Below are 122,559 nucleotides of genomic sequence, written 5' to 3' on the forward strand. Positions count from 1 at the left end.
GCAAACTCTCAATACATATTAAATTCACACAAAAAAGGTCTGGCCTCCAATTTGGGAAAACACTAGGGAGGGATGGGACATATCCTTCTACTGACTTCAAGGAAAAAGGCTTACATGCTACAAACCATTCTTTTTGCTATAGGATGGTACTATTTCACAGAGGAATTCAATTTTACCCATATGCATAATGCTTACTTGAATCCACACAGGCACAATAAAACATGAGTCTGAAATTGGATTTGAACAACATGGACCCACCTGGTCCTGATAAACGCACCTGCTGGGTCACACAGCTGTGCTTGTTGTAATGGGAGTTTTTGTCAACAGCTTTCTAATTGAGCCAGGACAGTGGGAAAAGCTGGCCATCCAAAACAACAGACCAAGGGCTCTATTCAATCTGTAAAGCTTAAGTGTTACAGATTCCGCTATATACATTTTAAGGTAATTTCTGATTGAGCCGACATATGCAGCATTTACCGTGAATGCAGTCTCTGCTAAAGCGGAAATATTGCCTTTAAATTTCAATCATGCTGTAAAGCTGAACTTCCATTTTGCGGATTGATTAGAGCCCCTAATCATCTTTGTATAGTGTGACAGGGCAAAACCACTGAATGTCCTGAATAGGAACATACTGTAGGAATTCTTGGGGGGCATCTTATTTGAACGTATTTGTTAGTTTTTCCAACAGTCTGACTATTGATATGTTTGTTTAGCATGAAGTTCAAAACAAAACGTATTGGTCGGTTTCCGGAGCAACATGACGAAACGCTCAAATGAAGGACAAGGACCATTTGCTGTTGATTAGATGGCGGTGAAATTCCAAGTCTAGACATTGACCTTTTTTGGGGGGAGTGACCAGATTTAGTGGCACTTGCAGAACGCACAGTGACTGACGTGGTAAATAAATATCTCTGTTATCTCAAACAGGGCCTGAAGGATAAGAACGGTATGAGTGACAGGATGAGTGAGACCATTGAGATGAATTAAAGGAGAGTGAATGGCATGAAGATCCTAAGGACAGGACAGACATGACTGGTCCTATATGTGTTTTCACCAGTCAATCTTGTCTTATTTACTGCTTTTTAGGCAATTTTGTTGCCACTAGTTTTTGAGGGATGTATGATTAAAGCTTGCTTATGAGGAGCAATCTCGATCTCCTTGAATAAGTAGAAAAGACAAACATGTCTGAGGCATTATCGGACCTGGACTAGGTGTGTGTGTGTGTGTGTGTGTAAAGATGTTGATGTCACTGTATATCTACATTTCTGATTGTTTCAAAACATTAATGTTGCAAAAGATATACCCTGGGCATCAGAGTGATGCACTTTGAAATTGTTGCATGTTGCGTTTTTGTTCAGTATATTTAATTTTTACAGCGAGGTGGCTGTTTCCCTTTACATTGGTCTAAGATTTTACTGAGTTACAGTTCATAGAAGGAAATCAGTCAATTGAAATGAATGAATTAGGCCCTAATCAATGGATTTCACATGACTGTAATATGGGTGGGCCTGGGAGGGCATAAGCCCACCTACTTGGGAGCCAGGTCCACCCACTTCACATGTTGCGTTTATATTTTTGTTCAGTATTTATGGAACAGGTTAAGGGTTCATGAATGCTTTTTTTCTCTGTATGGATTTTATGGATTTATGCTGCAGTTGAGAAGAAAATGTGTTATGTTTTAACGTTTATTTTCTTCTAACAGGATGTGAATTCTATTCTATTCTGTTCTAATCTACTGATGAACTAGAATGACATTAATGGCCTGTTTGCTTCAGTTATCAGATAATACCATGAAAGACACATTGTTAGGCTAGACTGAGACCATGCATCATGTACTGTGGCCTTTCCCGTTGGAGAACGTGCCACACATGTCCACTAGATGGGGGTCCTTGGTCATTAACTCCTGTTCATACTACTGGGTTGTCCATGAATTATAATAATTACAATAATATGCCATTTAGCAGACACTTTTATCCAAAGTGCGTGCATACATTTTTACATATGGGTGGTCCCGGGGATCAAACTCACTACCCTGGCGTTACAAACACCATGCTCTACCAAATGAGCTACAGAGGACCAGAGGAATTGTGGTGGCATTTGCATCTCTTGCCTTTGCAACCTTGAAAAACACTTTAAAATAACAAAAATGTCACTGATTTTGTTTATATTTAACTGTTTTTCAATGATAAAACATAATGCAAGTCCTTTATACTGCAAAACGTTGTTTATGCATGGTTTTGTCATGGTTCCACCTGTCACCAGAGGGCGACAGAGACCATCCTAGAGACTATTATGACACTCAGGTGTTTTCTATTTTCTAATTATGAGTTCCCTTTGCAGTAGCTTGATTCATTTGTCATGTGTGTTTGCGGCCTGAATAAGTTCTCTAGTCCTAGTGTGTATTGTTTTTGCAGCGTTACTGTAATCCTGCTTTTACCTATTCTCAGTAAAGTATTTACTTTTACCACTTTCCTTGTTTGGTCTATTCTCTGCTCCTGGGTCCAACCTCATCATGTCACAGGTTTAAAGTCCTAAAGTTGTAGAGACATGTTTTGGGGATTTAGAGATATCTATCTATTATTTTGAATGCTAGAAAGTGAACAAAAGCATTTGATATATTGCATAGATCAATAAAAACAAAGGCTATTAAAACATGAAAAAATTATAGCATGTCCCTCATTTTCAGGTCTCTCCGGAGATGTTCGATCGGGTTCAAGTCCGGGCTCTGGCTGAGCCACTCAAGGACATTCAGAGACTTGTCCGGAAGCCACTCCTGCGTTGCCTTGGCTGTGTGCTTAGGGTCATTGTCTTGTATGAAGGTGAAGCTTCGCCCCAGTCTGAGGTCCTGAGCGCTCTGGAGCAGGTTTTCATCAAGGATCTTTCTGTACTTTGCTCCGTTCATCTTTCCCTCGATCCTAACTAGTCTCCCAGTCCCTGCCTCTGAAAAACATCCTCACAGTATGATGCTGCCACCACCATGCTTCATCGTAGGGATGGTGCCAGGTTTCCTCCAGATGTGACGCTTGGCATTCAGGCCAAAGAGTTCAATCTTGGTTTCATCAGGCCAGAGAATCTTGTTTCTCATGGTCTGAGAGTCTTTAGGTGCCTTTTGGCAAACTCCAGGCAGGCTGTCATTTGCCTTTTACTGAGGAGGTGCTTCCATCTGGCCACTCTACCATAAAGGCCTGATTGGTGGAGTGCTGCAGAGATGGTTGTCCTTCTGGAAGGTTCTCCCATCACCACAGAGGAACTCTGGAGCTCTGTCAGAGTGAACATCGGGTTCTTGGTCATCTACCTGACCAAGGCCCTTCTCCCCCGATTGCTCAGTTTGGCTGGGGGGCCAGCTCTAAAAAGAGTTTTGGTGGTTCCAAAATTCTTCCATTTATGAATGTTTGAGGCCACTATGTTCTTGGGGACCTTCAATGCTGCAGACATTTTTTGGTACCCTTCCCCAGAACTGTGCCTCAACACAATCCTGTCTCGGAGCTCTACGGACAATTCCTTCGACCTCATGGCTTGGTTTTTTCTCTGACATGCACTGTCAACTGTGGGACCTTATATAGACAGGTGTGTGCCTTTCCAAATCATGTCCAATCAATTGAATTTACCACAGGTGGACTCCAATCAAATTATAGAAACATCTCAAGTATGTTAAATGGAAACAGGATGCACCTGAGCTCAATTTTGAGTCTCATAGCAAAGTGTTTGAATACTTATGTAAATAAGGCATTTCTGTTTCAAATGTTTTATAAATTTGCAAACATTTCTAAAAACCTGTTTTCACTTTGTCATTATGGGGTATTGTGTGTAGATTGATGAGGAAAAAAATTTATTTAATCAATTTTAGAATAATGCTGTAACGTAGCAAAATGTGGAAAAAGTAAAGGGGTCTGAATACTTTTGTAAGGCACTGTAATCCTTTCTACCACAGCTATTCTTGTTAAGAAGGCAGAGCAGTGCTTTATTATGGACAGACCAAGATTTGGTTTAGGTTTTAGTGAATGATCTGTCCCAAATACAATGCTTTTATTTTTTGAAATATTTAGGACTAACTTATTTCTTGCTATCCATTCTGAAACTGACTGCAGCTCTTTGCTATGTGTTGCAGGGATGTCACTCGCTGTAGTAGCTAACGTGTATAGTGTTGAGTCATCCGCATACATAGACACACAGGCTTTACTCAGAGCCAGAGGCAGATCATTAGTAAAGATTGAAAAAAGTAAGGGGCCTAGACAGCTTCCCTGGGGAATGCCTGATTCTACCTGGATTAAGTTGGAGAGGCTACCATTAAAGAACACCCTCTGTGTTCTGTTAGATAGGTAACTCTCAATCCACAGTATATCAGGGGGTGCAAAGCCATAACATATACGTTTTTCCAGCTACATACTATGATCGATAATGTCAAAAGCCCACAGCTCCCACAATCTTTCTATTATCAATTTCTCTCAGGCAATCATCAGTCATTTGTGTAAGTGCCGTGCTTGTTGAATGCCCTTCCCTATAAGTGTGATGAAAGTATGTTGTTAATTTATTTACTGTAAAATAGCATTGTATCTGGTCAAACACCATTTTTTCCAAAAGTTTACTAAGGGTTGGTAACAGGATGATTGTTTGGCTATTTGAGCCAGTAAAGGATTCTTGGGTAGAGGAATGACTTTAGCTTCCCTCCACGCCTGAGGGCACACACTTTTTTGTAAGCTTAGATTGAAGAGATGGCAAATAGGAGTGGCAATATCGTCCGCTATCATCCTCAGTAATTTTCCATCCATGTTGTCAGACCCAGGTGGCTTGTCATTGTTGAAAGACAACAATGATTGTTTCACCTCTTCCACATTCACTTTACGGAATTCAAAATTACAATGCTTGTCTTTCATAATTTGGTCAGTTATACTTGGATGTGTAGGTTCGGCGTTTGTTGCTGGCATGTCATGCTAAAATGAGCACTGCACTACCTTATTCACTATGTTTAGCACATGGCTTCACATGTGAATCCTTAAAGAGATGGGTGGGGCTAAGGCTTAAGAGGGTGTGATTGATGCTGAATAGGTGTAGACCAGTGGAGGCTCCTCATAGGAGGAAGTGGGGGACCATCCTCCTCAGTGAATTTCATAAAAATTAAAACGTTGAAACATTTAAGAAGTTATCATTTTTAGATAAAACTATACTAAATATATTCACGTCAACAAATAATTGATTAAAACACACTGTTTTGCAATTAAGGTCTACAGTAGCCTCAACAGCACTCTGTAGGGTTGCACCAAGGTGTAGCCGGAGGACAGCTAGCTTCCGTCCTCCTCTGGGTACATTGACTTCAATACAAAACCTAGGAGGCTCATGGTTCTCACCGCCTTCCGTAGACTTACACAGTAATTATGACTTCCGGAGGACGTCCTCCAACCTATCAGAGCTCTTGCAGCATGGTGAGTAGTTGACTCAAAGAGAGAGAAAGACAATAGTTTAACAGTTTTGAACAAATTAATTTAAAATTAAGGAGAAGCAAGAGAGAGAGAGATATTTTGTCTTTTTTTTTCACATTCACTTACTTAGCTAGTTTAACCTGCTCAAACACCCGGCTCAAACAGAGGGATGCTATGTTAGCTAGCTGGCTATGACTATCCAACACAACACTGGAACTCTTCCAAGTCAAGGTAAGCTTTTGGTTTTACTCATTTATTGCCACCAGGGCCCGTCGGTGTAACTGCTAAACTGCTTACTTACTGTACACTGCACTGCATGATTGTAGCGGGTTTACTAATGTGTTAGTTCTATTAGCTACAGTGGGGAAAAAAATTATTTAGTCAGCCACCAATTGTGCAAGTTCTCCCACTTAAAAAGATGAGAGAGGCCTGTAATTTTCATCATAGGTACACGTCAACTATGACAGACAAATTCAGAAAAGAAAATCCAGAAAATCACATTGTAGGATTTTTTATGAATTTATTTGCAAATTATGGTGGAAAATAAGTATTTGGTCACCTACAAACAAGCAAGATTTCTGGCTCTCACAGACCTGTAACTTCTTCTTTAAGAGGCTCCTCTGTCCTCCACTCGTTACCTGTATTAATGGCACCTGTTTGAACTTGTTATCAGTATAAAAGACACCTGTCCACAACCTCAAACAGTCACACTCCAAACTCCACTATGGCCAAGACCAAAGAGCTGTCAAAGGACACCAGAAACAAAATTGTAGACCTGCACCAGGCTGGGAAGACTGAATCTGCAATAGGTAAGCAGCTTGGTTTGAAGATATCAACTGTGGGAGCAATTATTAGGAAATGGAAGACATACAAGACCACTGATAATCTCCCTCGATCTGGGGCTCCACGCAAGATCTCACCCCGTGGGGTCAAAATGATCACAAGAACGGTGAGCAAAAATCCCAGAACCACACGGGGGGACCTAGTGAATGACCTGCAGAGAGCTGGGACCAAAGTAACAAAGCCTACCATCAGTAACACACTACGCAGCCAGGGACTCAAATCCAGCACTGCCAGACGTGTCCCCCTGCTTGTCCAGGCCCATCTGAAGTTTGCTAGAGTGCATTTGGATGATCCAGAAGAGGATTGGGAGAATGTCATATGGTCAGATGAAACCAAAATATAACTTTTTGGTAAAAACTCAACTCGTCGTGTTTGGAGGACAAAGAATGCTGAGTTGCATCCAAAGAACACCATACCTACTGTGAAGCATGGGGGTGGAAACATCATGCTTTGGGGCTGTTTTCTGCAAAGGGACCAGGACGACTGATCCGTGTAAAGGAAAGAATGAATGGGGCCATGTATCGTGAGATTTTTGAGTGAAAACCTCCTTCCATCAGCAAGGGCATTGAAGATGAAACGTGGCTGGGTCTTTCAGCATGACAATGATCCCAAACACACCGCCCGGGCAACTGAGGCGTGGCTTCGTAAGAAGCATTTCAAGGTCCTGGAGTGGCCTAGCCAGTCTCCAGATCTCAACCCCCATAGAAAATCTTTGGAGGGAGTTGAAAGTCTGTGTTGCCCAGCGACAGCCCCAAAACATCACTGCTCTAGAGGAGATCTGCATGGAGGAATGGGCCAAAATACCAGCAACAGTGTGTGAAAACCTTGTGAAGACTTACAGAAAACGTTTGACCTGTGTCATTGTCAACAAAGGGTATATAACAAAGTATTGAGAAACTTTTGTTATTGACCAAATACTTATTTTCCACCATAATTTGCAAATAAATTCATTACAAATCCTACAATGTGATTTTCTGGATTTTTTTTTCTCATTTTGTCTGTCATAGTTGACGTGTACCTATGATGAAAATTACAGGCCTCTCTCATCTTTTTAAGTGGGAGAACTTGTACAATTGGTGGTTGACTAAATACTTTTTTTCCCCACTGTATATTGACTATGATGTTACTTTAGCTAATATTGTTGACAAAGATGTAGGCTGTGTGTAGTGGTTATGATATGGTTTGGCTTGGAATGGTTTTTTCGTCTGGTTACATACAGCTGATGTGTTGTGCATTGAAGTCCACAAGTGAAGGGAAAAGGTGAGAGGAGGAGAATGTGAAGATGCGAGAAGGAATACAACGTGGCTGCTATGAAAGTGAACAGTGTTTACGTGTGATCAGGGGTGTATTCATTCTGCCGATTCTGTTGAAAAAAGTTTCTTAAACAGAAGCAAACGGAACGAAACGGGGATAAACGTACCCAAATTTGTCCAATAGAAACTTCCGTTTGCAACCGTTTGCAACTGTTGGACTAATGATTACACCCTATATCAGCTAGATGCAGGCAAGAGTGCGCAAAGCGGTATTGAATGTGTTACTGTCTGTCCATGTGTCACTGTCTGTCACCTCAACATTTTCTCTCGACCTGTGTGCACCTACGTTGTAAACTTTCATTCGTAGACTAGGTTGTAGCAACCTCATGATGGATATAGGGCAATTTTGAGTATCATGTAGTAGCCTAAACTTATTGATGTTACATTGAACTGGGGGAATAGAATATGAATGACAGTCATCAAATTTGCTCGAATAGAAATAAGACAATGCTTGTGAAAAAATGTTTTGTCCTCCATCTTAAACGGCAGCGACTGTCACAGGTGTAGACAAATCAGAACTCTCCAGTAGGTGCAATCTTCGCTCTCTTTCTCCCACTACTCTCTCCTATCCTATCATCTCTCTTTTCTGCTAAATCCTGTCCCTCCTGTCTCCTGACTCTTCGATCCTACTCTCCTTCCTCTCTGCATCCTTTGACTCTCACTGTCCCCTTTCCTCCTGGCCAGCTCGACCCTCCCTTCCCGCTCCGTGGCTGAGTGACTCACTGCGAGCTCACAGAACAAGGCTGTGGGCAACTGAGCGAAAATGTTGGAAAACTGAACTTCCGGAGGACCCATCATCCTTCCACTCCCTCTTCTCTACCTTCTCTTTGTCTGTATCCGCTGTTAAACCCGCTTTCTATCACTCTGAATGTCAAGCTTTTGCATCTAACTCTAATCCACCTACTCCTTAATCCTCTACCCCCTCCCCCCTCTCTCTCTGCGGACGACTTTGTCAACCACTGAAAAAAAGGTTAATGACAACCCCTCTGACGTCAAGAACTACAGACCGCTATTCCTTCTTTCTCTTTTCTTTCCAAAACACTTGAGCGTACTGTCTAAGACCAACTCTCGTTAGCTCTCTCAGAAAGATCTTCTTGACCTTAACCAGTCAGGCTTCAAGACGGCTCACTCAACTGAGAATCCTCTGTCACGAAGGCTCTCCGCTCTGCCAAAGCTGACTCTCTCTTCTGTTCTCATCCTCCTAGATCTATCCACTGCCTTCGACACCGTGAACCATCAGATCCTCCTCTCCACCCTCTCAGGGCTGGGCATCTAAGAGCTCTGCACACTCTTGGATTGCATCCTACCTGGCAGGTCGCTCCTACCAGGTGACGTGGAAAGGATCTGTTTCTGCACCACATGGTTTCACTGCTGGTGTCCCCCAGGGCTCGGTTCTAGGCCCTCTCCTCTTTTCTCTATCCACCAAGTCACTCAGCTCCCTCATATCCTCACATGGTCTCTCCTATCATAGCTATGCGGATGACACTCAACTACTTTTCTCGTTCCCCCCTTCTGACACCCAGGTGGCAATAGGCATCTCTGCGTATCTGGGGGACATCTCAGCATGGATGTTGGCCCACAACCTCAAGCTCAACCTTGACAAGATGGAGCTGCTCTTCCTCCCAGGGAAGACCTACGCGCTCCAAGACCTCTCCATCACAATTGACATCTCCACGGTGTCCCCCTCCCAAAGTGTAAAGAACCTTGGCGTGGCCCTGGACAACAGTCTGTCATTCTCTGCAAACGTCAAAGCAGTGACTTGCTCCTGCAGGTTCATGCTCTACAACATCTGTAGAGTACAACCTTTCCTCCCACAGGAAGCGGTGCAGGTCTTAATCCAGGCACTTGTCATCTCTTGTCTGGACCACTGCAACTCTCTGTTGGCTGGGCTCCCAGCTTGTGCCATCAAACCCCTTCAACTTATCCAGAACGCTGCAGCCCGCCTGGTGTTCAACCCCCCCAGGTTCTCCCATGTCACCCCGCTCCTCCGGACTTTCCACTGGCTTCCAGCTTGCATCCACTTCAAGACCCTGGTGATTGTCTATGGAGCAGCAAGGGGAACTGCCCCGCCCTACATCCAGGCTATGCTCAATCCCTACACCCCAACCCGAGCACTCTATTCTGCCACCTCTGGTCTCTTTGCCCTCTCACCCCTATGGGTGGTCAGCTCCCGCTCAGCCCAGTCAAAACTCTTCTCTGTCCTGGCACCCCAATGGTGGAACGAGCTTCCCCCTAATGTCAGGATAGTGTAGTCCCTGCCCATCTTCCAAATATTTCTGAAACCCTACCTCTTCAAAGAGTCTACACTCTTAAATAAAGACATCTCAGTCTTAAGAATGTACTTACTATAACTGTGATGCGGTTGTGTCACTTAGCTATCTTAAAAGGGAAATTTCACCCTGGCTCTGCCACAACATATAGTCAGTACTATATTAACAACATTATGCTTTTGTCATAAACATCAACATTATTTATAAGCTAGAACGAGCGTATTTTCATTTCACTGGTAGAATCTGGAAGTTTCGACCTGTGCATTTGGCTGCTCATAGTGAACCACAAAGTCCAGCATTCATAGCGAAGGCAGATACAAAAAAACGTAAGATTCTCAATTAGAGGTAACGTCAGCTAGCATGCTAACCTAGCTGGACTAGGTAGGTTAGCTAGCTAGCTAACGTTACAGTCCTGTATTGAGTTCTGAAAGCCATCAGCTAAATCATATAGCTAGCTAGCTATCTTTTGGATACACACTGTCAATCAAGTTCCACTATGCCATGGTAGTGACTGCTAGACTGGTACCTTCAGCAGAGTAAACATGTTTGTTTGTTCATTCTATCTTTGACTAACGTTAGCTAACGTAAGCTAGCTAACATTAGTAAATAAGAGTAGCTCAATCTGGTAGCCATCTATTCCACCCTTGTATGGAAAACACCCCGTTACTAAAAATAGAATTGCCACTATAGCTAACTCACTCTCTGTTTATGTGTTTGTAGCAATGCTACATTTGTATAAATCGTCTATGGTTGGTTAGTTGGTTCTCAGCTGGCTAGCAATCTTGCTGCCAATTTAGTGACCCTAGCTAACAGCAAGCTGACAATATTGAAATGTCCATGTTAGGTGTGCTAAGCTAGCCAGTCTAATAGAGATCGATACAATTAGTGGGATGGTTAAATTGTGTATTGTTGTGAGTTTTGCTGTAGGTGGTACCAGCATGTGCTTCCAACTCCTAGCTCTGCACAAGGTGAAGGTAAGTTGGCAAAAAATATTTACAAGCTGATGGCTAAGATAGCAAAATGTATAACAGCCTCCACTCTTCTGGGAAGGCTTTCCACTAGATGTTGGAACATTGCTGAGGGTACTTGCTTCCATTCAGCCACAAGAGCATTAGTGAGGTTGGGCACTGATGTTAGACGATTAGGCCTGGCTCGCAGTCAGCGTTCCAATTCATCCCAAAGGTGTTCGATGGGGTTGAGGTCAGGGCTCTGTGCAGGCCAGTCAAGTTCCTCCACACCGATCTCGACAAACCTTTCTGTATGGAACTCGCTTTGTGCACAGGGGCATTGTCATGCTGAAACAGGAAAGCGCCTTCCCCAAACTGTTGCCACAATGTTGGAAGCACAAAATCCTCTAGAATGTAATTGTAGCATTAAGATTTTCCTTCACTGGAACTAAGGGGCCTAGCCCGAACCATGAAAGACAACCCCAGACCATTATTCCTCCTCCACCAAACTTTACAGTTGGCACTATGTATTGGAGCAGGTAGCGTTCTCCTGGCATCCGCCAAACCCAGATTCATCCGTCGGACTGCCAGATGATGAAGCATGATTCATCACTCCAGAGAACGCGTTTCCCACTGCTCCAGAGCAATGACGGCGAGCTTTACACCTCTCCAGCCGACGCTTGGCATTGCGCATGGTGATCTTAGGCTTGTGTGCGGCTGCTCGGCCATGGAAACACATTTCATAACGCTCCCGACGAACAGTTATTGTGCTGACGTTGCTTCCAGAGGCAGTTTGGAACTCGGTAATGAGTGTTGCAACCTAAGAAAGACGATTTTTACACGCTTTAGCACTCAGCGGGCTCGTTCTGTGAGCTTGTGTGCCCTACCACTTTGCGGCTGAGCCGTGGTTGCACCTATATGTTTCCACTTCACAATAACAGCACTTACAGTTCACCGGGGCAGACATTTGATGAACTGACTTGGAAATGTGACATCTTATGACGGTGCCACGTTGAAAGTCTCTGAGCTCTTCAGTAAGGCCATTCTACTGCCAATGTTTGTCTATGGAGATTGCATGACTATGTGCTCGATTTTATATACCTGTCATCAACGGGTGTGGCTGAAATAGCCAAATCTACTAATTTGAAGAGGTGTCCACATACTTTTGTTTATATAGTGTAGGTAGGCAGACTATCTAGCTACAGCCATGTCTATCAGGCATGCTTAGGCAAATATTTTTATAGTAAAACCAGCTTATCAGTTTCAGATTCACAACTGTAAATTGTTGTATTATTGTTTCTCCTCACTGTTAGCTAGTAAGCCAATAATTGTTATTTACATCTGTTTGGAATCCTATCTTCGCTATATTCCAGTTGAAACATGTATGGTTGAATGTCACCATGTAGCTAATAGAACATCCAAAAATGCTCAAATTCATGTTGATGAGAGGAATCACTTGAAGCCATTGCGGTCTGGTCAGTTCTTTCAGTTTTGCCCAAAGGATTGTGTTGTTAGTGTCCGCCTCCCTTTTAAAAAAGCCTGCCTTTGGGGAGGGACGGGGCCAGAGCACGAAGCACCGCCCCACACGAGTTGTAGTCTTTCAGAGACTGGAAAAAATGTGTCAGCATGTATATTTAGCAATGAATCTGCCGATAGAACATAGTTTAAAGACGTCCAATGGCTCTATCGAACAAGGTAAACCATATCGACACGCACAAAAAACATATAGTGCGATCAGTATCACATCGAGCCTTTGCAAAATGCCACAAAGAAGGACTACATTTATTTTCAGAGCCCCCCCCCTCTCACCACACAGCTGATGTGTGGTGAGATTTCTGGCACAAATTGTTGCCGTGCATCACCCTAAGGTGGCAAACATTGGGTGAATGAGGTGTTTCCCCCTTACAGTGCTTTGAGCATCTTGAATAGCGCTATATAAATGCAATCAATTATGATTTTTATTTTTATTTTATTATTAATATACAGTAAAGTTATTGCACACACACACACACACGTTTGATGCTCTATCAGAATTGTCATGTGTCATTCCAACATACAACAGCTGAATGTTAAGAGATGTGCTTAGCTGAGATGCTTAGTCGATGTTGGCACGTGTTATGTAATATGAAGACACTAGGGCGGAAAGGATGCATTGTTTATGCATTGTTTATGCATAGTGAAGCATACTTTACTTGGAGTACTTAGGGCCAGTTTGCAGCTGGTCACAGACCAATATTGTAGAGCCCCTCTCCTCCTCCCCACCACCCCTTTGTGCTAGATTGGTGCCAGGAAAGTGCTTCTTGGGAGTTGGTGGACATTGATCTTGTCATATACAGTAGGAGGGACACAACAACAACATGTAGATGACTGAGATAACAAATCGTAACGCACTCTCACATAGAGGAGAACCAGTATGCAGTTTAGTTCATCTACAGCTACTTCCTGTAGCTTACCACTGACATAAATGTTCATGAAGGACGTTGCGCATTCATGTTGTAGTCCATTTCACAACCCTATTTAGCTGGCAGACATAACTTCCCATAAAGTAGAGTGCTGTGTTTCAAATGGATAGGCAAAAGTGTGTCAGAAATGATTTGGTTAGAGAAAGGGATAGCAACTTTCAGCAGCATTACTTGGTTGTCGACGATAACCTGCGAAGGGAGGATAAGGAGTGAACTTGAGAGATTGGTGATACATGATACACACCTGTCTATGTATGATGTATACAGATGCATGTGCAGTAGTCACAACTCATATTGAAAGAGGAAATTCCCTTGGGCCTGGGTTAAAGTGTAAAGTCTGCTTCTACTAACCGAGGCGTGTATTGTACACACTGTCAACATGCACACTTCCTCATACCGCAGGGCACCAGCAGCCTTTAGAACTGCTAAACCGACGGGGAGAGTACGAACAAAATAAATAAAGGAAATAAAAAATACAGGTTGAAAGTAAAGAGGTAAGGAAGGACAGAATTGAGAGAGAGTGAGAGAGAGGTGTGAGGGCTTCAACTTGACAGAATGGTCCGCTGCCATTTACTCTAGCAGTGGTGTCTGCCTGGGTAGAGGTGAACTGCATAGTTGACCTACAAAACGAACCAACCAGTGGATTGTTCTATCAACAAAAATTTGAGGACAAGATCAGTAGATATACCTACAGGTTGATTCTGACTGGGCAAGAGATTGCACCTTGGTGAGTACCGGTATGTTAGTCGGTCTGACCCATTTCAACTGTGTTCTACGTGTGTTGAGTTCAAGGTTGCATTACGCAGCGTGACCTGTGGGATTCTGACCTAGGCCTATGATTAGAGGCACAGAAATAATGTTGCACTATGCAAAGTAAAGCAAAATGGATATTGGTAAATACACTGTAAATGTAAGATAAATACCTGATAGAGAAAGAAAACAAAAACCTGAAAAGAATCACTAAGTGTGTAAACTATTGCTCAGTTTGCAGGGGGTTAGATCGAGTGAGAGTGTATTGTGTATTCTGTTTTAATCGAACCCTTGATAATTTTTGCCATAGCGTATTTCTTTAGCATCATCTCAATAGTTGTGCAAGAGGTACATTTAAAATACTTTGACATCTCACAATTTCCCGTCAATAAACATCATGACGGGAAGAGAGGAGAAATGTGTGATCTACTTGACAGGGTGCTGGTGCTATCAAAATTACACAATTTCACTTTTACTTCCTGTGACTAGTTGTAACAGCACAACCACTTCGGTTGGTGACTTCCTTTTGTTATAAAGAAACAAAGACATTAGACTTGCTATAAATACAGTCTTATTTGAGTAAATTTTAGGCAATACAACATTATCCACATGCTTTATTCAAAAGGACAATATTTGTGCCACAGGTGGTTGTGACTCAAGACAGTGCTTGTGTTTCAGTGCCCTCCATAGGTTTCGGTTACACTCTGCAATGCTGACGGTAAAGAGAAAGGGAAAGGGGGATATCTAGTCAGTTGTACAACTGAATGCATTCAATTGAAATGTGTCTTCCGCATTTAACACAACCCCTCTGAATCAGAGAGATGCGGAGGGCTGCCTTAATCGACATCCATGTCTTCGCCGCGGGGAACAACTCACTATATACAGCAAAGAGCAGTACTGTACTACATTGCAGCCACTGTAAAAGCCCAATATATAGACTTAGTTCATTGTTGGCTCAACTGAGTTAGCTTGTTGCATTTAAGCTTTTTATAAACAAATATGATCAAATAATGAAATAAAAAGGTAAGTAATAATAAAATAATACATGACATAACAATATTGTGTTAGATCTGTCTTCTTTCCTAGTGTCCTAATATTACACAACCACGAGCTGCAGCATACGGCAAGCGCAAAATGTGTCGGATTTGTTTTCTAACCTAATCTTCAATCAGATTACCAGCAACTACCATTACTCAGGAGATTAGGTAAAAGAGAGAGAGAAGATTATAAAGAGAGTTAACACCAAGGCAGATATTTGAATTGCGCTAATACACTTCAGTGGGTGAAAAAGCAGGTGTTCATGATACTTAATAACCTGTTATTGGGATAGTGAGTGACGTCGACGCTGGGACTAGTAGGGGCTTGTCAGTTGGTGAACTCTGGTTAACTCTGCTTTTAGAAGGAGGGTAGTGTGTATGAGAACAGGACACAGAATCTGACCAAAGTTAATTTCACACAATCTGCATTGGAATCGAGCCAAATGTTGAGTCTGGGAATAGGTACAGTACCTACAGCAGGCTACTGGTTAGATTCAAAGTGAACAGTGGACAGAGAGCCCGAGGGTGGGTGAATGTGTACAGGCCAGGCCTGTCACTGAGAGTTCAGACACACAATGTCCAGCCCCCGAGTTCCCAGAGGCTTAAAATACCGCCTCAGTGTTTGCTCTTGCGAAGAGGGGTGGCCCTTGTCGTACACACAGTCACATTTCACTGGACAGCAGATCCCAAGAGGTCGGCATGGCCAGAATCTAGAATGGACGGTTAGGAGCAATTCCCTCTATACTCAGAAGACCGCAGATGCAGACTTTATACTGAACAAAAATATAAACGCAACATGTAAAGTGTTGATCCCATGTTTTATAAGCTGAAATAAAAGATCCCAGAAATGTTCCATGTGCACAAAAAGCTTACTTCTCTCAAATTGTGTGCACAAATGTGTTTACATCCCTGTTAGTGAGCATTTCTCTTTTGCCAAGATAATCCATCCACCTGATAGATTTGACATATCAAGAAGCTGATTAAACAGCACGATCATTACACAGGTGCACCTTGTGCAGGGGCCATTAAAAGGCCACTCTAAAATGTGCAGTTTTGTCACACAACACAATGCCACAGAAGTCTCAAGTTTTGAGGGAGTGTGCAATTGGCATGCTGACTGCATGAATGTCCACCAGAGCTGTTGCCAGAGATTTGAATGTTCATTTCTCTACCATATGCCACCTCCAACATCATTTTAGAGAATTTGGCAGTAAGTCCAACCGGCCTCACAACCGCAGACCACGTGTAACCACGCCAGCCCAGGAATTCCACATCCGACTTCTTCACCTGCGGGATCGTCTGAGACTAGCCCCCTGGACAGCTGATGAAACTGAGGAGTATTTCTGTCTGTAATAAAGCCAGTTTGTGGGGAAAAACTCATTCTGAATGGCCGGACCTGGCTCCCCAGTAGGTGGGCCTATGCCCTCCCAGTCATGTGAAATCCATAGATTAGGGCCTAATTTATTTATTTAAATGGACTGATTTCCTTATATAAACTGTAACTCAGTAAAATCGTTGAAATTGTTGCATGTTGTGTTTATATTTTTGTTCAGTATAGATATTGTTTTGACTTAGGTGTCAGTAAAAATAGACCTGGATGGGGCCCCCCGAGTGGTGCAGCGGTCTAAGGCACTGCATCGCAGTGCTAGAGGCATCACTACAGACCTGGGTTTGATCCCGGGCTGTATCACAACCGACCGTGATCTGGTGTCCCATAGGGCGGCGCACAATGGGCCCAGCGTTGTCCGGGTTAGGGGAGGGTTTCGCCAGGGGGGGCTTTACTTGGCTCATCGCACTCTAGCAACTCCTTGGTCGTCAGTTGAACGGTGTTTCCTCCGACACATGGGTGGCTGTTAAGAAGTGCGGTTTGGCGGGTCATGTTTCGGAGGACACATGACTCGACCTTTGCCTCCCGAGCCCGTTGGGGAGTTGCAGCGATGAGACAAGATCCAAAAAGGGGGTAAAATACAAAAATAATAACATTTGGACCTGGATGTACAGTTGAAGTCGGAAGTTTACATTCACTTAGGTTGGAGTCATTAAAACTCATTTTTCAACCACTCCACAAATTTCTTGTTAACAAACTATAGTTTTGGCAAGTCGGTTAGGACATCTACTTTGTGCATGACACAAGTAATTTTTCAAACAATTGTTTACAGAGATTTTTTCACTTATAATTCACTGTATCACAATTCCAGTGGGTCAGAAGTTTACATACATTAAGTTGACGGTGCCTTTAAATAGCTTGGAAAATTCCAGAAAATGATGTCATGGCTTTAGAAGCTTCTGATAGGCTAATTGACATCATATGAATCAATTGGAGGAGTACCTGTGGATGTATTTCAAGGCCTACCTTCAAACTCAGTGCCTCTTTGCTTGACATCATGGGAAAATCAAAAGAAATCCGCCAAGACCTCAGAAAAATAATTGTAGACCTCCACAAGTCTGGTTCATCCTTGGGAGCAATTTCCAAACTCCTGAAGGTACCACGTTCATCTGTACAAGCAATAGTACGCAAGTATAAACACCATGGGACCACGCAGCCGTCATACCGCTCAGGAAGGAGACGCGTTCTGTCTCCTAGAGATTAACGTACTTTGGTGCGAAAAGTGCAAATCAATTCCAGAACAACAACAAAGGACCTTGTGAAGATGCTGGAGGAAACATTTACAAAAGTATCTATATCCACAGTAAAACGAGTCGTAAATCGACATAACCTGAAAGGCCGCTCAGCAAGGAAGAAGCCACTGCTCCAAAACCGCCATAAAAAAGCCAAACCATGGTTTGCAACTGCACATGGGGAGAAAGATCGTACTTTTTGGAGAAATGTCCTCTGGTCTGATGAAACAAAAATAGAACTGTTTGGCCATAATGACCATTGTTGTGTTTGGAGGAAAAAGGGGGATCTTGCAAGCTGAATAACACCATCCCAACCGTGAAGCACGGGGGTGGCAGCATCATGCTGTGGGGGTGCTTTGCTGCAAGAGGGACTGGTGCACTTCACAAAATAGATGGCATCATGAGGAAGGAAAATTATGTGGATATACAGTGACGGAAAAAAGTATTTGATCCCCTGCTGATTTTGTACGTTCGCCCACTGACAAAGAAATGATCAGTCTATAATTTTAATGCTAGGTTTATTTGAACAGTGAGAGACAGAATAACAACAAAAAAATCATGAAAAACGCATGTAAAAAATGTTATAAATTGATTTGCATTTTAATGAGGGAAATAAGTATTTGACTCCTCTGCAAAACATGACTTAGTACTTGGTGGCAAAACCCTTGTTGGCAATCACAGAGGTCAGACGTTTCTTGTAGTTGGCCACCAGGTTTGCACACATTTCAGGAGGGATTTTGTCCCACTCTTCTTTGCTGATCTTCTCCAAGTCATTACGTTTTCGAGGCTGACGTTTGGCAACTCGAACCTTCAGCTCCCTCCACATATTTTCTATGGGATTAAGGTCTGGAGACTGGCTAGGCCACTCCAGGACCTTAATGTGCTTCTTCTTGAGCCACTCCTTTGTTGTCTTGGCCTTGGCCGTGTGTTTTTGGTCATTGTCATGCTGGAATACCCATCCACGACCCATTTTCAATGCCCTGGCTGAGGGAAGGAGGTTCTCACCCAAGATTTGACAGTACATGGCCCCGTCCATCGTCCATTTGATGCGGTGAAGTTGTTCTGTCCCCTTAGCAGAAAAACACCCCCAAAGCATAATGTTTCCACCTCCATGTTTGACAGGGGAGATGGTGTTCTTGGGGTCATAGGCAGCATTCCTCCTCCTTCAAACACGGCGAGTTGAGTTGATGCCAAAGAGCTCGATTTTGGTCTCATCTGACCACAACACTTTCACCCAGTTCTCCTCTGAATCATTCATATGTTCATTGGCAAACTTCAGACGGGCCTCTATATGTGCTTTCTTGAGCAGGGGGACCTTGTGGGCGCTGCAGGATTTCAGTCCTTCACGGCGTAGTGTGTTACCAATTGTTTTCTTGGTGACTATGGTCCAAGCTGCCTTGAGATCATTGACAAGATCCTCCCGTGTAGTTCTGGGCTAATTCCTCACTGTTCTCATGATCATTGCAACTCCACGAGGTGAGATCTTGCATGGAGCCCCAGGCAGAGGGAGATTGACAGTTATTTTGTGTTTCTTCCATTTGTGAATAATCGCACCAACTGTTGTCACCTTCTCACCAAGTTGCTTGGCGATGGTCTTGTAGCCCATTCCAGCCTTGTGTAGATCTATAATCTTGTCCATTACATCCTTGGAGAGCTCTTTGGTCTTGGCCATGGTGGAGAGTTTGGAATCTGATTGATTGATTGCTTCTGTGGACAGGTGTCTTTTATACAGGTAACAAGCTGAGATTAGGAGCACCCCCTTTAAGATTGTGCTCCTAATCTCAGCTCGTTACCTGTATAAAAGACACCTGGGAACCAGAAATCTTTTTGATTGAGAGGGGGTCAAATACTTATTTCCCTCATTAAAATGCAAATCAATTTATAACATTTTTGACATGCGTTTTTCTGGATTTTGTTGTTGTTATTCTGTCTCTCACTGTTCAAATAAACCTACCATTAAAATTATAGACTGATCATTTCTTTGTCAGTGGGCAAACGTACAAAATCAGCAGGGGATCAAATACTTTTTTCCCTCACTGTATTGAAGCAACATCTCAAGACATCAGTCAGGAAGTTAAAGCTTGGTTGCAAATGGGTCTTTCAAATGGACAATGACCCCAAGCATACTTCCAAAGTTGTGGCAAAATGGCTTAAGGACAACAAAGTCAAGGTATTGGAGTGGCCGTCACAATGCCCTGACCTCAATCCTATAGAAAATGTGTGGGCAGAACTGAAAAAGCGTGTGCGAGCAAGGAGGCCTACAAACCTGACTCGGTTACATCAGCTCTGTCAGGAGGAATGGGCCAAAATCCACCAAACTTATTGTGGGAAGCTTGTGGAAGGCTACCCAAACCGTTTTACCCAAGTTAAACAATTTAAAGGCAATGCTACCAAATACTAATTGAGTGTATGTAAACTTCTGACCCACTGGGAATGTGATGAAAGAAATAAAAGCTGAAATAAATCATACTCTCTACTATTATTCTGACATTTCACATTCTTAAAATAAAGTGGTGATCCTAACTGACCTAAGACAGGGAATTTTGACTTGGATTAAAAATCAGGAATTGTGAAAAACTGAGTTTAAATGTATTTGGCTAAGGTGTATGTAAACCTCAGACTTCAACTGTACATTGTAGTCAAGGGTTTGTGTGTTGGCATTCACACTCTATTAGCCTCCGATTTAGCCTACAATTAAGAATCTTCATATTATCACGCTTTGACAAATATTAGGAAAAGACACTTAAGACTCTGTCCACTTGTTTATGATGTTATATAGGCCTACTGGGCCACTAAATATACCATTACCATCACAGGGTATGCTACACCCTGTTCTGTGAAAAAAGTGGCAGTGTAACCCAAACTGTCATTCTTAAGCTACAGCACACAACCTTCCTACAATGTTTCCACAACCATGCTAGTTTCGGAAATCCCACACCTTGGACCAACGTAAGGTTGGGAGGATGTCGGGTTCTCATTTCAAAAGGAGTAGAAAACATTTTCAGGGAAGGTCATCTTCAGACAGACAACTCTCCCAACAAATCATGAGGTTGGGTGAGCAGGGTTTAAAATGCGGTGCTCATGTTTAGCTAGGGCAACAAGCGGATAATGCAGTGACATCACTGGTGATGCACATCCCATTTCCAACTCGTCCTCTGTCCCAACTGACGCCGGTACTTCAACAGACGTGTAAGCCGGAACATTGGAACATTGGGGGAGGCAACCCGTCTGTCTGGAGAGACTACAACCAGGCCATAACGTTAGCATCCCCTCCCAACGCTGTGGGGTTGTATCATCAGGGAGATTTCCCATGGGGCATCCCATGTCCTGTCATTTTGGTCAGCTATAAATAGTCTAGTTAAATGCATTCCCATCCAGACCGATGTGGTATGCACAGACAGTCTGTGTTTCTGGTACAGTATGGAAACTGACAGGCAGACGGATGGGAGAGCATGGATAATGGATAGTAGTGACACAGGGATGACCTTCATCATGAGACAGGGAATCAGATGCTTGAGGTCCAGATGTGATGCTGCTATGATATTTCCCAGACTAAAATTAACAAACAAAAAACAATCAATGCAAACAATCTTGAAAAGCAGATGAAGGTTGGAAGTTGACATTTGAGTCATTCCTTTCAATTAATTGTATTTAAAAAATAAAAACAAATCTAAACTATTTCTCCCCCTCTCTTCCAGACAAAGAGAGCTAGGATGGAGGGAGAAAAGCCTCAGAGAAGAAGCTGGAGCTTTTCCTCTTTTAATCTCAAACGTGAGCATCCGTGTCATCCTTCCATTCGCTGGCACATGTGGTCAAAACAGGCAGATGGCACTTGCCTTGACAAAGACTGTTGAGGGGATATCATTTTTAACAAATTAATGAAAAAAATAAATATATCTGTCTTGACGGTGTGTCAGAGTGTCATATTTTATTTTTATTTTAGCCAAGTTGATACATACATTACTTGTATGAACATTCATCATTACTGTCAATTGTTCTAAACTGTGATTAAACATTCCTTCACATTCATGTACATCACAGAGGTTGAAGTAAAACATCTTGATGCTTAATGTCAATCCAAGGTAAACCACTAACAGATGGTGGAGGGACTGGATTTAGACGGAGGGGGCTGCAGTCCTACTCCTCGGTGCGTGAGGCCTCAAGAAAGGGTGAGTGGCCATCACCTAAACATCTACTATCGCTCTCTCTCTCTTTCCTTCTCCTTCTGAACATGAACAGTGTTATACCGACCATGCATGTAAAGGAAGAATTGTTGTTGTTGTTGTTCTTCTTCTAGAGAGGGTTCTAGAAGAGAGGGAGGAGGTTGATGCTCCTGTGACGGGCGCCTCAGGAGGACCCACCCGTCAGCCGATGGCTGACCGGTTAAAGAGTAAACATACCTTACTATTCACCTAACTATTCTCAACCTCATGGATGCTATGATCAAATCAAATCAAATGTTAATTATCACATGCTTCGTAAACTACAGGTGTAGACTAACAGTGAAATGCTTACTTACTGGCCCTTCCAACAATGCAGAGAGAAAAAAAGAGAAATAATAGAAAAATATAATAACACGAGGAATAAATACACAATGAGTAACAATAACTTGGCTATATAAACGTGGGTACCAGTACCGAGTCGATCTGCAGGGGTACGAGGTAATTGATGTAGATATGTACCTTATAGGTAAGGATAAAGTGATAGGCAACAGGATAGATGGGCTCCCGAGTAGCGCAGCGGTCCAAGGCACTGCATCTCAGTTCTAGAGGCGTCACTACAGACCCTGGTTCGATTCCAGGCTGTATCACAATCCGGCCGTGATTGGGAGACCCATAGGGAGGCGCACAATTGGCCCAGCGTCGTCCGGGTTTGGCCAGGGTAGGCCATCATTGTAAATAAGAATTTGTTCTTAACTGACTTGCAGCGTATGTGATGAGTCAAAATAGTTGGTGCAAAAAGGGTCAATGCAGATAGTTAAATAGTTTACCAATAGCAGGCAAACTGTTTAGCAGTCTTATGGCTTGTGGGTAGAAGCTGGTCAGGGTCCTGTTTGTTCCAGACTTGGTGTATTGGTACCGCTTGCCTTGCGGTAGTAGAGGGAACAGTCTATTACTTGTGTGGCTGGAGTCTTTGACAATTTTTAGGGCCTTCATCTGACACCGCCTGGTATAGTGGTCCTGGATGGCAGGGAGTATGGCCTCAGTGATGTACTGGGCCGTACGCATTACCCTCTGTAGCGCCTTGCGGTTGGATGCTAAGCAGTTGCCGTACCAAGCGGTGATGCAGCCAGTCAAGTTGCTCTCAACGGTGCAGCTGTAGAACGTTTTGAGGATCTGAAAGCCCATGCCAAATCTTTTCAGCCTCCTGAGGGGGAAGAGGCGTTGTCGTGCCTTCTTCATGACTGTGTTGGTGTGTGTGGACCACGATAATTCCTTAGAGATGTGGACACTGAGGAACTTGAAGCTCTCGTCCCGCTCCACTACAGCCCTGTCAATGTGGATGGGGGCGCGCTCTGCCTTCCATTTCCTGTAGTCCTTTGTCTTGCTGACGTTGAGGGAGAGGTGGTTGTCCTGGCACCACACTGCCAGGTCACTGAAGTCCTCCCTATAGGCTGTCTCATCATCGTCCGTGATCAGGCTAACCACCACCGTGAGCAATCTTAATGATGGTGTTGGAGTCGTGTGCGGCCACGCAGTTGTGGGTGAACAGGGAGTACAGGAGGGGACTAAGCACGCACCCCTGAGGGGCCCCTGTGTTGAGGGTCAACGTGGCGGATGTGTTGTTGCCTACCCTCACCACCTGGGGGTGGCCCTTCAGGAAGTCCAGGATGATGCTTCACTGTATGTGTTGAATAATGTCACATCACTGATCTGCGCCAAATGTGTGTATAGAATAAGTGTATAGGATAGCTTGTGCATGTAGGATCTTGGGTTAAAAAGAGGAGATGGAGAGAGGGCAATTCATGGTGAGAACCATCATTATAGAACTATTAGTGGCATTTGATAATGTAGGCTACTACCGTCTGTTCAAAATACAAGTTGGTAACATCTAGGAATATGTTTGGAGACCACACGTTGGCGTGTTCTTCAATTTCCTCTCACTTGCAATTCACAGCAATAATTCACCGTTTTTACGTGCACTCGTAGGCCTACATAACTGCACTGAAAACAAAAAGGGTCACTTTATTTATGGCTGTGAACCAGTAATATTAGGCTATTCAAGGAAGAAAACTTTTAAAGACTGATTAATAGGGATTAAATATGTTTTGTCTGCTTTTCTTAAAAAACAACAACAGTGTAATTACTTGAATGATTAATAATTTGCATCTCAGGACATGTGCTTGATGATTAGTCGTTGTTTTACCTCAGTAGGAGAAGCACACCTGTAAAAGCATAGACAGAATTCCATTAAACTGGCCCGGGTTGCACCGGGCTATGGCCCATCATGTGACTGGGGAGAAACCGGTGAGGGAGGCGCGCCCTGCTCAAATCGAACAGTAATTTGTCATCTCTTTTCCATAAAATCTATGTTCTAATTTTCAAACTAGTTTTCATCACTTTTCACCCGGTGCAAACTACGCCCACCCGGGCCAGATTAATCGAATCCCCTCATAAAAAAGCATGTGAAAGACAAACAGCTAACATGATGATGGTCACGTTCCCCTGCTCAGACGTTGCATGCATCAACCAATGGTTGAGTGCCACGTCATCGACTGTGCAGTCGAGCACCAGAATGCTATAACATATGGGTTGTGTTCCCCTGCTCAGACTTTGCTGACGTATGCCATATCTTACAACGGCTGGATAGCTTTTTTACATAACAGCTAACCACATACAGTACCAGTCAAAGGTTTGGACACACCTACTCATTCAAGGGTTTTTCTTTATTTTTACTATTTTCTACATTGTATAATAATAGTGAAGACATCAAAACTATGAAATAACACATATGGAATAATGTAGTAAGCAAAACAAAAACAAATCAAAATATATTTCATATTTGAGATTCTTCAAATAGCCACCCTTTGCCTTGATGACAGTGCTGTTATAGGCAGTCTCACTTAAACCCTCATATCCCCGCCCCGTTTGACCTAGAGACTTCAAACTTTGTATGTAAGTATCTTTCCTCATGGTGGCCAAATTTGCCTTAATGGGAATTAATAAGGACTGTCAGGAAAGATTTTACTCTATATTGGACATTTTTGAAAACTTTTGAAAAACGTCTTCTCATAAACCATATGTCCAAATAACTCCAAATGGACTGGTAAAGAGATGGCAGAGTTATTTATAAATCAGGAAATCAGATTTTACATGTCCATTTAAGTCCTTTGTAAATCCATTTCATAATGGCCTTTCAACTTGAAACTGTTTAGCGTCATCAAAGACATTACCATGATGAACCATGTTAGGTTTGGCATTGATGTCTTATAAAATGAGGAAACTATTAACAATTCACTTTTTGATTATGTAATGCTAATGCTTAAAATAATCCCAAAAAAAATCACTCCAAATGTTGTCTTTGAACTCATCACAATAGTCCCTAAAGAGTTTGAGAAAATAATGTTACTGCATTCAAAGATGGCCACACTATCTATATCAGTAGATTCATATTAGCACATATACTAATATGCAAAAAAAATACTTAAAATCTTCTTCTCATGAACCATAGGACCAAATTACAGCAAATGGAATGTAGGCACATGGTACATGTCTTAACTTAGTTTGAGAAAAGCTAAGTGATTGGTCAAGTGTTGGCTGAGTTACTGACAAATCCTAAATCTGATTTTATATGTTCATTTAAACCACTGTAAATTGAAACTTGTCATCGCTATCATGGATGTCCTTAAGTTAAACCACACTGAATTTGGTATTGATGTGTCAAAAAACAAGGAAACTATTAACAACTCATTCTTCATCTGCAATCATCTTCTCTTCATGAACCATATGTCAGATTCACTGGGGGCCAGTATAAAAAATGTATGCACTCACTAACTGTAAGTCGCTCTGGATAAGAGCGTCTGCTAAATGACTAAAAATGTAAAAATGTAAATGTATTTAGACTCATTACATCGTCTTTAATGGTTTTGAGAAAATATTGTTGCAGCATTCAAATATGGCCACACTGTACCTATAGATGCACTTTAGCACACATGCTAATGCTAAAAATACTTTAATCTTCTCATAATGCCATCACTGATTGCACATAATGTAAGATAGTTCCTACATGATAGAGTGCTTGCTTTGTTATCCAACTGATATTGTGTCCTTTCTGTCATCCTGTGAACCCCGTTCATTGCTGCTCGCAGCTATATTTTTACTATTGTCTTCTTGACTCACGAGATGCGATTACCTGTAATTCTACAGTTACTATCAAAGGATTAGTTATAAACATTGGTAGCGCGTAATTGTGTCCGATGAAGCACATCCACGTGAAGGGAAAAGGGTGACAATCGCTCAAACATAGGCGCGCGCATGCGTACACTTACAGTGCAGCTCGACTTCCAGCGAAGCCAACCCGTGGACAGCATGAGTTGTGTAGTCTCCTTTCGCTACAAACGGAATGGGGTCGATAAAACAAATAGTCTGAGGAAACAATCCAGGGAAATAAGATCGCATTGAGTGTTAAGCCTGTGAGAGTTATGAGTGGAGATGAGGTGAAGAGGAGGATTCGAAAAACACATGGACTAAAACATATGAAGCAGAGATGGAGTGAGTCGACTATCATTACATCAGCCTAATGTATAGTCTTAAAAATGTGTCATAAAAATTTAAGTAGTTTACTTCAACTGTAAAAGCTGTTTCAATGAAGTCACAACTCGCGGTCCGACTCCGCCGGTGCCAGCAAGTGATAGGCTAATGCAACATTGTAGCTGTGTCAAGTTTTCATTTGCCATGGGAAAATGCTTTCCAATGACAAGACTCTTGTTGAGCGAAGCAAAGAACCTGAACAGCTTTTCTATTGACTGAACATGGTGTGGCAAGTGTAGCCTAGTATTGCTACTACGCATGAAGCTGGGCTGAGTAGCCTATAATGCGGCGTTCAAAACAACTGGACCTCGGAAATCTCCGACTTCAGTGCGTTCAGGGCAACTGGGAACTTGGGAAAAATCGCTTCGAACAGTCATCCAACTATGAATTCCAAGTCGGGAACTAGGGCATATTTCTAAAGCTCCGACTTTCCGACCTGAACATCACTGACGTCATGATTTGACATCGTTGTTTCCCCCGATTTCCCAGTTGGATTGAAAGCACCGTTATTACAGCTTCCCAGTAAACTCTGAACAGCAGACTGCCATGATCAGGACACTGCAAGAAATGTTATACATGGAGAAGATTGAAATACTGCTCGTTTTTAATTAAACTGCTGTTTTCGTCAACATGTTAGGCTAGCTAATGCTAAATCAACCCATTGGATTCAACACTTCCGGTAGCAGTATTCCAATCATCTCGATTTAGCATTCATCATTTCGGGATAATTAGTAGTACAGCGACATATTCCATCCCTGGATTGAGGCACGTTTTCTCAGCCATATACCGCGCCAGGCTCTGGCTGTCCACATTTTGGTATAGCCTAACACCGTTCCGACTAGAGAGAATAAATAAACTTAAGTCGAATACTGGCTAGGTTGAGTAGACCTAACTATATGTATTTAAATGTATGCAATGTTAATGTTGGCTTGTAGACCAAGTATTAGGATTTTGCATATTAGTGCATCACAAACAAATAAACACTTTAATTGGGCTTATTCTGTCCAGTTTATGCTCAACGTTATGGGCTTCAGAACAGTTTCACCCTTTTGATGTGGGCTGTCTGTTTTCAAACATTTGTATTTGATCTACAAGGCTAACAACTAACAAGCTCCTGATAGTCTGTTGCCATCAAATCATAGTCAGTTATATTTGATGGGGGTTTTCTTCATTCTAACATTGTAAATCAACATCACTCCCTTGTTAAAACATACATTCCATACGTTTCCACCTCACTTGTGATATAGTCAAGACTTATATTTTTCTATTTGTAGTCCAACTGTCTGGTTTCTACTAGTTTATTGCCTTGATTTAGTAACCCATGCTCAGTGGTGTAAAGTACTTAAGGTATCTTTACTTTTACTCAAATATGACAATTGGGTAATTTTTACACCACTGCCCATGCTACAGATGATCCCTCCCTTTGAAGGCCATTGCACCTTTAAAATAAATTGCAGCTGGTTGACTATTATGGCATTAGAGGGACCTTTAACAGCTGACTGCACATATTAGGGACTGGAATGTGGCTGTTGACACAAAAATGAATTAGAGACGAGTGAGATGGGTTTGGTGTACCTTTTTGAAGCCACAGGACCAAAACCATGAAGCACGGACTTTAGCAAACTATTATGGTCATATCTCAAGTGCAATAATACTTTAGTACATTACATTCAGGTAAAGGTTTAGGGAAGCAGAGAGTGAGCTTGAGAGTGAGAGAAAGCAGGAGTGAGAGTCATGCCAGAATAAAGTTACCTATCCCTCTTTTGGATGGAGTTGAGGCTTGCTGGCTGCCAGAGATTATGTTGTAACATGTTATATAGCCGTAGGGGAAGGCAGCACGCCCTGTGATGGAGAATGGCTGTTATTTACACCTACGCAGTATGTAAGCCTTGCTGTTCCTATTTTCGAGTAACCCAGCCAGTTCCACTTATTTTATGAATTCCAGAACTAGCCCATCTGATTCAAAAAATGAAGGGCTTGGTGATTAGTGGACTAATTGAGTTAGGTGTGCAATTTAGCTTTTTAAAACTAAAGTCAGTATTTGTTCAGTGTTTAGGTCTGAACGAAAAACCTCCTTGGAGGTCCAAGTGTGTTTCCTATATTGAGCTTTGAAATTGGTGGTAAATACATATGTAGAAAAAGAAGGGGTTGGACCACATCCAATTGCTGGACAGAAAAAGGCAAATATATGTAAAAAGTAATGCCCCAACTGTCATGTTTCCCAGCGATTTATTTAGACCCACACAGAGCTTATCAGACTTTGTCAGGTGCAAATGATGTGTCCTGTAAATGTGTCTGTAGTGCAGCTAGCAAGACAGTCCATTTGAATAACTGTGAGAAGAGGCGTAAAATGGCGAGAAACGGTCAGTGTTCTGGTGAAAATAAGTTGAGTAGGTATGTGGTAATGATTAGGTGATGTTTAATCTCTTTATGCGTGTTCAAACATTTGTGAACATACTGAGACTGTTGAACTTAGATCAGTTTGGATAAACGTAGGAGCTGTGGTAGGTTTAGGAATTAGAGGATGAGTCTCTAGAAGACAGCGTTTGTTTACATCTTTCTTTTGGCAGCTCAGGAACTAGGAAAAATAGTTCAGGTATTCATTTGGTTGTTGTCTGTTGGAAAAGCAGTGGCATGTATTCGTGGATGCCAAGGGAAGCCAGGCTTCCCCCAAAAAATGACCAAGAAAAAACCCTACAAAATATATTTAGTCTCTCTGTGTTTCATACATTTCCTTCAATTCGCAAGAGGCTGAATGTATCTCACCAGAGAAAGCATCCAAGCAAACAAAACAGCGCCCCTCTGTCTCTCTGTGTAGCCCATCTATGCTGTCTGGTCAAAAAGTGTATGACATTGTTGCCGCCCGTAGCATTGAATGCAAAGGAAGCCAGCGAGCATGTGGCCTCCCTTGATAAAAAAAAATCTAAAATAATAGCCAATCAGCATTGAGCTAAACTGAATGAGCTCAGCTGTGAATGGTCCTGGCACACAAAAACAATTTTTAAAGGGAAGGCTTCACACCAATCACATCACATTTGAAGCCAAATGTCATTGACAGAACTTGAATTGTTACATCTCGTTGTGTCTTGTCTTACTGTTGCTAGCTAGCTAAAATCGTCCCTTTCCTAAATTAGCCATGGATGGAGATAGGGATTTGGACGTACTGGCCAATGATTATAATGGCGATTCTGATCCAACCACCCTGAAGAAGGCACAGTGATGCCGAAACATTGATGTTTTACCCAATAAATTACTGGGAGTTTATATGTAGAGTGTGCGATGCTCTTTATTTATTTGTATAACTTACAGGCGATTCTGATCTAACCATAAATTCATACATTGTGCCCCTGGCCTGAGAGGATGGAAGTTCAACATGTAGCTAGATGTAGTTATGTTAGGCTAATGTTAACTAGCTGGCCTGGCGCATTGTTGCCCATAAAAGGAAGTTAGGCTAGTGAGCAAGCATTTTAGCCAGGTAGCCTAGGACGACAAAAACTAAAAGCGTGTATGACAGAGTCATAGACCGTTTAGGAAACATGAAAGAGGAGATTGGCGTTGGTGTCAACATGTTTTTTCTACTTTCACACACACACACACACACAGATAAATCAATACCATGGACAACCACATCATATTTAGCTTATACTGAATGGACTAAATCGTTTTTGGTATCTTTTAGTTGTCACTGTATTAAACTAAGAATAGGTGATTAGATGATGAAATGGTGCTGGAATAGTGGAGGCAGCGCCTGTTTTCTTTGTGACTTGCGGTAACTCGTGGGTCTAAATCGATAGTTGTCCGAAAATGACTTGCTTGACTGTTTGTTACATGCAATATGTTTTGTGGACTTCACCGGACAGATGTTGCTCTCCGGTTTAGTGATGAAACAAAGGTGTGGTTGAATTTATTCTTCCACTGTGTCTTTTTATTGTCTCGGCCTTAGGCCTATATATCACAGTGTCAAGGCTTATGAACAGGTTATACTGCAAACAACGCAATTATCACAACACAGGTTGTAATATGGCTTTTCTTTCCTGGCTTCGCTTCCCCGGTTTGGCTTCCCCACGCACCGCTACTGTGGAAAAGTAGCCCATGTAGCTGACGAGAGCAAATGCATAACTGGAACTCTTTAGCTACTTATTTTACAGCTGAGGTGTGCATGTTTTTGACCTTGTGCTTCTACAGTGCTGATCTGTGACCCATAATGGTGAGCAAGCATGGAAGTGAAATTTGGCACATGTTCAGTCAGTTGGTTAACCGTGGCACTAGTGTCCATTAATGGTTTAGCTGTCAGAGGAAGGCCCAAAAAATTGTCTGTTCTCTCTGCTACCGCACGGCAAGCGGTACCGGAGCGCCAAGTCTAGGTCCAAAAGGCTCCTTAACAGCTTCTACCCCAAGCCATAAGAATGTTTAAATTGATTTGCATTTTAATGAGGGAAATAAGTATTTGACCCCTCTGCAAAACATGACTTAGTACTTGGTGGTAAAACCCTTGTTGGCAATCACAGAGGTCAGACGTTTCTTGTAGTTGGCTACCAGGTTTGCACACATCTCAGGAGGGATTTTGTCCCACTCCTCTTTGCAGATCTTCTCTAAGTCATTAAGGTTTCGAGGCTGACGTTTGGCAACTCGAACCTTCAGCTCCCTCCACAGATTTTCTATGGGATTAAGGTCTGGAGACTGGCTAGGCCACTCCAGGACCTTAATGTGCTTCTTCTTGACTCACTCCTTTGTTGCCTTGGCCGTGTGTTTTGGGTCATTGTCATGCTGGAATACCCATCCACGATCCATTTTCAATGCCCTGGCTGAGGGAAGGAGGTTCTCACCCAAGATTTGACGGTACATGGCCCCGTCCTTCGTCCCTTTGATGCAGTGAAGTTGTCCAGTCCCCTTAGCAGAAAAACACCCCCAAAGTATAATGTTTCCACCTCCATGTTTGACAGTGGGGATGGTGTTCTTGGGGTCATAGGCAGCATTCCTCCTCCAAACACGGCGTGTTGAGTTGATGCCAAAGAGCTCGATTTTGGTCTCATCTGACCACAACACTTTCACCCAGTTTTCCTCTGAATCATTCAGATGTTCATTGGCAAACTTCAGACGGGCCTTTATATGTGCTTTCTTGAGCAGGGGGACCTTGCGGGCGCTGCAGGATTTCAGTACTTCACGGCGTAGTGTGTTACCAATTGTTTTCTTGGTGACTATGGTCCCAGCTGCCTTGAGATCATTGACAAGATCCTCACGTGTAGTTCTGGGCTGATTCCTCACCGTTCTCATGATCATTGCAACTCCACAAGGTGAGATCTTGCATGGAGCCCCAGGCCGAGGGAGATTGACAGTTCTTTTGTGTTTCTCACCAAGCTGCTTGGCGATGGTCTTGTAGCCCATTCCAGCCTTGTGTAGGTCTACAATCTTGTCCCTGACATCCTTGGAGAGCTCTTTGGTCTTGGCCATGGTGGAGAGTTTGGAATCTGATTGATTGCTTCTGTGGATTGGTGTCTTTTTATACAGGTAACAAACTGAGATTAGGAGCACTCCCTTTAAAAGTGTGCTTCTAATCTCAGCTCATTACCTGTATAAAAGACACCTGGGAGCCAGAAATCTTTCTGATTTGAGAGGGGGTCAAATACTTATTTCCCTCATTAAAATGCAAATCAATTTATAACATTTTTGACATGTGATTTTCTGGATTTTGTTGTTGTTATTCTGTCTCTCACTGTTCAAATAAACCTACCATTAAAATGATAGACTGATAATTTCTTTGTCAGTGGGCAAACGTACAAAATCAGCAGGGGATCAAATACTTTTTTCCCTCACTGTATAACCTCTGACTTTGTGGAAACGTTATGACAAGCCAGTTTCACAGCATTCACAGAACTACCTGCGTGAGTTGTGTTTTGACCTGCGTGTCCTTTCTCCTGTCCAGGTGAGCAACCTCAAAGCGCCACCAATGGGAAAGAGAAAGACGCCCTGTCATTTGACCTCAGTGAGTAGCCCCATTGGGCACAGTACACCTTTTTAATTGTGACTCTGACTCTACCTATAGCTCTAGCAGTGTGTTCCATGGCTTTGTTTGGTCGACAAGGCTTGTAACAATAAAAGCATACTGTTACCCAAATAAAGGTATCAAAAGTGGGACGTGAGGGGAAAATACACACCTGTGGAGAGAAGCATCTATCTGCAGCTTATGCGGGCTTATGCCACCTGGTATCTTTGTATTTCAGATGGTATGTAGGCGCGCAGCCTGAACTCGACATACCAGTCTGCGCACTAGCTCTGGTCCAGGGCATTATGTTAGTGCTTTAGTATCGTAGTGGTCGAAGTTGGGAACGCTAGCTATGTGTTCAGGATTAATTTAGTTTAGATACTTTTTGGATACAATGTTAATGCCAAATCACTGGGCTCAGACCCTATTGCCGTGGGGAGTTTTGTTATTTGAGCCTAGTTAGCTGATGACTAAGCTATTAGCAAGGTCAGAGGAGCACAGTCCATTTTGTTCCATTTGGTGCCTAATGAACACGAACCTTGTGTAGGAGTTACTAATGATCTGTTGGTCCTGTGGTCCCTTCTAGGCACCGTCCAGCTCAGCGAGGATGAGAAGGGTGAGAGAGGTGCCATCAAGAGGCTAAGCACCATGTGGTCCTCATTCCGGGGCAAACATGACAGAGACCGTGAGTATAAGGCTAAGGATGAAGAAATGCATTACATTTTGCTGCCGACTAACCAACCCTCATTAACTGGTCAACAAATGACAAAAAAAAATCTAAACAGTCAAATGACGTGACCAACAGAAAATACTATACAAGGAATGGACATTTTTCATTAAGAGCTTAATAGAAACATGCAACAATAGCAAGCCCATAGAACTAAGTTTGAAGTTTACTTTTAGCCCATGAGAATTGGATGCATCTATCATCGCATTTTGCAGACATTTGTAAAATATCCTAATATTCCTAACGTGATGAATAGATTGGATAGTCATAAATTAGGATTAGCCTATAAAATAACTTAATCACTGTTCTCAAAATAATTATTTCTGAACAATTTGTTTCTTTTCCTTTGCACAGCCCCAGCTAGAGGAACATATTTTAGGAAGATCTGATCAAATGTTTTCCTTTTAAAAACACATTTCATGCAATTCTACGACACTTTACATGACAGGGTAGCCTTCTCTGCTGACACTGACAAACTGACATCAATAAAAATGACCTTGTCTTGAACGCAACCATCTAATCTAGGCCTCCGAAAAGGTGAGGTACACATTGTTCAAAATGACGTCCATCTAGCCTGGAGGAGGAAATTATATTGTCCTAAAATAACTTTCCAGTGGCATTGACTCACCCCATGATAAAGACAGTGAAGATGTGCACTCACCGGGGATATGGGCAATGCTCTCCGCTAGTGCCAATAAGATAGGCTATAGACTGCTACTGTGTTCGCTTTGGGAGTTGAGAACTTTGATTACTAAAGACCGATTAGAGTTGTTTCTTTGTCTTTTCTCGTGTGTTTTTCCAGCGATTGTGTTTTGAAATATTTCGTTAGGCTTAGCACTATTTTAGATGTTTCATTGACTGCCTCAAACCAACAATCAGCTCTTTGATATTTGCAGCTTCCGATATTGCACGCTTCCCAACTGAAGTCTATGGGCTTGTGATTTTAAAACAATCCACACCTATTTCTTCAAAGAAGCTAATGATCCTCTATGGCTAAATCATGTTCTCTGGTGTAGTAATTTGAACGATTTCATTTTCTGTATAGATGGTAGTAGGCTAATTATATAATTTTGGCTAATTCAATGTACATTTGGGTAAGCTTCCCCTAGCCTATTGGAGCAATCCTATCGTCTTACAGTCAAAAGGCTATAGCATATTATTGAAAATGAAACTCCTGTAACGAAGCAGCTAATAAAACGTAATTTTCAAACATTTGCCAAAATGCAATTCGCGGGAAAGCACTGTTCTAAACCGCACGCCTATTGTGAGAAGAAAATCTCAGAAACTTAGAAAGAGGGGGGGATCTTATAGCAACAACTAGGAGGGGTTGCTAATATGACTAGGATTGTGCCTTTGGCTTCTAATAATAATAATAATAATATGCCATTTAGCAGACGCTTTTATCCAAAGCGACTTACAGTCGTGCGTGCATACATTTTTGTGTATGGGTGGTCCCGGGGATCGAACCCACTACCTTGGCGTTACAAGCGCCGTGCTCTACCAGCTGAGCTACAGAGGACCACCGAAAGAAAGTTGATAGAACAGCAGAGAAATGAACAGGAGAGAAATGCTGCTTAATGGCATGAGGAAGTTAATTGAAAATAATTGCCTCCACATTTCTATGGTTGGATTTTGGCTAGGCTACTTTGAAGCAAGGTAAGACATGCCTCATTATTTGAAGGAAAGTAAAATGTTCAGTTTTCAAACAATTATACTGCCTCAAGCTCACATTGCAAAGTGGTGGATGACGCGCTGATCACCTGCCTACTGTTGACTATAGCCTATGCACTCAAATGGCGAATGGGAGGCACGCTTTAATTACGAGTTGAGATTGAGAAATAAAAATAGTAGCACTTTTTAATCATGGCCATCAAAACAGTTTTTAACACGCGATTGCATTTAGACTGGTTATTTGTTGCGCAATGTCTAGGCTTACAAAAGCATGTTTCACTCCAGTACCAGCTTTTTGAGGAGCCGCTCTCACGCTGTCTGAAAGGTGGTAGGCTATTCCGCTCCTCAAACTAGGCTCTGTATGCTGTGCGAGTGTGATAAGATCCATGATGACTAATGAAAATACACACGCGGCAATTTAATTCCACCAAATTATGCAAATTAACCTATAGACTGATAAGCATGACTGGTCAAATGTATTTTCAGTGGCTAACCGATTAACGGTTAACCATTAACATCCCTATATAAGGCCTTAAAACGCTCCACAGAAACGCCTTGTTACATAGAAACACTTCTTGTTTTCTATTAAGTACTTCCTATTTCACACAATACTTCCTAGTTTACAAAAAAACTAAGGCCCTGTTCAGAAATAACCCCTAGCCCCTAGGGCATAGGCATTTGTGTACAGTAGATGTACAATGGCTCCACCTTGCCTTCTGTCTAGCTAGGTGTGATTTTTAGACAGGACCAACAGGTTTGCCTAACTCCAAAAAATTAGATATTTGACAAGTGTGCAACAATGGTCTAGCTATGTCTTCATCAGACACTGAATGAGAATGGATAGGTTGGTGGAAGACAATGGTGTTATGATTAAGGCTGTTACGGTGACCGTATTACCACCACACCGGCGGTCACGAGTCATGACCGCAGTCAAATTCCACGTGACCGTTTAATCACGGTAACTAGGCTTCTCCAAGCTCTGATGCTGCTGATGGTCATTAGTAGCCTACCAAACTCGCTTAACTGCCTGGTACTCAGCACTATATTGTTTATCATTTTACATTTACATTTTAGTCATTTAGCAGACGCTCTTATCCAGAGCGACTTACAGTTAGTGAGTGCATACATTTTTTCATACATATTGTCCCTCTAATCACTCTGACATCAATGCAAATGTTTTTCGAAAATCAAATCAAACACTTCATGAGAGCTGATGTTGCGCGACATTTCTATAGGCTATGCAGTGAGAAAACCTCTATTAAAAAGAGGAGGCTCCCATCAGCTTTCTATAGGCTAGGCCTACTTTATCAACTTTCCTAATAATAAGCACATTGTTTCCTTTACAACAGGAGTATAGCCTACCTGGCTGGCATGAAAATGAACCACGGGAAAATCGTCCTCCATTCGCTATTTAAGTGCATAGATGACATGTATTTTTTTCCCCATGCCCCTGTTCTGAGACAGATGCATGATAATGGTCCATTCCAAATCAAAACTAATTTCACACATATATTATTTAGTATATGTAAAGACATTAAATTAAGAATAGTCTGATGGGTGACAATATTAGCCTATCACTTGTGAATGATGTGTTATCACTTGTGAATGATGCCCAGCGTGTTTGTATCACAACTAAAGTGTCCAAATAACTTCTTAAAATAAGCACATTAATCCGCTTTACAACCAGTGTAGAGCCTAACTGGCATACTAAGGCGGCATGTGAGTTTCAAGTTTGGGGAAGATAAAAAATGCACCTTTATAATAAAGTATTACATGCATAATTGCATTTGCAGTCACTTTTGAAAACAGTGTTTTCCCGCTAATTGATTGCATTTTGGAATATTTGCGCTTATAGCCTACTCTGTGTGCTCATTGCTGCACTTATAATGTGAAGAAATAGCCTAATACTTTATCAACATTTTAAGCTAAATGTTCTGATCTGCTTTTAAGTTTTTTTGATGCGAGTGGTTGTATTAATTTGGAATCTATCGCATCCCACAACTGTCCCAGAGTATGTTTTGAATATTTATTTATTTATTTATTTATTGCACAGAAGGACAAGTTGTCCAATAGAATAGGTCAACTTTTTTACTATGGGGGATAGTAGATTGACATAGGCTAGTGCTTTTGCTGTTCGTTAGGCCTACTCATCTTGTTGGCTGACAAAAAGTAGGCTAAATGTGGACAGTTCTTCTAACATCTTGAATATGCGCCTCGGAATCTGATAAGAGGGACGCACGCAGTGGCCAAGCATCCCCGATGTCTTGGTCTTCACCTGTAGCCTATTTCTTAGCTGAGATGCCTGTGAGAAGGACCCGGTCACGTGACGGGCATTGGCTAATAAGAATTGAGATATCTGAGAGAGCCATGTGAGTGAGAGGTGCTTCGGTGCATGGCAGCCCGGGAGAAGGGAATTATAATTATTATATTCAGCCCAATGGCACAACGGCCACTTTGTCCGCAAAAGGCATGGATTCTTTAGGGGGCATTATGGCCACACAAGGGGATGCTGCTGGGAAATTCGAGGCCTGGTGAGAATATTATCAAGTGCTTGTCAAATTGTGAATGAGAGACTGATGAAGTGTGTGCAGCCTGCACAATAAACAAATCAGAGCTCATGCTTTTCATGCACATTTTTTCAAATCTTCATTAGTCGCATCATGCAAACTGTATTAATGTATTAAAAATCTAAACATGTAGCCAAATGTTTGTATCACAACTAAAGTTGCATAAGTAACTCTAAATTAAGCATATAGGAGGACCTGTTTCTTTGTTAACCGCTCAACACAGAATCGCCACGTGCACACTTCCTTGGAAATCGTTTGAAGAAAATATCCTTTAGATTTTATTCAGCTATGTTCAATTGTGTTCTTCATACTATAAAATAATAAAATAATAATGCCACGGAATTTTAAGAAAATCTTGTCTGCTAAGTGAACTAGTGTAGCCCACAGCCATATGGCATAGCCAGATCAGGGCCTAACATAAGCACAACTCAGAGTATACTATTCTGTTCTTCTGAAATAGACTACATTTTCTTCATGTGATGTTTCTTTAGACCTGTCTAAAATAATGGGTTTATTGTGATGGTGTAGGCTACAGTATATTCAACGGGTTTATTAAACTTTTTTAAATGTAGATGTTCCAAAGGTCTGCATCAGTGGCTTGTAGGCTATGCGTGGAAGCCAAGCGATGCTAAATGTGTTTATGTTCATTAACGGTCAATTACATTTACATTTTAGTCATTTAGCAGACGCTCTTATCCAGAGCGACTTACAGTTAGTGATTGCATACATTTTCATACTGGCCCCCCGTGGGAAACGAAACCACAACCCTGGCGTTGCAAGTGCCATGCTCTACCAACTGAGCTACAGGGGGGCCAGTATGCCGTGAGACCGGCAGTTATTTGCTTGACAATCACCGGCTGACAAAATTTCATAACCGCCAAAGCCCTAGTTATGATTGATTTTGTTTTTCCAGTTGTGCCAATTACCTGTAAGTTATTGCAGACCCAGTAATGTATTTGTTTAGCTTTATCATCACTCTGACATTTTTTTATAACACCAGGGTGATTCCTCACGAAACTAGAACAAAACAAGAACATTATTTTTTTATTTTCACAATTTTATCCATAGAAGGGTCCTTTGGGTGAAGGATTGTTGACATGTATTTAACATTTGTATCTTAAAGCATAATTGAGAAATAATTAATTGAAGTTGGAACATTTGTGACATTTTGTCCTTCCCCAGGCCTCTTTAGACTCCATAATGTTTAATCTGTAGGTGCTACAAAGCCAAAATTGGTGACATATGACGCTTTACCGCAGGCTCTGTAATATGAGTATTATTTAGATTTCAGTAACAATTTTCTTACATTCATTTAATATTGAAAAATATAAATGTGAATATTGAAAATACCATTTTAGATTTGGCAAATGTTTAAATATATTGTTTAACATAATATACTCTACGGGCATATCAAAGTTCCAGAATGGGATCTCGTTTTAGAGTTATGATCCAATTTGTAAGCATTACCAACAGAGTGAATGTGAAAATGGATTCAAATTGGCTGTAGAGTATATTGTCAAATTTTCCCAAATCAAACATTTTTATATTTTCCATATTCATGTTTTATATTTTCCAATTTTCATATACTAATGTACGATTTTGAAAAATCTCGTATTACAGAGCAAGCGGTAAAGCTTCATATGACACCAATTTTTGGTTACCTTTGTATCAAATACAGATGAACCGTTATGGAGTCTTAAATAGGGCTGTCCCCGACAAAAAGTATATATTGGTCGACCGAGAGTAGTCTGTTCTTTCGACCAATCGATTGGTCGACATTTAAAAACATGTATTATTCCATATATAGACACACCCTATGTTTCTATCTTAATGAAAATGATACAAATCTAAAAGTAACTTCTATTGCCATTGCCAATATGTAAAAATAGCCTACATAAAGCCAACAAATAAAAACAATGCAGTCCGCAGGTAGAAAATATCCTGATATAAATAAATATCCTATAAATCACATTGGCTATGCATGGCCTGTCTGCAAGGAACTTGAAACATTATTAATTTTGTGCTAGCAAACTTGCAACATTGTATAAAATATTCTGGGCTATATGCGCAAGCGATAAGAAGTAATCAGGTAGGCCTATTTTATGACGTTTCCACCGGATCAGAGAATGACGTTTTTTACCCTTTCATGCTGTGTGGTTATCGAAAGGGAGAGGGCTGGAAAGATTTTTCAAATAGGCTACGTTGAGGAACTATTGTCATTCTCAATGGATGTAAAAACAGGCTTCGTTTACTTGCTGTTTGCAGCAAAGAAAAAATGACATTGAGAAGCTCCACAATGAGCTTCTCAATGATCCCCAAATGGGCACATTTATAGGCCTACATCTGCTCGCAGGCCAGGAAGCCTAGGCCTACTTCTATGTGTAATCAGGTGTGTGTCCTTATTCAAGATTGACAGGAGCGCTCCAAACAAAAGACAATTAATACATTGACAACTCATAAATGGAATGAAATAAACCCAAAAAAAATTCTCACAAGTGTAGCCTAGGTTGTGCGCTCTGCAAACAACGTGTCCTCTCCTACAATGACAATGATAAGACTGTAATAATAATATAATGAATGTATTAACAGAAATTACCATAACCAAACAAACATTGTAGATGAGAAATTATGAGAATGAACAGTAGGCTAAATGTACTACTTGTGATACTGGTGTGCCATCCCCGCGGCCTCCGCAATGGATTAGTCCACTCAGACAGTCGTGAATCAGACAGGTGTCTCGTGTGCCATACATTTAAAAAATATATATATTTGCCACTGCTCGACTAAAAAAATATTGGTCAACCAACGGCCTACCGACCAAACAATCGACCACTCGACTAAATGGGGTCAGCCCTAGTCTTAAAGGAGGCCTGGGTATGGGCAAAATGTCACAAATGTTCCAATTAATTATTTCTCAATTATGGTTTAAGATACAAATGTCAAATATATGTCAACAATCTTTCCTCTAAAGGACCCTTCTGTGGATTAAATTGAATGAAAATACAAAAATCATGGTCTTATGTTCTAGTTTCGTGAGAAATCACCCACCAGCTGTATGGGTGTACTGCTGACGTACATTAAATGTGGCGTGTAATGGGTTAGTCTTGCCTTACACAGGGCCTGTTGCCATGGTAAAAGCAGTTGGAGGTAAAACCTGTCACAGTAGGCTGAGTCACAGAACGATAATTTTGTGTGTGCGCGTGTCCGTGTCCGTGCGAGAGTGAGACTGAGTGTGTGTTTGTGAGTGTGTGCGGCAGTGCAGCATAAAGAACTTGTCTGGGCAGCCCAGCTCTACTATTATTTATAAGGAGCAATAAAAAAAAGCAAGATAACATTTTCACAAAACCCAAAGGAGAGAAAAGATTAGCCAATATTTATCTTTGGTGTTTGCTGTTCAGCAGGTCCTCTGTCAAACTGCTGCAGGGGTTACCCAACCGTAAACACACCATGTGGCAGAGGTGGGTGGGGGATGGGCTTGTCCTTAGTTTCTAGACATTAATAAATAGATCAAGAACTAAATGTCTCATCATTTCACATCTCAGAAAACCCTAGATAAGAATCGTATAAAACAGGCTGGTGCTCATATACTTAGAAACCTCGTGAAACAATTCACTTTGGCTGTTTTTGCATTTTTATTTTAGCATGGTGTCTGTTGCGCCTGTTTTTACTTTGGTATATGGTTGTTCTCATTTAATAATGCATAAATAACATGCATGTATTATAAGTATCTCAGAATAATAAGTGTCTTCTGGCTAGTAATAATAAGTATTTTCAATTCATAATGCTAATAAATGTAATATACACTTTTAATATAATTGTATACTTTGTTGGAAAAACATACACCTATCATAGCTGTTGTTATAGTCACACAAATCCTTATGGCTGTATTGAGTTTTGCACATCTCAGCCATTATTGTGTTTTTGATTTGAGGTTGTCAGCACCAGCACCTAAGTTGAGTTCCATTCAATATTCCGTGTTGGAAAAGTAAAAAACATACCGGAGAGCACTCTTATTGGCCACATTCCTGGGATTCTCCTGCAGGCAATGAGCAGCAATACTTTATCTATTGTAACTGATACTGTATATCTGCTGCTGCCTAGGCAGCAGAGTGGAAGAGAGAGAGAGAGAGATATTAAAAAGGCTTGTTTTTCACCCTCAAGTGGATATTGTATTTTCAAAATATTTCTTATAACAGAGATTTATTGAAAAGTGCTTGAATCTAATGATTAGTAAGATGTAATGTGTCAGGTACGGGGATAGAACCTGCTGCCTTGTCACTGCTGGCACCATGGTCTAATCAGCTGAGCTACCCAGACCATAAGCCTTTGATTTTACTATATGTTATTAGTAAGCCTCTGCCTCTACACACTGTTGTCCCGACAGGGGTGATGAAGGAGCCACCCCTTCAGGAGTCTTTGGAGCCAGCTCTGGTGGACACCCCAGCCAAGGAGCAGCGCTACATGAGCGGGCAGTACTTCTTTGAGTACCTGGTGGTGGTCAGCCTCAAGAAATCCAAAGAGGGGGCCTATGAGCCACAGATCATCTACCAGTTCCCAAAGGTGAGTCCGCTAGTTAGTAGAAACTCTGCATGTCTCCCAAAAGGGATAAGGAAGAAAAATGTGAAGAAGAAATGAAAAGTGCAAGGGAAGTCATTGAAGAGTCAGAGGGAGGTAGGAGAGAAGTGTTCAGGTAGGCCTTCAGCAAGGAAAGACAGGAATCTAAAAGTAGGGCTTACCCAATAAAAACTTCCAGTAGTGGACTAATATTACTTAATATACCAATAATATGTGGTTGAAAGTTGCGGCACTCAAAATGTAACTTTATTCCATTAGATGGAAAGGTATACTGACATTTCAACGTCACATGACGTATTCCTGTAAAGGGAGAGATCTTTGTCAGAGGGATAGAATTGGGCTCTATTAAAATTCGTCTTTACGCGATTCCTCGCTTCCCATCTCCTCGCCTTCTCCACAACCGTATTGGAGGAGAAGGTCTAAGGTCTCTCCCCTAGGACCTTCTTGCATTTTGAGGTTAAGGAGAGAGGAATTGAGGAAAGAGGAATTGAGAAAGAGCTCAAGTTACATCCCTCTGACAAAGATCTTGGTCTTTCTCTCCATCTCTTTGTTGCCCTCTTTCCCTCTCTCCCTCTGTTGTTCTCTCTCTCTGTTGCTCTTGCTCTCTTTCTCAGAGGGATGGGATGGTGAGATTCCAAAGAGAGGAGGAGGAAAAGACCCTGAAGGCCATCACACTCTTCTGTTTCCCTGAAGGCATCAACTGGGCCCCCCTAACAGAGTACCACAGGTAACACCGCACCTAATATGAAGGATTACCATCAATTTGGAAAGATGGGTGTATTGTTGAGTCATGGGGGGTGGAACACCATCCCAACCGTGAAGCATGGGGTTGCAGGAGGGACTGGTGCACTTCACAAAATAGATGGCATCATGAGGAAGGAAAATTATGTGGAGATATTGAAGCAACATCTCAAGTCAGGAAGTTAAAGCTTGGTCGCAAATGGGTCTTCCAAATGGACAATGACAATGACCCCAAGCATACTTCCAAAGTTGTGGCAAAATGGCTTAAGGACAACAAAGTCAAGGTATTGGAGTGGCCATCACAAAGCCCTGACCTCAATCCTATAGAAAATGTGTGGGCAGAACTGAAAAAGCATGTGCAAGGAGGCCTACAAACCTGACTCCGTTACAGACGGGCCTCTGTCAGGAGGAATGGGCCAAAATTCACCCAACTTATTGTGGGAAGCATGTGGAAGGCTACCTGAAACGTTTTACCCAAGTTAAACAATTTAAAGGCAATGCTACCAAATACTAATTGAGTGTATGTAAACTTCTGACCCACTGGGAATGTGATGAAAGAAATAAAAGCTGAAATAAATAATTGTCTCTACTATTATTCTGACATTTCACATTCTTAAAATAAAGTGGTGATCCTAACTGACCTAAGACAGGGAATTTTTGCTAGGATTAAATGTCAGGAATTGTGAAAAACAGAGTTTAAATGTATTTGGCTAAGGTGTATGTAAACTTCTGACTTCAACTGTACTCTCACTCACTCACTCACTCTAGTGAGACGTTCTCATTTGTCTTGACTGAGATCGATGGCAGCAGAAGGAACGGATACTGTAGAAGGCTACTGGTATGTTTCACTTTGGGTTTTCACTTGAGATTATTTATAGTGTGGTGAATGCCATGCCCATTATCTGTCTCCCTCTCTCTCTCTCTCTCTCTGTCTGTTTCTCCATTGTTCTCATCTAGCCCCACGGCAACGGAGCTCGCCCACCCGAGGCCTACTGCATCATTAGCAGGTTGGCTTGTTTCGGACTCTTCTCCAAGGTAACCCGCCTCAAAGGTCATTGGCTTTCAGCTGACAGAAATTAGTGTTTTACCCAGAGACGTAAGCTTGGATGAGTTGAACTGGGCGGATCCCTGGCTGTAATGATGCTTCATACTTCTGAGTAATACTCTCCCTGGGACTTAAGTTATGAATCATGCTGACAACATCGTGCACGTGGTAAAAAAGAGATTAAGCCAACAACACCACACATGCGCAGATTTTACCATTTAAAGGGATAGTTCACTTTTTAAAATGTTTTTTGATCTGATACAATCCGTATCCACTAGCATTGCTACGTGCCCCAAAAATGCTAGACAGGATCTTCTGGCTGTTGTTAACTAACCAGCTAATAAACTTAAAAACATTCTGGATGAAATGGCAACTCGTTCATAAAGTGAACTATCCCTTTAAAGCTTCTAGGAATGAGGTGGTCCTCACTTATCACAGTTCTCCCTTGAAAATGTCAACAGCACATAACTTCTCTATAATCTCCCCTATCAGAAAAAAACGACAATAAGAAGACAACTGTTCATACCGCTAATGAGTCACGTGCGAAATTTGATTGAATTTCTCGTAACTACTGTGTTTATGTAACGGTGTGCTATGGTACTAGCAAATTACTCTGTATTGAGTATGAGCCTCTTAGACTGGTCTTTGGGTTTTGAAATGCCCTAGTTTGCAGCACAGTTCATACCTTCTCTCCCTTAGTGGCCCTTTATCATCAGCCCCTGTCTGAGGTCCAAGTCGCTGTATTTGTTTAGATCATAATTCGCTGCCTTTCAGTGGTGCCCCAAGACTTGTGAAGTGAATATTGACACCCATCACCACCACCACGCTGGTCCTTAGGCTACTGGAAATACTAAGTGCCACAGTTCATCAGATACTTATACTTATTACTGCCACACCATTTATTGTGGTTTGTCGGTCTCTAATGTCTTGAAAAGGTCACCCAGGTAATTGTGTGTAGGCTAATTATTTAATTTCAATGGTGCACAATCACATATCAGAGCTGGATTATTCCTGTCTTTCTCTGCCGCAGATCTTTGACGAGGTGGAGAAGCGGCGCCAGATCTCCATGGCGATGATCTACCCGTTCATGCAAAGCCTCAGGGAGGCGCCGTTCCCTGCCCCAGGCAACACAGTCAAGATCAAGAGCTTCATCCCTGACAAAGGCACTGAGGTTAGCACCCTGACGTGTCCGATGTAACCACATGGCTAAATTGGCATAGCTCAATGACATGCTGTTCCTTGAGACCTGGGTCATATTCATTTGGGAACACTGTATCAAAACATTAGGATTGGAATAATTGGTTGTAATGAAAACCAGCATACACAGTTCCAAGAGTTGAGAAACATCCACGTTGATAGCAGTAGCGGTCGGAGTCGTTTAAGATGAGGGAGGACGATTATTTTTATTATGAGCATGGCCTTATTTCTATTACAGCATATTGGATGACTGTCATTCATATTGCATTCACCCAGTTCAATGTAACATCGATAGGTTTAGGCTACTACATGATACTTGAATTTTCCCTATACCCATCATGAGGTTGCTACAACCTAGCCTATGATTGAAAGTTTACAACGTAGGTGCACACAGGTCCAGAGAAAAATTGGAGGTGACCGACAATGACACGTGGACAGACAGTGACATTCAATACCGCCTTGCACACTCTTGCTTGCATCTATCTGATCTAGGGTGTAATCATTAGTCCAACAGTTGCAAACGAGAGTTTCTATTGGACAAATTCAGGTATGTTTATCCCCGTTTCATTCCGTTTGCTTACGTTTAAGAAACGTTTTAACAGAATCAAAAGAATGAATACACCCCTGATCACACTTAAACACAGTTCACTTTCATAGCACCATGGTGCTACCCTACAGAGTGCTGTTGAGGCTACTGTGGACCTTCATTGCAAAACAGTGTGTTTTAATCAATTATTTGGTGACGTGAATATATTTAGTATAGTTTTATCTAAAAAGGATAACTTTTCACTATTTTTATGAAATTCACTGAGGATGGTCCCCACAATGACAGGTAAAAAAACAAAAACAACACCTTGACAGGTGAAAAGCAATATGGTAGAAACCTACCCAGGCCCTGTCACTAATGTGATCATCCAGGCCAGGAGAAGAGAAGGGCTGGGTGTATTCAGTAGGAACCAAACGGAAGCAAACTGAAGCCAACAAAACGGGAAGGGTCCTACGGTCCTACCAAAAATGATTGTTTCCGTTGCAAAAAGTAAAAGGTTTTTCTATGGTGTATGACTAACAAATACACCCCTGGGTGAAGGGTACTCACCTTCCAAGCTACAGAAAGTAACGATAAACACACAATAAGCACACAGCTAGAGAGGAAGGGAGCTGGGAGACATTAAAGGGAGGAGACAACACTAACAAGACGCACAAAGCTAGTTGGACATAAAGAGCCCAAGACAAGGAACACACACAGCTAGAGAAAAAGGAGACACAATGCCATCAGTTGAAGATGCATTTACTAAAATGAAAAGGAAACATCCTATTTTCCTGGAATAATGCTGATGACACACACAGCGAACATGAAAAGAGGAACATCAATGCTACAGTGGGGAAAAAAAGTATTTAGTTAGCCACCAATTGTGCAAGTTCTCCCACTTAAAAAGATGAGAGGCCTGTAATTGTCATCATAGGTACACGTCAACTATGACAGACAAAATCACATTGTAGGATTTTTAATGAATGTATTTGCAAATTATGGTGGAAAATAAGTATTTGGTCAATAACAAAAGTTTCTCAATACTTTGTTATATACCCTTTGTTGGCAATGACACAGGTCAAACGTTTTCTGTAAGTCTTCACAAGGTTTTCACACACTGTTGCTGGTATTTTGGCCCATTCCTCCATGCAGATCTCCTCTAGAGCAGTGATGTTTTGGGGCTGTCGCTGGGCAACACAGACTTTCAACTCCCTCCAAAGATTTTCTATGGGGTTGAGATCTGGAAACTGGCTAGGCCACTCCAGAACCTTGAAATGCTTCTTAAGAAGCCACTCCTTCGTTGCCCGGGCGGTGTGTTTGGGATCATTGTCATGCTGAAAGACACAGCCACGTTTCATCTTCAATGCCCTTGCTGATGGAAGGAGGTTTTCACTCAAAATCTCACGATACATGGCCCCATTCGTTCTTTCCTTTACACGGATCAGTCGTCCTGGTCCCTTTGCAGAAAAACAGCCCCAAAGCATGATGTTTCCACCCCCATGCTTCACAGTAGGTATGGTGTTCTTTGGATGCAACTCAGCATTCTTTGTCCTCCAAACACGACGAGTTGAGTTTTTACCAAAAAGTTCTATTTTGGTTTCATCTGACCATATGACATTCTCCCAATCCTCTTCTGGATCATCCAAATGCACTCTAGCAAACTTCAGACGGGCCTGGACATGTACTGGCTTAAGCAGGGGGACACGTCTGGCACTGCAGGATTTGAGTCCCTGGCGGCGTAGTGTGTTACTGATGGTAGGCTTTGTTACTTTGGTCCCAGCTCTCTGCAGGTCATTCACTAGGTCCCCCCGTGTGGTTCTGGGATTTTTGCTCACCGTTCTTGTGATCATTTTGACCCCACAGGGTGAGATCTTGCGTGAAGCCCCAGATCGAGGGAGATTATCAGTGGTCTTGTATGTCTTCCATTGCCTAATAATTGCTCCCATAGTCGATTTCTTCAAACCAAGCTGCTTACCTATTGCAGATTCAGTCTTCCCAGCCTGGTGCAGGTCTACAATTTTGTTTCTGGTGTCCTTTGACAGCTCTTTGGTCTTGGCCATAGTGGAGTTTGGAGTGTGACTGTTTGAGGTTGTGGACAGGTGTCTTTTATACTGATAACAAGTTCAAACAGGTGCCATTAATACAGGTAACGAGTGGAGGACAGAGGAGCCTCTTAAAGAAGAAGTTACAGGTCTGTGAGAGCCAGAAATCTTGCTTGTTTGTAGGTGACCAAATACTTATTTTCCACCATAATTTGCAAATAAATTCATTAAAAATCCTACAATGTGATTTTCTAGATTTTTTTTATCAATTTGTCTGTCATAGTTGACGTGTACCTATGATGAAAATTACAGGCCTCTCATCTTTTTAAGTGGGAGAACTTGCACAATTGGTTGCTGATTTAATACTTTTTTTCCCCACTGTAAGCTTGCAAGACAAAAGCATCTTCATAGAGCAGGGTTCCCCAACTTTGGGTTTTCACTTGAGATTATTTATAGTGGTGAATGTCATCCCCATTATCTGTCTGTCTGTCTCTCAAGCTGCAAGAGCTCTGATAGGTTGGAGGACGTCCTCCGGAAGTTGTCATAATTGCACACACGCACACACACTGCACTGAAATAGGAGAGGTATCACTGAGGTGAGATGTTCCAATCCTATCCTGCAACAGGCCCTTTGTTTCACAGTTAACCCCCACACACACTATTTGTTTAGTGGTTGCTGTATATTATCTGTACGTTTAGGTCTGATTACTTTAGTAAACTGCTATATATTTTAGCAAGCACACTCATGAAAAACTTAGGCTGAACTATGCCTCTGAAAAATAAACTGTGCCTCAAACTCGGCCGGGACATACTTTCAATGGTGCTATCCCACTTCTGATACCGTTGTAGTTAATTGGGTGGTATGCCGACCGGGACTCAAACCCTGGTCCCTGTGACTGCCATTCCAAAACCTTAGCCATTATACCAAGAGTTAAGCCAACCTTATTAAGAGGCTAAAATCTCATTTTTCCCCCTGCTAGCTTGCCTTCATTTTCAATACATTTTTATCCGTTAGTAAATCAACTTTGTATTGCTTTAGTGTATATAACAACTTGGTGACGGTGGTAACATTTACTGTACATAACATGTTTTTGACATGGTGGTGACATATACATAACATCTTGGTCACAGTGGTGACGTGTAGATAAGAGTTGACACTCTCCCATCCAGATCATCAGTCTGACGCGGCCGTTGGACTCGTGGCTAGAGCACGTGGACTTCCGCACACTCTTCCGCTGCTTGACCGACGAGGAGGTTCTGCTCGTGTTCGCTGCTGCCGTTATGGAGCGACGCATCGTCTTCATAGCCGAGGAGCTCAGGTACTGCACACACACACACACACACTATTACTTACTACTCAAATCAACATAGTCGTCTGAAACGCATGCATCAACTCTGTCAATGGGCACTTATTATAAAAACATCATTGCATATCAATATGAAACAAGATGTTCCTTACACGTTTAGGACCACTCAGAAATAAAAACCCAAAATCACATAAGGATAAGCTTCAAGGGGGTATCAAAAGTTAATTGTTCACACAGTTACACACATTCCAGGAGTTGGAACCGAAATTATTTTTCAATCGTTTAATTTTGAACAGAACCTCTATTTTTGTCGTTCCGACCAGCAAAATAAAGTTCTGAACCGGTTCAAACCCCCAAACAGTACCGGTTTATATAATTCCTTTGTTAACCTGTGATATATACACTACCGTTCAAAAGTTTGGGGTCCCTTAGAAATGTCCTTGTTTTCGAAAGAAAAGCAATTTTTTGGACCATTAAAATAATATCAAATTGATCAGAAATACAGTGTAGACGTTGTTAATGTTGTCAATGGCTATTGTAGCTGGAAACGGCATAAAAAAAAAAGAGGAATATCTACATAGGCGTACAGAGGCCCATTATCAGCAACCATCAGTCCTGTGTTCCAATGGCACGTTGTGTTTGCTAATCCAAGTTTATAATTTTAAAAGGCTAATTGATCATTAGAAAACCCTTTTGCAATTATGTTAGCACAGCTGAAAACTGTTGTGCTGATTAAAGAAGGAATAAAACTGGCCTTCTTGAGACTAGTTGAGTATCTGGAGCATCAGCAATTGTGGGTTCGATTACAGGCTCAAAATGGCCAGAAACAAATAACTTTCTTCTGAAACTCGTCAGTCTATTCTTGTTCTGAGAAATGAAGGCTATTCTATGCGAGAAATTGCCAAGAAACTGAAGATCTCTTACAACGCTGTGTACTACTCCCTTCTCAGAACAGCGCAAACTGGCTTTAACCAGAATAGAAAGAGGAGTGGGAGGCCCCGGTGCAAAACTGAGGTCCTCAACTGGCAGCTTCATTAAATAGTACCCGCAAAACACCAGTCTCAACGTTAACAGTGAAGAGGCGACTCCGGGATGCTGACCTTCTAGGCAGAGTTGCAAAGAAAAAGCCATATCTCAGACTGGCCAATAAAAATAAAAGATTAAGATGGGCAGTCTAAGACATTTCTAAGTGACCCCAAACTTTTGAACGGTAGTGTGTATATATTTTTTACATTTAGCTCATTCAATTACTTCACCAATCAGTGCGGATAGAGCAGGCAAACTAGTTGTTTACATGCGTGATGGACAAAGTGTAGCCTATGGCGCAAGGAGGCTTGAAGCGCTGGGAATCTTGTTATGACATGCATTATCTGAATTAGGTACACTGAATTATACATAGGAGGGAGCGGCTTTTATGGAGGAACTTTGAATGACCTTTGAGCTAGCTAGCTACAAGCGTGTTTGCAGAGCGGCACCAGAATTAAAAACACGTCTTACCTTTTTTTAGTGAATAAATCCAACGTGATAACTAGGCCTATGGTATCCTTAACTAGCATTGAAAAAGTTAATCCATTCTTCTCTAGCTAATTAAAAATCTCTCTCCCTATCTTCTGAATCATGCTTGTAATGTCAGTACAGTAGCCTAAACACGGACAGGCAAATATGTTCAGCTTGCAGGCGGACACTGGAATACGTTTCTGAGTGACGAAGTGAGGGCTTTGCATAGGCGCTTTGCGTTATTTTGTGGGACTAGAAAAAAATGCCTGGAACTTAAAATAACTTTATTAACCGGTTCTCATGCTTTTTTATTAACCGGTTCTCATGCTTAAGGAAGAGTATGGATCACTTTAGTTTTCAGTTCCGTTACTTCCCACGGGGGGCCAGTATGAAAAATGTGTGCACTCACTAATTGGAAGCGTCTGCTAAATGACTCAAATGTATAATGTTGAACCAACCCCTGACATACACGCTGAATAAGTGTGACCTCTGACTCTCTCTCTCTCCTTAGCACACTGTCCCAGGTGATCCACGCCGTGGCCGCCCTGCTCTACCCCTTCACCTGGCAGCACACCTTCATCTCCATCGTCCCAGAAATCCTCATTGACGTGGTCATGGCACCCACCCCCTACCTGCTGGGAGTGCAGAAGCGGCTCCTGGAACAGGTCACGGACCAGAGCGACGTGAGTCACCCCCACCAAAGAAACTCTGATGATGTTACAGCAATGTTGGCTTTGACACGCAGGCTTCACTCACGTTAATTCCTGAAAGCCTGGGGAAGTTGTTGGCAGGAAGACTCTCTAAAAAGGGGTGGAGTACAGTAGCATCTAGATTAACTCTAATGATGAATTGCCACTTCTCAAACCAATCACATATTTTTGCATGGGTTGAGCTCCAAACAGAGGTGGTTTCTGAACATTTTACTGACTTGCAACAAGATGCCTAACATAAGATACAAAAAACCAAAGCAACAGTAAACATGTCATTCCCTACGAATGATGCAGCGCCCCCCTTAGGCCAATTGAGTTATCGCGTGTGACTAACACATTTCAGTTCATTACTATAGCTCCTACCTTAAGCCAATCAGTGTAATTTTGTCAATGCCGGATTTCTATGGCAACACGCATCATTCACCCAAGTTTCGTCAGAATCGGCCCAGTGCTGTCTGAGATATCGCATGTGACTAAGGTACGAACAAATGGGCGGAGACAGATCCACAGTCCCCTCCACGACTTCATCGTGGGGGACAATAACACTACATAGGCTACTAAAACGTTGTCCGAGATGGTAGGAAAAGAGGCACGGACAAAACAATAAAAAGTGAAATGCCTTTGCTGAGGGGATATGGCATGTCTTCTCGGAGCCAATCAAATGCGAGTGTTAACAGCCAGCCATTAAAACACAAAAATCCAATACTGAAGTTTTCCAGACTTTCAATAGTTGCGTCAACGAGACGAGATTTGGAAGGATGGCCCTGTGATTAGATTTTTGATTAGATTTATTTTATTACCTAAACACTTAAATACATAAGAATCATAACAAAATACGGCTTTCACCTCGTCACACTACATAAACAATACACTTCTTCTCCCCAGGCTTTGAAAATAAGTAGTGAGACTACAACAAAGTTATCACAATACCAGTTAAATGTCAAACATTAGAACTAATGACATGGGCCCTTTCCAGAAACAACACCTAAACCCCTTGTATAGATCTGAAAAGATTGGATAGAAGTCTGCTATCCTATTTGACTTAAAGCACAGGAAGGGCCAAGGGGTAGGGGCAAAGGGGTTGTTCCTGGATCAGACCTTGGCTCTATCTGAATGTATCTTTCCTTGATTCCTCGCCTCCTTCACAATGTATTGGAGGAGATGGTCCAAGGTCCCTAGCCTCGGACCTCCTCCAATGCATTTTGAGAAGGAGGCGAGGAATCAAGGAAAGATTAATTGAGAAAGAGCCCCTGAATGACTGGATGGGAAGTTTGTGAGTCTTGGTAGTAATAGTGATGGATTGGTGTTGGAATACTGATTTGTAGGGTCTGTTTTCCCCAACACAGCTGCTTGTTGTGGACTTGTCAGAGGATAAGGAGGACACTTTCCTAGTTCGAGTAAGTGACTGAAATATGTCCTAAGTTTACCTTTTTTTCCTCTTTTTTTTAATCACATTTACTCACATATATGCATTGTATGCTCTTTTGAATTGAAATTCCGTTTATTATGTGTACTGTTTTGCACTTAATACTATGGGAGAAATGGGAATTTTGCTTTGTCAGACCATTAAATATTCTGTTTTATAGAGCGGAGATGAGAAGTCTATTCTGCCCCCTAAGCTCCAAGATGAAATACTGCAGGCACTAAGAAATAGGAAAGAAAAAGCCAGTGAGTATATTTTGATATCAGCCTTTGCAACAAATGCCTGAACAAATGTGAAACGGGAAACCGCTTTATTTCACAATTGGAAAATAGGTTTTCCGTCAGATGTTTTTGCAAGAGGCAAGTGTTGCATGGGGTATTTTATTTATTTATTTCAGATTGTATTGCTATTTTTTCACCTACAGTACCGCATCAGGTGTGCAGATGGCCATACTTTGATGAATACATAATTTTAATTAACTGTAACCATTAAATATAGATTGTTTATACTCTCTTTGATACTTTCAAAGTAATGTGAGGTTTAGGAAAATTATCATGTCATCATAAGATACTGGTTGTTCGCACACAAGGTGAAAGGTCAACGTGATGCCTTACTATGGTACTATAGATCCAGAGTGTTATGGCTCACGAGCACAGCCAAATAACACCTCGGTCGGAGCCACCTGGACTGTGGCTAAACGTGTGTGTGTACCATTTCCCACGCAGCTGTGGAGGAGCTGAACAGGGTGGTCTCGGAAGCCTTCCTGCCCTTCTTTGTGAAGACTGTCGGCCATTTTGCCTCATACGTGACGCGGAAAGGAAGCGGGCAGCCGGGGGTGTTTCAGAGCAAGGCCTTCTACAAGGCCATTGAGTCCAAGACCACGCGGCACTTTGTCAAGAAGTTCCTCCAGACCCAGATGTTTGACCTGTTTATCCAGGAGATGGAGCAGCAGCCAGCAAGCCTCCAGCAAGGTGAGAAGGCCCTCTCGCCTCTGGGGCCCCCTAGTGTGTGTGCAAGAGAGAGAGCTTTAATACATACTTGCATAACATGAATATTTGAAAGCTATATAAAATGTTAGAAAATATATCTAAAGTTTAACATGGGAATGAAGCTGGGTTGTTCTTCTGGGATAACATGCCTCTTGTTCGCTTATCATTAATTTACTCATTTATCATCACCCCCTTGTTTTTTTCAGGAATTTTCCACAAAAAGATTGTTGAATACCAGGAAAAGAAGAAAAGAGAGAAGGCGAAGAAGAAATAGTATCTTGTGAATACACTGTAAACGAGGCTATGATATAGAGTAGAAGGGATTTACTGTAGATGTGTGATAATAAAATAGATTTTTACAGATGTACATATTGGAAGTGAATAATTTGTATTTATAGTTTATGTATGAGGTTGTGGGTATGTTTAATGTGCTGCTACTGTATATGACAGATGGTTGACAAGACTACTGGTTAGATGTTTTGTCAGAATGAGTGTTAGGTTCAGATGGTGACAGATTTTTGAACCCATGATTTAGCAGAAAACAATTCTAATAAACTTTGAACTTTTACTCCTACTTTCCTGGTTCAAGAAAGCTGTTGCCCAATAAGTGTGTGTGCACAAGAGGTCACAGACAGGGAAAGATTGCCATCAGCTATGTTGACAAGTCATATTAACAACAGATTTATTTGTAGAAAAGTACAATACCAGAAATAAAAAAAGTTATGCAAACTGTACAGTACAGATAAGTCAAATCGTAAATCAAATCAAAGTTGACGTGTCACGCTTTCATTAACATTTTGACCCACTAAATGTCTTTAGAAATATCTTTAGTCATGTTCATTAGGCACCAAATGGAAGAATACTGACTGAAGCAGGGAGGGACTGCCTGGACTGGTCCAATAAGGAAACTAATTTTTCCATTGCAAAACATTTTCCATTGTTTTACCTAATGAACACAACAGTTGTTCAGTCAATGAAGTGCTGAGTCTCCAACGGCATCATCTTGCCTCCTTTCCTTAAATCACAGGCCCCAAATCACATGATGGGTGAATGCATTATTGTTCCAACATATTCAATCATTCCACTTAGCAGTAAGAGATGAAGAAAGGAAGTCATTTCAAGGCACAGAGATAGTCATGTTTTTCCTGGGGTGGGACTGCAGTGTGGCCTCCATGCTACAGAAGGGGGCAATGTAGTCAGATGCTCCCAGCCAGCAGTGGCGAGTGCTCTCCATGGTGGATATGCTCCCTCACGTCATAATGGGTGTAGTCGTACAGGTGATTACTCTGCATGACAACCTGCACCCGCAACTGAATTTTCTGGGGAGCAAAGAACATGAATGCACCTGAGACCTCTATGGTGAGAGGCCATTCAATCCATCTTCCTTGGTTGATGAAACAACTGAGAATGAGCTATAACATTACATTTACATTTTAGTCATTTAGCAGACGCTCTTATCCAGAGCGACTTACAGTTAATGAGTGCATACATTTTCATACATAAATGTATCACATTCAGCTCTACTCATACAAATGTAACCTTTCTACATTTGTTATGCAAAACAGATCGGAGAATGAAGTCTTGCAATGGTAAGTGTTGTGTATTTTGCTTTGCCATTGGTTGTGAGCAGAGAGAGAAGGGATAGCAGGAAGACCGTACCTGGAAGTCTCGGATGTAAGTGAGGAAGAAGCAGATAAAGGAGAAGGCCAGAGACCACTCAGCCACGGCACTGACCAGATGGGCTGTGTAACCCTGCAAGGTATGGCACCATTGACCCCAGAAGAAACCATTAGAAACAAACTCAAACATAAATCATAGTCTCTTATATTACCTTTAAGTTCAATTAGTAAAATACCAACCAATATAATATGCATTGTTATGGAAATTATATGGGACAAAGCCATATTACAGACAATATATTAACAAGTAAAGGATTTCCATGTTCTAGTATTTAGTAGGAAGTAGCATTCCTACGTACTTATGTATTTGTACGTACTTCACATTGTACTTGTGTGCTGGACAACAATCACTACATAGAACAAACTATTGCCACTATTTCCAATCTTCTAGTATTTAGTAGGATCACAGAGTAGAGGACCCTGATGTTTGCCCACCGTGTCCCCTGGTCTCCAGCGTATTTTCCTGTTCACGTCTGGTAGGTTATCATACAGAATGGCTGACGACACAAACGCTGAGAGAGAGAGAGGGCGAAAGAGTCAAGGGCTAGAACTGCAGCAGTGGAAGATGTAGTCATACTATTGAGGGACAGATATAACACTTCATCAATATAGTATCAGATTTTAAACTAGGACTGAGTCGGTTTCCCCAAACCAATGAGCATGCTTTTTAGTCCAGGAGTAGGCTTAATATGAGCCCGGGTAACTGGCCCTGCAGGTGGTCCAGATGTTCCCAAAATGCAATGCTTTTCCATGGTCGTTTTCAACAGAAATCCATTCAGTTCCCACTGTTATGTCCCCTTCTAATGTGTCAATGTCTGCAACTTTCCTTTGTACACTGCTCTGTGTGTGCGCCAGAGAGTCAGACTGGTATGGTGAAGGATACCGATGATAACGCTGGCCATTGTCCACAGCCCCACGGCGGTGCGCGCCCATAGGATGTCCCGGCCGTGGAAGCGAGGCTGCATGTGGTATGACACCCCCGTCTGAACCAGGATGTAGAGCGCCCCGCAGCCAAAGGTCAGCCCCGCCCCCAGCAGATGCACTGACATGATGGTGGTTTTCTGCAAAAGGGCAGCGGTGACAATGCATTTCATACCCGACCCAAACTTTCACATGTTCCAGAAGGAAGAAAATCCAGGGTATTTGACTCAAGAGGTGAGAAAGAAGGAAGGGGAGGGGGCAAAGGTGATGTGCCCATCATCATTCAGAGAAAGTTGAGGAGTTGAGAACACTGAAATGTGTGTGCTCCTTCTCAACACTCACATCTGGAGCTTTCGTCCGATTCCAAATCGAGTTTGATAGGTATTGGGTATTTATATAAGAGGATAGTTATAATGGAAAAGTGGGGTGGGCAATGCTGTATGTACCTGGAAGTTGGCGACGACGCACATGCCGACTGAGCTCATGATCCCCAGGACCAGGCCAGCACAGTTAAGTCGATGCAGTTTAAGCTCGCCACCTAGTGCCAGAGCATGGACCTGCTTGTATCGCACATAGACAGTGGCTACACCTGCAGGGTCAACCACAAAGGGATGGACACAAGATTAATGGGAAGTGTGTGTTTTAAAGTAACTGTCCAGTGTTTCCAGATTTCTATGAAATATTACCTATAATTAATTACAATGAGTGAAATAGTTTTCCTTCCTAAAAATGGTAAACTGCAATATGTTACTTTTTGGGTGACCTGACCAAATTCACATAGAAATGTGTGTTATAGATCTGTCACCCATCGAAAGCAAGTCTAAGAAGAAATAGATATGTTCTATGTGCGCTATTTCTATGCTTCCCGTTCTTAAGTTTTTGCGTCTTTTACTTTTTGGTTTTGTACCGAATCTTTAAGTATGTTAAGAAGCAGATTTTGTGTGTTGGAATGGTGTGGGCGTACCCCAACAACAGAATGTGGTGGGCGTATAAGAGTCATGAAAAATATTCATGCAAGTAGTCCGCTGATTGGCCAGCTCATCCATCCTCTATGAGGAAATGGCAAGCATTTTTTAAACTGTCTGTTTGAGATACAAGTTTGAGGTGGAGTTTGTTTTTTCTCCTATTTAATTTTGACCACAAATACGAGTAGAGGGTGATTCAACAACATTATTTGGGTAGGAGTTAACAGAATATTAACTTTTAAGTGAGATTTACTTTAAGTGACTCTTACTTGGTCTTTCACGTGTGAACCACTGACAAAAATACCCGCTTAACTAACTTAACTGTAGAGAAACAATGAAGCCACATAGATCACACTAATTCCTCCACAATCCCCTGCTAGGTCTAAAAGGGCCAACACATACTTTTTGCTTCACAAATAACATCCATGAAACTAGATTTGTATGTAGCAGTCATTTCATTGGCTGACATTCAAAGGCACTCTTTCTCAACCATGACATTTCCCTGGAAGTTTTTAACCTGGAATAGAATCAAGTCAGTGATCGTGCGGTGTGTTGAACTAGGTCACAGAGGAGACAAACTATCCATCCTGTAAACTGTCACCCACTTTAATATTTTCAGCCACTAAATTCTAGTGAGAGGAGTTTGCATTCCCCTTTTATTTTGGGACCACTTAACTATTATACCTGATATGGTGTGTCCATTTTGTTTTACCTAAAAAGGAAGAGACACTCAGCATGAACCCAAAGACGCAGCGTTCGGGAACCACGGCACTGGCATCACTGTAAGGAAACACACCCACCCATACACCACAATCACCTCTGTTATACACAGGACCAAAAGGGCAATTGCGTCACAAACATCTGGCAAATACTGTTGAAACAAGCCAGAAAGAAATGTCAGTTTCCTGTTGTGTACTCAAAGAATACTAACCGTTTAACCACATCCTCCATCATAATCTGATGTCTGAGTCTAACACATTAGTGTTAGTCTTTAACATTAGTCATTTGTCTTTAACAGTCATTTAGCAGAGGCTCTTATCCAGAGCGATTTACAGGAGTAATTAGGGGTAAGTGCCTTGTTCAAGGGCATATTGTCAAAAGTATCACCTAGTCGGCTCAGGGATTTGAACCAGCAACCTTTCGGTTACTAGGCCAACTTGTTTTTGCATTTTTCTAACCTTTTGGAAATGAAAGCTATTGGAATTGTCCTGTAATTATTTATAGCACAAACCAGAAGTGCACCGTCCAAAAGCATCTTATCTTCCTCTCATAGGAGCGAATCCTAACTTCAATTTATGTTGATTTTTCACTTAGTCATGCATTGATGTCAATGCATGACTAAGTGGAAGTTAGGATTTGCCCTACACTCTCTCTCACACAGGTTGGCAGGCCCTGGTCCAGTACCTGATGTAGGGAATTAGTAGGTCGACGTGGCCCAGCAGCACAGCGGTGACATAGCTGAGGACGAAGGTGGCCGAGGACCAGGCGACCAGGGCTGCAGGGAGAGCACATACCCCCCTCTGGAACCACCACATACTCCCTGGGACAGGAGACACAAATGCACCTACAGATCACATAATCATGTGCAAACTCCAAATTCCACTATTAATCAATGAATCAAACAGTCAACCTCATGTTCAAAAGCCCAAACACATACAGTTGATGTCAGAAGTTTACATACACTTAGGTTGGAGTCATTAAAACTCATTTTTCAACCACTCCACAAATGTCTTTTTAACAAACTATAGTTTTGGCAAGTCGGTTATGACATCTACTTTGTGCGTGACACAAGTAATTTTTCCAACAATTGTTTACAGACAGATTATTTCACTTATAATTAATTCACTGTATCACAATTCCAGTGGGTCAGAGGTTTACATACACTAAGTTGACTGTGCCTTTAAACAGCTTGGAAAATTCCACAAAATGATATCATGGCTTTAGAAGCTTCTGATAGGCTAATTGACATCATTTGAGTCAATAGGAGGTGTACCTGTGGATGTATTTCAAGGCCTACCTTCAAACTCAGTGCCTCTTTGCTTGACATCATGGGAAAATCAAAAGAAATCAGCCAAGACCTCAGAAAAAGAATTGTAGACCTCCACGTCTGGTTCATCCTTGGGAGCAATTTCCAAACGCCTGAAGGTACCACGGTCATCTGTACAAACAATAGTATGCAAGTATAAGCACCATGGGACCACGCAGCCGTCATACCGCTCAGGAAGGAGACGCGTTCTGTATCCTAGAGATGAACGTACTTTGGTGCAAAAAGTGCAAATCAATCCCAGAACAACAGCAAAGGACCTTTTGAAGATGTAGGAGGAAACAGGTACAAAAGTATCTATATCCACAGTAAAACGAGTCCTATGTCGACATAACCTGAAAGGCCGCTCAGCAAGGAAGAAGCCACTGCTCCAAAACCGCCTTAAGAAAGCCAGACTACGGTTTGCAACTGCACATGGGGACAAAGATTGTACTTTTTGGAGAAATGTCCTCTGGTCTGATGAAACAAAAATAGAACTGTTTGGCCATAATGACCATCGTTATGTTTGGAGTAAAAAGGGGTTGGCTTGCAAGCCGAAGAACACCATCCCAACCGTGAAGCACGGGGGTGCCAGCATCATGCTGTGGGGGTGCTTTGCTGCAGGAGGGACTGGTGCACTTCACAAAATAGATGGCATCATGAGGAAGGAAAATTGTGGATATATTGAAGCAACATCGAGACATCAGTCAGGAAGTCTACAAACCTGACCCTCTCAATCAGAGATTTCTGGCTCCCAGGTGTCTTTTATACAGATAACGAGCTGAGATTAGGAGCACACTCTTAAAGGGAGTGCTCCTAATCTCATCTTGTTACCTGTATAAGAGACACCTGTCCACATAAGCAATCAATCAATCAGATTCCAAACTCTCCACCATGGCCAAGACCAAAGAGCTCTCCAAGGGTGTCAGGGACAAGATTGCAGACCTACACAAGGCTGGAATGGGCTACAAGTCCATCGCCAAGCAGCTTAGTGAGAAGGTGACAACAGTTGGTGCGATTATTCGCAAATGGAAGAAACACAAAAGAACTGTCAATCTCCCTCGGCCTGGGGGTCCATGCAAGATCTCACCTCGTGGAGTTGCAATGATCATGAGAACGGTGAGGAATCAGCCCAGAACTACACGGGAGGATCTTGTCAATGATCTCAAGGCAGCTGGGACCATAGTCACCAAGAAAACAATTGGTAACACACTACGCCGTGAAGGACTGAAATCCTGCAGCGCCCGCAAGGTCCCCCTGCTCAAGAAAGCACATAAACAGGCCCGTCTGAAGTTTGCCAATGAACATTTGAATGATTCAAAGGAGAACTGGGTGAAAGTGTTGTGGTCAGATGAGACCAAAATCGAGCTCTTTGCCATCAACTCAACTCGCCGTGTTTGGAGGAAGAGGAATGCTGCCTATGAACACCATCCCCACTGTCAAACATGGAGGTGGAAACATTATGCTTTCAGGGTGTTTTTCTGCTAAGGGGACAGGACAACTTCACCGCATCAAAAGGGACGATGGGACGGTGCCATGTACCGTCAAATCCTGGGTGAGAACCTCCTTCCCTCAGCCAGGGCATTGAAAATGGGTTGTGGATGGGTATTCCAGCATGACAATGACCCAAAACACACGGCCAAGGCAACAAAGGAGTGGCTCAAGAAGAAGCACATTAAGGTCCTGGAGTGGCCTAGCCAGTCTCCAGACCTTAATCCCATAGAAAATATGTGGAGGGAGCTGAAGGTTCGAGTTGCCAAACGTCAGCCTCGAAACCTTAATGACTTGGAGAAGATCTGCAAAGAGGAGTGTGACAAAATCCCTCCTGAGATGTGTGCAAACTTGGTAGCCAACTACAAGAAACGTCTGACCTCTGATTGCCAACAAGGGTTTTGCCACCAAGTACTAAGTCATGTTTTGCAGAGGGGTCAAATACTTATTTTCCTCATTAAAATGCAAATCAATTTATAACATTTTTAACATGCATTTTTCTGGATATTTGTTGTTTTTATTGTCTCCCACTGTTCAAATAAACCTAACCATTAAAATTATAGACTGATCATATCTTTGTCAGTGGGCAAACGTACAAAATCAGCAGGGGATCAAATACTTTTTTCCCTCACTGTAAACTTCCGACTTCAACTGTATCCACACACACACACACACACACACACACACAACGTTTTAAAAACCCACACTTTCTCAACCAAACAGATTTCTACATCCTACTAGATGCACGATCCCATTAACACCATACAGTCCAAACCCATCACATAATCTCAATGGTGGTATCACTCACAGTAGTAAGCAGAGCGAGAGACTCAGGACTCCATTCAACGCAGCAAGAGCAGTATCGCTCCAGATAGACAGGTTTCAAGCGTGAGAAAAGTTGGTCGGTCTCTGTGAAACCCAGCTTTTATTAGTCCGTTGAAAACTGCTTTGATGGGAAATGAAGAGAACAGAACTGCGTGTGTCTGTTCCAGACAGTCTAAGACCCCCCCAAAGTCAGGACTTGTGACTAGTCTGCTGCTCTTCGCGCAGCCTAAAATCAGCTGACTCCAACACAGTGTGACTTTCATTTAACTGAGTGCTGGCTGACCCCACAAACACGCACGTGCCAAACACGCTTACAAAAAAGGCATACACATTATGACAAAAATACTCAATAACAATATCTATCCCTAATAAGAGTTTAATGATATTGGGGCAGTTTCCGCAGATACAGATTAAGCGTAGCATCTCCATCTCTGTGTCTGGGAAACTACCCCATTAAGGCACGTATGCATATGTTAAAACACAAGCAGTATATAACCAAGCTACACATCAAACCCGAAGTCTGTTTCCAATTATGCGGAGTCTGCCAAAAGGTCAAAAGGACCGCATAGCATCATTAGTCACACTTTGTCCATCATCACACTAGTACTGTAGAACAATATTGCAGAATACTAAAGAAGAGGTCATGATAGACATAAATGACTGCTAGCAATAGACTAGATCACATGTTATAAATATAGCAATCTTTATTTTACATAAGCTTGTTTATTCAAAAATTCATGATTTTCTTTGACAGAAAAGTAAATTTTTTTACCAAACATCAAATTAAAAACCATTGAACACTAAAAAGCAATATTTTAGTTTTTTTACAACGACCAATGATGCACACTTCGCAAGTCATCTTTAAAATCTCTGCATTGTTCAGAAATTACAAACAATCCAAGGGAAAATGAGTTACGTTTGAAGGGGTGTTTCAATTGGTTGAACACCATCAGTTACATATATATATATATATATATATATCCACGTGGCTATTGACTGACCATTACAGTGGGTTGTAATGCCCATCCCATGCATAGGATACAAACAAAATAACATTGACAAGCTCTTCTCTTGTTATGAAGAGAAATTAAACGGTAGACATTTTAATACTCTGTGCATCACTGTTTGATATTAGCTAAATTGGTAGGGTAATAGTAGACATTCCTTAATTTCTGCTTTAAAAAAAACCATTCCTTATGTTTGACCATTGACGGGTCGTCCATACGGATATAGTTATATAGTTTAATACTTGGTTAATGATAAGACCTCAGACAGAATGGGTGGGGTTGGAGTGACTGTAGGGGTAAGATCAGGAAGAGAACACCTAAACATATCCTTCACTGTATTCATCAGTTACATATCAAGCATTTATAGCACAACACATAGGCCTGACACTAGCCTTTTTCAGGCCGTCCTTTTGAAACCATCCCTTCTAATGCAAATACTTAGCATTTAAGGCAACTGCTGCATAACGACTGTATTGCATTTTTCACAACCAAGCAGTTCCTCCAAGTGGTGATGTAACACTAATGGTAGCCTGACTCCTACTTCATCAACGCTACAGTATAACCAAAGCTCAACTAAAAAGCAACACAGTTGAATAAAAAACAAAAATATACTGTATATATTATTTATTTTTTATGAGAAAAAAAAAACAGATGAATATTGTAATATTGTAAACAGTGTGAGGAGGTTGGAGTAACACCTATCACTAAAACGTCCCAAACTTATTTTTTTGTCATCCACGGTGACAAAAATGACTTGCGGTTGACAGAACACGTACTCATAACTGTTGCTTGAATATCATAAGCTAGATTCCTCACGGTTAAGAGTCTGAACGCATGTAACAGATAACGAGCAGTGCTCCATTGACTTGCATCACATATGGCACAAGTTATATGGAAGCATACAGCAGGAACCGTGATCCATCTCTCATACACAGTTGTATAATGCAGATACATTTGTTCTGCAATCACATGGGACAAAATGAAGTACGTAGCCATATCATGTAAACATGATGAGACAATAGTTCCCTTGTTCGTTGGGGCTTATTGAATATAATACAATTCAGTGTCATACATCATGTAGGCCCCTCAAACTCAAACCTGGACCTTGCAGCCAATTCCACTGCTTTTTTTCCATTGTTCCCCTCTAATCAGGGACTGATTTAGACCTGGGACACCAGGTGTGTGCAATTAATTATCAGGTAGAACAGAAAAGCAGCAGGCTCTGGACCTCATAGGGTAAGAGTTGAATACCCCTGATGTAGGCTATACAGAACGAGGATGACATAGGATCAACAACAGAAATGCAAGACAGTCTTAGCTCATGACCATGTGTTCTTCCACTGAATGCAATCCGCAATCTATGACGACAGCTTTTCAGATGGTTCAAACGGAAAGCAGAAATACTATACAGAACTACTCTGCGCTACACCTTAAAACAGAGAACTAACATTTTCTCTGGAGTGGAATACAGGTGGGTATTGTACGTAGATGAGCTGAGTAAATACCAATACTGAAAGAACAGACAGGCGTGAATACACTGTAGGCATTTTTTCCTCATAGCTAAGTATAATATCATTTGGTTAGGTATAACCTGATCCTTCCTATGGATAACATTTTATTTTCAGTGCATTTGAGCAAATATATGGATAGTGGCAGCATGGTTATAGTAAGCAACATTAACCCCTATCCATAACCTTTTGTTAGATAACTTCTAAATCTCAAATAGTTTGTTACCAAATAACCAGGTTCTTCTTTTATGACAAACTAAACCTCAACAGAAAACGTATTCCCCATTCTCCTCTTCGGCTAGGAACCTTTTACACCACATCTGCAAAGACTGATCACTATTGCACACCAGAGACTGAAATAAATTATGTTCATAAAAAAATGTTCCTCTTCTTTTCCCCGCCCTCAATGTATTCATCATTTAATTGGCTAATGCTGCGTTCATAACCAAGTGGGAAGGTAGTAATTATCAGTTGAGAAGTCGCAAACACGAGTTGGGTGTATTCACGTTTTGAACTGGGAAATACTATCAAACATGGAGGTCATTAGAAGGCTTGTTTTGCTCTTTTCTGCCCATAAAAAGTATATCCAGAGCTGCTTTCACTTTCTAAATCAAAAGGAAGATTAACAGAATACATTTTGTATTAACAATTTTGTATTTTGTTCTTACCATAAACAACAACTGCTGAAGATACCGCCAAGCTTGCTGTCTTGTTTGTTGACAAATGACGTCAGAGGTGCAAGTGGGAAACTGAGCACAGGGATGACAGGAGAGTTTCCCACTAATAATTACCAATTGGAGGGGTGTTCAAGTCCATTTTTCCCAGTCGTACGCTGGTATTTATGAAATTACGAGATGTTGTGAACGCAGCATTATACATTCGTAGAAAGACTGCCTCCAATTCGTCTCATCCAATGGGAACACTGTGGAGACGAAGGGGAGGCGGTTGAGGTACTTCCACCAGCTCCAGCCGGATGGTTTCACCACCTGTCAGTAGTGTCACCAGACCAGTGACACCAGACGTCTTTGCCTGACCGGGAGGCAGCGGCGGGCCGCAGGTTGGGGGGTTTGATCTTGAACACGAAGATGTGCAGGTGAGAGGCGATCTGGTTGCAGACGCTGACGCAGTAGCGCACAAGATCAAAAATGGACAGGAACTGGAGATAAAAGAAGACAGGATGGATGTCAAATAAAGTAAATTTAAGGCTCTTTATATACAGAATTGATTGTGTTTTTTGTTGTACGTCAATCATCTTTTGAGTAAATGCCCCCTGAAAAGAATTGCATGAATATAAGTTAGGCAATCTACATTGTACTGCAAAATACACAAGTGACAGACTTTGGTATACTACTTTACCACTCAACTAAGGGGTTTTGACGTCTTACTTTGGCTAGAATGGGTCTGTGAAGTCAAATGTTTATCTGAAATACGACAATTTCCTATTGTGTGGTATGACCACTAGGGGGCAATGAAGTTCTATCGCAGTCATTCAGTAGGCTTTGCAACTATAATCGGCATTGTGGCTGCCCGAACCTGCCAGGCAACAGTGTGTGATTGCGGGGCCTTCCTGCATGTGGCCATTCTTGAATCTGCAGGAACGCACCCCTGCATGAACGCCCCCCCCCCCCTCGAGTATCTTATTGGTTCCTGCATGAACGCACCCACTCGAGCACGCCATCTTCATGCTTGTGACACTTGATATGGATTGCCCCTGATTGTCTATGCAATTAAAAACGTGGGTCAAAAGGGAAATAAAAGCATTATCAGTCTACCTGTGTCCTAGCTAGCTACCGGTGTCGCCCCCGCCTCCCCCTGCTGTGTACCGGAGTCCTCCTAGCTACTGAACAAAAATATAAACGCAACATGTAAAGTGTTGGTCACGTTTCATGAGCTGAAATAAAAGATCCCAGAAATGTTCAATACGCACAAAAAGCTTTCTTAATTTGTTTATATCCCTGTTAGTGAGCATTTCTCCTTTGCCAAGATAATATATCCACCTGACAGGTGTGGCATATCAAAAAGCTGATTAAACAGCATGATCATTACATAGGTGCACCTTGTGTTGAGGACAATAAATGGCCACAAAAAATGTGCAGTTTTGTCACACAACACAATGCCACAGATGTCTCAAGTTGAGGGAGCATTATATTTGTGTGGGGGTTGTAGAGCAAAACGGAGAACACTATCATGCTCGTGAGAGTCTCATCTTTCCATAGAGTGGTCATACTAGTTAGTAAGACAGATGTGTGGAAGAAAAGTTGAGATTGTCCCATCTTTCAAGAATCTCTGAGCTCTAAAACAGCAACATTTTCTCTCAGCCTCATGGCAAAATGTGTAAAATAGCTAGCTACCTATCCCGCCCACTGTGAACTGGAGTCCTAGCTTGCTAACTAGCTAGCACCCAGTGTATTAAACGCCTGCCGAATAACTGCCCTCGTTAACAGAACTGCTGGAAAACAGTACCCGACCGTTGTCACCTCTTCTGTGGGGCTTATCGGCGGTTGGCATCCAACGTTATGGTGCATTACCGCCACCTACTATAATGGAGCGCCCCTGCCTCCCGCCTGTGTACCAGAGTCCTAGCTTTAAAATTTACCAATAAAAGTATAAAGAGGGGTTCCTGCAGATGCAGGAATGCGGCGAATGGTGGGCCCCAATTCCTCCTATGTGTTCCAACCACAAGCTACAGTTTAGGAATAATAGATTTGTCTAGTCTATTTTAGGTTTTTTTGCGAACTGCTACTGCTATAGTGTCCTTTTTAGAATAGGTTACAACCACCCCTAAACCTAGGCAGGTTCCAGACTGAAATATGCACCAAAACCATTGTTTTGATGAAGGCAAATAGCGTGTTCATTAGTCTCGGGCCTACTGTCTCATGTTTAACAAAAGCCTGCCCAACAAGCTCACAAATTAAAACACAGGCGACAAATGCGTGTATCTATTGGTTAAAAAAGGGAATCATCTTTGCTTTCTAATGCTGTTAACTGTATGTCTCAACTCCCATTATAAAGGGATTAACACCCCGTTGAAACGGGTGAACAGTGATATTGATGAGAAAGACGCACCTGTTTCAGTAGCGCGAGTCGCGGCTCAAATGGAGCTTGCAGTCTTTCATTTAGGAAATTACCTCACAACTCAAGTAGGCCATTGACAATGACTACCGGTACATATCAACTGCAATAATTTCTGTAATCAGCGCTTTTTATCCCCCAACTGTTAACAACAATGACGTGCGGAGCAAATAATTTGAAAGATGCATATCCCCCTTACTAACGTTACAGCATTGATGCGATAGGTAGGACTATTTGTTAAATTTTTCCCTTTATGATGATGATGATGATGATGATGATGGGGACCTGTTAGTGGTAATTTTGTGATAACTGCACTGTGATTTTAATTCTGTGGAGAAAACACAATTTTTTGGTTAGAGGTTTTTCTATTAATGTTAACGATACAACTTCGTTTAAACGTTTTAACGTTTAAACATTCACACTCCTACTTGGTACGTACGTGCACATGGATGAAGTCATTAAGGGGTATGGTGACTTACCAGTGCCACCCAGAGGACCAAGTACTCGTCTATGAAGCTGTTAAAATACTGGTCCAAGAAGAGCAGCCCTGGCCCCAAATAAGCCAAGTCATGGAGACACATCTCACTTTTTGTCATATGAGCCACCTGTAAAACAAAAATAAAATGAGACTGAAATGGCAACGTTAGAGTAAATAGAGTAAAGGGGAAAAAAAACTATATTGAGTCAAACTAAAAACATTGGACTAGGGCTGAAATTCAATGCAAGGTACGTTATAGTGCAGCACACTATAAGACTTTTAAAAGGTAATTTACTCTAGACGACAGCGATACCAAAACAAGTGGCAGGTGTGGATATTGGAATGTAGACTGGCTTTTTCAGCATTTCATGTTTCAGGGTCATGTTCAGGAGGCACAGAATGGAAGAAATCTATGCGAAACAGAGAGCTACTATCTGAACTTGTCCAATAAAAAAAACGCTTGTTCCGTTGCACAACACTTTGCTACCGTGTGCCCTAATGGACACGACCTATAGGTCATCTGGTTCCTCACCACTAGCTTGTTGGTGATCTTGGCCGACACAAACCCAAAGGCCAGGACGTAGAGACAGGGGTGCTTCTCAAAAAGCTGGGACGCAGACTTCTTGTAGATCATGATGGCCAGAATTATGACTGACCCTATGTGGAAGAACGGCGACAGGACACTCGTTCCCTGAGAAAGAAGAAGACGGGACATGGATGTCACAATCACTGTACTTAGCTGAAAATTCCACTATTCCTGTCCGTCTCTAAAGTGATAAATAAACCGCAAGGTAAAGTTCTGACTAGTGGCTTGGCTGAAATCAATGAAAAAGGCATGATAGGCATCCACTGTCATCCAAGTGCTGTGGTATTTAAGCATTAGAAAAGACTGGCTACTTCAACCAAAACAAATGCTGTTGACATGTTTAAATTAAGCTTGATACACATATGTATCATATTACTACCAAAGTTGAAATAACCAATGCAACGAACAGCAGTAAATCGTTTGGTTTGCGACAACATTCCACACACTGTTAGACTGTAACCTTCCGCACACAAAGTCATCTTTTATGAGCCAAACAATTCAACTGGATCCTCGTTTGCCAGGACGGATCACGTCTTCCTTACCGCTATGGTGGATCCGTTCTTTCCTACTCCTCCCGTGAATATGACCCGGAAGTAGTTGGTGCAGGAGAAGATTGCTCCCGCCACAGTGAGGATGGCTGGAATGATCTTAATCTGGATGTTCACCACAGGGATCTGTGTGTTTGGGGGATTAGTAATAGCATGGCACTGTTTCATTACTTTAGAAACGCATCCATCTTTCCTACCTTCCTTAAAGTAAACACAGATTTGAATTGGTTGGATTGGTGGAAGTAATAGGGTGACAACTTAGCTTTCACCTATCCAATACCTTATAGATCTGTGCTTACCTCCAGGATACAAGGTTGCATTCACGCAAAATCATCAACAGAGGCGAGTCTTAACACGTCAACCACCATGCCATGGTTTCCCTACATTACTTTCATAAGTGTTGACATTCTTGAGGCTATAAATGTTTAATTGCATGAATAACAGTGTATTACACTGCATCAAACTACAATGCATGTAACAATTAGCATTAAGGTAATTTCTTTCAATTCCAAGCAGTAGGAACAGGCCATAACTTGCTGAATCAAATAGCTTTAAATGCATTACCAAGAACTGCCAAAAAGCTGGTCCTCCGACGGCAGCCAGCAAATACATGATTATAATGAAGAATTGCACTTCAGTCACATCAATGCTGTACAGGCAGAGAGACAGAGGAATCACATGCAAACGGTTAAGTGATTTCACATTTCACACAGCATCATCAAAAACAACATGCACATAGCACCCCCTAGCAGGTCCTGCAAAAACTGCATTTGGGGATGTAGAGAACATTTCCCTCAAAAGTCTGAGAGGAACCTGATCTGATAAGGTATTTTTTATTTCTGGTGGACAACCTATTTAGCTCTTACTTACTCTGTCAAGGGCTTATATCATATCAAATCATATTGCTAAATCAAATCAACCATACTCCCAGGACATTCGTCCCTTGTCCTCGTTGTGGCTGTTCCCGAAAGCCAATCAGATAAGCCAATGTTGATATATGAAGCCTATCTAAATCTAAAAATCAGCTGCTGATGTCTTGGTGTCACTGTCAACACGGCAGCTGGTAGATACATTTACTGGGTACACTAGCTGTCATGACAGAACTATCATAGCTAAAAACATAATAATAATAATAATAATAATAATAATAATAATGCCATTTAGCAGAAGCTTTTATCCAAAGCGACTTACAGTCATGCGTGCATACATTATTTAATTTTTTGGTGTATGGGTGGTCCCGGGGATCGAACCCACTACCCTGGCGTTACAAGCGCCGTGCTCTACCAGCTGAGCTACAAATAATGAGAACAAACATCTTTAGTTTAAGGTCAAAATATGACCTCACAGCATTGCAAAAATGTTTGTGATGGCCCATAAAATATGTCCTAAATTGGTAACTAATTGGCCCAAACCTTTATGTGAATTATAAATCTAATCATCTCCACATCCAAAAATAAAATTCCAGTGGTCAACAGAGATCAACATAATCTAGTAGAGCTCATCGCCAATCAAACTGAGCCATCTCTATCAAATATCTGAAATTACTGTATTAACGCGGTCTGAGAAAGTTGTCTAGATGCATAGGAATTGTACTATGTTGGCCACAGGGGCATGTAAGTCAACCTCTTCTCCTATTGGGCAGTCTGTGCAGGAAGTGTGGCTGATTGGCTAAATAGACACACAGGTTAGCGTCAACTGGGAAGTCACGTGGATGATGCTCTCGTTTTACCGTCAAGTTCCAGAACCCAGGCCCAAACATGGCTGTGCATGTCTGTAACAGTTCTACACAGATCAGATACTCTGTGATATCAAATCTGCCCACCAGGGAAGAAAACAAGGTACTTCTGTGAAACGGCTAGATAAAATTGAGGCTTAAAACCTGGCTATGAAATAAACATCTGTCCATCTACATGTACAGTTGAAGTCGGAAGTTTACATAAACTTAGGTTGGAGTCATTAAAACTCGTTTTTCAACCATTCCACAAATTTCTTGTTAACAAACTATAGTTTTGGCAAGTCGGTTAGGACATCTACTTTGTGCATGACACAAGTCATCTTTCCAACAATTGTTTACAGACAGATTATTTCACTTATAATTCACTGTATCACAATTCCAGTGGGTCAGAAGTTTACATACACTAAGTTGACTGTGCCTTTAAACAGCTTGGAAAATTCCACAAAATGATATCATGGCTTTAGAAGCTTCTGATAGGCTAATTGACATCATTTGAGTCAATAGGAGGTGTACCTGTGGATGTATTTCAAGGCCTACCTTCAAACTCAGTGCCTCTTTGCTTGACATCATGGAAAAATCAAAAGATATCAGCCAAGACCTCAGAAAAAGAATTGTAGACCTCCACATGTCTGGTTCATCCTTGGGAGCAATTTCCAAACGCCTGAAGGTACCACGTTCATCTGTACAAACAATAGTACGCAAGTATAAACACCATGGGACCACGCACCCGTCATACCGCTCAGGAAGGAGACGCGTTCTGTCTCCTAGAAATGAATGTACTTTGGTGCAAAAAGTGCAAATCAATCCCAGAACAACAGCAAAGGACCTTGTGAAGATGCTGGATGAAACCGGTACAAAAGTATCTATATCTACAGTAAAACAAGTCCTATAGACATAACCTGAAAGGCCGCTCAGCAAGGAAGAAGCCACTGCTCCAAAACCACCATAAAAAAGCCAGAGTACGGTTTGCAACTGCACATGGGGACAAAGATCATACTTTTTGGAGAAATGTCCTCTGGTCTGATTAAACAAAAATAGAACTGTTTGGCCATAATGACCATCGTTATGTTTGGAGGAAAAATGAGAAGGCTTGAAAGCCGAAGAACACCATCCCAACCGTGAAGAACGGGGGTGGCAGCATCATGCTGTGGTGGTGCTTTGCTGCAGGAGGGACTGGTGCACTTCACAAAATAGTTGGCATCATGAGGAAGGAAAATTATGTGGATATATTGAAGCAACATCTCAAGACATCAGTCAGGAAGCTTGGTCACAAATGGGTCTTCCAAATGGACAATGACCCCAAGCACACTTCCAAAGTTGTGGCAAAATGGCTTAAGGACAACAAAGTTAAGATATTGGAGTTGCCATCACAAAGCCCTGACCTCAATACTATAGAAAATTTGTGGGCAGAACTGAAAGTGTGTGCGAGCAAGGAGGCCTACAAACCTGACTCAGTTACACCAGCTCTGTCAGGAGGAATGGGCTAAAATTCACCCAACTTATTGTGGGAAACTTGTGGAAGGCTACCAGAAACGTTTGACCCAAGTTAAACAATTTAAAAGCAATGCTACCAAATACTAATTTAGTGTATGTAAACTTCTGACCCATGGGAATGTGTGAAAGAAATAAAAGCTGAAATAGATCATTCTCTCTACTATTTTTCTGACATTTCACATTCTTAAAATTAAGTGGTGAACCTAACTGACCTAAGACAGGGAATATTTACTAGGATTAAATGTCAGGAATTGTGAAAAACTGAGTTTAAATATATTTGGCTAAGGTGCATGTAAACTTCCGACTTCAACTGTAGGCCTACGGCAAAACAGCATGTGCTTACTAAAGTTTTCCCACAGTTTCAAACATACTAGACAAATACTAAGGGTGCAGTTACATAGCTATTTTATTTATACATTTCAGGGCCTGTATTCATAAAGTGTCTCAGAGTAAGAGTGCTGATATAGGTTCAGTTTTGCCTACTCGATTATAAAGAATAAGAGGGGGGACCTGATCCGAGATCAGCACTCCTACTCTGAGACGCTTTATGAATACGGCCCCTGAAACATCAGACATGACACTCTTGTCCTGGCTGTTTGCATTGTTTGCTTACTGACATAGTTTAAGGGAAACCCCAGACGGGGTGCCCACCCACTCACATGCCAAAGCGCAGGGTTCCCGATACGTAGGTCTGCCAGTGAGCACAGTAGAACATGAACATGCCGGCGAAGCAGCAGAAGAACATCCAGTCGGGGTTAGTTCCAAGTTGGACGGCGATACAGGTGCCCAAAACCACAAACACTAAGAGAGGGGAGAGAAAGAAGTCAGAGACAGAGAATGAGAGAGAGAGAGCGAGAGAGAGCAAGGGTGGGTGATAGAAATTAAGAGTCAAAGAAGCAGGTATATTCCAATCCTCACTTTGTCTTAATTGTGTGTGGAAATGAGAAAAATTTATTTTACTATGGGTCAAGTATCAATGCATGCCGAGAGAGAGGGAGGGCGAGGGGGACAGAGTGACAGAGAGATAGCGAGAGACAGAGAGAGAAAAGAGAGAGAAGTTAAATTACACAACATGGTATTTCTCAGTCCTAAATCATTGAGTTGTTTACATCTGTAAGTGTGTTATGTCTACATTTATGAGTATATTGTGTATGTCTTTAAGTGCATATTTGGTGTGTCTGTCTTCCATTGTACTTTGTAGTCTGTGAGTGTGTTGTTTATGGTAGTTTGAGACGGTATACACACACCTGTTGAAAGAGAGTCACAGCCATGGTCAAACAGCTCTCCCAGTGGGGTGCTGCTATTGGTGCGCCGTGCCTGTTTCCCATCGATGGCGTCCAGTGATTGGTAGATGAAGAGGCCCACTGCACAAGACAGGTAAGCCCACAGCGGTGCCTGAAAGGAAAAGGGTACAAACATTCAACATCATAAACCTTTACAATAGTGCTCCTCGGCTTTCACAGAGAAGTATGGGTTTGGCCTTTATGGGGGGGGGGGGGTAATATAATATACTTCCCTAAACAATATATAGGCCACTGGCTAAAGCACATATCACAGCATACTACAGGTCGCAGAGGGACCTAACATTTTTGGGAGAAAGACTGAGGTCAGTTCTGGTGACTTTTAAAAAAGGACATTCTACTCCAAAATGAATTCAAATAAAATGATGCTGACATCTCAAACATGATTTCCCCTCAAGAAATGAGCCCAATAACATATTGGTCCATATTATCAGGCAGGTGTGCTATTTAGCAATACGCTTTATCACCTGCTGTAGCCAACTGATGCAGCAAAGTGGCTATAAAAAAACTAAACAATTGTCATCTGCATTTACCCCATTGGACTAATCATTAGCAAAATCAAACTGTAAACATTATCTTGTTGCTAGTTAGCAACATATTGATGACTTAAATGTCCCAAAAACAGTTCCACTGGCACTCAGACAATAATAATTTACTCTGAATTTAAAGTAACTATCACGTTTCCAGATTTCTATGAAATATAACCTAAATTAATTACAATATGAGTGAATGTTTTTTAAATTAAAGATGTTAAAAAGCAGCTTTTCTGTGTTGTAATGGTGTGGGAGTATACCGGTCATTAAAAATATTCACGCAAGTAAACTGCTGATTGGCGAGCTGACATCACCCTCTGAGGAAATAGCAAGCATTTTTTTTTAAGCGGTTTGTTTAGGGACATACTTTTCGTTGCATTTCGCCTGGTGGGTGGTGCTATACGTCACGGTGGGCATGGGTTTCAAAGTGCAAGGACTGTCCAATGCGTGTCCACATTCAACCTAGAACCCTCCACCTGTAGTCTGGGTACGAGTCGTTTTAGCTTACATTACACTCCTTGCCACTCCTGTCATTTGCCAAAGTAATTCCTGGTCATTTCCCATGTCTTTGGCAAATGACACTGAGTACAAGGAGTGTAATGAAATAGCTGAACAGATGGCAACCAGGCTGCGACCTCATTCATAAATTAAGCTATGGGGGGGTTTATACTTTATAGTTTACAATTGCACTTTCATATTAGCACTTCATCTTGATTTAATTGAACTAATGATAGCTAGCTACCAAGTGGCTGGACCAGTTTTCCCAAAAGTGAACAATGTGTAACGTCAAGTCTTGCTTGCTAGCCAACCAACAACATCAATGCTGCTATCAATCCAATCTACTAAGCTTACCCGAATGAAATGCACCACATATACAAAAGTATGTGGACACCCCTTCAAATTAGTGGATTCGGCTATTTCAGCCACACCCGTTGCTGACAGGTGTATAAAATAGAGCACACAGCCATGCAATCTCCATAGACAAACATTGGCAGTAGAATGACCTTACTGATGAGCTCAGTGACTTTCAACATGGCACCGTCATAGGATGCCACCTTTCCAACAAGTCAGTTTGTCAAACTTCTGACCTGCTAGAGCTGCCCTGATCACAGAGTTCCAAACTGCCTCTAGAAGCAATGTCAGCACAAGAACTGTTCGTCGAGAGCTTCATGAAATGGGTTTCCATGGCCGAGCAGCCGCACACAAGCCTAAGATCACCATGCGCAATGCCAAGCGTTGGCTGGAGTGGTGTAAAGCTTGCCGCCATTGGACTCTGGAGCAGTGGAAACGCGTTCTCTGGAGTGATGAATCACGCTTCACCATCTAGTCCAACTGACGAATCTGGGTTTGGCGGATGCCAGGAGAACGCTATCTGCCCCAATGCATAGTGCCAACTGTAAAGTTTGGTGGAGGATAACTAATGATCTGGGGCTGTTTTTCATGGTTCGGGCAAGGCCCCTTAGTTCCAGTGAAGGGAAATCTTAACGCTACAGCATACAATAATATTCTAGATGATTCTGTGCTTCCAACTTTGTGGCAACAGTTTGAGGAAGGCCCTTTCCTGTTTCAGCATGACAATACCCCCGTGCACAAAGCGACGTCCATACAGAAATGGTTTGTCGAGATTGGTGTGGAGGAACTTGACTGGTCTGCACAGAGCCCTGACCTCAACCCCATCGAACACATTTGGGATGAATTGGAATGCCGACTGCGAGCCAGACCTAATCGCCCAACATCAGCACCCAACCTCACTAATGCTCTTGTGGCTGAATGGAAGCAAGTCCCTGCAGCAATGTTCCAACATCTAGTGGAAAGCCTTCCCAGTAGAATGGAGGCCGTTATAGCAGCAAAGGGGGATCAACTCCATATTAATGCCCATGATTTTGGAATGACGTGTTCGACGAGTAGGTGTCCACATACTTCTGATCATGTAGTGTATATGAAACGGATCATGACTAGATTAGTTAGTCAACATGCAATAATACCTGTATCCTGTCAATCACGGAGATGAATTATTTGCATTGCTGGCTTCATTAAAAACTGTTAATCTGATTTTGGATGTCCTTGGTCTTATTTATTTGTTCAAGGGCCTATACACGAGGCCAACTTTACCATATTATCCTGGAGGCATACTTACTCATTACTTTGTGTGAATGATATCTCAACTTTAAACAATAGCTTCTTTCTATTCTGTGGCTGCATGAAATAGCAAACATAACATGAATTCAGTGATGACGGTACCCTCTATTGCTGCTGTGACGTCACGAGAGGCTACACAGCTTTCAGCGGGATTGCTCAAGTAGTGCAAGGAGCCCAGGTTCAATCAAAACAAGGATTTTATTAAAGGTCTTGGGAAACTAACGAAATTATAACACAATTCTGTTCTCTTGTGGCTCTTTAAGGGTTAACAGTTCCGGGATGTCTCTTCCACATCCAAAAGCATAACTCTCACTCGCTCAAATAACTTTTCCCCAGTCTTACTGTATTCCACGTTGCAGCTAGTGGCCAACCCAGCAAAACGTCCTTCCAAATGTCCCACACGTATTTCCACAGGTGCATATATCCAAAGGTGAGTATTTCCCAAAGGTAAGTATCTCCAAATCCTTATATTCCTCATGGAAGTGGACGTGCAGCACTCTTGTCCTCCAGAGAGCCCAGGTTGGAGACTGTGTTACTTCACAACCCACACACTCACTCTCAGTGTGTCTCTTCCCTTCAAAAACCTCCAGCTCATCAGCTCCTGATCTGTTTCAGCTGCGTGGGAAGATTGGCCATAGAGGGGTGGAGTTCCCGACCATACCAGCAGATGGAGCCATAGCTGTCTGGGTTTGCAGCCATCTCAGGGGGATGTAACGTCCCTCCAGGACACAGCCTCTCGTGACATCACACATCCCCCCTCCTCGGGACCGACGTCCTCGTCGGGGTAAAGGCAGCGAAGAAGGCATCACGCCGGGAGAGGGCGTCCGCATTGCCGTGGTGCTTGCCAGCCTGCTCTCTCTTCAACTCCTCCACCTCTAGGACCAGGGACTCAGCCTCCTGTTGTCTCTCCTTGAGTTTCTTACTGAACGCATCAGCCTTGGTTTTAGCAGAGTTTAGCTTCTGTTGAGCAGCTTTCAGTTCCTTCTCTCTCTCTGCCTCCGCATTCTTCATCTTGTTCTCCAACACCTTGTACTTCTCCTCTGCCTTCTTCTGGACCTCCTTACTACTGCGCAGGGTCTCCTCACACTCCTCGATGGTCCTGCGCAGCCTCTCCAGCTCCTCCTGTTGCTTAGGGAAGGAGCTCTGTTGGAGTTTAGCCTGGAGGATATCTAACTCTTCTGTCTTCATGTCTAACTGTTGCTTTAACAAACGATACCTCTCAGCGGTCCCCTTCAGACCAGACAGTTCTTTGTCCAGATTCTGTAGCTCCGTCTCTGTGTCGGTCTGGGCACCTGCCATCCCTATCAGAGCCCGGGGCGGGAGTGAGTAACTCGGAGGATTGCACCGGAGCCTTCCCAGGATGAGTCTTGCCTCTCCGTTTCCGAGGTACTCGGGTTATCCTCTCCTGAGACTCTCTCCAGAGTGGGTAAAAGGCTGGGCAGTCTCGTCCAATTAGGACAGGGACGGGGAGGGAATCAACCACCCCCGCCGTCGTGTGTATGGTTCCCCGTGTGCTGGTCATTGTAAGTTCAGTAATGGGGTATTCTCTGGTGTCCCCATGGACACAGGGAAACTGGGAGGACTTTCCCCGGGGTCAGACACGTTGGGCCCACCAAATCCTTACGCACCAGGGTGGCCCGGCTACCAGAATCCAGTAAGGCCTCCACATCATGGTGATTCACAGTTACCGGGCAGGTGGGGGGTCGATCTGGGCCGCCATCTACGACTCCCAAGAGCGAGGCAACACGGTGTGTGGGTGCTGAGCTGGAGGACTCCGCAGTGGGCATAGGTTCATCGGCTGGTTTCCCACACTGCCAGGAGATACGTCCCATCTCCCCACACCGGTAACACTGTCGAGTTTCCCCCTCCTGGTGTACTCTTCTTGGACCCGCCTGGTTTCTGGCTCCCCCTGGGGCCGGGATAAGTCCTGACGTGGCTGGGTTCGAGACCTTGGGGTCCTTTGGACGGGTTCTTCCCATTTGTGGTGGGGCCGCACTCCTGGGGTCTTTTCGGGAAGCATTCAGCATCTCCGCTGTGGCCTGGTACTTTTCCACAGCTTCCACGGTCAGATCAGCCGTGGTCAAGGCCTGTTGACTGATGAACCGTTTTGCCTCATAAGGCAGGGCGCGTAGAGTAACGATCCACCACAACGGCCTCCACCACCGCCGCTGCTGTATTCCTCTGCGGATCCAGCCATTTCCTTGCGATTCGGACAAGTTCATGCATCTGCGCCCGAGGAGGTTGGTCTGGTTGGAAGGTCCAGCTGTGAAAGCGCTGGGCCATACCAAACTTTGTGAGTCCATATCTGCTGAGGATCTCAGACTTCAGGGCATCATAGTCAGTAACCTGGTCAGGGCCCAGGTCCCGGACAGCATTCAGCGCTTCCCCGGTTAGAAAGGGGGCTAACAGACCAACCCACTGTTGCTTGGGCCAGGCTTCCCTAGTGGCCGTGGCCTCAAATGCATGCAGGTATGCCTCAATGTCATCGGTAGCTCCCATCTTAGATATAAAGTCACTTGCCTTTATTGGGCGGGTATTTTGGACAACCATCTGTCTCTGCAACTGCAATTCCTCTGCCTTCAGAAGGTTGGCTTTCTTTTGCTCCTCCAAGAGAGCCACGTTTGCTTGCATCTGGGCTTGCTGGCCAGCAACAAGGGCTTTCAATATGTCCTCCATTTCAGTCGGCGGGGAGCCTACGGCCAACTTGGAAAACTGGGTGATCAAACCTTCGGTATCCTCCTCTGACATGCACTATTAACGCTTGAGCTTGCCTGTATTCTCCACCATCTGTGACGTCACGAGAGGCTACACAGCTTTCAGCGGGATTGCTCAAGTAGTGCAAGGAGCCCAGGTTCAATCAAAACAAGGATTTTATTAAAGGTCTTGGGAAACTAACGAAATTATAACACAATTCTGTTCTCTTGTGGCTCTTTAAGGGTTAACAGTTCCGGGATGTCTCTTCCACATCCAAAAGCATAACTCTCACTCGCTCAAATAACTTTTCCCCAGTCTTACTGTATTCCACGTTGCAGCTAGTGGCCAACCCAGCAAAACGTCCTTCCAAATGTCCCACACGTATTTCCACAGGTGCATATATCCAAAGGTGAGTATTTCCCAAAGGTAAGTATCTCCAAATCCTTATATTCCTCATGGAAGTGGACGTGCAGCACTCTTGTCCTCCAGAGAGCCCAGGTTGGAGACTGTGTTACTTCACAACCCACACACTCACTCTCAGTGTGTCTCTTCCCTTCAAAAACCTCCAGCTCATCAGCTCCTGATCTGTTTCAGCTGCGTGGGAAGATTGGCCATAGAGGGGTGGAGTTCCCGACCATACCAGCAGATGGAGCCATAGCTGTCTGGGTTTGCAGCCATCTCAGGGGGATGTAACGTCCCTCCAGGACACAGCCTCTCGTGACATCACACATCCCCCTCCTCGGGACCGACGTCCTCGTCGGGTAAAGGCAGCGAAGAAGGCATCACGCCGGGAGAGGGCGTCCGCATTGCCGTGGTGCTTGCCAGCCTGCTCTCTCTTCAACTCCTCCACCTCTAGGACCAGGGACTCAGCCTCCTGTTGTCTCTCCTTGAGTTTCTTACTGAACGCATCAGCCTTGGTTTTAGCAGAGTTTAGCTTCTGTTGAGCAGCTTTCAGTTCCTTCTCTCTCTCTGCCTCCGCATTCTTCATCTTGTTCTCCAACACCTTGTACTTCTCCTCTGCCTTCTTCTGGACCTCCTTACTACTGCGCAGGGTCTCCTCACACTCCTCGATGGTCCTGCGCAGCCTCTCCAGCTCCTCCTGTTGCTTAGGGAAGGAGCTCTGTTGGAGTTTAGCCTGGAGGATATCTAACTCTTCTGTCTTCATGTCTAACTGTTGCTTTAACAAACGATACCTCTCAGCGGTCCCCTTCAGACCAGACAGTTCTTTGTCCAGATTCTGTAGCTCCGTCTCTGTGTCGGTCTGGGCACCTGCCATCCCTATCAGAGCCCGGGCGGGGAGTGAGTAACTCGGAGGATTGCACCGGAGCCTTCCCAGGATGAGTCTTGCCTCTCCGTTTCCGAGGTACTCGGGTTATCCTCTCCTGAGACTCTCTCCAGAGTGGGTAAAAGGCTGGGCAGTCTCGTCCAATTAGGACAGGGACGGGAGGGAATCAACCACCCCGCCGTCGTGTGTATGGTTCCCCGTGTGCTGGTCATTGTAAGTTCAGTAATGGGGTATTCTCTGGTGTCCCCATGGACACAGGAAACTGGGAGGACTTTCCCCGGGGTCAGACACGTTGGGCCCACCAAATCCTTACGCACCAGGGTGGCCCGGCTACCAGAATCCAGTAAGGCCTCCACATCATGGTGATTCACAGTTACCGGGCAGGTGGGGGGGTCGATCTGGGCCGCCATCTACGACTCCCAAGAGCGAGGCAACACGGTGTGTGGGTGCTGAGCTGGAGGACTCCGCAGTGGGCATAGGTTCATCGGCTGGTTTCCCACACTGCCAGGAGATACGTCCCATCTCCCCCACACCGGTAACACTGTCGAGTTTCCCCCTCCTGGTGTACTCTTCTTGGACCCGCCTGGTTTCTGGCTCCCCCTGGGGCCGGGATAAGTCCTGACGTGGCTGGGTTCGAGACCTTGGGGTCCTTTGGACGGGTTCTTCCCATTTGTGGTGGGGCCGCACTCCTGGGGTCTTTTCGGGGAAGCATTCAGCATCTCCGCTGTGGCCTGGTACTTTTCCACAGCTTCCACGGTCAGATCAGCCGTGGTCAAGGCCTGTTGACTGATGAACCGTTTTGCCTCATAAGGCAGGGCGCGTGGGTAACGATCCACCACAACGGCCTCCACCACCGCCGCTGCTGTATTCCTCTGCGGATCCAGCCATTTCCTTGCGATTCGGACAAGTTCATGCATCTGCGCCCGAGGAGGTTGGTCTGGTTGGAAGGTCCAGCTGTGAAAGCGCTGGGCCATACCAAACTTTGTGAGTCCATATCTGCTGAGGATCTCAGACTTCAGGGCATCATAGTCAGTAACCTGGTCAGGGCCCAGGTCCCGGACAGCATTCAGCGCTTCCCGGTTAGAAAGGGGGCTAACAGACCAACCCACTGTTGCTTGGGCCAGGCTTCCCTAGTGGCCGTGGCCTCAAATGCATGCAGGTATGCCTCAATGTCATCGGTAGCTCCCATCTTAGATATAAAGTCACTTGCCTTTATTGGGCGGGTATTTTGGACAACCATCTGTCTCTGCAACTGCAATTCCTCTGCCTTCAGAAGGTTGGCTTTCTTTTGCTCCTCCAAGAGAGCCACGTTTGCTTGCATCTGGGCTTGCTGGCCAGCAACAAGGGCTTTCAATATGTCCTCCATTTCAGTCGGCGGGGAGCCTACGGCCAACTTGGAAAACTGGGTGATCAAACCTTCGGTATCCTCCTCTGACATGCACTATTAACGCTTGAGCTTGCCTGTATTCTCCACCATCTGTGACGTCACAGAGGCTACACAGCTTTCAGCGGGATTGCTCAAGTAGTGCAAGGAGCCCAGGTTCAATCAAAACAAGGATTTTATTAAAGGTCTTGGGAAACTAACGAAATTATAACACAATTCTGTTCTCTTGTGGCTCTTTAAGGGTTAACAGTTCCGGGATGTCTCTTCCACATCCAAAAGCATAACTCTCACTCGCTCAAATAACTTTTCCCCAGTCTTACTGTATTCCACGTTGCAGCTAGTGGCCAACCCAGCAAAACGTCCTTCCAAATGTCCCACACGTATTTCCACAGGTGCATATATCCAAAGGTGAGTATTTCCCAAAGGTAAGTATCTCCAAATCCTTATATTCCTCATGGAAGTGGACGTGCAGCACTCTTGTCCTCCAGAGAGCCCAGGTTGGAGACTGTGTTACTTCACAACCCACACACTCACTCTCAGTGTGTCTCTTCCCTTCAAAAACCTCCAGCTCATCAGCTCCTGATCTGTTTCAGCTGCGTGGGAAGATTGGCCATAGAGGGGTGGAGTTCCCGACCATACCAGCAGATGGAGCCATAGCTGTCTGGGTTTGCAGCCATCTCAGGGGGATGTAACGTCCCTCCAGGACACAGCCTCTCGTGACATCACACTGCTTTGACTGTAATACCAGTGTTACACTAGTGCAGGGATCATCAACTACATTTAGCCTAAGGCCAGTGTTTTCTTGAGCGGATGGTCAGGGGGCCGGAACATAATAACAAATCATTTGTAGACTGCAAATTGACCGCAAGAAGTCCAAACACTGCGGTAAATCTTCAGTGGAAATGTGCCATATATGACTTAGCGCAGTGTGTTGAATAATTCCACGATACGGACATGAGCGAGTGCTCGGTTTGTCCTCGAAACTGTGTGCACCGGTACGTGTGCTGAAATTTACACCCACCGTGACGTATAGCACCTCCCACCGGGCGCTGTGAAAAGTGTGTCCCAGTCTGTTTGAGTTGGAGTTTTTTAAGTGTTCTTTCTCCAATGTATGCTTTGGCCACTAACACAAGTATAGGATGAGTCGACATCATCATTTGGGTGCAGAATATGAACTTTTCAAATGTGAGATTTTCACTGGATAGTTACTTTAAAGTAGGCCTACCTGCTACACCTGATCCGTGTTACATTTAGCCCCAGTCTACCCTATGCATTAAAAGGACATTGGCAAGGCTAACCCTGCTAAAAACTCTAGTTCTAAAAAAAAAGGTGCAGTTCACACATTTTGGGGATTTGAGAAATAAGTGTAACACTAGAAAGCTCTGTGATCTCTTATAACTGCATTAACAATGTTGTGCAATGACTAGGCATGCATGTTTCTCTCCCTATGCGCTGTGCAGCACTCGCAATTTGAAAGCACCAGAGAGGAATATTATCTACTCGCATAGAACGTGACAAGCTGGCCAATTGAATAGGTAAACTATTCTACTATGGGGTTGTCTGATTTTGCTGTTGCTTACTTGTTTTGTTGGCTGAGGAAATTAATGAGGACAACCATTTTTCAGTAGATAATTCAGAATTCGCATAACCAAAGGTACCAGGTCTCAGGCTCCACCTGGCTTTAATTTGACCCGGTCCAATTTAATCCCTGGCAACAACAGATCCATTAAAAAAAATCCTTCAACTGATTGGGTTGTAAGTAACCGAATCCTGCAAGACAACAGGGATAAGCAGGACAGTCATGCCTTCCCATGTGTCAGCATACAGTTTTGACAAAAGTGTGTTTAATATCAGACTAAGAGGGCCAGTTTGTTTGAACAGCTGCCCCTTAACTAGCCCTGGGAAAAGGAATACATGGAGGGATCTAGTAACCGTTGTGCAAGCTTCCCTGATAACACAGTGTAGCTGATAAAATGTGAATGCAACATACAGTAGTCTACCAATATGGAGGGGAGGTTGGGTCAATTGCAGATTAAACAATGGCCTCAAATGATCTCATTTTCAGACACAAGCTAATTTATTAACAACATTGGCTATATAACAGTCACGCCTCCAGCTCCAAAGCGTTAAAAACAAGTAACGATCAAACCCAACCCGTGACCTTGATTTCTCCACTGATCCTGTGTGGGTCAGTCAGTAGAGAAAGTGTTGGGGGTTTGATTCCCGCTGGGGCCACCCATACGAAAAATGTGCACTCATGACTAAGTCGCTTTGGATAAAAGCGTCTGCTAAATGGCATATTTTATATACAGTGGGGAAAAAAAGTATTTAGTCAGCCACCAATTGTGCAAGTTCTCCCACTTAAAAAGATGAGAGGCCTGTAATTTTCATCATAGGTACACGTCAACTATGACAGACAAATTGAGGAAAAAAAATCCTGAAAATCACATTGTAGGACTTTTAATGAATTTATTTGCAAATTATGGTGGAAAATAAGTATTTGGTCGCCTACAAACAAGCAAGATTTCTGGCTCTCACAGACCTGTAACTTCTTTAAGAGGTTCCTCTGTCCTCCACTCGTTACCTGTATTAATGGCACCTGTTTGAACTTGTTATCAGTATAAAAGACACCTGTCCACAACCTCAAACAGTCACACTCCAAACTCCACTATGGCCAAGACCAAAGAGCTGTCAAAGGACACCAGAAACAAAATTGTAGACCTGCACCAGGCTGGGAAGACTGAATCTGCAATAGGTAAGCAGCTTGGTTTGAAGAAATCAACTGTGGGAGTAATTATTAGGAAATGGAAGCCATACAAGACCACTGATAATCTCCCTCGATCTGGGGCTCCACGCAAGATCTCACCCCGTGGGGTCAAAATGATCACAAGAACGGTGAGCAAAAATCCCAGAACCACACGGGGGGACCTAGTGAATGACCTGCAGAGAGCTGGGACCAAAGTAACAAAGCCTACCATCAGTAACACACTACGCCGCCAGGGACTCAAATCCTGCAGTGCCAGACGTGTCCCCCTGCTTAAGCCAGTACATGTCCAGGCCCGTCTGAAGTTTGCTAGAGTGCATTTGGATAATCCAGAAGAGGATTGGGAGAATGTCATATGGTCAGATGAAACCAAAATAGAACTTTTTGGTTAAAACTCAACTCGTCGTGTTTGGAGGACAAAGAATGCGGAGTTGCATCCCAAGAACACCATACCTACTGTGAAGCATGGGGGTGGAAACATCATGCTTTGGGGCTGTTTTTCTGCAAAGGGACCAGGACGACTGATCCGTGTAAAGGAAAGAATGAATGGGGCCATGTATCGTGAGATTTTGAGTGAAAACCTACTTCCATCAGCAAGGGCATTGAAGATGAAACGTGGCTGTGTCTTTCAGCATGACAATGATCCCAAACACACCGCCCGGGCAACGAAGGAGTGGCTTCGTAAGAAGCATTTCAAGGTCCTGGAGTGGCCTAGCCAGTCTCCAGATCTCAACCCCATAGAACATCTTTGGAGGGAGTTGAAAGTCTGTGTTGCCCAGCGACAGCCCCAAAACATCACTGCTCTAGAGGAGATCTGCATGGAGGAATGGGCCAAAATACCAGCAACAGTGTGTGAAAACCTTGTGAAGACTTACAGAAAACGTTTGACCTGTGTCATTGCCAACAAAGGGTATATAACAAAGTATTGAGAAACTTTTGTTATTGACCAAATACTTATTTTTCCACCATAATTTGCAAATAAATTCATAAAATTTTTTTCTCATTTTGTCTGTCATAGTTGACGTGTACCTATGATGAAAATTACAGGCCTCTCATCTTTTTAAGTGGGAGAACTTGCACAATTGGTGGCTGACTAAATACTTTTTTCCCCCACTGTATAGACTCAGACTTAAGAGGACTAAAATACTAAAGACCATGCGACTGTTTAGCTAAAAATACATAACAGCCCACATCCGATTCTAATCTGAGGGAGACACTGTTCTATTTGCCTATCGATACCCTCTATGGCTTAAGAGGCGGGAGGAGGGGCAAGGGGTGCGTTGAGGGGGTCTGAGGCTAAAGGTGTAATCTGAGAGGACGGGGACAAGTGGTGCCTGTCCCCAAGAACCCTGTAAGGCATCCCCCACGCACCTCTTCCAGCAAAACAAGCACACAGGACATGGAGCATTGCGCATGCCTGGCCTGGCCCAAGTGACCCAGAGAAAGGAAAAGCAAAACAACGTGTCTAATGTTAAATATTGACAAACTAACAAACGTTGGTCAACCTTTTTCATTCACAAAGTCATAGCCTAGTCATATCTACTTTGTTAAAATTGACAGCCTTAAATGCCCTTGATTGTTTTTATTCTATAATGTTGTTTAAAGCATTTAAGCACAACACTTTTGTGGTGATACACACATCCTGCTGTATCACATCTTCTAAGCAAAACCATTAAGGCAAACTAACTGGTTTCGCATTGGCAGGCTACATTCATAAACACACATCCTTTCACACACACATCCTTTCATGAACCAGTTGATCATCTACAACACAACATGTTACGTAGGAGCAATTCCATGGTAACAGAGTGATGCTGAAACTCTTGATTTTTCACTTGAAAATGTATGTCAAACAAAAACCAGTTAAACAAACCATAACTCTATGCACAATGACTACTTTTAACAATTTACAAAGAAAATGTTACATAAACACATTTATTGAAGAACAGTGCAAATGCTTAAGTTTGGAAACAGAATGACAGTTTGTGCTGTTGGTGCCATCATTCTGTTCCCAACCTTTGCTTCTGCACTGTTCAAGTACATATGTTTTCATAAAAATTGTAAGTGAAAAATCTTAGTCTTAGCATCACTCTGATACTGTTGAATTGCCCATATTATTTCAACGTGCAAAACCCCAGAAGAAGAATCATAACTCTTCAACAGGACAGATTTCAAAAACATGTCACTAGTACCAACTCACACACTTTAATTTTAGTTATACAACATCGGTAGTGTTGACATTAGACCTCCACATGGAAGGTCAGACTGCATGGTGGCCAAAACACCTACCCACCCTAAAAACAAGTCAAAGGGCTCTGTGTCTGAAAACATTATTTGCTGGTGTCAAATCCTTGCATCCTGGTTTCCTCAATTTCTCTCAAAGCGCATTAGAGGAGAGGATCTAGGGTCCCTCCCGTCGACCTCCTCCAATTGCGGAAACTAGGCTAGAGGGAAGGAGGATTTGACAGCTGGGAACGTTTTCAGACAGCCAAGGAAGTGATATTCAAATTCAGTGAGGAGGTGACGTGTAGCTCAGTTGGTAGAGCATGGCGCCAGGGTTGTGGGTTCAATTCCCACGGGGGGCCAGTACGATAAAAGTATGAAAATGTATGCACTCACTATTGTAAGTCGCATCTGCTAAATGACTAAAATGTAAATGTAGAAAGTAATGGTTTGTGGCATTCTGGTGTTTTACCATAACACCATGTTCATCAAATACTGTTACTGTAAGATGGTTTAGAATAGCCTAATTCTCACAGAGACAACAAGGATAGTAGGTATAGTGTAGTATTCTTATCTAGAACAAATTGCACCCAACATTGACAAAACAATCGTATCTGCTAGAGACAGACATTTTGATAAACTTTTGCTCCGAAAGGGTAGGCTATATCTGACAATTACCCAATCAATACTGTTCCATCAAGAAATTCTGAAAGAAATACTGACGGCCTCTTCTATTCTCTATGTCCTGTCCGTAGTGTATATTATTACAGCCGTTACAACAAACATTGACCTAATAATCCATGGTTATTACTTAGTAGGAATACCTGCTGATGAATTCATTTAAATATGTATACTCAGTGGGAGGGAGGGCCATATGAGCGACAGTGTGCGTAAGGGCTCCAACCTCAAATTCCTTCCGGGGCCTAGAATTCCCAGCATGGACCTACCTGTTCAGTGGCTGTGGGGCAGTAGTACACCAGCACCAATGTGGTGAGGATGTTGGTGGCCAGGCCCACAATAGTGATGAGGTTGGGGGCTATCCATGCCGGCACACGTGCCACTAGCCACTCCCAGTAGTGCTGCATGAAGGGCTCCAGAAGGGAGCGGCCTGCACTGCTGTACCTGTGCTCCTCTAACTTCTTCAGCTGGTGGCGCGACAGCGGCGGAGCCGGCAGTTGGATCAGCTTACTCAGGACACAGGAGCTCCCGCCACCACTGCAGGCTATGGTTGGGCCTGCAGTGGTGGTAGGCCTGTATGAAGGGTCCACGCTCTGGTCCTGAGGGGTCCATGTCATTGTCCCCCCTGCCCCCTGGCCTGCCTTCGCCGCCCGGGTCCGTGGTGCTCTCTCACCGGTGCTGCTACTCATAGGGGAAGTCGAAACTGCACTTCACGTAGCACCTGCTCTGCCTACGACTGCCTCCGTCCCAGTCCAATCCAGGGAATCCACAGTGGGGCCACAACACTTTTACTGGGCTGAAGCCTAATGCGGAGAAAGAGAGATGTATCTTTTATTTGACTGTAATGTTAAGCATAATTTGACTGTGGCAGCATACTGGGCACAACTTGCAGAGGGAGGGCTGGTAAAACAGGAACTCATCAACCATACATGCTTATCATATTTCCTGATAGATTGTGCTAATATTGCAAACAGCAGTCAGTGAGACAAAATAAATAAATGCAAGACTTGCATAGCTAAAGCATTGAATTGTCAAGGGTATGTACTTTGGGCAGACAATTGTATGCCTACCCATAGTGAATAATAACCAAATCATGTCTACAAAAAATACATTAAAAAAAACAATGTTGAATAGTTAGTTAGGAGGTTCATGTCATGTTGCCCTACAGTACTAGTTAGGTAACGTTAGCTAGCTAGCTACCAACAAAATCAACTGGCTAGCTAACGTTACCTTGCTAGCTATCTATCAATATCAGCTGTAGCTAACTAAAGGTAACTGTCGCAACATATATTTTATCATATTACCATATGTATAAAATGTAAAATAAGTTGTCAATACAATAAAATGTTGATTATGAAGAGCTGAGTTGACATGCAGTTGTCCTTCGGAAATCTCTTACCTAGCTAGCTTGCTTGATTCCGTTATACGGAAACGATGGCCTCTATCGTGGTTTGGCTAACAGCTAGTGCTTACTACACTATGCGGCAACCTCGTACTCTTCTGTCAGCTTATATGTAGCTAACAAGTATATCGACCAGGGACAGCAGTCTAGTTCCCACCGAGTTAGAGCTGTTTTCGGGAAGACTAGAATCAGCTGATGCAGGTAGATATCGCGAAACTCGACCGCGGCATTGAGAAAGAGCGGAGAGATATTTGACAGGCAGGTGTAGGGATTTCCCACTTCCGTCGCACAATTAAAAAGACCGGCTCCTTCAAGCTTTTTATGATAATTTAGTATGACATACAATACATTAGAATAGTATATTAATAAACCGTTGCATTAGTTTAATATCAAAATAACTCAAATGAACTGTAAATGGAATGAACAGTGGTATGTCAAATTTTGAAATACCCACATTTTGAAATACCGAAAGGCAACTACTTTGTACCATAATCCAAGCTGCCTTTGCTTTTAGATTGAGACACAGCATCTTTCTATAGATACACTACATGACCAAAAGTATGTGGACACCTGCTCGTCGAACATCTCATTCCAAGACATGGCCATTAATATGGAGTTGGTCCCCTCTTTGCTGTTATAACAGCCTCCACTCTTCTGGGAAGGCTTTCCACCAGATGTTGGAACATTGCTGCGGGAACTTGCTTCCATTCAGCCACAAGCGCATTAGTGAGGTCGGGCACTGATGTTGGGGGATTAGGCCTGGCTATCAGTCGGCGTTCCAATTCATCCCAAAGGTGTTCAGTGGGGTTGAGGCCAGGGCTCTGTGCAGGCCAGTCAAGTTCTTCCACACCGATCTCGACAAACCATTTCTGTATGGACCTCGCTTTGTGCACGGGGGCATTGTCATGCTAAAACAGGAAAGGGCCTTCCCCAAACTGTTACCACAAAGTTGGAAGCACAGAATCGTCTAGAATGTCATTTTATGCTGTAGCATTAAGATTTCCCTTCAGGTGCCTAGCCCGAACCATGAAAAACAGCCCCAGACCATTATTCCTCCTCCACCAAACTTTACAGTTGGCACTATGCATTGGGGCAGGTAGCGTTCTCCTGGCATCCGCCAAACCCAGATTCGTCAGTTGGACTGCCAGATGGTGAAGCATGATTCATCACTCCAGAGAACGCGTTTCCACTGCTCCAGAGTCCAATGGCAGCGAGCTTTACGCCACTCAAGCCGACGCTTGGCATTGCGCATGGTGATCTTAGGCTTGTGTGTTGCTGCTCAGCCATGGAAACCCATTTCATGAAGCTCCCGACGAACAGTTATTGTGCTGACGTTGCTTCCAGAGGCAGTTTGGAACTCGATAGTGAGTGTTGCAACCGAGGACAGACTAATTTTACGCGCTACGAGCTTAAGCACTTGGTGCTCAGTTTCTGTGAGCTTGTGTGGCCTACCACTTCGCGGCTGAGCCGTTGTTGCTCTTAGACGTTTCCACTTCACAATAACAGCACTTACAGTTGACCGGGGCAGGTCTAGCAGGGCAGAAATTTGATGAACTGACTTGTTGGACATGTGGCATCCTATGACTGTACCACGTTGAAAGTCACTGAGCTCTTCAGTAAGGCCATTCTATTTTCAATGTTTGTCTATGGAGATTGCATGGCGGTGTGCTGGATTTTATACACCTGTCAGCAACGGGTGTGGCTGAAATAGCAGAATCTACTCATTTGAAGGGGTGTCCACATACTTTTGTTTATATAGTGTTTTACGAAATGAAAGGTTAACTTACAAATTTGTGCTTAATGGCATGGTGTTTATGTAGGCTACACTTCCAATGAAGTAGCCTCGTAGGCCTATGCTTATTATCTTGTGAATGTAGGTCACTTATTGCATGGAGAAGAATTGCGCTTCCTGTCGGGCTCAAGGGCTGGGGTTTGGGTAAAGCCCCGTCTGAGACAGTAATTTTACGTTCCATTATTGTAACCTAAAAGCCAACAGGTCTAGCCACTAGCCTCTATAAGATGAACAAGTGGTAGCCTAAATTAGCGTTATAACTGAGACAAATAGCCTGTAACGGAGACGATGCCACTGTTTTGGGATAACCTATGAATCCTTCATTCCTCCCATCCTTGGATAGTGAAAAGCGATATTACGCTAGGCCACGAACCAAATCATGTCCGATCAGTTATTATTCATTTATTTCCTATCATCATTTATCTAATAGGCCTACACTATATTTAGATCAATTATTATTTCAAGAAAGGGAGAATGCAGCCATGAATATATTCAAACAGCACCTCACATTAGCTGGTTTGCGCATGCAGGAGTGGTCCTTGAGTTGCCTCTCCTCCCACAAACACTTGCGTCAAACCACTGCGTCATTGTTCATTACCAGCCGTTGCATAGGCCTATAATTTATTTTTCACTTTTCCACTGTAATGTACGATTAGCCTACAGGTTAAGGTACTCAATCTAGTGGGCCACTATAGTTTTATAATTTGGAGAGCAGCTTGACATGGGACATACACACGCATAGCCCCTGGTCTCCAGGATCCCAATATAATTAGTTTTATTGGGTGTGCTCACGTAGCCTACTAGCCTATAGTTGTTAGAAGGATAGTTGGCATAAGGGGGAAATAATACTGTTAGTAAAGCACCATGGATAAGATCGTTAATAGTTTCCATTATGCACAGATTTTTTGCAAGGTGTTCGCCGAGGCTACGCAGCAGAACGTGGTAGCGAATTCGGAAGGGACTCAACCCCAGTTCTCTTCGCATTCAGTGACAGTGCCGAGAAAGTTTTTTGTTTGTGCTCATAACGCACCATGGCTGTTAGAAGTGTATGTGTATAGTCTGAAATGGCCGGTTATTAGATTGATAAACATGAGTGCGCAGTGACGCCTGTTTGAACAAGTATATTAGATCATTAGATTCATGGCCATTTGTTTGTTTTGCCTCTACTTTTTACCGCCCACACACTCACCTGCATACACACACACAACCCGCCCGTCTCTACCTATGTATGTAACCACGGTTCCTCTTTCAAAAAAATAATCTGTGGCACAACCTTTTCCAGGTCCTAATACTTATAATAAAATCGTTATTATGTGCTAAAAGAGCAAGTATTTCCTTCTTACTAAAGCCAATTCTAAATTATAGTTTCATCAGGTCATCTAACTCAGGCATTTCAACGTTGGCGCGTACAGCAACAGGGAGACAGATTCCCGTTGTCTGTGAAACTCGCGGTTTGGTGCGACGCAGATCCGGTGGAGAGCATAGGGAAACGGAGAAGATGTCTGTTTTGTTGAGTTTTGATGTAGACTCTTTGCCATATAAGGTTAAGGTAGGTGTGTACGTTATCCAGTGAGAGCGTTTGTTTCTAAAATACTTCAGTGTTTTAGGTGTCAAGTTTATGGGCATGTTGCAGCAGTATGTAGGAGGCAGAGTCCTAGATGTGAGAAGTGTGCAGGAGGGCATGAGACGAAGGAATGTGTAGTTTCGGTGGAGAAAGTTGTGTTTTAGTTGTGGGGGTGCCCATGGAGTTGGAGATGTCCGGTGAGAGAATGGCAGGTTGAGGTTGCTAGGGTCAGAGTAGTACAGAAAGTGTTGTATACTGAAGCAGTGTAGAGAGCGGTAGAGGAAGATGGGTACAGGGTGAGGAATCCTGAGGAGGATTCCTGTGAGTAGGCAGAGACTAATAGAGAGAGTGATGGGAAGAATATGTGCTTCAGTAAGATAGGTTTCTTGGGATTCATAGCTATGGTTGTCAATTGTACTGCAGAAATGGATCGAAAGTCACAGAAAATAGAGGTTGTGGTGGCAGTGGCAGAGAAATACTTGGGATTGCGATGTTTTACTGCAGAACAGTTGCAGGGGGTGTTGAGTGGTAGTAGTGTTCTGTCCTCCCAGACCGTTGGTCTGGAGTAGAATCAGATAGGGTAAGTAGTGGAATGGGGTGGTGTTTTTATTATTTGTATATTTGCTTTATAGAAAGGGCGAATACTTGTCAGGGTCATTTGTCCCTTTCCTTATCCCCAATTCTACAGTACCGTATGACAAATAATTTAATGTAGATAGGCCGTGTTGGCCTCATACTCCACTACAGTAGGTGGCGGTGTATTCACCTTAAATTGGATGCGATCCGCCAACGCAATCCCAAAGAAGAAGAAGCGGTGTGGCAAATATCAAATCGTTGCGCATCGCCTTTTGGCCACAAAGCGTCTTGATGAGTTTAATTAAAGCGAAAGGGAAAGACGGGGTTGAGCCACACACAGCCCAGCAGAGAGAGAGGTCGTTCCTGCGGAGGTAAGATAACAGAAGACAAACTTGCCGAGAAACCGAATCGTTTTTTCAGCTATGCCATCTAACGTTAGCTAGATGAAGCTGTGGTTAGGCATAGTTTTGAAATGCATATAAAAGGTACTTTTGTCTGGAATTTAGTACGTTTGCTTGCTAGCTAACATTACTAGCTAGCTAGGTACGTTAAATTCTGAAGGGATGATTAGGTTTTCGGAACTAGCTACCTGTAACCTGGCAGCAGTAAACAGCTAGGCTAGCTAACATTGTATTTAATGCCACAACAACACAGGCTAGTTATATAACGTTAGGTATCCGAGTTTTTCCTCAACTCCACGATGTAGCTAGCTACATCACATCAACAGACATACAAACGTGTGCGAAGTCAAATATATTATGGGATTTGATGGCTTGGTCAAAGATACTGATAGCTAGCCCGTTACCTAGCTAGACACACTTGCCTTGTTGTGACAGGTTTGAAAGTGTTGGCTAACTTAGTTGGTATTTTACTTTAGCTTTTTAGCTAATTGTCATATCTGATGAAGCCCTCCACTTTGCACTTGTCATTGAGCTAGCCAATAACTATAGGTTGCTGTTACCTAGCTAGCTATTTACATGCAGCTAAAGTTAACGAATGCATTTATCCAGGGCAGACAGTCAACCTAAACCAGACTGAATGTACTAGCTAACTAGTTAGCTAGTTATAGCTATCTCTGGCTTAGCTAGCTAGCTACAGTGCCTGACAAAAGTATTCATCCTCCTTGGCGTTTTTCCTATTTTGTTGCATTACAACCAGTAATTTAAATGGGTTTTTATTTGGATTTCATGTAATGGACATACACAAAATAGTCCAAATTGGTGAAGTGAAATGAAAAAAATAACTTGTTAAAAAAAATACTAACAAATAAATAACGGAAATGTGGTGCGTGCATATGTATTCACCCCTTTGCTATGAAGCCTCTAAAGAAGATCTGGTGCAACCAATTACCTTCAGAAGTCACATTATTAGTTAAATAAAGTCCACCTTTGTGCAATTTAAGTGTCACATGATCTCAGTATATACACACATGTTCTGAAAGGCCCCAGAGTCTGCATCACCACCAAGCAAGCAGCACCATGAAGACTAACAGGTCAGGGACAAAGTTGTGGAGAAGTACAGATCAGGGTTAGGTTATAAAAAAATATCTGAAACTTTGAACATCCCACAGAGCACCATTAAATCCATTATTTAAAAATGGAAAGAATACGCACCACAACAAACCTGCCAAGAGAGGGCCGCCCACCAAAACCCATGGACCAGGCAAGGAGGGCATTAATCAGAGACACAACAAAGAGACCAAAGATAACCCTGAAGGAGCTGCAAAGCTCCACAGCGGAGATTGGAGTATCTGTCCATAGGACCACTTTAAGTCGTACACTCCACAGAGCAGGGCTTTACGGAAAAGTGGCCAGAAAAAAGCCATTGCTTAAAGAAAAAAATAAGAAAACACGTTTGGTGTTCGCCAAAAGGCATGTGGGAGACTCCCCAAACATATGGAAGAAGGTACTCTGGTCAGATGAGACTTTTTGGCCATCAAGGAAAACGCTTTGTCTGGCGCAAACCCAACACCTCATCACCCCGAGAACACCATGATACTGCCACTACCATGCTGTGGGGATGTTTTTCATCGACAGGGACTGGGAAACTGGTCAGAATTGAAGGAATGATGTATAGTGCTAAATACAGGGAAATTCTTGAGGGAAACATGTTTCAGTCTTCCAGAGATTTGACACTGGGAATGACCCTAAGCATACTGCTAAAGCAACAATCGAGTGGTTTAAGGGGAAACATTTAAATGTCTTGGAATGGCCTAGTCAAAGCCCAGACCTCAATCCAATTGAGAATCTGTGGAATGACTTAAAGATTGCTGTACACCAGCAGAACCCATCCAACTTGAAGGAGCTGGAGCAGTTTTGCCTTGAAGAATGGGCAAAAATCCCAGTGGCTAGATGTGCCATGCTTATAGAGACACACCCCAAGAGACGCAGCTGTAATTGCTGCAAAAGGTGGCTCTACAAAGTATTGACTTTGGGGAGGTGAATAGTTATGCACACTCAAGTTTTCTATTTTTATTTTTTTTGCATCTTCAAAGTGGTAGGCATGTTGTGTAAATCAAATGATACAACCCCCCCCAAAAATCCATGTTAATTCCAGGTTGTAAGGCAACAAAATAGGAAAAATGCCAAGGGGGGGGGGGGTGAATACTTCCGCAAGCCAATGTACATGACAGATATTTATAGCTAGCTAGCTTCTTTTATTTGTAAATATTAAGTAGCTATTTGTGAGTAAGGCATGCTTGAGTTGTTTGCATGTCTTGTAGGGTTTTCTAAACAGCTTCGACAGACGAGGTGACATATCCATGATGGTGCACACAGCCTACACATCTCTGATTCACAGTAATGCTCCATCAGCATTGGGTGCACAAAATTGATTTCCACACCATCTTAACTGCTCTGTCACAATATTATTGACCATCCTTTATTATAGTACTGCACAAATGGCGACTTTAATTCTCGTTTTATAGGGCACCAGCCATTCCTTTTTAATGACCTTATTCAGTGCCCAACTGAATATCTGCCAAATAATTGAATTGCCCTGACCTTCAAGCATCGGCAACACACAAATCAAGGGCTTTGTCAATGCTTGGAGCTCTTAGCCAAACGGCAGACTCTTTCCACGTGCCCCTCCTCCTGCTACCTCAAGGGTACAGTGTCCCTGTTGCTCAGCCATGTAGAACGCACTGAGTGGACATTGAGTTACTCTACAGCGACTGAAAGAGACCAATTGTCTTTAACCCTTCTTGGCACCTTGTTTTAGAAAGAGATGGTCTCAGCACTTTGAAAGGTTGTAGTGAAAATTAAAAGCAAAGTAATGACCCAGTGAAAGTGTTTGCAAGGGTATGCCTATAGCCTGGTATGTGAATGGAAAACCAGCACAATTACAAGGACTATAAAGAATACAATTTCCTTTGGACTAAGTTAATCATGCCAGTCTACGCCTTTTTGCAGTTCTTTCTGTCTAGAGCATGGTTGGCAATAAAAAAAAAAAAGACATATCAGGATATTATTTGACGATGTAGGTATAGTTTTGACAATATCACAATATTGTTTTTGCGCTAGTTGACTGTACTTGCACTAAAACTCCTGTGTATTTTTTTCATCATAGCATGTTCTCAATCTTTTTAAGTAGGGAGCCAATTTGTTTTCAGCACTTATTTCCCTAATTGATCAACATTAGTTCTCATGTTCTCTCGTCTCTCTGCAGCAGACATATGGTGAGCAATATGTTTGGAACATCGAATCGCAATAGATATTGAATCGCAATACGTATCGTATCAGCACCTAAGTATTGTGATAATATCGTGTCGTGAAGTCCCTGGCAATTATCAGCCCTATCAAATACAATACATTTTTAAGCTCTTTTTAGGTCAATTTGCACTGTACATATTATTATAATTATGAACCGGCCTCCTGACCATCCACTTTGACAAAAATCAGACCACGGCTGAATCGAATTGCTTACTCCTGGTCTAGAACAGTGGTTCTCAATCCTGGTCCTGGGGACCCAAGGGGGTGCACATTTTTGTTTTTGCCTTTGCACTAAAATCATCAAAGCTTGACAAGGAGTTGATCATTTGAATCAACTGTGTAGTGCTAACACAAACATTTGCACCCCTTTGTGTCTCCAGGACCAGGATTGAGAACCACTGGTCTACAGGATAAAGGCTGCTTAATTGCAAACCAAATCAAATTTTGTCACATGCGCCGAATACAACCGGTGTAGACCTTACCGTGAAATGCTTACTTACAAGCCCTTAACCAACAATGCAGTTTTAAGAAAAATATTAGCTAAATAAACTAAAGAGCAACAATAAAATAAGAATAACGAGGCTATATACAGGGGGTACCGGTACCGAGTCAATGTACGGGTTAGTCGAGGTAATTGAGGTAATATGTACAAGTAGGTAGGGATAAAGTCCCCCCCCTTCCCGTGCATCCCTCAGGTAACCATGGCAATGACGGGCCAGAGTTCCTGCTCCTCAATGAGTAACCACACCAAGGAGCGTGTGACCATGGCCAAAGTAACCCTGGAGAACTTCTACAGCAACCTCATCGCCCAACACGAGGAGAGAGAAATGAGGTAGACTGCACACGCAATGCCTTCCACCGACAGCCATTGTTTCCAATTCCTCTGTTCTCTATTGCTACATTCTTCTTATGCGTTATGACATTCAAGGTGGCGGTTGCTAACTTTGTGGTATTTGTGTTTAATGAATGTGTTGTTGGCTGACGATTAGACTAAGAAATGGTGACCACTGCATTATATCTGTAGAAGACATTCATATTTTAACAATAGCTTTTCCCTCCCCTGTTTTTTTAAAATATTGGGCTGATGACACTTGTCTGTCTTGCTTAGTAGGCCTGTATGCTCTTTCTGATGCAAATTGTCTGGGGTGTTTTTTCATGTTACCTCCCTGGCTCTCTTTGAGGGAAACCACACCCTGTCTGTGTGAGCTCCAGCACACTGAGGTCATTTCAGTTTCGAGATAAAGACTGATGTGTGAAGATTGAATGTGTGTGGCACTGACTGGGGGCTTTTTTTTAAACTTGTGATCTTGGAAAAAGTAGGCAGAGTTTCAACAGTGCGACAAACCAGAACGTTTACACACATTCTTGACATGATTTCAAAGTGTGTGTATATGTGTGTTTATATGCATGTCATCCATCAGCGCAATGACCATTTCTGTTCAAACACTGTCACCTGAGTAATGAGTTTAATGATCAAACAAGCAGCAGATGGTGGAGACATGAGTTGGCTATTGTCAAGTAGCGGTCTGAGTCAGTCTCGCCCTCAAGGCCATGTTTGTGTCGACTTCACTGTTTATCAGTTTCCTCTTGAATACTCAGTGGCACCAATCCAACCCCTACTAGCACTTAGCCCTATTAATATCACTGGAGACCAAAGGTTACGTGGCAGGTCTCTTATCTCAGCGGCTTCAGCTTAGAGCAGAGAAGGAAATTACACTACTAATATGCAAGTCCCTGGGTCGCATTCATTAGCGCACACCGTAGCAAATCGTTTTGCAACGGAACACAAAAACAAGGATTTCTTATGTTCTGTTTCGTTCCTAGTGAATACGACCCTGATGTTGTGGTGATGGGGTTGATCCATAAAAAGCATGTGGGCACAAGGACCGAACAACACCCGTCTGTGTGCTTTTCTGGAAGGATACTTCTCAATGACGCATTAAAACTCTTAGTCCCTTACACATTTTGCTACCTGAGCCAGTGAAGGTTACTCTTTCTCTCAAGATAGAGATGGGTGGCTGTGTTATGGTGCACTTAATTGGTGTTATAGGAGCATCATTATATGGCTCAGCTGGAACCAATCTCCCCTCTCACAGCAGTGTCAGTTCATGAACAAAAGTTGTCTTGAACAAAGTATCAACCAAACACCATACACATTAGTTGAATGAAAGTTATTTTTCTTGCATTTTTGTTCCAGGCAACAAAAGTTGGAGAAGCTGATGGACCAAGAGGGCTTGGCGGATGAAGAGGTGGGGTTGCGCACGTACACAGACACCAGGGTTTCTGTTATGAACATGTGGCGCTGGACATTTGACCGGCAACGTTTAAAATGTACCGGCCCAAAATGCATTGGGTGCATAACCTGATTAGGGCGCCCACCCACAGTGCTCAGAATAACAGAAATCACATTTGGAATATGGTAATTCATATGAACAGAACATGCAAGTTGAGATTGCAATGATGTGTGGTCCTTACTGAATTCTGATGTGCACTTTGAACATGTTAGAATTTACTTTTCCTCAGCCAACAAGATTAGTAACGAACAGCAAAATCTCTAGCCAGTGTCAATCTACTATAGTAGAAATGTTAGGCTACCTATTCTATTGGTCAGCTTGTCGAGAAATAGTATATTCCAAACTGACTCTGGGACAGTTGTGGGACGATAGATTCCAAATTCATACAACCAGTAGGCCTAGGATACATAGTTAATAAAATATGTTAAAAAGCAATGAATCTGATGTAATGGATCAGAACATTTAGCTTAAAATGTTGAATAACTATTTCTTCACATTATAAGCCCAGCAATGTGCACAAGGCAGTAGACTCACGAATGTTAGTTCCATAATGCAATTAGCGGGAAAACAATTAAGTGTATGTTTTCAAAATGCATACTGCCTCCAGCTCATTGCAAAGTGGTGTGTGACGTGCTGATGAAGCCTGCCTTCCATTGCCATTTGATGTCGTGTTCAAAACAACTCAAATCTCAGGCTTCAGTGCATTCAAGACAACTGGGAATAAAATGAGTTCCGACTGGGGGAAAATCGTTTTGAACGGTCATCCAACTCGTAATTTCAACTCTGGAGTCGGGCTTCTTTCTAGCGCTCAGATTTTCCGACCTGAAGATCACCTTTAGTCATGATTTGACTTCATATTTTCCAGAGTTCCCAGTTGTCTTGAAAGCACCACAAGATGCTGCTGCTGCTGCAGCGCTTGCACTGTCAGACAGATTTTCCACTCAAAGGCTCTATCTGTATGCTGTACACATGGGATAAGTAAGATAACGAATGTACTGTACACGCGCCAATTTAATTCCACTAAATTATGCAAATTAACCTATAGACCGTTAAGCATGACGAGTCAAATGTATTTCCATTGTCTGGTATTTCCATCAATTAATAGGCTAAAAAGCATTATTTCACAATGGGATTTTTTTCTTCTCCCGGCCAAAAAGATCGGCTTTTCAACATTTATCAGACAAAAGCCGGCTATTACTGGCTAACGGAAACCCTGACACAGACATTTACATTTTTAGTCATTTAGCAGACGCTCTTATCCAGAGCGACTTACAGTTAGTGAGTGCATACATAATTTTTTAAAACAATTTTATTTTGTATTTTATTTTTTCATACTGGCCCCCCATGGGAATCGAACCCACAACCCTGGTGTTGCAAACGCCATGCTCTACCAACTGAGCTACATCCCTGCCGGCCATTCCCTCCCCTACCCTGGACGACGCTGGGCCAATTGTGCGCTGCCCCATGGGTGGCACACAACCTTTGACACCTGCACACTAACCATTGCCCCCTCTACCTGTGCAGAAGCGTATCCGACGTTCTCAGCACGCCAGGAAAGAGACAGACTTCCTGCGTCTCAAACGAACCCGCCTGGGGCTGGAGGACTTTGAGTCCCTCAAGGTGATTGGCCGAGGAGCTTTCGGAGAGGTAGGCATCATCCCTTTTATACAAACATCTTTTATGTAGCCTTGCAGACTTTCAGCTTATTATTTAATACATTATTGGCACGTTTTGGTCCTATTTGTCCCCAGGTGCGTCTGGTGCAGAAAAAGGACACAGGCCATGTGTACGCTATGAAGATCCTCCGTAAGGCTGACATGCTGGAGAAGGAACAGGTGAGGAGGGGGGAGGAAGGGGTATGTGAGGTATACATTGATGGCCAGTCATTTTCTTTTCTCACAAATATCTAAAGCAGTGTCTTGGATACAAACATGATGAGTGCCTGCCATGCAATCAAGAAATTGGTGTATGTGCATGTATTCCTAGGTGGGCCACATCCGTGCCGAGAGAGACATCCTGGTGGAGGCGGACAGCCTATGGGTGGTCAAGATGTTCTACAGCTTCCAGGACAAGATGAACCTCTACCTCATCATGGAGTTCCTGCCTGGCGGTACGACCCCCCCAAACCCTGAACAGTCTCCTACGCTACTGGCTCAAAGTCAAAAAGGCACTATTGTCCAGTGAGCTGCTCCCAGATTAGCCAGTCTTGCATGTGTATTTAGACCTCAGGGCTTGTTTTCATAGTGTTTCAGAGTAGGCGTGCCTACTCCACTCGACTCAGCCAAAACTGATCCAAAATCCGCACTCCTAATCAGAGACACTTTGTGAATACGATCCCTGGCCCATTCAGTAAGGTGAAGCAATGTTGCAGAAATACATGTTTTGTATAGAACATGCACAACCTGCCATCGTGCAAAATAAACAATTCTATGCAACACATTTCTATCTGTAATTCCACCAAAACAAACTTCTTCTGCCTCACTGAATACGCCTCAAAGTTTAGTTGCAATGTGGTGTTTTTTAACATGCCGCTGCCACCTACAGGTGACATGATGACCCTGCTCATGAAGAAGGATACTCTGACCGAGGAGGCCACTCAGTTCTACATCGCTGAGACGGTGCTAGCCATCGACTCCATCCACCAACTGGGCTTCATCCACAGAGACATCAAACCTGACAACCTGCTACTAGACTCCAGGGTGAGTTTGAGCAAGGACTCGGAGACACACAAATACGAAAACTGGGTCGAATTTGCAAGGCACCAAACTGAAGAAATCGGACTAAACTTGTCCAATAAGAAATGCTTGTTTTCGTTTTGTGTTGCAAAAGGTTTTGCTTCGGTGTGCACTAATGAATGTGATCCTGTACTGAAGGTGCCTTTGTTTGATTGTTTCAGGGCCACGTGAAGCTGTCTGACTTTGGTCTATGCACGGGTCTGAAGAGGGCCCATCGTACCGAGTTTTACAAGAACCTCAACCACAGCCTACCCAGTGACTTCAGTAAGCAAAGTCAGGCATCCCCAATCAATCCATTACTTTACATACTAACACCCTGTATCAATGTTAAAGCCACAATCTGGAGTTTGTGTCTCAGCCCTTATAGTCATTGAGATTGACATGATATTTGGAAGCATATTTTGGAGCTACACCTTGTTTGCAAACATCCAAATGACAATGAAGTAATATTTGGGTTATGATAGAGTAAAACGGATGCACTAAGCTCAAATGGCATTTTATAAATTATATTAATTGGAAATGCAATTGAACAGTAGGAAATGTCCCAGATTGTGCCTTTTTAATGTTTCTCCACTAACCTGGTTCTGATTTCAAATGTGCTTTTTTTTTTTAAACGAAGAATAACTTAAAGATTTGTTTTTAGGTATGTTTTATTTTATTTCAAGGTGTTTTAAAAAAAAGAAAAGAAAAAATATATATATTGTTGCATGTACCAGTGTGTACATATTTTTGTTGTTGGATGTTACAATCCTTACTAACAGTCATTGAATATATCCTGACTGTAAATCACTGGATTAGAGCTGCTAAATGACTAATGTAAATCAATAGATCATAAATGGCTATTTGTTTTGTAATAAAGATTCTGAGGCTGATTTCACAATAGTAAAATATTGCTAGAAGGGGTATACATGGGTAAAGATACTTGCAGCGCATTCAGAAAGTATTCAGACCCCTTGACTTTTTCCACATTTTGTTACGTTACAGCCTTATTAATTTTTTTGAAGTCACCATTTACACACAATACCCTAATAATGACAAAGCAAAAACAGGTGTTTAGAATTTTGGCAAATGTATAAAAAAAAGCTATCGGAAATATCACAATTTACATTAGTGTTCAGACCCATTACTCAGTACTTTTTTGTAGCAACTTTTGGCAGCAATTACAGCCTCGAGTCTTCTTGGGTATGACGCTACAAGCTTGGCACACCTGTATTCGGGGAGTTTCTCACATTCTTCTCTGCAGATCCTCTCAAGCTCTGTCAGGTTGTATGGGGAGTGTTGCTGCACAGCTGTTCGATCGGGTTCAAGTCCGGGCTCTGGCTGGGCCACTCAAGGACATTCAAAGACTTGTCCCGAAGCCACTCCTGCGTTGTCATTGCTGTGTGCTTAGGGTCGTTGTCTTGTTGGAAGGTCAATGTTCGCCCCAGTCTGAGGTCCTAAGCGCTCTGGAGCAGGTTTTCGTCAAGGATCTTTCTGTACTTTGCGCCATTCATCTTTCCCTCGATCCTGACTAGTCTCCCAGTCCCTGCCGCTGAAAAACATCCTCACAGAATGATGCTGCCACCACCATGCTTCAGCGTAGGGATGGTGCCAGGTTTCCTCCAAACGTGACGCTTGGCATTCAGGCCAAAGAGTTCAATGTTGGTTTCATCAGACCAGAGAATCTTGTTTCTCATGGTCTGAGTCTTTAGGTGCCTTTTGGCAAACTCCAAACGGGCTTTCATGTGCCTTTTACTGAGGAGTGGCTTCCGTCTGGCCACTCTACCATAAAGGCCTGATTGGTGGTGCTGCAGAGATGGTTGTCCTTCTGGAAGGTTCTCCCATCTCCACAGAGGAACTCTGGAGCTCTGTCAGTGACCATTGGGTTCTTGGTCACCTCCCTTCTCCCCCGATTGCTCAGTTTGGCTGGGTGGCCAGCTCTTGGTGGTTCCAAACTTCTTCCATTTAAGAACGATGGAGGCCGCTGTGTTCTTGGGGACGTTCAATGCTGCAGAAATGATTTGGTACCCTTCCCCAGATCTGTGCCTCGACACAATCCTGTCTCGGAGCTCTACGGACAATTCCATGGCTTGGTTTTTGCTGTGACATGCGCCGTCAACTGTGGAACCTTATATAGACAGGTGGTGTGCCTTTTCCAAATCATGTCCAATCAATTTAATTTACCACAGGTGGACTCCAATCAAGTTGTAGAAACATCTCAAGGATGATCAATGGAAACAGGATGCACCTGAGCTTAATTTTGAGTCTCATAGCAAAGGGTCTGAATACTTATATAAATAAGGCATTTGGTTTTTATTTTTAATAAATTAGCAAAAATGTCTAACCCTGTTTTCTCTTTGTCATTATGGGGTGTTGTGTGTAGATTGAGATTTTTTATTTAATCCATTTTAGAATAAGGCTGTAACGTAACAAAATGTGGAAAAAGTGAAGGGGTCTGAATACTTTCGGAATGCACTGTCTTAACCTGCAAGTGAGTTAAACCGGTTTAACCAGTATGTAAGTTGCATCATTTTATAGAACTGTTAATTTTTCTTTACAGCATTCAATAACATGAACTCGAAGAGGAAAGCAGAGACATGGAAGAGGAACAGGAGACAGCTGGTGAGAAGATAAAGCTAGATGGGCAGCATATTTTACACAAGACACACTTGTATTGGGGTGGTCTTTTAGTCACATTGTATGATACTATAACGCCTTGAATAAAGTTATTTATTTTACTCCCTCGCTCTCTCCCTCCAGGCCTTCTCTACTGTGGGCACCCCTGATTACATCGCCCCAGAAGTCTTCATGCAGAATGGATACAACAAGCTCTGTGATTGGTGGAGCCTGGGAGTCATCATGTATGAGATGCTGATAGGTGAGATTTCATTGACAAGCTTTACTTGGAGCCTCCAAAAAGCCATTGATAGTTTTTGGAAATTGGCTTTCAAACATATACACTACATGACCAAAAATATGTGTACACCTTCTCTACGAACATTTCATTCCAAAATCATGGGCATTAATATGGAGTCGTTCCCCCCTTTGCTGCTTTAACAGTCTCCACTCTTCTGGGAAGTCTTTCCACTAGATGTTGGAACATTGCTGCAGGGACTTGTTCCATTCAGCCACAAGAGCATTAGTGAGGTCGGGCACTGATGTTGGGCGATTAGGCCTGGCTCGCAGTCGGCATTCCAATTAATCCCAAAGGTGTTTGATGGGGTTGAGGTCAGGGCTCTGTGCAGGCCAGTCAAGTTCTTGCTGCGAAGAGACAGAATCATTAGATCATTTGTTTTGGTACTGTCCATTTGTGGCTTGGTTTTGGTCACAGGTCCAGGAATGGCTGAAGGATTGCAATATTTACCTGTAGCTAACCCTGCAGATAGCACTACTGGGTGATCTGAAAAGTCATAGTCAATCAATCAATAACATAATACTATTAGCAAAAATGTTTATTTTCAATTTACAATCTGTAGAAACAATGCGAATAGAAGGTTTCAGAACTTTTGTGAAACATCACAGTACAGTTGAAAATATATGGCAAATAGAAATCCAATATGGATGGTGTTAATAGATAGATGGCAGGTGTTGAATGGAGCTGAAGGATGGGACTAATAACAACTAACAACATCAAGATAACTAATGTAGGGCATGCTGTGTCCATAATAAGTATATAGGTTATAGGTTGAGAGCTTTTGTGAAGGAGCACAGTTGGAGAGATATGGCATATAGACGCAAACCGGATGGACATCATTTAAATGATCGGAGAGGTTGAGGGTGGAGGAAGTTCAGGAGTAAAAACAAACAAAATAGAATTATTGTAAAATTGACTGTGTCCATAAAATGTATATAGTCTGTATAAGCTGGAAGTAGAGGCCTAAGCGTTGTTGTTCACTAGTTTACTCCAATTAGGGAAGGGGTGGTGGGGTTGGGAAGTAATGAAGGGAAATATATATTTTTTTAAAGGATCTGTATGTACAGTTGAAGTCAGAAGTTTACCTACACTTAGGTTGGAGTCATTAAAACTCATTTTTCAACCACTCCACAAATTTCTTGTTAACAAACTACAGTTTTGGCAAGTCGGTTAGGACATCTACTTTGTGCATGACACAAGTCATTTTTCCAACAATTGTTTACGGACAGATTATTTCACTTATAATTCACTGTATCACAATTCCAGTGGGTCAGAAGTTTACATACACTAAGTTGACTCTGCCTTTTAAACAGCTTGGAGAATTCCAGAAAATGATGTCATGGCTTTAGAACCTTCTGATAGGCTAATTGATATCATTTGAGTCAATTGGAGTTGTACCTGTGGATGTATTTCAAGGCCTACCTTCAAACTCAGTGCCTCTTTGCTTGACATCATGGGAAAATCAAAAGATATCAGCCAAGACCTCAGAAAAAAATGTGTAGACCTCCACAAGTCTGGTTCATCCTTGGGAGCAATTTCCAAACGCCTGAAGGTACCACGTTCATCTTTACAAACAATAGTACGCAAGTATAAACACCATGGGACCACGCAGCCGTCATACCGCTCAGGAAGGAGACGCGTTCTGTCTCCTAGTGATGATAATAATAATACACTGCTCAAAAAAATTAAGGGAACACTTAAACAACACAATGTAACTCCAAGTCAATCACACTTCAAACTCAAAAAATCTAACTGTCCACTTAGGAAGCAACACTGATTGACAATACATTTCACATGCTGTTGTGCAAATGGAATAGACAACAGGTGGAAATTATAGGCAATTAGCAAGACACCCCCAATAAAGAAGTGGTTCTGCAGGTGGTGACCACAGACCACTTCTCAGTTCCTATGCTTCCTGGCTGATGTTTTGGTCACTTTTGAATGCTGGTGGTGCTTTCACTCTAGTGGTAGCATGAGACGGAGTCTACAACCCACACAAGTGGCTCAGGTAGTGCAACTCATCCAGGATGGCACATCAATGCGAGCTGTGGCAAGAAGGTTTGCTGTGTCTGTCAGCGTAGTGTCCAGAATATGGAGGCGCTACCAGGAGACAGGCCAGTACATCAGGAGACGTGGAGGAGGCCGTAGAAGGGCAACAACCCAGCAGCAGGACCGCTACCTCCGCCTTTGTGCAAGGAGGAGCAGGAGGAGCACTGCCAGAGCCCTGCAAAATGACCTCCAGCAGGCCACAAATGTGCATGTGTCTGCTCAAACGGTCAGAAACAGACTCCATGAGGGTGGTAGGAGGGCCCGACGTCCACAGGTGGGGGTTGTGCTTACAGCCCAACACCGTGCAGGACGTTTGGCATTTGCCAGAGAACACCAAGATTGGCAAATTCGCCACTGGCGCCCTGTGCTCTTCACAGATGAAAGCAGGTTCACACTGAGCACGTGACAGACGTGACAGTCTGGAGACACCGTGGAGAACGTTCTGCTGCCTGCAACATCCTCCAGCATGACCGGGTTGGCGGTGGGTCAGTCATGGTGTGGGGTGGCATTTCTTTGGGGGGCCGCACAGCCCTCCATGTGCTCGCCAGAGGTAGCCTGATTGCCATTAGGTACCGAGATGAGATCCTCAGACCCCTTGTGAGACTATATGCTGGTGCGGTTGGCCCTGGGTTCCTCCTAATGCAAGACCTCATGTGGCTGGAGTGTGTCAGCAGTTCCTGCAAGAGGAAGGCATTGATGCTATGGACTGGCCCGCCCGTTCCCCAAACCTGAATCCAATTGAGCACATCTGGGACATCATGTCTCGCTCCATCCACCAACGCCACGTTGCACCACAGACTGTCCAGGAGTTGGCGGATGCTTTAGTCCAGGTCTGGGAGGAGATCCCTCAGGAGACCATCCGCCACCTCATCAGGAGCATGCCCAGGCGTTGTAGGGAGGTCATACAGGCACGTGGAGGCCACACACACTACTGAGCCTCATTTTGACTTGTTTTAAGGACATTACATCAAAGTTGGATCAGCCTGTAGTGTGGTTTTCCACTTTAATTTTGAGGGTGACTCCAAATCCAGACCTCCATGGGTTGATACATTTTATTTCCATTGATAATTTTTATGTGATTTTTTATGTCAGCACATTCAACTATGTAAAGAAAAGTATTTAATAAGATTATTTCATTCATTCAGATCTAGGATGTGTTGTGTAAGTGTTCCCTTTATTATTTTGAGCAGTGTATAATATTCCATTTAGCAGACGCTTTTATCCAAAGTGACTTAGTCATGTGTGCATACATTTTTACGTATTTGTGGTCCCGGTGATCGAACCCACTACCCTGGCGTTAGAAGTGCCATGCTCTACCAATTGAGCTACAGAGGACCACAGATGAACGTATTTTGGTGCGAAAAGTGCAAATCAATCCCAGAACAACAGCAAAGGACCTTGTAAAGATGCTGGATGAAACGGGTACAAAAGTATCTATATCCACAGTAAAACAAGTCCTATATTGACATAACCTGAATGGCCGCTCAGCAAGGAAGAAGCCACTGCTCCAAATCAGCCATTAAAAAAGCCAGACTACAGTTTGCAACTGCACATAGGGACAAAGATCATAATTTTTGGAGAAATATCCTCTGGTTGATGAAACAAAAATAGAACTTTGGCCATAATGACCATCGTTATATTTGGAGGAAAATGGGGGAAGCTTGCAAGCCGAAGAACACCATCCCAACCGTGAAGCACCGGGGTAGCAGCATCATGCTGTGGGGGTGCTTTGCTGCAGGAGGGACTAGTGCACTTCACAAAATATATGGCATCATGAGGAAGGAATATTATGTGGATATATTGAAGCAACATCTCAAGACATCAGTCTTCCAAATGGACAATGACCCCAAGCATACTTCCAAAGTTGTGGCAAAATGGCTTAAGGACAACAAAGTCAAGGTATTGGAGTGGCCATCACAAATCCCTGACCTCAATCCTATAGAAAATGTGTGGGCAGAACTGGAAAAAGCGTGTGCGAGCAAGGAGGCCTACAAACCTGACTCAGTTACACCAGCTCTGTCAGGAGGAATGGGCCAAAATTCACCCAATTTGTTGTTGGAAGCTTGTGGAAGGCTACCCGACACGTTTGACCCAAGTTAAACAATTAAAAGGCAATGCTACCAAATACTAATTGAGTGTATGTAAACTTCTGACCCATGGGAATGTGATGAAAGAAATAAAAGCTTAAATAAATCATTTCACATTCTTAAAATAAAGTGGTGATCCTAACTGACCTAAGTCAGGGATTTTTTACTGGGATTAAATGTCAGGAATTGTGAAAAACAGAGTTTAAATGTATTTGGCTAAGGTGTATATAAACCTCCGACTTCAAGTGTGTGTGCACACTACCGTTCAAAAGTTTGGGGTCACTTAGAAAGTTCCTTGTTTTCGAAAGAAATGCAATTTTTTTTGTCCATTAAAATAACATCAAATTGATCAGAAATACAGTGTAGACATTGTTAATGTTGTAAATGGCTATTGTAGCTGGTAACGGCTGATTATATATATTTTTTTAATGGAATATCTACATAGGCGTACAGAGGCCCATTATCAGCAAACATCATTCCTGTGTTCCAATGGCACGTTGTGTTGGCTAATTGATCATTAGAAAACCCTTTTGCAATTATGTTAGCACAGCTGAAAACTGTTGTGCTGATTTTAAGGAAGCAATAAAACTGGCCTTCTTGAGACTAGTTGAGTATCTGGAGCATCAGCAATTGTGGGTTCGATTACATGATCAAAATGGCCAGAAACAAATAACTTTCATCAGTCTAGTTTGAGAAACAGACGCCTCACAGGTCCTCAACTGGCAGCTTCATTAAATAGTACCCACAAAACAGCAGTCTCAACGTCAACAGTGAAGGGGCGACTCCGGGATGCTGACCTAGGCAGAGTTGCAAAGAAAAAGCCATATCTCAGACTGTCCAATAAAAAGAAAATATTAAGATGGGCAAAAGAACAGGCAATGGACTTTTTCTTTGCAACTCTCCCTAGGTCGGCATCCCGGAGTCGCCTCTTCACTGTTGACGTTGAGACTGATGTTTTGCGGGTACTATTTAATGAAGCTGCCAGTTGAGGACCTGTGAGGCATCTGTTTCTCAAACTAGACACTAATATATTTGTCCTCTTGCTCAGTTGTGCACCGGGGCCTCCCACTCCTCTTTCTATTCTGGTTAGAGCCAGTTTGCGCTGTTCTGTGAAGGGAGTAGTACGCAGCATTGTACGAGATCTTCAGTTTCTTGGCAATTTCTCATATGGAATAGCCTTCATTTCTCAGAACAAGAATAGACTGACGAGTTTCAGAAGAAAGTTATTTGTTTCTGGCCATTTTGAGCCTGTAATCGAACCCACAATTGCTGATGCTCCAGATACTCAACTAGTCTCAAGAAGGCCAGTTTTATTCCTTCTTTAATCAGCACAACAGTTTTCAGCTGTGCTAGCATAATTGCAAAAGGGTTTTCTAATGATCAATTAGCCTTTTAAAATGATAAACCTGGATTAGCAAACACAACGTGCCATTGGAACACAGGACTGATGGTTGCTGATAATGGGCCTCTGTACGCCTAAGTAGATATTCCATTAAAAATAATCAGTTTCCAGCTACAATAGCCATTTACAACATTAACAATGTCTACACTGTATTTCTGATCAATTTGATGTTATTTTAATGGACAAAAAAATTGGTTTTCTTTCGAAAACAAGGACATTTCTAAGTGACCCCAAACTTTTGAACGGTAGTGTATGTATGTATGCAGGGGGAAAAAACATGGGGGATTGGAAGTGATGCAGACAATTACATTGATGGAAGTTACAATCTATCTGCAATATTAAAGCTGATCTACCCCTAAAACAAAAAAAATAGTTATTCCACACTGATCTCGACAAACTATATCTGTATGGACCTCGCTTTGTGCATTGGGGCATTGTCACGCTGTACAGGAAAGGGCCTTTCTCAAACTGTTGCCACAAAGTTGGAAGCACAGAATCTTCTAGAATGTCATTCATTGTATGCTGTAGCATTAAGATTTCCCTTCGATACTTCCGGGGAGAACTATATTTTAACTAATTATCCAAGTTATCGGTTACATGGAAAAAAGACTTAGAAACGCACAAAAGCAGACACTTTTGACGAGAATGGACACCGACGACACTGCGCCCAGGACGAGGCCCAGGCAACCCCCGGCCTATCCTTGTGAAATTCTTACGATACACCGACAGGGAGAAGGTCCGGCTCAGAGCAAAAGTGCTTAGGACTTTTCACGGGAAAGGGACAAAGGAGTTTTCCCCAGAATTTTCCAAGGAGGTTCAGGACGAGAAATGGGTTCACGGAGGTGAGGCCTATGTGCATGAAACGGGGACTGAAATACACGTTGCAATATCCTGCCGTGTTCTGAGTTACTGTGAGAGTATCACTACGTCGTTTCACAGACCCAAACTTTAAGGAGGCAAAGAAGTGTGTCACGGACGTCAATGAGGCTAAACAAATTGAGTAGCGTGGTAGGCTATGGAAGATCTGCATGGTGGCAGAGGTTCATCACAGATGGACTACCATTTTTCTCTTAAGGTGATATAACTTCCTATGTTGTGAGTAACAGTCTCATTGAGTGTTTATGCCGCGAATGCTGCCTATAATTTTCTTTCTGGTTTACAGTTGATATCATTATAGTACTAGATTAAGCAGGATTATAGTCCAGGCATATCATTCTGTTTTATGGTTATAGTGGGGACAAACATATTATTTTAAGTTTTCACTCTATAATAATAATAAACAATAATGGGTCAATATAGGCAACAACAGGCGTGTTCATGCCATGCGTGATGGGCACAACCCAAAGTGTTAGTTAGCTTATTTTGTTTTATCATTATTATGACCTATACCGGTCTCCTTTTTGTGTTTTGTTCTTTGCTTACATTCCTGCCTTTTGGAATTAGACAGTTCATGTATCAGTCTACATGAGAAAGGTAATCTCTTCTCTTTGCGAGAATAATGATCAGCCTGTCTTTATGTTCAATGTATATGGTCATGCCTATATTTGCCATTGGTAAAACGTTCTTATTCTAGTTGGAGCGTCAGTGCTTGGAAGACCTCGGGACACTTTACACGGATGAAGGCCTGGTTTAGGGGGGAGGGAGATTTTTATTGTGTATTTTAATTTTTTTGTATCTTGTTGGGATATGTTTATGACATATTTGTTCTATGGGAAGTTTAGTGTTCTAGGTGGGGGGCACTACCAGTCGTTCACTTTCTTTTTGATTCGCTAAGCAGTGGCTATCAGAAACGCATTGATTTAAAATATTCTAACACTCGTCACGTTTTGGTAATAATATATTTACAACCTTTCAGATATGATGACCAATGTGATTTTAATGTTACGTCGTGGAATGTGAACGGATTAGGTTCATATTTAAAAAGACAATTCAATACCTTTTATCTTAACACTCGAGACCCACCTGCTGGAAAAGGATACTCCTAGGGAGGGAGACAGATGGGTGGGCAGTGCTTTCCATAATACATTCAACCCCCCAAAAAGAGGTGTCTATTCTATTTTCCAAAAGTATACATGTTCAAGTAGAAAAATAGTTTAAGGACAAAGAGGGACAAATCTTGTTTTTACTTGTAAAGATTTCAGGACAAAATAAAATATTGGGAAATATTTAAGCTCTGAATGAGGAGGACCCAGACTTCTTCCTTCAATTTAACAAAATAATACTGGATTTCAGTGATTTTCCTCTGGTACTAGTGGGGGATTATAATCAGGTCCCTGATGCTTTTTTTAGATAAATCCAAAACTGGTCTAACCTCAAACTCAAGAAGCAATTAAAATACTGTGTAAAGATGCTGGTCTTTATGATATATGGAGATCGATCAATCCAACTGCTTGTGATTAGATTTATTTTCGAATAGGCCCACTGTTTATTCACGCATCGACTACTTCCTGATCTCACACTCATAGATGATAGCTTTTAAAAGCTTACATACGCGGAGTAATGATACAATGATCAGCTACTATTAAGAAATTCGAAACAGAAAATTGATACATTTGAAACAGAGCTCAAAATGCTGGAGAGGGAATATTGGTCCAATCCTAACAAAATGTATCTGGTAAATCTGACAAACCAAATACGAGCTGAAATACTTTATTCAGTAAAAAAGCTGAATATTCCCTGTACAGGCTGAAGCAGAGATGGTACGAATCAGGTGAAAAGGCAGGAAATTGAAATCTAGAGAAACAGATCGGCAAGTAGGTGTAATCAGAAATAAGACAGGCAAGATGATTACCAATCATAAAGAAATAAACAATATATTTCGAGACTTCTATCAGGAACTTTATACTTCAGACGGTCCTTTTAGATATGCAGAAAGCAGCAGCATATTTTCATAATTTGAACCTTCCTAAACTATCAGAGGAAGACAGGAATTGGCTCGACTGCCCTATTACTTTGGAGGAATTGACCGAAACAATAAGACAAGCACCCAGTGGTAAAACTCCAGGGTTGGATGGGATACCCAGTGATTTCTATAAAAGGTTTGCAGAGCAGCTTAGCCCAGAAATATTGAAAACATTTAACACATCGATTGACACAGGTGAGCACCCACCTATGAGTGATGCAGTAATCACCCTAATCCTCAAAAAGGGAAAGGATCCCTATGAGTGTGGGAGCTACCGTCCAATTTCTTTGATAAATTATTTACAAAACTTCTGGCTATGAGGGTGAATCATATCATTAAGAAAATCATAAATCCAGACCAGGTGGGATTTGTGAAAGGCAGAACTTCATCTGATAATCTTAGACACCTATTGCATGTCATCTGGAAGGCAAAAGATTTGGATACTTCCATGGCAGCCTTATCACTAGACGCAGAGAACCTTTTGATAGGGTGGGTTGGGACTACCTGCATTATACTATAAATACATTTGGATTTGGACAGAGCTTTCAGAATATTATTAAACCTATGTACAACGACCCCAAATCCATAGTAGTCACTAACGGACTACGATCATCTCCATTTTCTGTAGGACGAGGCACGAGACAAGGTGACTGTCTCTCTCCTCTCCTATTTATTATAGCATTAGAACCATTAGCCGAAGCCGTTAGGCTGCATCAGTCAATCAAAGGGGTTAATATGGGAGGTAGGGAGAATAAACTACTGCTTTATGCAGACAACATATTACTATTAATGTCAGACCCCCAACTTTCCATATCTCCTTTACTGGACCTAGTAAATGCATTTTCAGAGAGATCGGGCTATAAAGTAAACTGGACCAAATCTGAAGTAATGCCCCTATCAAAACATTGTCTGAGAAATGACTTCCTCAGCTGGAGGTTTCAATGGGTCCCTAAAAACTTGAGGTACCTGGTGATCGCTTTAAATCTTGGTCTAGAGAACATGATTTCTGAAAACCTTGAACCACTATTGAACAAAATTCAACTCCAGTTTAAGAGCTGGGATAAGCTACAACTCTCATTATGGGGTAGGTTACAGGTTATAAAGATGGTCATACCTCCTAAACTGAATTACATCAAACATGTTACCACTATCCATACCTATACTTTTAAATCCATAGACAATATTATTACTGAGTTTATTTGGGCAAGTAAAAGGGCAAGGATTAACCTAGCTAGGTTACAGGCCTTTGTATATGCACAAATAGGCACTCTTTATTGAGAACTCGACTAGGCCAATTTGGGTGGACATGGAAGAGGAACTTAATGCCCCATTCGGAGCATCAGATTATTTGAGTCAACAAAAAGTGGGATTGCAGAATCCAATAATGTACCATACTAAAAATATATGGAGTCAGATTCATAAGAGAGGGCGATCTTCACCTTTCTTGACTAGCTCTGCTTCGTTATGGAACAACCCTAAATTGAAAATAGGGGGACACATGGTTTTCTGGAAAGATTGGTATAGAAAGGGGATAAAGAACATTAGTAGTCTATATCCAGTTTAGAGATTTGTATGTTTAAGGTAGGACAGAATAACAACAAATTCCCAGTACATTCCGATATAAGTGTTAAGCTAGAAATCCTCAGCAAATTACCACATACCACAGGGCTTATATACACTGCTCAAAAAAATTAAGGGAACACTAAAATAACACATCCTAGATCTGAATGAATGAAATAATCTTTATTAAATACTTTTTTCTTTACATAGTTGAATGTGCTGACAACAAAATCACACAAAAATTATCAATGGAAATAAAATGTATCAACCCATGGAGGTCTGGATTTGGAGTCACCCTCAAAATTAAAGTGGAAAACCACACTACAGGCTGATCCAACTTTGATGTAATGTCCTTAAAACAAGTCAAAATGAGGCTCAGTAGTGTGTGTGGCCTCCACGTGCCTGTATGACCTCCCTACAACTCCTGGACAGTCTGTGGTGCAACGTGGCGTTGGTGGATGGAGCGAGACAGATGTCCCAGATGTGCTCAATTGGATTCAGGTCTGGGGATGGGCGGGCCAGTCCATAGCATCAATGCCTTCCTCTTGCAGGAACTGCTGACACACTCCAGCCACATGAGGTCTTGCATTAGGAGGAACCCAGGGCCAACCGCACCAGCATATGGTCTCACAAGGGGTCTGAGGATCTCATCTCGGTACCTAATGGCAGTCAGGCTACCTCTGGCGAGCACATGGAGGGCTGTGCGGCTCCCCAAAGAAAGGTCATTGTCCATTTGAAAGACCCATTTGCGACCAAGCTTTAACTTCCTGACTGATGTCTTGAGATGTTGCTTCAATATATCCACATCATTTTCCTTCCTCATGATGCCATCTATTTTGTGAAGTGCACTAGTCCCTCCTGCAGCAAAGCACCCCCACAGCATGATGCTGCCACCCCCGTGCTTCACGGTTGGGATGGTGTTCTTCGGCTTGCAAGCTCACTCCTCCTTCAAACATAACGATGGTCATTATGGCCAAACAGTTATATTTTTGTTTCATCAGACCAGAGGACATTTCTCCAAAAAGTACAATCTTTGTCCCCATGTGCAGTTGCAAACCGTAGGCTGGCTTTTCTATGGCGGTTTTGGAGCAGTGGCTTCTTCCTTGCTGAGTGGCCTTTCAGGTTATGTCGGTATAGGACTTGTTTTACTGTGGATATAGATACTTTTGTACCGGTTTACTCCAGCATCTTCACAAGGTCCTTTGCTGTTGTTCTGGGATTGATTTGCACTTTTCGCACCAAAGTACGTTCATCTCTAGGAGACAGAACTCGTCTCCATCCTGAGCGGTATGACGGCTGCGTGGTCCCATGGTGTTTATACTTGCGTACTATTGTTTGTACAGATGAACGTGGTACCTTCAGGCATTTGAAAATTGTTCCCAAGGATGAACCAGGCTTGTGGAGGTCTACAATTTTTTTCCTGAGGTCTTGGCTGATTTCTTTTGAATTTCCCAGGATGTCAAGCAAAGAGGCACTGAGTTTGAAGGTAGGCCTTGAAATACATCCACAGGTACACCTTCAATTGACTCAAATGATGTCAATTAGCTTATCAGAAGCTTCTAAAGCCATGACATCATTTTCTGGAATTTTCCAAGCTGTTTAAAGGCACAGTCAACTTAGTGTATGTGAACTTCTGACCCACTGGATTTGTGATATATTGAATTCTAAGTGAAGTAATCTGTCTGTAAACAATTGTTGGAAAAATGACTTGTGTCATGCACAAAGTAGATGTCCTAACCAACTTGCCAACACTATAGTTTGTTAACAAGAAATTTGTGGAGTGGTTGAAAAAACGAGTTTGAATGACTAAGTGACCTAAGTGTATGTAGTCTTCCGACTTCGTATGTATGTATGTATGTATTGCATCTTATGAATGTCACAAAATGGTGCCATTCCTATGCATTTGGCCGTGCCTGTCTTATGTGTTAATCCCTTGTGTGTATTGTGTTCCAGGCTATCCCCCGTTCTGCTCCGAGACCCCCCAGGAGACCTACAGGAAGGTGATGAACTGGCGGGAAACGCTCACCTTTCCCCCGGAAGTGCCCATCTCGGAGAAGGCCAAGGATCTCATCCTCAGGTTTTGCTGTGAAGAGGAGCACAGGATTGGAGCCACAGGGGTGGAGGACATCAAGGGCAACGCCTTCTTCGAAGGGGTGGACTACGACCACATCAGGTAGGAGGGCTTAGAGGAGGAGGAGGAGGAGTAGTAGTAGTAGGAGGAGGAGTATTTTCCACCCTTGAGCTGGATGGCAGCTCTCTACTTCGTCCCTTGATACCACTGAGTGAGGAAAAAGGGACATTTGAAGAATTACGTTTTCCAAATACATTTTCCCAAATGTTATGTGTTATTCAAGCACACTTATTTTTGTATTTAGCTCCTTAGCTAAGTCGTCATTACGACAAAGGTAGTTAGCTACAGCGTTTAGTAAACTAAGCAAGAACATTTTCTTGCCCGCCGTGTTTTGATCTCCGCGGCGGTAGTAGGCGCGAGTGCATTGACAAGCAAGAAAATGTGTGGTGTTGTGGTAGTTCAGTGCGCGTCTCTGTGTGAATGGAAACCAACATGGCAGAACGCTTTTCCGCTAATACCGTCCTTCAGAGAATGTTATGTTAGACTATTAAAAATGTGTAGGTCTATGTTAACTAATCAGTTCTTGATCTTTCCTCTTGAAATTGCTGTATGTCAACAGTAGGCTGCTAATGATGTAATAATAGTCAGTTCACCAATCACAACAAGGCATGTTGAATGAATGGTAGCATAGTAGTCAGACCTAACTTGATGGATTATATCAGGGATGGAGATTTGAAATAAGCTTATATAGGCCTAGTTCAGTTGTTTCGTATTCCAAATAGCCTACTGTAAGCTAAACTACTACATTGCATCCAGTAATTGAATTATTCAAAAATGTCTCCCCAAACAAAATAAGAACCCAGTTTACATTTTTCCAAATCCACCGATTTTTAATTAGAATAATCATTACCCCTCATTTTAACCTAGAAAAATTTGAAGATTTCATTAAGACCACCTCAATTTAATTTAGGATCAAACCCAAGACTTCTGTGTTGGCTATGTTGTTTAATATAATTTAAGACTAGGTTTCAGGAAATGGCAGTTACAGGTTTTTCAAATGCTAAATGCTCCAACTTTAAGTTGACTGCCCCCCCCCCCCCCCCCCAAAAAAAAGCACTGATTTGTACATTTTAAACGTATTTCTAGTTAGCTACTGAAGAGCAGCCAAGTACCCATACGTCTATGTAGCCTATTATTCCTACTGAGGCAGTCCTCTGCCAACATAATTATTAGGCAAAAAATAAATGTGCATTTTCCTATGATTTGAGCAGTGTAGGTGTTGCGTGTGCCGTGAAGTGGTACTCGTAAAAATTATTCAAGGTTGGCAGGTCTGTATATCCAAACCATTTGAAAGTTTGTTTGTTTGTTTATTTAGCAACATCCAGAATCTCCTGGCTAGCATTTTCTGACATTGTAGCGGTGCATTTAAAAACTGATGGGAACAGTCCTGTTCTAAAACTAGGGTCCCGTTTCTTCTACAGAGAGAGGCCCGCTGCCATTCCCATCGAGATCAAAAGCATCGATGACACGTCCAACTTTGACGAGTTCCCAGACTCAGATATCCTCCAGCCAACGGGTACGTTGCTTATTGTCACAACACCAGTGGCTGTCAGTGGTCATAGTTCAACAGTCATGTTCATTAGGTCCCTCCCCGTTTGGTTCCGTCTGCTCTGTTTGGTTCCTAGAGTACACGGTAAACAGTTTCCGTTGCAAAATGTTTTGCAATGGTCTGCGACTAATGAATACACGCCTGGTAGTCCCTCCCAGGTTGTCCGTTTTCTTTCATTTGGTACCTAATGAACACGGCCCAGGTCAACCACCTTGAAACAAGACTATGTCAAAAATGTTATCCTTTGTTTTCCTCCATTGCCCTGTGTGAAATAATCCCGTGATTTTTCCTCCTCAGCTGCCCCTGTTGTGTCCAATCATTCTGAGGTGGACCTGAAGAACAAGGACTGGGTCTTCATCAACTATACCTACAAGCGCTTCGAGGGCCTCACAGCCCGAGGGGCCATCCCCTCCTACATGAAGACAGGGAAGAGATGAATAATGTCTTTGTTCACTCACTCACTTTACCAGCCCCTCAGTCTGGTATTCAAAAGAATACACCATGGATCCCAACGACCACTCCTCTAGCTCCAAACTCCAAAATGGAGATAGCGGTCACACCAGCGGACCACACTCGACCGGTATTCCCGCATCCTTCACTTCCCCCTCCATAAACAAGCTTTGAAGTCTTAGCTGAGCAGCTAACAGCAAGGGACTGGGATCCAATATGCCTCGCTTTTCTGTCAAAGGGCTAGCTTTTCTCTCTTCATTCCTTTTCTTTCTTTTTTTTTTCAATGAGAGTTGACTGTGTTGCTCCACACTCAATAGAATTGTCCATATTTTTAGAAGTTAGTTCCTCCTATTAAAACCTTTAGAAATGGAGTGTCATTTGATGTGAACTAATGATCCTTTTCAGGGATTACATCAATGTTTTCAATGTGTTTTTAGAGAGCTCTCTGCTGCAGCATCTTGGGTGCTAGTGTTTCCGACAGGTTGTCTGTTGCAACAAGGCAACTCTTAACCAAAGACGATGAGAGCTTAGAGTATTATTTTAGGGTTTCAATGTAATTGCTTTGTCCCCATGTAATTGTCACTTAAATACCATCAATGGTAGAGCTGTTTTTATACATGGATTTATGCAAGTGTTTATAGCAATAGAATCACCTCTCTGGAATATGATTCTATTTTAAATGGAACTACACCTCCCAGAAGCCCACTTGTTTAGATTCATTCTTGATTTGACAATCATCCACTTTTTAAGGGTAGCATTCATGAGTTTTTTTCTTTCCTTTGATTAATTTGATTCGCCAATACTCTGTTAGAGTTATTTATAACTTTTGTGGATATGCATGTCATTTAGCTAGAGCGCCAAATCAAATGCAAACATTTGGTGCACGTACCAACCCTTTTTTTGGTTTACTTTTCGATGGACCTTTTGTGGTAGGGGAGCTAGAAGTAAGGCCAAGACATCGATACTCTTCTATTTCCTCTTCTGTTTGTTCTCTCTTTCCTCATCGTCTTTTCCTTCCTGACCACTGGCCTGTAAGGGCTTGGTAGGTCAGGTGGCAGGCAGCGCATGTTGGTTCAGTGGAGATGGAAGGAATCGAAAAGGAGCACCATTTAGAGTATTGAGACACTCAGGGTCTGTGTACTCTGTGACCCCAGGTTCAGGTAATTCACGTCACCTTTCACTTACTGTCTATAGTTTCCTCTCTTGTTGTCGCTTGGCTTTTTCTTAGCAACCGTGCTTTGAGTAACCTTTTAAACATTGCATTTGTGTGATGTTTTGTCAAGGAAATGTCACCTGGAATGTCTTTACTTTTCAAGAGGTGTGAGGGAGAAACTTTGTACCCAGGGCTATATGTGACTGTCCTTCAAAACAAAATCCCAAATGCTGTGTCATTTGAATCGAATGTAATCACGAGGTGTAGTGGCAGATGAATTTCATGCCATGTTAATTCCAAAATGCTGAATAGAATGTAGCCTAAGCCACCAAGGTGGTAGGTTTCTGTCACATGGGGAAGATGTCATCTGGTCTTTTCTTCAATCTCTGTACGGTGTTCTGGGTAGTTTAGAGTACTTGCTGAGATTGAATAGCCAGATTATTATTTTTTATTTTATTTATTTTTTTACAACTGAGGAACAACTAATTTTGAGACTGTTCTCTAACGTTTTACTGACGCTTGATGTCTAAAATTATCCTGTTGTAATGCCAGGTTTAAAAGGTATTGGGGCAGATGAGGTGGCAAAGTGCATATGACTTTAAATAATTGTATTGTTAATTTATGCTGCTTTGTGTGTGTGTGAGAGATTTGGTGTCTTCAGAGGAATGGGTGATATGCTCAGTAAAAAGAAGATGTTTGATTAACCTACACTGAAAGGGGTTATGTTATTTTGTAGATGTCGCCCAACTGTGTGTATGCTGTGCCTTCCCCCAGGCACACAGGTTGTGTGTAAAACATGCTGTACAAACTTTAAAAAAAATATATATATATATATATATGGGGTTGTATTTAATGTGTGTCTATTGTATATTTTCTGCCATTTGACAATTGAATAACTAACTCTGCACTTAATGTCTGGGTCCAATTTGTACAGCCAAAGAATGGGCACCTCTGAAATCTGCTGTCTTTAGAGACACTTTAGAATTTTGTAGTGAGTATTTCTATAGTCTTTGTTTTGATGGACCAGTGAACTTAGTCATTTAATAATAATAATAATATGCCATTTAGCAGACGCTTTTATCCAAAGTGACTTACAGTCATGTGTGCATACATTTTTACCTATGGGTGGTCCCAGTTATCGAACCCACTACCCTGGCGTTACAAGCGCCATGCTCTACCAATTGAGCTACAGAGGACCACATTTCACTGGTTGCACAAGCAAGCTAGCCATGTGCAGGACTTTTACATTTTCTTCTGGAAATTGTTTTGACTACAAACTAACTACAATTTAAATAAGGCACTTTTCTGTAGTTCAATGAGGTGGAATAATGGAAACGCAATGAACTAACAGCTTGAGGCAAAGGGCTTAAATATGAATTATTCCTCAAATTTGGCTTCCAATTGTTGCTACTCGACCGATTTTCTGACTGTCAAGATCAACCTGTTTTTCCCCCCATCCAAACGTATCCATTTGAGCTTTTGCCCAAGGCTAACCTCCAACAAACGGGGCTAGCGGGAAGTTAGCAGGATCAACCAGTTTCTCAAGCCCCATCATGGAAAGTCACCCAGTCATTGCTCTGTCATCGCTCAATAGTGTGAAGAATTTCTTACAGGGCTGAGTTGTCATGCATGCCACAGTTTAAACGGCAGAAACTAGTCTTGTAACAGACGTCACCTTCCAGCTGTGGAAACTGTTGTCCTCAATTCCACCAGGGTTTTCAGAGAATTCCTTAACAATGTTCCACAAAGGCACTAGGCAGTATCCCTAAGCTAGTAATAGCCTACTTGTACCATAGAGGCAGAGAAACCGACAATGCTACATGGTCGAGATGTGCAGGGTTTTCTGTTCATTTGATTCACACACCATGCATCCTTTGAATATGGTAGGCACTTTCTGCCTTAACAGTGGGTTAAAAGGCGCTGTATGGTCAATCTGACGTCTGCATTGCCCATGCAGCATTTACGGTGATATGGCCTCTGCAGAAGTAAGGGCATTCGTACCTCCCAGAGCTGTTGTCAAGGAAGTGAGTTTGTGTTAATACAGAACCTCCCGGCCTCGCCTACCGTCAACCAATCATGTCAATGTGGAGCTATTCGGAGCCTTCCACATTGTTAAAAAATTTGAGAGGCGCAAGGCGATGCAGTACAGAGCTCAATTTGTCCTCTGCATGCTTCCAGAGGCTCCGCAATTGCGTCACACCATCCATACGACTCCGACCACGTTTTCGGATCAAGCGTAAATTGGCTTTTAGTTGTATTGTTTCTCCCTTCAAAGAGCACATTTATTTAGCCAGTCAATGGCAGTCCGTTTGTTTCACTGATGGTAGCAATAATCACCTGCACTATGGTGGTAGATTTGAACAGCATTAAATAAAACCCCTATGTTGATCGAGTGTTTTTTTTTTTTTCATTATTTGTCTGTGTAGAGTAGGGGTACAGTTGGCTTGGGTTTAGATTATGGAAGAAATATGATCTGTTTTAGGGATTCCCTTTAAAAAAGTTGCAATTTTGTAACTGCAGTCGACTGGTATTTTGGACGCAGTAATTGCAGAATAACTTCAGTGTACTGCAGTTATACTACACTAACTGCAGTTACACTGCAAAATGACAGCAGTAATTTTATTTTGGATGCAGTATTTGCAGCATACTGCAGTTACTGTATACTGCACTCTAACTGCAGTCGGCTTGCAATCTTTTTGTGTAAGGTTAAGAAAAATCACACCGGGATTTGAACCAGTAATCTTGTTTATGGCCTTTTCTCAATTGGGTAAAGCTGTCCTCTTCTCGAATCCGCCAACTTCTCCATGACCCCGAAACTGATAAGTGGGCGCCACGTGTCAATTCGTTAATAGGTGAGTGAAAGAGATTCCTCCTTTCTTCGCTGAGGATGCTCCGGTGTATCCTACAGTTTTGAAATGTACATTTTAGTCATTTAGCAGACGCTCTTATCCAGAGCGACTTACAGGAGCAATTAGGGTTAAGTGCCTTGCTCAAGGGCACATCGACAGATTTTTCACCTAGTCGGCTCGGGGATTAGTAACCTTTCGGTTACTGGCACAATTCTCTTAACCACTAAGCTACCTGCCGAAATCAGCCACACCCCCTCTGAAGCAGCTTGTTTTCTCAGAGAAAAGTATGTACATTTAAAAAAAGGTTATGCCACATTTCTATCTATAAAATGTCTAACTAAATTTATTTTTACCACTTTACCCATGTATTTTGGGATTCCACCCCATAAACGTAATTTGTCTGATGTGCTATGGAGAAGGAGAGTTGTTTCTTACAAGCGCATTTGTTTCCACATTTCCTCTCCTTACTTCCTAGCTTCCTTCCCTCGTAAGGTTTCAAAAGGGAGGGGGTGAGGAAAGAATGCAAGGAGTCGATTTAAACCAATTAAGAAAAGGCCTGTGTTATGCCCTCATGGCAGAGCTGCCCTTAGTGTTGCATTTTAATATTAAATCTTCTAAGGTCAGTTTCTATTTCATATCACAGGAATCATTGTGACTTTTTTTGTCATTGAAAACCTGTCAGGATAAACAAACATGATTAAAAAAATCACACAAAGT

At 42.6% G+C, this 122,559-nt stretch overlaps 4 protein-coding genes across 11 annotated transcripts; 2 read left to right on the plus strand and 2 right to left on the minus strand.

Annotated features, from left to right (window-relative positions):
- The first annotated feature begins 13,617 nt into the window (after positions 1 to 13,617).
- Positions 13,618 to 53,774, plus strand: LOC121538261 (DENN domain-containing protein 2D). 5 transcript variants are annotated; one of them, XM_041846115.2, is made up of 17 exons: positions 13,619 to 13,979; positions 21,357 to 21,429; positions 21,741 to 21,827; positions 21,956 to 22,048; positions 32,332 to 32,391; positions 32,978 to 33,076; positions 41,741 to 41,916; positions 42,546 to 42,658; positions 43,441 to 43,510; positions 43,630 to 43,707; positions 44,748 to 44,888; positions 48,656 to 48,804; positions 50,801 to 50,972; positions 52,346 to 52,396; positions 52,586 to 52,667; positions 53,148 to 53,393; positions 53,618 to 53,774. In XM_041846115.2, exons 2-17 carry the CDS (start codon positions 21,372 to 21,374, stop codon positions 53,683 to 53,685), a joined length of 1,743 nt encoding a protein of 580 aa, XP_041702049.1. In that variant the 5' UTR covers positions 13,619 to 13,979; positions 21,357 to 21,371; the 3' UTR covers positions 53,686 to 53,774. The 5 variants fall into 5 exon arrangements, with proteins under 5 accessions (XP_041702051.1, XP_041702049.1, XP_041702050.1 ...); XM_041846116.2 differs by having other exon boundaries at positions 13,619 to 13,746; XM_041846117.2 differs by lacking the exon at positions 32,332 to 32,391 and having other exon boundaries at positions 13,618 to 13,979.
- Positions 53,775 to 54,064: 290 nt separating this feature from the next.
- Positions 54,065 to 61,889, minus strand: LOC121538263 (DNA damage-regulated autophagy modulator protein 2). 3 transcript variants are annotated; one of them, XM_041846122.2, is made up of 8 exons: positions 61,299 to 61,889; positions 58,381 to 58,516; positions 57,689 to 57,756; positions 56,458 to 56,600; positions 55,974 to 56,151; positions 55,526 to 55,602; positions 55,071 to 55,163; positions 54,065 to 54,730 (listed from the first exon to the last, which is right to left on the minus strand). In XM_041846122.2, the coding sequence occupies exons 2-8, from the start codon at positions 58,509 to 58,511 to the stop codon at positions 54,608 to 54,610; spliced, it is 813 nt and encodes a 270-aa protein (XP_041702056.1). In that variant the 5' UTR covers positions 58,512 to 58,516; positions 61,299 to 61,889; the 3' UTR covers positions 54,065 to 54,607. The 3 variants fall into 3 exon arrangements, with proteins under 3 accessions (XP_041702056.1, XP_041702055.1, XP_041702057.1); XM_041846121.2 differs by lacking the exon at positions 54,065 to 54,730 and having other exon boundaries at positions 54,737 to 55,163; XM_041846123.2 differs by lacking the exons at positions 54,065 to 54,730; positions 58,381 to 58,516 and having other exon boundaries at positions 54,737 to 55,163.
- Positions 61,890 to 61,994: 105 nt separating this feature from the next.
- LOC121538262 (choline/ethanolaminephosphotransferase 1) lies at positions 61,995 to 88,416 on the minus strand. The gene is made up of 9 exons (XM_041846120.2): positions 88,144 to 88,416; positions 87,014 to 87,547; positions 72,991 to 73,138; positions 72,403 to 72,544; positions 69,079 to 69,163; positions 68,509 to 68,640; positions 67,913 to 68,071; positions 67,382 to 67,507; positions 61,995 to 64,986 (listed from the first exon to the last, which is right to left on the minus strand). The coding sequence occupies exons 2-9, from the start codon at positions 87,431 to 87,433 to the stop codon at positions 64,810 to 64,812; spliced, it is 1,389 nt and encodes a 462-aa protein (XP_041702054.1). The 5' UTR covers positions 87,434 to 87,547; positions 88,144 to 88,416; the 3' UTR covers positions 61,995 to 64,809.
- Positions 88,417 to 92,314: 3,898 nt separating this feature from the next.
- LOC121538260 (serine/threonine-protein kinase 38) lies at positions 92,315 to 119,900 on the plus strand. 2 transcript variants are annotated; one of them, XM_041846112.1, is made up of 13 exons: positions 92,315 to 92,449; positions 96,484 to 96,620; positions 97,986 to 98,037; positions 99,607 to 99,729; positions 99,834 to 99,917; positions 100,069 to 100,192; positions 100,627 to 100,781; positions 100,979 to 101,090; positions 103,357 to 103,418; positions 103,557 to 103,674; positions 115,664 to 115,883; positions 117,263 to 117,357; positions 117,688 to 119,900. In XM_041846112.1, exons 2-13 carry the CDS (start codon positions 96,490 to 96,492, stop codon positions 117,825 to 117,827), a joined length of 1,416 nt encoding a protein of 471 aa, XP_041702046.1. In that variant the 5' UTR covers positions 92,315 to 92,449; positions 96,484 to 96,489; the 3' UTR covers positions 117,828 to 119,900. The 2 variants fall into 2 exon arrangements, with proteins under 2 accessions (XP_041702046.1, XP_041702048.1); XM_041846114.1 differs by having other exon boundaries at positions 100,979 to 101,081.
- The last annotated feature ends 2,659 nt before the right edge of the window (positions 119,901 to 122,559 follow it).

The sequence above is a fragment of the Coregonus clupeaformis genome, chromosome 24 (assembly GCF_020615455.1).
Source record: "Coregonus clupeaformis isolate EN_2021a chromosome 24, ASM2061545v1, whole genome shotgun sequence".
Lineage (NCBI taxonomy): Eukaryota > Metazoa > Chordata > Actinopteri > Salmoniformes > Salmonidae > Coregonus > Coregonus clupeaformis.

Excerpts from the sequence above, each read along its gene's own strand:
- LOC121538261 (XM_041846115.2), top strand. The coding sequence starts at position 21,372 with ATGGAGGGAGAAAAGCCTCAGAGAAGAAGCTGGAGCTTTTCCTCTTTT. Across the intron at positions 41,917-42,545 it reads TCATCTACCAGTTCCCAAAG|AGGGATGGGATGGTGAGATT; the intron begins GTGAGTCCGCTA and ends TCTCTTTCTCAG. Across the intron at positions 48,805-50,800 it reads TTCATAGCCGAGGAGCTCAG|CACACTGTCCCAGGTGATCC; the intron begins GTACTGCACACA and ends CTCTCTCCTTAG.
- LOC121538263 (XM_041846121.2), bottom strand. The coding sequence starts at position 58,511 with ATGTGGTGGTTCCAGAGGGGGGTATGTGCTCTCCCTGCAGCCCTGGTC. Across the intron at positions 57,757-58,380 it reads CTACTAATTCCCTACATCAG|TGATGCCAGTGCCGTGGTTC; the intron begins GTACTGGACCAG and ends GTTTCCTTACAG. Across the intron at positions 56,152-56,457 it reads GCGTCGTCGCCAACTTCCAG|AAAACCACCATCATGTCAGT; the intron begins GTACATACAGCA and ends GCCCTTTTGCAG.
- LOC121538262 (XM_041846120.2), bottom strand. The coding sequence starts at position 87,433 with ATGAGTAGCAGCACCGGTGAGAGAGCACCACGGACCCGGGCGGCGAAG. Across the intron at positions 72,545-72,990 it reads CTGTGACTCTCTTTCAACAG|TGTTTGTGGTTTTGGGCACC; the intron begins GTGTGTGTATAC and ends CCCCTCTCTTAG. Across the intron at positions 68,072-68,508 it reads AGAACGGATCCACCATAGCG|GGAACGAGTGTCCTGTCGCC; the intron begins GTAAGGAAGACG and ends CTTCTTTCTCAG.
- LOC121538260 (XM_041846112.1), top strand. The coding sequence starts at position 96,490 with ATGGCAATGACGGGCCAGAGTTCCTGCTCCTCAATGAGTAACCACACC. Across the intron at positions 103,675-115,663 it reads CATGTATGAGATGCTGATAG|GCTATCCCCCGTTCTGCTCC; the intron begins GTGAGATTTCAT and ends ATTGTGTTCCAG. Across the intron at positions 117,358-117,687 it reads AGATATCCTCCAGCCAACGG|CTGCCCCTGTTGTGTCCAAT; the intron begins GTACGTTGCTTA and ends TTTCCTCCTCAG.